Here is a 119,700-nt window from a genome sequence, read left to right on the forward strand (position 1 = left end):
TAATTCCCTCTCCCCTGCCCACTGGCGGAAGGGAGCGGTCGACGGCGCTGGGCGAGTGGGCGCTGGGCACCGGCCCGGGGCCATCCCACACTCCCGGGGCCGTCCCTCAATCCCGGAGCCGTCCCTCAATCCCGGGGCCGTCCCACACTCCCGGAACCATCCCTCACTCCCGAAGCCGTCCCCCACTCCCGAAGCCGTCCCACACTCCCGAAGCAGTCCCACACTCCTTAAGCCGTCCCCCACTCCCGAAGCCGTCCCACACTCCCGGAGCCGTCCCACACTCCCGAAGCAGTCCCACACTCCTTAAGCCGTCCCCCACTCCCGAAGCCGTCCCTCACTCCCGAAGCCGTCCCCCACTCCCGAAGCCGTCCCTCACTCCCGAAGCCATCCCCCACTCCCGAAGCCGTCCCTCACTCCCGAAGCCGTCCCTCACTCCCGGGGCCCGTTCCTGGCCCTGCCGCGCGGAAGGGGCGGGAGCGGCCGGGGAGCGGCGGCGATTGGACGGAGCGGCGGGAGGGGGCGTGGCCACGGCGCGGCCCGCGCGGGCTGTCATGGCGGCGCCCAGCGCGGCGGTGAGTGAGGGGCTCGGCCGGCTCCGCGCCCCCCCGCCGCCGGCGCTGAGGCCGCGCTTCTCCCCTTTCCCCCCGCAGGAGCAGCGCTGGCTGCGGGCGGCTCGGGACTTCGTTCTCCGGGCGCTCCCGGGGCCGGACGGGCAGGAGGAGGCAGCGCTGGAGGCGGTGCTGCGGTGCCTGCGGAGCGCGGGCGGCGGGACGCTGCCGCTCGGCTACAGGTGACAGCGGGGCGGGGGACAGAGGGGTCCGGGGGACAGGCGCGGCCCTCCGGGAGCTCGGCGCGGCTCGTTCCCGCGCGATGCCCGCCCCGGATGCCGGCGGTGGGAGGGATCGTGTCGAGCAGAGGTGACCGCACGCCTCTCTTTGGCCTCGGCGCGCCCGCGGCCGCCTTCACGGTGCGATTAGGCGCCGTATCCGCCTGTCTGCGGTAGGCAGAGCGTGAAACCAAAGCGGGGCGTGTGCCGAGCCGAGCTGCCGCACCGTACAGCCTTTGCACGGCAGCTTCCCGGCTGGATCGTGCCGGTCAGCACCGGAGGATGCCCCTGAGCACGAACTTGTTGGCCAGCTGAGCTCAGCGTTCGAGTGTGCGATCTTAAAAAAGGGGAATCTAGGATAACATGGTCCACGTTTTACTTGATAAAAGGTTTTTGGGTGTGCACCATCATGAAAAACATGCAGCTTGTTGAGAGATACTCATATTGTAAAGTTTGACTTGTCCAGATCTGTTTCTTGCTCCAGCTTGTGGAATACTTAAAATAGCTGGCACAGCCAGTTTTGGGAGAAAAGGTCAACTGGAATTGATTAGAGATTTGTGACCTTTAACTGATAGTTAATAAATGTAGGTGGTTGATCTTTCACACCAACTAAACTTATCTCATTTAAGCCATGTTTTTTCCTGTGTATTTTATGACATTTAAAACACTTCAGTTTATAATCTATAAAGAAGAGTTGAAGGTATTTGGTATTTATCTCCTGTGAGGCCAGTGGCGTTTTTGTGAGCAGTGTGCTGCATCCACAGCTAACCACCAAGCTCTGGAGCACAAGGAGAGAAACTGTTTGCTTCTGTGTGTGATAACCATAAGCCAGTGTTCTGCTGTAATTCTGGTTTCTCCAGCACATTTGACAAAAACATGAGCAGCACTGCACTTTTGAGGATCACAGTAGTATTGTGGTGGTGCTCCATCTCTGAAGATGCAACAGTTTCAGCTAATGGAATTTTCAACTAATCCCCTGTTCATTTTCCTTCAAAATGCACAGCATAAGTACCTGCATAAATTTATGTATTCTGATTAATTTCTCTGTATCTAATTACTATTTATTGCTGATTCAGATCCATCACTCATCTGAACTAGTTTCTTGCTTTGAACTTTTCATCCCTGACTAATCAAGTGAAGCACTTCAAATTCACACCCTTTGAATTTGATTATGTCCCACTACTGAGCAAGTGGATATTGTGAATAGAGTTCCAGTTTCACAATCAAAAAATGTCAGTGAACTCACTGGAAACCAGTACCAAAATCACAAGCTGGAGAACAGTTTCCATTGGCTCTTTCAGTGTTGATATTAGAGTACTTTGCAAACTGAGTTTTTTGTACATCTTGCTATATTCTTGCTTTTTTTCTTTCTTTCTTTTTTCCAGTTTCATCTCCATCTCTGACCTACAGCATCAGCAGCACATACCGTGCTGCAGCCACCTGAGCTGTAGCACTAATGAATTTAAGGAATGGTCTCATCAAGGACAGGGTGCTTTACCCATGCAGAGCACTTTGCCAAGGACTTACCTGATCCTGGTTGGCTATTTAACAGATGGAAGGCAAGAGAACAAAGAAAAGTTGGTAGATGGTTGCCTATACGTGAAGGACAGTACTGGGATAATTCCATGTGAGGTATGTCCTCGGTCTGAGGGGTTCTGTGTTTATTCCAGACACTTCTGGGGCAGTGTCACAGACCATCAAAGGGGCTTCAGGTGTACTGCCAGAGCCTAGTGAAGGAAATAACATATCTCTGTAACAGGCAGGAAGAAGGCAAGCTCACATCCTGGGCAGAGGATAGAACGTGTGAAATGTGCTGTTGCTAGAAGAAGAAATATTAAATGTACTGGCATGGAAAAAAGAGATAGCCAGTACAGGTCTGTTAAATTCACCACAGTACAAGGTGGCCTGGGAGACTTTCCCACTCTTGGCTGAATTCCAGCTAGTGGAGCAGAAAAAACTCTCTGGAGAAGGTTATTAGTTGCTTACTGCATGTTCAGTGATGCATTGATGACATACTTTCAGGAAATAATAGCTTGTATGACAGTTGACCTGAAAGCCTCCTGAAGGAAATTGCAAGTGGAGTCGGATAACAAATAACTCCTAGAGTGGTGATAACAGAGCGCTCAAGTTGTGCTTTCCAAGGAAACAAAGTCTTGGAAAAAGTTGTATTGGTAAGAACTGGTGATTGAAAACACAGCGGCAAAAGAAAGCAGGCAAGAATTTTAGAGAAATAGTCTGAAAATAACTAAGCCTTGCAGCGAATTAATTGTCACCTGTCTGTGAGAATGTGACTATAGCCAGGAAGTGCTAGCTGTAGAGCTCAGCAAGGCTGTTCCAGATTTGCACCTGGAAGGACAGAAGTTCTCTGTGCAAGGTAAAAGAGTGGGCAGAAAACGCTGCTCTCACTTAGTGATGGAGCCCTGCAGTAGGACAAGAGTTTGTGATGCACATGCAGGGGTGTATTGGTAATGTATACTGTAAGTAGCTCTGAGAAAACAAACTGAAACTCATCTCAAGCTTCAATCTTGTTATCTTTTGGTTTAGCTTTTGCACTTCAAACTGGAGTGGCTGGAGTCCCTGTTAGTCTTCCCAAGCTGGTCATATATACCACAGAGAGACCAGAGTGCGGGAGGGTACTTGGAAATCCTTCTGGATCCGGTGCCAGTAAATGGCCCCAAGGAGGTACTTCACAGCATTCCAGTCTCCTCCCCAGTGTCAGCTGAGCCACTGCTTACCTCCAGGTAAACACCTACTGTGGTAAGCTCCATCATAGCAATGTTGCTCTGGCTTGGCAGGTAACATGAAGAGGGCAAATTCTATTTCTGCCACATGTGGAAGCATAGCAGGGAGTGGTGGAAGTAAAAGTTATATAACAAAGCCACTGTTCTTTATTCATCTGTTTTCCAGGAGTTTATTTTATTCTTTAATTTGAAAAAATAAGACAAATTTTAAGTATTTCTGGATGTAATTTCAAATTATAGAAAGACTGTTAGAACAGTGTTGATTCAACTGTATTTGAGGCTAAAATTCACTCTCTTGATTAGCGCAATTTTTTTTTTTAACTTCTAGTGAACCAAAAGTATAATTGAAAGTAATCCTGTATTGTATATGTAATACATCATTGTATTGTATGTTAATATGTGCCACTGGTCAAGTTCTTATCAGATTACTGAGATAAAAGTGCCAGTGAAATGTCAATTGGCAGAAGTAACTTTGTTTTAGTTTACAGTATGTAAAAATGAACCAGAGGAATTGCAAATCTTACTAAATCGATAATTTCAAGTTGTGCAAGTCATGTTTTATATACTCGAGTAGAGAATTCTTGGTGTAATTCAATCGTAATAAAATGGCACTAATCGTGCTGCTTTAGTTTCTTTTTAGTTATCTTTTGTTTTTATTGGCTTTATCTGCTTCTAAGAAAGTAATTTTAAGCTTAATTGTTTGATTTAGCTGAAGGGGCCTTTCTCAACAAGACAACTATTCCCATATTTCATTATAGGTTCTCAGGCTTTTAACATAAAGCTCCTTTGTTATTGACTTTGATACCTGACCAATTTTCCATGTTACAACAAAGATGTTACAATGAGCAGCTGGTACTACTGTGTGTCTGCTACTGGTTGGGGTTTTTTTAAAGTCATGAAGTTATCTAACTGTTTATATGTTTTGGAATCCAGAATGGTTTTATTCAGAGTAAGTGGGATGGTAATATTCAAATCCAGTAAAAGCTGAAATAAAAATTACAAACATAAATTGTTTTGAAATTACTCCATTTTTTTTTTTTTAATCTTTTGAAACTAGATTTGAAACACCAAACAGGATTGATTCAAAAAATATCGTCTCTCTTGCCTCTAATCTGCTTTCAGTTTTGCTGCTCTTTCACTCTGTGTCAAGTTTGTTAGAAAGACTCCACTGTTGCTTTCAGGCCTCTTGTTTATAGGCTTGGAGCTTCTGCAGTATTGTGTTCCATGGACCTACAAATCTGAGTTCTGTTTTCTACAGAAGAATTGCTTGTGACTTTTTTCTTCTCCTTTAGACCAACAATTAGTTTCTTGTTTGTGGTAAGGTTTTTTATAACCTGGCTGTTGTCGTGGAGTGTGAATTTCTTCTGTTCCTTCTGTCTTCCAATACTTAAAATGTCAAAGGGATTTAGTATAGAAGAGTTAAAGTACAGATTTTATAGTCAAGTGTTGTTTTGAAAACCTCTCTGAGAGATTGACCATATAACTTTCTTGGATCTGTTGTTCCCAGAAAATGTATGCTGCATATTTGTTTATTTTGCTTTTGGGATACTTTTGAGCTTTCTTTCATCTCTGATTTCAGTTGCCTCTTCAATTGCCCTCTAGGATTCCATGTAAGAAAAGATCAAAGCTTACTGTAGCAGGGGAATTGACTAGACTTGGGCCTCTCCTTTGTATTCACCACAAGACATTCTTCTTTCTGTTTCTGAAGTGCTTTGCCTCTGCTGTTTGCATCCCTGTGCTGGTGCAAGTAAGTCCTTGGAATTTACTCACAAATTCACTGTCTGGATCTGAGTATGTGATAGCTGATTAATTCTTTGAAGCTCACCATTGATTTCCCAGTTTGATTTATTCTTCCTTTTACTAGTGATATCTTTTTAATTGCATCCAGTGTACAATAGTCTTGGTATGTAAGAAGTCTAGTTGTGTGCCCTGCAGAAACACAGTCCTTCTTCGTGCAGTTGCAGTGTCCCTGAATGTCTGATACAGCCCTTTTGCTAAGAGTGTGAGGCAATGCTCTGGGTGGAAAAGGGTTTTCTGGGTGGGATTATTTGAGTCAAGAAGAAATTTTTTTCACTGGAGTTGATGCTGATGTTGCTTTTGGTTTCTCTGCTCTAGAAACCCAGCCAGATGCTGTGGCATCATGTTGTCCAGCTGGGCCACAGGTACACAATCACAGGCCTGAGTATGTCCAGCCTGAAGAAATCTGGACAAACGATGTTCGTCACCAGTGCTTCTTCCTGCCTTCTGCCCTGCTGTGCAGAGCAGGTGAGGGAGCAGCCACTGAACAGTGCTGGGCAAGGAGAATCCGCTCAGACTTCCTCCTTTGAGACTGCTGAGCAGCTCAGTTGCTCCTTGCAGCTGGAGGCTGAAGAGAGGCCAAGACTAACCAAAGAGTCCAAGATCATCTCCTATGTGGTAAGGATCCATAGGCTTAGCCTTCACCCACTCATGGGGTTTCAGCTCCTGGCCTGCAAGGAGCATTTTTTTCATCATTTTATTTTCTTACTGCTCAGACCTGTGAGTCTCCTATATTTTGAGACTCTCTACAGTTCTCTTAATTTCTGTTTGCTCTCTGTTTAGGGATTTGTCACCAAAATACTCAATGTCCAAGCTGGTCTCTTTTTACTGGATAACCAAGTCTGCTTGTGCCTTGCTTACCAGCCACTGCTGAACTCTGCACGGGGACTCCGGCCGGGAGCCTGTGTGGAGGTAAGCTGAGGTTTGCAAGGTCATGAAGTATTCACTGGAAAGGGCTCAGGCCTTGGGGATGGCTTGTGAGGGTGTGGGTCAACAGAAGGCTAAGGGAAAATGGAAATTACTCAGCAGGTAGCTGGAACAAAACTGGAGATCTTACTGCCTAGACTGGGTCATGAGAGTTGGTGTGATTGTTATCTGATTCCTCCCTAAGCTGTGCTCGGTGCCTCAGGCCTAATTATACACAATCCAGTAGAGTGAGAAAGGATTGAAGGTGAGGTAACTTGGGGAGTGGTGGCAGACTGGCTGTCTCTTCTCTTACACTCTGTGTCTGTGTATCCAAGCTCATCGACGTCCACCTCCTGCAGAAGCCTCTGGTGTCCTTCCCTTTCACTGTGCTCGGTGCCTGCCTGAGCAGCATGGTTGTGCTGAAGAGTTTTTCAAGGCTCAGCACTCCCTACCAGCCAGTGGCCTCTTCCAGAAACCTCTGCTTCCAGCTGCTCTTCCGCTTCAATCTTGGAATGCCGCTGTACCTCTGGCTGGTCAGCCTCCTGGAGACGTTTGAGGAGAGGTGAGGACAAATCTTCTGAAGTCAGGCTTGGCCTAAATGTGCTTTGTAAGTTACCTGGGTGTCTTCCAGACCAAAGGATCACAAAATTACTGTGCTTGGATACTACAGGCAAGAATTGCTTCTATTTTTTTGGCCTAAGCAAGCCATTTATCCACACTTCACATGGTGTCCAGTTGCTTGTTACCTTGCAGCTGCTCATATGAGAAAAGCTGGTGCATTTTTCAAGTGCAGGTGAGGTAAAGATGTTGGAAAGCTGCAGTGCTTCAGAGCATTATACTCACATAATCCTGCCTGGAATGCTTTGTCCTGAAATACAGAAGCACCCTAGGGGTGTCTGCCTGATCAAGTGTGGTTTGCTTGATCAAGGTTTGCAGATCTGTTGTTTGCTTGATCTGTGGTTTGCAGATCAAGGTAGGCACTGAGGCTGAAGCTGGAAACTGGTGCTACAACAAGAACACAACTGATATGAAGGCTCTTGTGTCCTGACAGTGCCAAGAAGCAGCAGCAGCTGCTCAGCATATCACTTTGAGATATTCTGAGTCTTGCCAGGAGTGTGATCATTTGTTTGAGAATCTCTGTCTTGGCAGATTTTCCCACCCATGTTTACCTCTGAGTCTTCCTGATGGCTTCCTGCTCTCCCTGACACTGCACTCTGTTCACAGGACAGCTGTGGGCCAGTCTCTGGGTTTACTTCTGGCTTCTATGAGTGAAAATACTTGTTCTGTTTGTTCTGAAGCAGTTATGGTTGATCACTGTTACTGCTGCCTTGGACTTTAAGTATATACATTTTACTCTGTCAAGCAGCAGTATATAGAATGCTCAGTATTCCTGTGCTTTACTGACTCTGTGGAATTTTGACACACTATCAATAAAACAGCTTCAGTTTTGCCCTGGGAATTATGCTAGCTATAAGTTTCAAGTTTTATTATCTTTTCCACTTTCTTTAAATGTGATTGCTCAATCCTAGTACTGCTTGAAAATTGTTCCAGTGAGTGCTATCTTTTTTCATTTGAGTTCACTTTCTGTCGTATTTTGGCTGGCAGTGTGATCACTTCCAGCCATTCAAAAGCAGTAAGCTAAACTTACGAAATTAATTCTACATGAGGGAAATACTGGAATAACAGTAGTCTGTGGTTGTTTCTGATTTGTGATTTTTTTGCATTCTGTGAAAGAAACCCAAGTGCACCTAACATGAGCAATCGCATCAGGCCAACTCAAAGGCATGGAGATCCATTTGTGTGGCTTAGAGGGAGATTATCTTCATGTCATTTGTTTTTCTGGCCATTTAGGTTTTGAGATTTTTGCCAGTCCATTTCTGTGGATTTTCCTGTTCCTTACCTGCCCGACATAATTTGCATCACCCTTAAATGCTCATTTTTTAATCACTTCATATTTTTTGTGATCTCTTTAGTTCTTGTCCTATACAGCATATTCACTCAAAACAAGCAGAAAGAGCCCCTGACTTAGATGCAAGACTCAGTTAAATGCAAGGACTGCTTGTTCTTTCAATGGTCATAACTTTTTTCCAGGTTTTCTTGTTTCTTTGGGCACTCTCGACTGCTTAGCTCCACACACCAAAACCCTGGAGCTGCTGAAAAGTTCCTTGTCCCCCTTCTGCAAGCTATGGTGCCAGACAAAGAAGAAGCAAGAGATATTTATAATGAAATTCTGTCAAAAACACACCAGTGTCCCCTGCAGAAAGTGAGTAAATGTTCTCGGAGCTGTTTCCTGGCTGTCTGATGGGAAGAAACTCAGCTGATTCATTCTTTCTCTCTTCTGTTCAAAGTGTTTGACTCTGAACCCTCCATGCCAGGCCCCATCTCTGTCTGCAGTTTGCCATGCGGCAGAGCAGAAGAGCTGGGAAGGCTTCAGCCCATCACAATTGCTTTCTCCCTTGGAGGCCCAGCATATGGGCACCCAGGAGCTGAATCGCAGACTGTCCTGGTCCTGTTGCACACTCTCAGCAGAAATTTTCCAGCCCCAGCTGGTAAGTGTCTTGTTCTCTTTCCTGTCTGTGCCTTGAGAGCTCCTGGTTCTCACCATGCCTTCCTGCACCCTGTCCAGTGCATGCCTTCTCTCTCCTGTTAGGGAATGACACTGCTTTTCTCACTGTGGCATGTTGAGAACAGATTGAATTTGAGCTGTTGCTACACGTGCTTTGAATTTATGGCTTTCAAAGATAAGAATTGTTCAATGCTCTTTGCAGCTTCCTTTCTGTTGTAGATACTCCTGGGCGTGCTGAGGGTCTCCTCCAGGAGCAGTTCCCTCCAGCTGCAGGACAAGAGCAGCAAGCTTCCCTGTGTGATCTGCCATAAGGATGGTAGCCCCTTTGCCCAGACTGCTCTCATAGGTATGTCCCACTAAATTGTATTTGAGTGCTGAGCTTTTGCTCTTCTGCCTTCCAAGTCCAAAACAAGGAAGAAGAGACGTTGTGTGGAGGTGCTGAGCTGTTACTGCCTGACCTCGTGACTTTAAAATGAGGATATTGACCTTAGTGGTTTTGTGTTTTCTTTTTATTTAGCTCAGCTCTTTTCCCTGATGTGTTTGCAGGATCACTCTTGCAGGTGGAAAACTACCAGCTTGTAGTGGAGAGATTTCTTAAGACTGATTTTCCCTCCTGGGAACACCTGGAAAATCTGGAGCATGTGAGAAAGAAAAAAACTAGGTGAGTCCCTTTATTCAGTGTGCAGGTAAAATCATCACTTTCTAGTTCCATGAGTATTTTGGGCTATGATAAGCCTTCCTACCCACACAGCATTTCAGTGCCAAAGCAACTGTTCTTTGCTGCTTGCATAAAATGAGCTCTTTCTCAGCAACAAAGCCACCATCTGTCTTTTGTTCAGAGCACATGCAGCCTGGGAGCTGCCCTCCACTTTTTCCCACTGCTCCTGCTGAGTACCTGTGGGGCACTCACCAGATGCGTTTTTCCCAGATAAATGTTTGTTTTGGACAGCCTCACATCAGGAAGAGGGAGTTTCACGGTTACCATTTGTCATTTCAGTGTCTATGTGCAGTTCTACTTTGAGGATGTTCAGATACTCCATGCTGCTGAAGGACGAATCCAGAAAGGCCTTAGGAGTGGAAACAGCTCCTCTTTGAGGAAGAGCAAAGATGGCAGCACAACATCTGAGCTGGAAAACCCAGAGGCAAAAACACTGAAATCAGAGGATCCCAAGGCAGAATCTGGCAGAGATGAGCACTGCCAGGGGGGCCAGAGCAGCAGCAGAACAACGAGCTGTGTGTCTCGCCTGTTCTTGGTTACCCAGAAGGAGAGTCTCATGCCACGCAATTACCAGCTGCCCGCAGAAGAAGCTAAGGAAGCTCAGGACCAGCAGCGCAGCTTCCAAGCCACAGTGCTGTGGCTGGGCAGACCACAGCTCTGGAGCCACCCCAGAGAAGCTGGGAATCTATCAGAGCTGGAGGAGACTGGCTGTGATGGAAAAGAGGGCGTCACGCAGCAAGAGGTGAGGCAGCTTTGGGGTGTGGTTTGGTAAGTCTGGGAGCTGGCTCCTCAGAGAGCCTGTGTGGTAATTTACTATCAGTGGGAAAATTATTTTTGTTTTGGTTACAGCTGGGTGTTCGTGCCAGCAAATTCCTTCTTGCACCCCAAGCAAGTTCCATCTCCTTTCTGTCACCTTGCTGTAAATGCACCTGCCTTCTCTTACTCCTGTGATGTTAACCTTACTTCTCAATCAAGACGTCCTCTGGGTTGCTGGGCTTGCTCTCTTTTTACTGTATTTTTCATTCCATACCAAACAGTTCTCATCACCTTCCCTGTCTCTCTCCCTCATGCTTTCCTCACCAGGCACTCCTGCTCTTTATGGGAAGGTCTCTGCGATGGTTTCCCTTCCTGCACGTGGAGGGACTGTATCGCTTCATCGTGCCCCACTGCTCGGTAAGAGAGAAGTTGTGCTGTTCTCCCTTGGAGACTTTTGCTGAACTGCATGTGGGAGTTGAGGAGTCAGAGGGTGACTAAGCTGTTTTCAAGGTCTGGAATTTCCTTCTGTCTTTCCAAGAAACTGCTTTTGTTCTGTGTTTGATTAAAATTCTCAGAGCTCTGAGTTCAGTGGAATTTTTTTGTTGTTCTGTAAACAGTTGTTCTTTACTTTTCCCCTATATAATCTCCTTCTAATAGTCTTTTATCTCACCTTATCACTCTTATCTCAGGACTTGGAAGTGTTTGACAAGCTCTATTTTCCACCTGTGCCAGCAACATTCCTGAGCAGGCCATCCTGCCCGCTGTGCCTGCGTGTCCAAGACAGCTGGCACTTACAGCATGAGACTTGGATCTCCTGTCTGCCTGAGCACCAGGTATGTGGTGCCTTATTGCACATGGCTTTCACAGGCTACTTGGAGATCTCTCCAGAGCTAGCTAGAAAATTATCACTGCAGAATATCTTGTTGGTGAGACTGTTCTGCTCTAAGTTGCATCAGAGGCTGCTGCTGGGCTTCACGTTTTCCTGTGTCAGAATTCATCTGGAGAGGAAGCATGGGTTGCTCAACCTAGCACTGAGCATGCAGAGCTTGTCTTTTCTGCTCTGGATGGGGATGTCTGTAAACTGCAACCCATCTGAGGCTGTGTCTCCCTCACTTTTAGCTGTCAGTGCTGACAGATGTGGAGCAGAGAACTGCCTCCATTCCAGAAGTGCTTAGCAGCAGGTATGTTGGTCTGCCCCAAATTAAAAGCAACTGTGTCTTAGGGAATGGCTCAATGGTGATTTTTATTGGGAAGTGCTGAATTAAACTGTGATGAAATATCCACCCTAAGAATATGGTTTGGAAAACCTGTGTGCAAGTAGTTCAGACTTCTCCCATTCTGGTTATTGAAGCTAAAGGGATTGTAGGGGAGAAAATTGCAAAATGGTGTCTAGAAAATGGTTCAGCTACTGCTGGTGTGGACTAAGTCCTAAAGGTGTCTCCCAAATTCCTGTCAGAAATGGAAACAAGCACAGCAGGGAAAATCAGACTGAATGTATGTTTGGTTGTTTCTTGGTTTCTTTGGGGTTTTGTTGTTGTTGGTTTTTGTTTGGCTTGTTTTGTTTTGTTTTAGAATTTTTTAGCGTACCTTGCTCAAACAAATACTAAGGTTAGAAGCTTCTCTGTTCAAAGCATGTTTAATCTGGGGTGATATGCATGTACACTGGATTTTTCACCAATGCTTTCTGAAAAACTGTGTTTTATTTGCTTGGCACCTTCCTCTAATTCAGAAAAATAGTTGGGAATTTAGCAGATAGGAAGGCTATAGTGCCTCACCCTTTGTCTGCACAGCTGAGCCTGGAGCAGCAGAGAGCAAGGTAAAGGGGCCTCTTGTCCCTGGGAGGGGAAGGCTGCAGAAAACGGCCCTCAATCCAGTAGCTCAGGTGCTCAAGGGCAGGTTCTCTAGATACTGGGCATAACAAACAGTGCTCTTCTTTGTGGCAACCTTGAAGTCAGGCCTTCTTCCACTCCTTCTCTCTTCAGGCAGGACAAAAATCCTGGTCTGCTCTCAGTTTCACAGGTTCCCTTGTCTCTTTCTGTGGTGAGATCGTGGAGAGGACCTTGTGTGCCTCTCCGAAGAATGAAAAGCCACCTGTGATGAACAGCCTCCCAAAGACGAAAGGTCAGATTGTGGCAGCCTGTTGAGAAGCAACAGATTGCTTCTTGCTTCTTTCTGTTTCAGAGAGCCAATGCACTTGGCTAAGTGTACTGCTGTGTCTGGGAATAGTGGAAGTGTGCCAGGATGTTGCATCCTGTTGCATGTCAAAGGGCTTGGAAACTGCACACTGTGTATGTGGAGATGGGAATGCAGTACCCAGAAAACCTTGGGAGGTGGAACAGTGATAGCCTCATTGTGTTGGGGAGGAAAAACCCCTGTAGCAGGCTCAGCTCAGTGACAGGCCGTGCTGCCTGTGAGAGTGAACTCCTGGTCTATGTTTTCTGTGTCTCCTCAGGGACTCTGCTGTCCACAGATCACAGCGTAAAGCTCAGTGTCTCAGCTGCTTCAGGCTCCCCCGTTTTTGTGGACGTTTACATCACTGCCACCTGCCTGCAGCATCTCCGGGGTTTGCTGCCTGGAGCCAAGATCCACTTCCAGAACTTGGAACGCAAGATCTCAAGGTGCTCCTGTCTTTAGAGCCCAGATCTCTCTTACTGTCCTTGAAACCATCTCTTAATCTGACCTCCCATATGGACTTTCCTCATCCCTTGTCCAAACCCTCATGTCTCCCAATCCCCTACCATAAGTTATTTTCCTACCATGTTACAAATGAAGATCAGCCCAGGCATCCCAAGAAAATTGGAGTGTTTGGTTTCTGTGAGCTCTTTCTGACGTCTGCTCTTTCATATTGCAGATTCCATAATGTTTATTGCACATACATTGCCTCCAGCTGTGTAAGCATTGTATCTCTGCCAGCTTCTCACCTACCTTCTCCTTCTAGGTAAGTCCGGTCTGTTCTCATGTTACAGTGTCCCAAGAAAGGCTTCTCTGTTCCAAGCTTCTCAAATTCCTATTTCTTCTAGTCCTGCAGGAGAAGCCTCATCCCCCTCACTAGTGTTTCTATGCAACTTGAGACCTCAGCAGCAAAACCTGGCCCAGGCCCGGATTTTGTGCCACTTGTCCTGTGTACTGACTGTGTGCCTGCAATGGATTTGCTCACTTTGCAGCTGCATCTTCAGAGAGGTATTCAAGCTTCCACAAATATAATTTGTGGGAGATCTTGCAGATTTTTTTACTCTCACACATCCTTTGCTACCTTCGTGTAGAAGAAATGAGAGTTCCTATCTCAACTGCAAACCCTCTTTCCAGTGTCTGAGAAGGACTTGCATATTAGAAAGGGACCAAAGTGATAACTGATTAGAAGTATGTATCTGATGCCAGGCAGGCTGGCAGCTGGGACTGGGGGTGAAGTGAGGACACTGAAGAGGACAATCGTACTCTGTTAATGCTCTGCTCTTCCCATTTTCACTGCTATTGGGGATCAGCACCTTGCAGCAGGTGATTTTTTCCCCACATAAACTTCCCAGGACACTCATTGGAAATGCAGAGAAATTCTTTACACCTTTGCATACTTAATTAGGAAAAGGTTAAAATAAGCAATGGCCCTTCCCTTTCTCACTTACACCACCCATACACAGCTGTAGCTTTGTTCTTCCTTCAGGGGAGGTGTACCCGACACAATCCTCCATGTCCATCACAGACAGGAGTGAGGCAAGCCAGTGCACGGTAAGTGCTGTAGGGATTGGGTGTGGGAAGAAGTGGGGAGGAGGGAACAAATTACGCCACAAACAGGAGAGGAGAAACCATATCAAGGATGGGATGTGGACAGAACAGTAAATGTGGCGTTACCACATCTTCTCCGATGTGAACAAACTCTCTACTGGGATCTGTTGTCTTGGGTGTGGCCCTTGTGAGGGAGCTGGTGTTGTCTTGCCCTCCTTCTGATCCCAGCCTGCCTGCACTTTGCCCAGGGTGCTGGTGGAGGATGGAACAGGTGAAGCTGTGGTGCTGTGCAGGAATGAACACGTGGCAGCAGTGCTGGGCCTGAGCCTTCTCGAGTGGGAAGCTGTGCAGAACTGTGTGCAGAGCAGGGGCAGTGTGTGCATTCAGCATGGGGAAGCTCCTGGAACAGGGGTGAGTAGGTTATTCCAGCAGCAGTTGCAGCCTGCTGGGCTCAAGTCTTGGCTGGACAGGATTTCCCTTTGCTCTGGGTGTTCCAGAGCCTCCCTCTGAACACTCCCTGGCAACACACTCTTTCCTTCCTCAGTGTTTAGAGGAATCCGAGGATCTTGTTGCTTGTTACCTAAGGAGTCTGTGTAGGAGTCCTCTCATATGTCGCCCTATCCTGTTGGAATTCAGCCTAGACAGGAAGCCCTCCAAGATCCTGCAGCCTGGTAAGCAAATACTGCTGGCTTTCCTAATACTTGGTGTGGGAAGGAAGGGAGGAGGCATCTCACCAGGCTGGGGAAGGAAGCATGCCTTCACTGCCCACAAAGCAAGATCTTGGAAGGATTTTTCTGGAATTTTGATTCCTGTAGTGTAGAACTAAGTTGTGCCTTGGTAGAGCCATGGCTATAAAACTAGAGAAAAAAAATGCTGTGGAAATCGCTAAAACAAGATACATTAATTTCTCTGCTTCACACAGAAACATAAAACTGTTTTTGAGGAAGATTCTCAGTCCTTGTCTGGGACAGGAATCTGATCAGCCATAGTTTTTGTGCAGACCTCTCAAATCACATAGGTTTTGACTTTAGATAGGACAGCATGTAGGGTCAATAGTAGGCCTGGAAATCCTCACCTGGAAATCAACACTGAAGTGTTTTGAGTTCATGAGCACCAAGGTCCAATCTCATGCTGCCACAACTGTGCAGTTGCTGTGTTAAGGGGACATTCTTCATACCAATTCTTAACGCTGTTAGCACATACACCTAGAGCTTGAGTGCAAGTGGTGCAGGGGTTGATTTGCTAAACTCACCAGAGGATGCTCTACAGCAGAGACTGTTTCTGGCTGTCATGTACACTGTCCATAAAGGGAGGTTACTGATACTGATAGAGGATACAAAGCTCAGTGCATCACCTCTGTGAGCACATAGTTCACAGCATTTCACAGTGTAAAATATCTGGTTCCACCAAGTTTGGAGGGATACTGACAAAATGCATTCACCTGCCTGTATCCTGGATTTGTTCGTCATGCTGTCCATTGAGGTTTAGCAGATGCCAAGCAGCTGCTGCAAGATCTTCCCTCCCCCATCAGCTGCTGCAGCTGTGTACTAGAGCAGAGCCAGAGCCCTGTACAGAGTTCTTGCCCATTGTATCCTTCCCCTGCAGCTCCCCCGCAGCTGCGGAATTTTCGCTCTGGTGAAGTGGAGTTCGTGTCCCAAGTGGGGCCTCGTCCCAGCCTGCTGTGCCTGAAGGTGGAGGAAGTGGGACAAGATGCCTTACGCTACCTGGACAGCCAGAGGATGAGCAGGACATCCAGTTCCTGCTGAGTGGGAGCCACTGCTTAATATCTCCCCCAGTGGGAGAGGAATTATGGAAATACCTACTGGGATCAGGAGCTTTTTTCATCTCCTTTCCAGTGGGAGCACGAGCCTGTGAGCACAGGGTGAAGCGTGCAGTCAAGCAGCTACTGGGGCTAGTGGAATTCCTGAATGGTCACTCTGGGCCACTGTCAACCAGTGATACTGGGCTGCATTTTGGAAGAGAGCTGTTCAGTGCTTCCTTACGTGACAGCTCTTGCCTTGGGCCTAGGGCACACAGTGTGTGCATTTTGTGTGGTAGTATCTACTAAATAAAGGCATGAAAATATTACTGTATCTGTTTTAGTATCTCTTTTAGTATTCGGGTTTGCTTGCAATATGGTGACCATGGACAAAACTACCATTCCCACAGAGTATGGTCTTCTTAACCTAATTGAAATTATTAAAATTACACTTTCAAAGCATCTCCTTCAAGAAGATCTTATCTTCAAGAAGAGAAGGAAGGTGAGTAAGCTGCTGTTTGGAGACTAAATCACAGTGTACTAAATGACAGGATTATGTGGGCATTTTATGAACAGCAAGCTGAACATTAGGTGGGGCTGGTAAGAAGAGGCAGGCACTGAGCTGTGATACAGGCAGTGGGTTTGTTGATCATGAGCGAAGTATCTTCCCTCTCAAGGCCTGCAGTCCACTTCTGAGACCAAAGTGTGAGTGGCACAAGACGTGATAGATGCCACCCTTCAGTGAAGTTCTGAGACTCCAGCCTAAAAGGTTGCCAAAATAGCTTAAAACAGAAGTCTGCAAATGTTGCTGTGACAGCCTTATTTTCTGTGGGTGCTTTCTGCAAAACAGATAAGATTTTACTAAAGTTTACTCTCCACCCTCCAGAAAGTTTATTTTGGTTTTTTGTTTTGTTTTGTTTTGTTTTCTATCTCAGCCTGAGGAAAATGTTGACCATAAGTGATAAGACAAAGATCAAATCTGGTTAAAAAGTGGAAGTGAAAGCAGTCCTGTAATATGAATAATACAGTAACAGACAGGAATAGATAGGGAGTGCCAAATAACACATTTAAAAAAGCCAAAAAGGAAAATCTGGCTCTATCTCGGTTTAATAGATTTGATTCTAAATTTGAACCTTCCAGTAGTATCTTACTAGTCTCCTTTTCCTCCTCATACTGTATGTTAGTTTTCTGTCTGGTGTCTACGTATCTGTTCCTCTTTTATTTCACATTACAAATGCAATCATCACTCCTCGTACAGGACTTCAGATGTGGTTTGTCTTTGCTAGGATATCCCAAGCTTGCTGGCAGTTTTCTGACTTACTGCTGTCCTGCCATTCACATCTTTTTCAGAAGGGGGGTTTGATTTTAGCATTCCAAGAAGATGGAGGAGATTAAGTGGCTCTCTTATTCACAGTTTTATTAGTACAGTCAGAGAATCACAAGCCAAGAGAGGGGTGAATCAAATCTGTTTGGTGGGAGTTAAGGTTTGCTTGCTTTTAGTATTCTGAAGGGGCTGTTCTCAGCTGTATTGCAGGAAACCCTTTTCCTGTTTGTGCGTGAACTTCTGCTCATGATCAGAGTTCTGGTCACTGTGTTAGATCAGACAAGGGAACATATCTTGTCCTGCAATCAGAACTCTTCCTTTATACAATTCTCCTTATCATATTCCTTGTTCTCTTTGTGAAGCCAAACAAAATATCCTGTTGTTTGTGTGGGTAAGAAATAGTAACACAAGAATAATCAGCTAATTTCATGCTCGTGTTACTGTGTGCCCTGGAACCAGCAGGAACTCCTGAAGTACTCATGCCTAGAGGGAGGAAAGCCTGAAGTGAGTCCTGCCATCAACATGGCTGTGATACCCATTCTCTGTGGAAACAGAAACATGTTCCTTTTAGCTGATTTTCTTTAGCTCGCCCTTTCACCAGCTCACCTCCAGGTCCTATCACCCAAAGCCAGCAGATACTGAAGGCAGCTGTCCTGTGCTTTGGCTGTGTGCAGCCCTCCTATTCCACAACTCCAGGGGATTGCTCAGGCTAGCAGCTCCCTCTAGCCATGTTCAAGGTGTCTCTAGTAGTTATGGAGACAGCACACTGTACTGTGGAGTAGTGTAAAGTGGGAGCAAGTAAGGCTTGTACTGTAGCAGGTCTTGTGAGCAGGGAGAGAGAGGAAAAAGCCTTGCATCTGTGTGCTGCAGCCCAGGTCCAGAGGGTGCACAGGAGAGAGAACGAGGGGAAAAGTAAAAGCTGACAGTTGACAGTGCAAGAGAAGGATCTCTCTGGTTGCAGAAAGTGATGGGAGAAGCCATCAGGGAGCCTGTGGGAGGGACAAGCCATGTGTCCCACCTAAAGGTGGGGCTGGGGAAAGGATGAGCAGAGGGGAAAGATATTCTCCTATTCTAGCAGGCTTGAGATAGGTCTGCTGCTGCAGCCAAACTCCCTAAGAGGGTCTCTGTATATCGTACATATATGAGTTTCACTTTCCAAGCTTACCTCCAGGTCCAGCGAAGTTTCCAATTGCTTTATAGAGGCTTTATATTGACAGCAGGTACAAGGGAAGCAGAAGCATCCAGTGACAGGCTGGAAAGGAGGATGACGCTGACTCTGCATTCAGGCTCACCAGCTGCAAGTTAGTCACCTTTGTAATGCTGAAATCTGTAGCAGAAGAATAGTGAGAGGCTACCAGAACAGGAACACAGCAGGGAAATAAAATACATGTATTTATTCCTTCCCACTTTTCTGAATATGGATGAAGATAGACCCTGCCTCTTGTACTGAAGACCAATTGCAATGAAGTCCTGGCTGCAGAAGCATTATGGACCTTCTAATGTAGAATAGGAGAAGATATTCAGGACCTTTGGAAAGTTTGATTTTCTTTGAGTAAAAAGGCCTTTTGAATAAAGGGACTGGGCCATTGTCATCAATAATGCTGAAGGGGCCTGTTGGTTTGGTACATAAATGGGATCTAAGCTGAACTGGCTAAAGAAAGTGTCAAAAGATGCGAGCTTTTGTTCGTTGGTTTGGTTTTGGTTAACATTCCAAGCGATACACTCCTTTGAAGTGTGTCCCTCTTTCTGGTCCCCTGGCAGTTCTGTCCCCATGCCAAGGTGATAATCAATACCATGAGAAGCATATGAGATAGCAGGAGCAAACACAGACCCTTTAATTCATCCCAGGGACAGAGAGTAGTGGTTGGATTAGCCATGCTTTCAGTCCCTTCCTTGACTGACACAGCTGCTGCAGGACACCTCTGGTGCACCAGGAACCATGCTGAAACTCTCCTCTCCCCCATGCCTGTGCTCTCTGGGTGGTGTTGAACCCTACCTGTCACTCCAATGTTGACCGCAGCCTTGGCAATGCTGTTTTCAATCATGCAGGTGTAGGTGGCATTAGCAGTGATGTTGTGCAGGAGGGAAACCACCTTCACAGTGATGTTTTCGGGGTTCAGCTCGTAGCTGGTGTTGGCAGTGTGGGGCAGGTGCTCCCCAGTGTCACTGCAGGCTGTCCACCGCACGGCAGGACAAGGGAACCAACGTGGGGCCTCGCACTGCAGCGTGTCCCCGTGGCTGCTGCTCTCCACCTGCACCACGGGGATGCTGAAGGCTTTGGGAGGGAAAACAGGGAGAGTCAAAACAAGGCAAGTGATAGGAACTGAGCATGAAGTACCCAACTGCAGCTACCAGTCCCAGGTGTTTCTGGGCTGCTTGCTGCTTAGCAGCACAGCACTGCCTGTAGCCAAAAACAGGCTCAGACAGAACTCGGTGCAGGTTGGGCCATGGAAGGATGACTACAATGGATCAAAGCAGTCCAGCTTGACAGGATCTGCTATTGTGACATAGCTTCAGAGTCTTTTAGTTATTCTTAATAACGGGGGAAAGATGATTCACCCTCTCCACTCACTGAGAAGGGGGCCTGAACAACATCTACAGCTTCACAGAGTTGCAGAATTGTTAAGGTTGGAAGAGACCTTTAAGATCAAGTCCAGCTGTTAACCCAGCATTAAGTCCGCCACTACACCATAACCATAAATGCACGTATTTTAAATCTCCAGGGATAGTAGGTGACTCCACTGGGCAGCCTGTTCCAGGGCTTGATAACCCTTCCCATGAGCAAATTTTTCTTAATGTTAAATCTAAACTTCCCCTGCTGCAACTTGAGGCCATTTTCTCTCCTGAGCAATCCCCTGCAGACCTGGAATAAGGAGGGCTTACACAGCTAAAGCACAGGACAGCTGCCTTCAGTATTCATCAGCTTTGGCTTTGGGTGGTATGATCTGGAGGTGAACTAGTGAAAGGATGAGCTGAAGAAAATCAGCTAAAAGGAGCATGTCTTCTTTCCACACAGAACAGGTATTACAGCTATGTTGGAAATCAAAACCATTACAACATTTCACATGTTCTTTCTAATGCCTTTTCTGTGTCGATTACTCAAGCAGCACAAAGGCAGGCAGATCCATAAAGTTTCAAGGAGGGATAGGGGACAAACTCCCCATGGAACATTTGCAGCCCTCAGGCTTGAGCCAAAATCCTCTTTCACGTGGAGAGGTCTGAGGGCATTTCCTCACCCAATCTGAGCTGTAGGGCAGCAATTCTGGCCATAGGATGAGAGAGAGGGTGCAAAGACTGCAGACTGGAGGAGACCTTCAGGGGGCTCATTCATCAGTCTCAACATGAGATGGCCACTTGGGAGGTGACATGTTATTACAGCTAGATTCATTTCACTGGAAGAGGTTGAGGACCAGGTGGTTTCCAGATCTCTCCTGGAAGACCAACTCTTGCAAATATGTAATGTTTCAGAGAACTATGGATATCAGAGGTTTGTTACTTTGGTAGTAATTTTAAAAAAACTGAATACTTTAGAAAAACTGAGAAAAATATATTAAATACACTACAGTTTTTACTATGTACCACTTCTGACTGGAGATTCTAGAGAGAGATAGTTACCACGTTATCAAGATTATGACCTTTTCTGGAACAAGGATGTCAAAAGAGGGGGTAAGGCCGTAAATATCCCTGTAAAAGCCAGAAAAATACCCTACTCAGGGATGCAGCACCATCATAAGCAGAGGTAGGTTAAACCAAGACACACTAGCACGTGTTTTGCAGCAGGATAGCCCTCACCTCCTGTCCTGTACCGCAGCACTGCTGCCCCACTCCCTCTGGCTGTGGTGACAGAGCACTGGTAGGTGCCAGCATCGGAGAGCTGCACATCCTTCAGCTCCAGGGAAGCATTCCCACCGATCACCTGGTCCACAAATATGGCCGTGCGGCCCAGAAATGAGGGATCTTGCTCTTGCAGGTGGTCCTTCCCACCCTTAAACTCGTGAACCAGCCCAGCTACTCCCTCCTTGGCCCACTGGATCGTGATGCTGTCCATCCAGATGTCAGGCTCAAAAGTGCAGCCCAGGATGCTGCGCTGGCCAACGTTCCCTGGAGACGACAGCGCCGTCACACCGATGGAGTGCCTTCCTGCAAGGAGAGAGTGAGGAGGCTGGAGAAAGGCCAGGCTGCCCTGTGGCTGTCATGAACCAAGCCTGAGGCTGAACAGGCACTGGCACATGGCAAGGCCACAAGTGGCAGCTACCAGTGCTGCTAGTAGAGGTCACATCCCATGGATTGTATGCTAAGATAAAGCAGAGGAGTTTCTTTAGCAAAAGAGTGCTTCAAAAAGTAGCTCTTCTTACTCATTTGGGAAGAATTCATGTGGTATTTTCTTGCTTACTTACACATGTCAGGGATTTTTCTCTTTACAGTTGCTAGAAAAGGTTGGTTTTTATGTCTTTTCTTAGTCAGGACCTCCCCTTATGCAATATAAATGTGATTGGAAGGCATAATGCTGGCAGAGAGATAGCAGCTCTTTCCCCCTCACTGAAATCCAAATTATTTTTTTTCATTTAAGTAAAGTCAGCTTCTCAAATCCTAAGCTGTGAGCCTAAGAATTCCTAGAGCCAGGTCTTCTTTCTCATGCAGCCCTTCCCTACCACCATCCTCATTCAGCACATTCCAAGGAAGCTGCACTTTGGCCAACACCAAAGCAACACATTTTTGTTGTCTGTGATGCACCTTGGAAAGGTGCCTCATCCTGGCAGATGGTTTCTGATTTCACAAAAAATACCATCCCATCATCTCATCCTATCCGGGAGAAGGAGCAGAGCATGTGCAGGAATTTCTGTGTAGGTTTGGGGCTCCAAGCCGAAGGAAATTTCAGCTGACACACCACTACACCTCCAGCAGCACAGGCTGCACCACACCTACCCAGCCTTTGTTAAAGGGCAGCAGGCGGCACTTCCACACTTGATCACACCTCAACCCGTGCACAGGATGGACACACGGAGGCAGAGGCAGAGCAGAAGTTCATCACCCACCAGTAACTGCAAAAAATCTGAGCAGTCACATACCTGAGACACCAAAGCCAATGATCAGGGCGATCACCACAGCCAGAATGACAATGACTGTAGTCATGCTAGTGGGGAAAAAAGAAAGGACAACATTAGCACAGAGCCACCTCTTTTCACAGCCCATGCCTGTACCACCCACCTGCAGAGCTGTCTGCAGGAAGGAGGTGGAGGCAGGTGAGCCACAAACCCAGAATGAGGCAGATGGGTGAAGCACATGATGACAATAGTGATGAACATTCAGGTGAGCAGCATTTGTCATCAGCAGTGGGGGACCATGTGGCAAGAGACCCAGGCTTTGCCTTTGAGAGCAGGCAGCTGGCCCCAGTGCAAGATGCTTCTCTCCACATTCCCTGAAACATAAGCAAGTCAGTCTCTGCTGGCACTTTTGAGTGACCAGGGAGTGAGCAAAGCCCCTGACCCCAGGAGACACCAGGAACAAGGCAGGGAATGTGCAGGAGGGGTCAGGAAACAGGGCCGTTTTTCTGAGCTGGTTGAATTTGGGATGCTCCATGTGGGGATGAGTAATGGGCTGTTCAATGAGAGGCTGAGGAGAGGACCACTTGCCACATAGGTGGAGCAGCCACGCCAGAGGAGAAGAAAGGCAGCATGTCATGGATCAGCACAGCTCCAGCCTTGCCAGGCACAGCCCAGCTTGGACAGACCCAGAAGCATGGCTGGGTATGGACTCCCACCACAGCCAGTGGAGCTGTCATGTGAGAACAGGCATGTTTTCCTGTGGACTGAGGGGCTGTGGCAGCAAACTCAGGTCCCAACCAGAGCAAAGCCCTGAAGCAGCTCCCCACAAACCCCACAGGTATATTCTGGGGCTCATGCCCAGCAGTCTCAAAGAAGCCCAGAGAGCTGCAGGCTGTGAGAGGTCACAGCTCTTCTGCCTACACAAAATCAGCTGCTCTGCTTCAGCAGCACTTACTGGTTTGCAGCACACTTTGCCCAACACACCGGGCAGCCTCCCACAGGAGAGTCCCTCAGTGTCCCTACAACCATGGACTCCTCCCACCACTGATGTGTGCCTGCATCTGTGACTTGCTCAATTTCCAGAGATGCCACGATCACAGCGCTGATATGGAACTCTAGAGAATCGTGCCATGGGAACAAGCCTCTCCCACAGGGAACAGCAGGGAAGGTGGGCTGAAAGAGGGAACAGAGAAAAAGGGAGATGTTGCAGACTTGTTTGCCCTCCCACTGTCTCCCTTGCATCCTCATCCTTAAAGCCACTGGGAAGTTGTCTGAGGAAGCCTTGTTTGCACATGCTTAGAAGAGATCAGAACTCTGTATTTCACCAAAATACGAGGTACCTCCAGATAACGGTTCACACAAATCCATACACACATTCACATCCATACCAAGCTCTGCCTAGATGCCCTCAGAGCTGGGAGATGTCACATCTGGCTTCTTCCCCACTGCCACCAGCTTTCAGCCGTGGCTGGGATGGACAGCAGTTCTCCACCTAATCCCTCATGGTGGATCACAGCCAACCCTGCTGGCAGAAAGGCCATGGATATCACCCAGCCATGGGCACCAGGCAGCTGGGGACCCAGCCACTGCCTCCCCCAGGAGCCTGTGGGATGGGGACTTTGATGGCTCCTGTGGATCCTGCAGCATGACAGCTTCCAGCAAAACCTTGCCATGTCCCACGGGGCTCAATCCCGAGTCACTCAAGGTCCCAGCTAGGCTCCCTGTGGGACAGCCTGTGCTTTCCTGTTCTGGGGAAGATGCCAAGTATTCATGTATGTTGAATAATATCCATCTCCTTAAGGAGCTCTACCAATTTCCACTCTGGGAGTTGATCCTAGAGTAAGATAGCTGCTATAAACTCAGCCAAGGTTGCCATGACAGGCCTCAGCTCTCATGGGAGCCTGGGAGCACAAAGCAAGCAGCAGCTACACAACAGTTGTGACTCACCTTTATCCCCATATCTCACAATCCTTCTTGCCAAGGACAGGCAGGGAAGAAATTGCTCAGAGCTGAGGGATGCTGCTAGAGGGTTACAGTAAATGCTGGGAGGTATGGCAGGCGGACAAGGAGCCGGGATGACCTCCTGTGCAGTCCCTGAATGCTTCAACTGCCACCACACTTACCTCTGGTCCTTGAACGTACCCTCTGGCCTGAATACCACCTCTGCCCTCAAACTCTTCTGTCCAAAACCATCCTCAGCTTACTCACAGACAAACATACACACCAGCACAAACAGGGCACACCAATGCTTCTGTCCTGTGCTGGTGCCACCTTTCCCCATGGCTGAAAGCATTGCTAGCATTGCATGCAGAGAGCAGCTACCCACCCATGCTCCACAGCACCAGCAGGGCTGATTGAAAAAGCTGCTCATTTGTCACAGGGGGAGCGGCAATTTTGGGTATGCAGATGCTACTGCCTACTTCAACATCCCTTGTGAGGGCGAAGGAGACATTAGTACCTCTGGAGTTTCCTCTGCAGAAACTGCAAGATCCAGGAATCACAAGATCCTTACAAACACTTGCTGTGTGCCCACCATGTGTAACAAGTAGATCTTGAGTGCAGAGTGAATGAGAGGAATCCTAGCCACATACTGGTGGTAGCTGTGTCTTGCAGCAGTCCAGTTCAAGCACTTCAAGCAAAAAGCAATTTTCTGTGCATCAGCAACCCTGGTATGTTTTAATGTTTTAAAAGCATAGAAACAGACTGATGTAGCTGCGGCTGCACCAGTTGGAGCCCTGACACCACTCTTAGTTCCCAGTATCTATTTGGCAGCCTGTGGGATGCTGCTCTGTGCCTCCCTACCCTATTCTCCATTGTCCTGTTCCTCATCAGCCAAACTAGGAATCAAACTAGAACCAAATCTGGCATTAAATTCTGTTGCAGCAGCCCTCTTGTTAGAGGGTAGAAATGAGCCAAGACAGACTTCTTGTTCATCACAGCATGAAAAGGGTCCTGGTTTATTCCTCTTTACAGCTCAGCCATCCTGACTCCAACTATTCACTGACTCTGGCTGCAGCAAGCTCCTGCTGTAGGTTTCCCTGGCAGCTTCTGACTGCTGGTTATTTCCTGCTAAACCATGACTGCATGGATTGGTTTGCAGACTTGGAATACAGGCTTTTACCTGGCTAGATTGTGACTGCAGGTTCCAACAACAGACTCTGACTGCAGACCCAGAATGACCTCACAGCAGGGATTCTCCCCAGGATCCTCCTCCTTCATGATGATTTTCTTCACGAGCTAACTCGCTCCCTTTAATCACACTTATCTTTATTGGACATATCTGTGACTCATCAAGGGCGAGGCTGTATTGGGTAATTAACATAGCTGTTACTTTTCGGGGCGAGGTCATCTGTATTCCCTTCTCCTACAAAATTCATCTATTCATTCCCTGCCTGAATGCTGCTGGCTACAGCCTGGGGATAGGGGAGAGGCTGGCAGCCTGGCTGTGATAGGCAGCAGTCCTAATCCTCCAGATCTCTAGCTCCCCTCAGACTAAGCTTTCCCTCAGGAATGGGCTTAGAGGGACAAAAGAACTGGAAGATTAAGATACTGAAGGTGCTTTGCCTTCCTCCTTATAGCAAAGTAAATTTACTGTGGAAAAGAAATGGCAGTGGTAACCCAAAACAACAGGGTTTCTATTCCAATACGCAGCTGATGATTGCAGAACTCAACTTTTTTCAGCACCTCGGGGGGTTTTGTTGGGGATGTTTTGGTTTTGTTTCCTTGACTGGTTTTGTTTTTTTCCTGAAATCATCAGAAATCTCTCACTGCTTCTCAGAAACTTCCTGGGAAAATCACCCCTTTCTCTGGTCTGTTTCTGCATTTCAGGATTAGCCTGAAGAGCAGATGTCCCTGAATGAAGCCTGCTTCTCCCAGTAACCTGCTGCTGCCTAGCAGGGCAGGCAGAGGCACTGGCAGAGCAGGAGGAAGGCTTTTAGAGCAGCGAGGGATAGATGTGCATTTTTTCACACCCATCAGTTATTTAATTTCCCTGACAAAGGCTGGCTGGGCTACCTCTGGAGAATAACAGAGCAGGTTATTGCATGCATTCCAAACGCATGAGGAATACAGTGCCCAGGGAATACTCTTCACACTCTGACATTGTGTCTACAGGCAACCTCACTTCTGTCAGTGAAAATGTGCAGATAATATTGTTATTTAATTCTTCCTTGATGCTCCATGTTACAAAGCTCATGTGTGAGGTCTTTTCTGTTCACGCACGACCTGTCCTTCTCCCCACTGCTGTTTCACTCTGGTGGGACAGATACAGGTAACAGGTGAAATCTTTTTCACAAAATAAATGCCAGCAGGACTGTCTCACACAGCACTGTCTCCATCCAGCCTGGAAAGTCCACACCTGGGATGGAAAGACATAGCTTGTTGCTGCCTCTATTCAAGCAGTGAGGTTTGGATGAAGAGCTCAGTCCACATTCACTAGAGGATGAAAAATTTGCACTTTTATCCATCTGGTGGGGGTTATTTCCAACTAATCAGGATATAAAGATGCGAGGTAGATATTTTTATAACTTCTTTTTCCAATTTTATTTCACCAGCACTTGGTCAATAGCTCCAAAGGAAACGGGGTAATTGAAATGAGAGGCACAAATCAGTTTAAAAATGTTTTCCCAGCTCTTACTCCTGCAAGGAAACTTCTGGAGGACAGTTTCTTTCTCCCCACAGCAAGCTGATGTGATGGAAACACAAGTAGCTCTCTGAGGACCAGCAGAAGAAGGGTGCCTTCCTCAAGCCATCAAACCCCCAAAATACAACAGCAGGAATACACCCTTCCTCAAGCATTACTACCCCAATCTACCACAGCATTCAACCCTGGGATAGCAAATTCTAGCAAATGCAGAGTTCTAGGACATGTATCTCCATCTCAACTACAGCTGATGACCTGCACATGGGTGTCTGATATATAAATGGCCTTACAAATTGTATAAAACAAGCTGTACTGGTATTTAAGTAGCTTGAGTAAGTGCAGTACAGTTAAGCTGCAAAGAACTGCTGCCTTGAGAGCTCCTGGCAGCAGGGTGATAGAGTCTGAAAAATGCAATTTCCTCCCTCCCCTCTGCCAAGGCAAGTGCAGATAGTACCATACCTCCAGAAAATCACCTGGCCTTGGGATGCCATGGTCACAGTATCTATGGAGACAATGCTGTGTAGATGTAGATGCCTGAAGGTCCCACACTGTTCAGCACAGCCCCTGTCCATTGCATGACATATCCTCTCAAGCTGTCCTGCTTAAATAACTGAATGCAGCTAAGGAGTGGTAAGCCCAAGCACTGAACTCTCAGGAATGAGGAAACACTGAACATCTCAACTCCCCCCAGCCCAGGGCAGTCATAAGCAGGCAGGTCTGGTTAGACACTGGGGCAACGGGAGAGACCTCCTACACGCCCATTTAAGAAACATGTTTTATTTAAGACAAAAAACAGCACAGCTTGTGGTTTGGTAGCCAGCTAATCCCGGGGTTAGAGTGCACAAGTGTCCCAGGAGATCTGCAGCTTACCCATCACTGAGGGGCTGTGTCATAACCAGGACCAGCTCAGGTCTCCCTACAAAAATCTCCAAACACTTTCCTGGCACTGGGCAGAGAGGTCCCACCTGCGAGTCCCGCTCCTGGCCCCATTTGCACTGTGGGTTTCCCCTGCCTCTCTGTGCTGTGCTAAGAGGCTCCTATAAGCTCAGTAACGCTCTCAGAGCCACACAGGTTTGGCAGCAGCCCCTTTTCTGACTGCTGTTTAATCCCACTGAACTCCTTCAGGCCAAACCACCTCTGCCTCCCTAGGCCAGCTCCTGCTGCTCTCAGGTCTGCCAGTGTGGTCCACTTTGGAGTGTGTAAAGGAAAGAAACTGGCACCTGCAAGACCCTGAAGGTCTTCCCCTCTGGGCTTGGCCTCAGACGAGGCTGGAGGCAGGATGAGCAGATCTTGGGCATAACAGGTTGGGAAGGGCAGAGAGGTTGTGAAAGAGTTGCACCACCACGTTCAGTTTCCCGAAAGGGAACCTGCGTATCCTGACATCTGCATCTGGACTGTGTTCCAGGGAGGATGGGAAAAAGGGGATTTTTGTCAGTCTGTAGCTGTCTACAGCAAGTTTGGATGGTTAGTGGGAGTGAACAGCTTTCCCATGCAGAGCTGAGAATGCCCAAAGGAACTGGGAACAGTCCAGCACCTAAAAAAACCAAACTACTTTCTCTGCAATAACCAGAGGTTAAAATCAAGGGCAATCAATACTGGTCAGTGATGATAATCTGGGAAAAAACTCATCATTATTTGTCAGCATTCTGCTGATTATTAAGCCTCTCATAATTTAGCAGTACAGTACAAGAAGCTAAGAATAGCTCTAGGCCACAGTAGCCTGGTGGGAAATGCACATTAAGAAATATCCTTTTGCTCTCGGTGACACTTGGTTAATGGCTGTGGTGACACCTGATTTACAGCTACGTGTGCAGTGGGCAGACAAGGCACCCCACTTCTGCTCCAGTTAACTCCAGGTCAGCCACAGCACACCCAGCACACCCCATTGCACAGTCAACAATCAGGTTACTTCCATGTTAGAAAAACACGTCTGCTTCTCAGGCACAGGCAGCCCCAGTAGGACCAGGGCAATACCACATTCATTTCTAAGCAGCTCATGCTGGAGCCTACTCCTGTCTCTATGCTCATACTGCAAACAAACAAACAACACACAAACCCCAACTAAACACAAAACAAACAAACAAAAAACACCCACAAACAAACCACACCAAACGCCAAGAGGTATTCAGGATACTTCACAAAGAAACCAAGGCTCTGTGACTACCCAATCTGCCCAGTTCTTACCAATCCTGAATTTATTAGCAAATCCAACCAAATGTGACAGCAGGATCTGGTCTCATATGGTCTGTGAGAGCTGGTGAACACCTGGGACACATCAGCTGCCTTCACTGAGGAGAAGGCAACAGCAGGCACAAAGTGCTACCAGCTTTGCTGGGCCCAGAGCTGGTATCCTACAGAAGAGTTCCCCTGCTTATGGGAAGCTCACACCTTATTTCAGTGTCACTGGAATGCTGCAGGAGCTATCAGTGAAGGAGAAGATGAAGTTGTGGCAAGCTGACCAGTAGCCAAGTTTGACAGAGCATTCCACAGAGGTGTAGGCAGCCACCAAGCTGAAAGAGGCAAGTTTTCCTTGGGGTTTGACCCAAAATGAAGGGTATCTTTCCAGTCTTATGATCTCACATCTGTAACAATGATGTCAAGAGGTGCTTGAGAAGCACCACAAATGAGAACACTAGTGATCTGGAAGGAGGAGAACTTGACAATGCCTTACTGGCAGTATCTGTCCTCAGCCTTACCTGCCTGTGAAGGGAAGCTGGAAGCAGCAGCACTCCGAACAAGCCCTCACTTCTCAAAAGAGGGAGGTGCTGAACCACTCTGGGCTGCAAACACACAAAGTTTGTTCTCCACAAACTGCATGTAGATCTGTCCTGACATGGCATTCCCACCAGTGCACCCCTGTGAACCACCTTCTATGGGAAAAAGAAGAAGCCTATCTGAACCAGAATCTGCTCTGCTTCTGAGATCTTCTGGGACAAAACAGACACTTGTGAAACAGACGCACTAGTACAGTCGTATCACCAGTGTGCTTTGCCTCTCAAAGGAGAGATACTTTAGCCTGAGCCTGACTCTGGAAGCATCCTACATGGAGTCATTCAGGCTTCAGGCATCTTCCCAGGTTTTCCACAGTCTCTTGTTCTTCATGGCTTCTCTCCCAGTGACACTACGTTCCCTATTGAGGGAGTAAATCCTCTTCTCTTGACTCCAAAAGCCCCTCCCCATGTTCATTTTTTTCCCAAATTTTGGAGACTGGCAATTTTATCAAGTGATTTTGACCTGGGAAAAAAAAAAAAAAAACAACACACCACCACAGTATCTACCAGTGCAGTTCTGTTAGCACTGCATTAGTGTCTGTCTTGAAAATACCTTTATTATTTCAAGGATCAGCTGGACAGAAATAGCATCATATAGCCCAGCAGACTAACTACAATTCCTAATGCACCCCTTACCCACCTGTTTACCAACAGAGCACTGGAAGCCTATCTTGGGGATAGTTGTTGGGATCCAATGTCAGACTCCAGCAGATCAGAAAGATGTATTCATTTGCAAAGTACTCTGAATTATGAAAGACTGAGGGCAAAGGCTGCTGGCAAATAATGGGATGACACTCCAATCTAGCCCCCTCCCCAAAAAATGACTAAGGACATTTTATGAAGATGGCTCTTCAAGATACCCTCATGTACAACAAACACCAAGCACACAGTGGTAGCTGGCCAGTATTTCCTAATCCCTGGGACCAGCTGGGCCTTCAAGTTAAACAAAAAGAAAAAAATCAATACCAGGGCCTGACTCAAGTTGCCCAAAAACGGCTCTGCCCATGTCAAATGAGAGCTGCAGTTCCCTGAAGGGTTTAAATTTCACTGGTGTAATTCTGACAAACAGATTCTTGGAAAATGTCAGCGACAGGGTGTGTAAGGGATACCTAACACAAAGAGAAAACACATTCCTCTGTCTGAGAGGACTAAGATGTTTTTAGTCAGAACTTATGTGCCTAGAAGGTAGTGCTGTCCTTATGTGTTCCCTCTGCAAGACAGCATGAAGGCTCTGAGAAAAAACAACCCAGCTAGTGCAGTGGGGAGCAAGAATTAGAAAGACAAAAAATTAGACATCACATTCTGCACTGAGCACTGACTCTCTACATAGCAAGGATGAGAATGAGTTACCATTTGTTCCATTAAAGGTTAACTCAAACTAAACTTTCACTTTGGAATTTCAGACTCAGCAGCCTGGAGATTTAAACTGCCTAGCCTTCCCTGATTGTTTGACAGGGAAGCTTTCTGAATGATTAATGGAAAGCTATAACCAGCATTTGCATAAGGATATCTATCTCCTTTGGTGGGAAGAAAATCCAAAACTGGCTCTGTAAGAGAAACAAACTACAAATTAGACTTTTAAGGCTGAGCAGGCACACAGACAGTGCAGGCTTCTACCATTTACAAGCCAGCTGTCATAATGCAGAAAGCAAGACCCAGTCCTTGCTGTTGACATTGGAGCAGCATTCCTCTCCCTGAGTGACCAACAGTGGGACCTTTGTGCCCAGTTCCTCAAGCAGAATTAGGAGCCCCTAGCCACACAAACCTACTGGCAAGCTTACCTTCAGGGCAGTGGTGTTCCCAGCCTCAATGACATAATGTGTTTTGCAAAGGAAGATATGCAGGGTGCCTGCTTCACCCAGGCAAGCAGCTGGCTCCAGCCAGCAGGGTGGCAACTGCCCTTCCAGGGAAGTGCCTCTTCTTCCTCATCACAGATGCCATTTCCCCAGCTATGGGTTGAGAAGTGCCTTGCCAAGGTTGCACAAGACAGATCCAGGGGTTTTGCTGTGTTCCATCTCCTGTGCTTCAGTTCTGGACAGACAATTGCAAACTTGTGTGTGGGACTCCTACTGATGCTCAAACTGCCACTATTACTTCCCTTTGGTGAGCTGGGCACTCCCTTTGCTCCCACATCACCCCCAGCAGCACTGTGTCTCACATCATCTCCACAGAGAACATACAGGCCAGGTGAATGATTCCTCTGATTCCACTCTGATTCCTGTTCCTATCAGTGCCATGAGGTTTTCTGGGCCTTCCTGCAGATATGTTACTGACTTGCCTTGCCTCTTCTTTGCAGGCAGGGTATCATGAGACTACAGTTTACCTGGAAGAAGTGTAGGAGCAGCTCTCAGAAACATGACTGTGCTATGTGCACACATCTAAGGCTGGAATCCAGAGCATGTGCAACAGGGAGGCAAAAACCATATTCAGGTTGTCGAGCCTTTCCAAGGCATGACCACAAACCCTTTGGAATGTACTGCAATGTGCAGCTTTAACTTCATCAAGAAGGACAGCTGAGGCTGTTGACCCTGCAGAATAGGACACATCTTCACCTCCTGTGAGGTAACTGCTCAGACTCAGTTTCACCTTAGAGCATGTCCCCACAGGCTACAAGTCCTCAGAATTGAAGGCTGCAGTACAATTCCCAGAATTTGCTCCTGTTTGAGCACAAAATAACGTTGCATACACATCCCTGGGTGGAACATAAGGCACGTCTTTATTTCCCTCATCCTCCCCACCCCTCAACTCACACCCATCATGCTGTTTGCTGGCAGCAAGGCTATACAGGGATCGATCATACGGATCCTCATGGATCATTTGTGCTCCTGGTGCAGCCAGAAGCAGTGCCCTGGACTCCCAGGAGCTCACCTGGCTGCTCAGAGTGCCACTGTCCTGAGCAAACCCCTCTGTGAGGTGTCACTGGGTGGCCCACACAAACACTCTGAGCTCTCCTTCACTTGTCCACAGCACGACCAGTGGTGGCAGCCAGGGTGACCTTTGTGTCCATGGCCACAGCCTTGGTACCCACCTGCAAGAGAAGAGACACCAGAGACTCAACCCAAAGCAGGCTACAAAATCCCAGTGTGTTATAGGCTTTGGCCCCAGGACTTCTCTAAAATGTACTGATGAGAACATGGCACATTCAAAGCCAAAATTGCCAGGGCTCCATAAAGAAAGAAAAACTCATCTCAATAGCTGGGGAAAGCTGAAGATTTCCATTCCTTTGCCTGTTGAATAAAGCAATACATGGCCTGCCAGAACCACATGCCAGCTGCTTGTGGCTATGGCCAAAGATACAGATGAAGCACAGAAAAAACAAGAGGTCAGCTGTGTCCTAAAAACACACAAAACGTGATGATACATGCAGATGAAGGACAGGGAAGATGGTTGGGATTAAACAAGTAAGGGAGTTGATGAACTCTTGTCCAAACCATAGAGTGAGGCTTCTCCAGAGTTGGTCACAGTGTGACACAGCCCACAAGCTCCCAACACGCCAGCACGGGAACAGGAACACTGAAGGTGCACTGGAGGCTGCTCAGCCTCCCTCAGAGGGCTGAAAGGCTGAGGTACCCTGCCCCACCTCCTGCACAGCTCGCTCAGGTCTCTGTCTGGGATGTGCCTTAAAGACCCTTTGTATGTCTTGCTGCATTTCTCCCTCCTGCAGTCACCCCACCAGAACATGTGTAGGCACAATTTACCACATTCCTGGTGCATGTCCAAGGTGGGAGCTGGGTGAGAGTATCTTGTCACACCTCTATCCACTAGGGAGGAGCTGGTGCAACAAACCCTCCTGATCCCAGCAGTGTAGGGAGAGCTGAGCACCCACCTGGCATGGTCCCACCACAGGCACAGCGAGCGGCCTTCTGGCCCCCGCTGGAGCAGAACGTGCAGCAGTGAAACACCCCCTGGTGCTCACGGAACTTGTGCTTCACCATCACGGTGAAAGGAGAGCCCTGCAGAGGACAAGCAAACAGAGAGCCTGCTGCAGTGCCTGCTGCCAGATGTGTCTGCATTCTCAGACACCATCTGGGTGACCCTGTCAGTCACAGATCACTAAGCCCAGCCTAAAACCGCTATGTGGTAGAAGTAATCCTTAGACAGATTTAAAACAAACACCTAAGAAAAGAAAAGCAGGTAAAGAAGCAGCAATGCAAGAGAAACAAGAAATGCTACCTGCACATGTTGCCCTTTCACATAGATGCAGACAGCATACAAGCCTGGCTCCTCAGGGATGTAGGAAATACAGTAGGTCCCATCACCATTATCACACACTGTTGGCTTGACTGCACTGTGAACAGTAGAGAGAAATCCAAGAGGTCAGTGACTGACAGAAAACTGCTTTAAATGTAAACCACAGTTTGGCCTAGCTTGGCCTAGAGTGGCTTTCACACACCTCTGCTACTGGAAGCTGCAATTACCATACAAAGGAAGTCTCACAAAGCCAGTTGCAGTGCAAGTATTTGTAGCAACCGGCACACCAAAAAGGTAGAAGATGACACACAGCACACTTACAAGTCAGATTATCCCATCAGATAAGAGCCCACAGAAATGGGGTAAATTCACAGCTTCAGTACACAGTTACCTCCAGAAAAACCCATTAAGAAGACAGGATACAATAGACTAGGTTTGAATCACTTTAACCACTGTCCCAGCTGCACTGTCCCCAACTCTTTCCTTCCATGCTGAGGAGTTCTAGGTCCCTGCTGGTAAACTCTCCCTTTTCGTAGTGAAGCTCACTGTGTTTCACAGGGAACCCTGGTGAACAGAGTGCTAGAAAGAAAGCCTCAGCTGGGATTTGTGGATAAATTGCCTGCTCCACAGGAAGATGGAAAGCTTTCCACAGATAATTATCAGGCGGCTCTGCATAGAGGAAGGTGCTCTTGCTAATCCCCACTAATAAGTCTCCTGGGCCCCATGACATGACAGTTTATAATCTGTATTCCCCACCCCCAACATTTCACATCAATACAGCTGCCTACATAATTTCCTGCCATGAACTGTGTAGCGATGCTTCATGCTCTTCTGCAGCTGTTGTGTCTCAAAGCAAAGCCAGCTAGCTTTCAGCAATCCGTGTAGCAACTGCATACAGGCAAGAGCAAGAAACAGAGTTACTGTGGCGACAGCGACCTCTAGGCTACCGACCTAGAAACCCAGAAATCCTTCAGGCATGCACCTTCCTACACCCATAGGTGCAACTCATGGAAGGAAGGCACATTGGAACAATATTCTTGGAGAATGATGCTCTGTTGATAAGCATCTGTGCAGCCAGCACTTCTTCTGTGTGCTTTGTCAACACAGCAAAGGGTTTTAGCATCCTGTCCCTTTTTTCCATCAGATCATCCCATCATGAGTGTTCCTGGAACAAATTAATGATGGCATCCAGTTCCAGCTACCATAAAACAATAGATATTTTTCTTAAAAACTAAACCTCAGTTGGGTCTGCTTTCGTGCATGGCTGCTCTTTCGTGACAAGTGTGGTTCCGGAAACAGTTATAAATTTTTTCTGGTTGGTCATTTTCCTTGTGGAAACACTGAGAAGACCAAGTGCAGCCTTTCCTGGTTTTGCTAGGAAACCTTCAAACATGCTGAAGTACTCAATGCTTGCAACTACAGGAAAAAGGACAAAAGCACAACACAGATCCTTTCTCCAGAACATGAAGAAGGCACGTCCATCAGCTGTCAGAGACTCGTGGGGTTGGTGACCTTTCTGTCTGACTAGTGACTATCATACAGGGGTTGCAATGACTTACTAGGTGTTAAGAAAAGCAGGAGCCCCAGGTGACTGCTGGGAGGAGTGAGAAGGAACAACAGCTCCCTCTGACTAGCAACACGCACAAGGAGCTGAATCCTTTAAGAAGCCCAAATCACTCAAAGACTTAATACAAATCTCAGCAATCACTGTCCAGCCAAACACAAGCCGTAGGAAGCACTGCAGGAAAAAGAGTAGTGCCTTTTCCTCTACAGGTTCTGACCCACATGCTGAAGCACATCCTCCCACCCTCCTGAGCAAGCAGGGAGCCAGGACAGGGGAGGCAGAAAGGCTAAGCCAGTGACCAGGGATTTCCTGGGTGAAATACCCACCAGTCCCTCTTGTCCTTGTGGGTGATGGTGACCCGCACAGCCTCTCCTCCCCGCCCCATGCGCTCCCCTGTAGTGTCCTTGCACAGCAGGGTAAAGCCACTCAGCTGGTTCTGACGGGCACTGTGGAGATCTGGAAAAAAACAAAACAAAACAAAATACCAAACCAGAAACAAACAGAACTACAAAGGGTTCAAGTCAAGCCATGACTCCCACCTCCCACCTATTTTGCAGCCTCACCAGAGCAGAGTCAGGACTTTGCTTCTGGGGTGTACAGCTCCTTTCACTCACCAGGAAAAGTCAACATACGACTGGGTATCAGGAGAGAGCAGAAGCCGTAGGTTCTGAGAGATGTCTGGCAGGTTTAGCCCAGAGATCTGTACAGACCGTGGGAGTCTTTTTGCCTGTCACTCTAAGCTCAGCTGGCACCTTCCCAGAAGGCCCCAAGATGCACCATGCATCAAGGCAGAGGAAGCAGGAACAGCACCCCACTGTGCCCCAGAGAACTCAACATGTACAGTTTGGCAAGGAATGGACAGAACAAGCCCTGAGTCTGTCTCATTTGCCCTGCACAGACCATTACTGACCAGAGCTGGCTGTGCTCTGTGTGACGGTCCGAACATTATCTGTTTGGTAGCCCAGCTCCAAGTCCTTAGTGAGTAAATATCCATAAAACCATCAAGGTATTGCCAGGTATTCCTACAGCAATCTCAGCAGAATCTGTAATGGGAAAAACTTACTCAGCCACAAAGCGTTATCTGCCTGGGCTCATGCTGCAGAACAGCTTGGACCACCAGCTAATCAAGTCCTGCTATTGCAGGTGCCCTTCCCATCCCCTGAGTGAGCCCTCCTTGTGCCTCAGACCCATGCTGGGGCTGGTGATGGTGTGGAGGGCAGTGCCATATGCTCTGCCCATCTGGATGAGAAAAGCTGCCTGGCTCCCTGCCCAGCACAGCTCCCACAGGCAGGCACTGCAATCTCTGCTGGGCCTCTACCTCTGCCCCTGGTCAACACCTGGATAGCAGGGAGCCAACAGTGCCAGAAGCTGCACACATGAGGGTACAGAGAGGTGACTTCAGGGAGCAGTGCACTCCCATTTAGCTGCCGTACAGCACCCCATTACCTTCCCCATGCAGGGTACATCTGGCTGGATCAACCACTTTATTGAGAACGGCCCCAAAAACTTCATAGCCGCAACACTGCCCCGCCCTCTCGTGAGGGGAGAACTGGATCCTGTCATCCACACTGGGCTGGGTGCTGTAAGCCACGCTGTTGAGCTTTGTCAGACGGCTGGACACCACCCCTTTGGTGATGAGGATCTCCATATCTGAGCCGCTCATCAGCAAGTGCTCTGTGAACTCCACGCCCGTCCTCATGTCCAGCAGCAGCTGCTGCAGCTGGGCCTTCTGCAAGTGCAGCAGGTTTTCCTTCTGCACCTTCAAGTCCTCCAGCTGCTTCAGCAGCCGGTCCCGGTGCTCCTCAATGGCTTTCACGTAGCCCCTGGCAAACAGGCAGATCTCTGCCGCCACGGCCTCCGCACGACTGCGGATGGCGCTGCCCATCTCCTCCACCTGGCTCAGCACATCCTCCAGGGTGTCCATGTGCTGCTGGCTGCTCCTCAGCAGCTCCCTCAGGGCGTCCCCGTGCCTGTGGATGACGTTGCCGGCGAAGTCACAGGGGTGCTGACGGTGTCTGCCCAGGAGGCAGTCCCGGCACACGGGCTGGTCACACTGCTCGCAGAACAGCTGGAGCTCCTCTGTGGGATGGGAGGGGCACAGGAGAGGCTTCCCAGCCTGGCTGCAGTCCTTGGTGTTCTCCAGCTCTGTCACAGCATGGGAGGCCGTTTTCTTCTGTCTCCTAGGCAGGAGCAAACACCAATCACTTTATGCATGTTGGATACGAAATAGAAAAACTGAGAGCCTTTGCAAATGCCTATCTGCAACAGACTGCAAGTCATAGTGTGCACTGCTCCCTCCTGTCTCCACTGAAATTCCCTGAAAGGACTTGTGCTCCCCTGAGAACTAGAGCGAGCTGCTCTGTGTGGAGCCCTCCCACCTTAGGGGATGCTCTCAGGCTCCTCGAGCCTCCCTGACTGCATGGTCAGCACTGATTTCAGACACAAGGCAAGTGAGCTCTAATTTCCCTTAGGGGAAAATCTAGTTCAGGCCACTGCCAGAAGACAGTCAAAGAGTAAAACATTTAATATTCCAAAAGCCAAACTTGGCTTCCTTCTGGTTGCCAGGTTAGGTCCTGCTCAGATGAAACCAAGGATGGGACACGAAGAACATGTTACAACCCAGACATCATCATGTCACAGGGCAGTGCTAGAATATTTCCATTCTCTGCTGTTTTGGACACTGCAAGGTAGTTACTGAGAAGGATAACTTACTTGTTATCCCCCTCTCCTTACTTGTCTCCTGCACTAATGACTTGTGGCAGTTGCAATGGGAGCTCCAAGCCATAAGCAAAGAGGAACTCCAGAGACCAAGCTCTGCAGAGTCGCTCTGGTAACACAAAGCAACCTCACCACAGGCTCTTAAGCTCTTCCTTTTGCTTCCCACTAACCTCCCTTGGAATCACCACATTTTTAAAGCCTTCCAATGTTGCATGACTTCAGCCTAAGATCTCTCTCATTTGTTCGAAGGAGCACAACCACGGCACTCAGAACCATAGAAACCTTCCCTATACACCAGGAAATCCTTTCAAAATGGTTCTCCTTAGTGCTTGTTCTGCTCTGACATCAACTAAATCAAGTGATAGTCTGTAGATGACAGTGAGGTGAAAAAATGATAGGAGTAAATACTCAGGGAAATGGGTCACAGAGACAAATTTTCTGCTGCTTTCTGCAGTTATTCCTGGCAGAGCAGCAGGCTGCTATTCAAGATCTCTTATCACTCTTCAGCAGCTCCATGGGGTACAAGGCATTAGCTAATCGGAATGGTATGCTGAAAATTACACCCGGAGTGGAAAGGTAACTAAGAGCCTACACCATTTTCCCCGCAGGCACCGGTATGTGCAGGGGGGCAGGGCAGGGAGGAATATGTCTCAGTTCCTTCTGGGGAAAGAATTTGCTAATCAAGCAGAAAGGAGCAGCAAACATGGAGGGAATAGGGTGAAGTTGCTTAACCCAGGCTGAGCCTTCCCTGGTTTGTGCTGCTGGGTGTTTTTCTGACCCTGCCTGTCACCTCCTTGCTTCAGAAGGCCATTCAGGCTTTCCATCACTTTTCTTCTATACTGCTGCCTGACCTCTGCCTGGTTACAGGTCACTGCACCCCTCTCCTCTTCAACTCCCAACTGCTGCAGTTACTCTTCTTTCTGCAATAATTCTGTAACATGTGGCAGGCAAGCACGTGGGTTGATCATCAGCAGGCAGCAACCACACTAGGCAGGACTTCCACAAATCTCCTTTCACTTTGCCTAAGGGTGCCTTTACACATACACACAGTAAATAGTCCTGGAGGTGGAGAGAGGCAGAGCAGCCACTTCCCCATTTTCCTTTGGGAGACGTGTCTTTTCCAAAACGGGACAGAACAGCATGTGAGGCTCCTGTCCCGCTAGCATCTGCCCATACCCATGCCTGTTGCCCAGTGATACTAAACTGAGATGCAAACCAGCACGTGGACACCACTAGAGGCAAAGGGTGGCTTGATTTTTGAGTTAATGGCCATTAACACGGCTGATGTACCTATTCCCAGGAAGTTCAAGAAGAGTTTGGACAACATTCACAGGCACATTGGGATTCCTGGGGCTGTCTCGGGCCAGGACTCGGACTCCACGATCCTCGTGGGTCCCTTCCAACTCCAGATATTTTAGGATTCTACGCCAGCAGCTCGCTGGTCCCCACCTGAGTACAGAGCATCCTCCAGGCAGGAGCGGTGAGCGGCGGCTAAAAGCCGGGAGACGCTCCGGTTCTCGCTCTGCTCCGGAGCGGGTCCCTGCGCGCCGCCCCAGCCGCCGCGTCCCCCGTCCCCGCCCGGGCCGCCCCTCACCTGTGCGCCCGGCAGCAGAAGCGGCAGAGGCGGAGGCCGCAGGTCAGGCAGCGCCCGGCCGCCGCCCCGTCGGCGCAGAGGTCGCAGGCGGCCGCGGCCCCGGCTCGGCTCCCGGCCAGGCAGTCCGGGGGCAGCTGCCCCACGCCGCCGGCCGGCAGCGACAGCTCGGCGTCGCACACCGGGCACAGGACGGGGCGGGCGGCGCCCGGCGGTCCCTCCGGCGGCCCGAGGCGCCGCAGGCAGGGCTCGCACAGCGAGTGCAGGCAGGGCAGCAGGCGCGGCGAGGCGCAGGGCCGGGCGCACTGCGGGCAGCGCGGGCCCGACATGCCGGCAGCCCCTCGCCGAGGATTCCCGTCGGGAACGCCCCACACACGGCACGGCGTCCTCCCCCGCCCCGGCGCCGCCCTCGCCGTGAGGAGCGCGGGGCCGCGCCGTGAGGGGCGGGGGCTGCTCGGGGACCCCGCGGCCGCCCTGCCCGCCGCTCCTCCTCCGGGGAACGCGGCCGGAGAGGGGTTGGAAGGCGCCTTTGTCCTCGTCCCCCTCAGGGAGGCGCGGGGGGACGGGCCCGCTGCTCCTCTGGCACCTGCGGGGGTGTTTGTCTCCGCCGCTTGTGTGGGAAACGGCCCCTTCCCGCCGCACCGCCGGCAGGTCATGCTTCCACTCCTTCCAGTTCAAAGCCGCCAGGTTTACCGCCTGACTGGCCTCTTTGTCGGTCCGCTGGATGCCTTCGGGCCTTGGCAGGTTTTCCTTCGGATCACTGGAGAGAGAACTCGCCGCATAGCTCAGCAAGAGCGGTGAAACTTTAAGTGGGACGGTGCGAGGCGGCCGGGCTTTCCTGGGACTGCCCGCCGGGAGAGGCTGCTGGCTGTCTTCATTCACTGCTGCTGGCAACCAGGAATACTGCAGAAGGCAGGCTTGGAAAGGCCAGCGTCAGTGAAGCCCTGCATGATGCCCCTTGGACTCTGATGGCATCTACACGGTCACCTTTATCAGTCTGATGTGTAAGCTCTTCAAGACTGAAACCAATTTTCCTTGTTTTGAAAAAGCTCTTTTCTATAAAGTGTCCTCTAGTGTACCACATTCAGCCCTTAATAATGGAACTTTTTACCAGCCTCTCCCATTAGCTTTCCCAGGACATTCAGTATCTTACCTGCCCCATCCTGCTGGCCCTTTTGAATACCAATGTAACGTGAAGAGCATTCGAGACTTCTGGAGTTTCAGTTCCCTAAGTGAAAAATCAACAACCAAGAAGATTTCCAGTCAGGTTTTTGTTTTTAGAACCAGAGTCCATTTACAGAGCAGTAGATAAATACTTAATATCTGCAAATAACATGAGTAAATATTTCCTCTGTAACAGATGTTAATGCCACTCTCATGCCCAATGGCTTAACACAGAAATCATAATCTTCTTCTGATACACTCAGACATTTCTGTGTCTTTTATGCTGTAATACATGATCAAAGTTTTAGATCATGATGAAATGTTTACAGCCTCAAAGCCAATCAAAAGAAGAAAGATGTTCCAACAGCCTTCTCCAAATTACCTATTAGCAAGTGCAGTGGTTGCGGAGGTTAGAGAGGATAAAAGCTGCAGTAATTGTGAGACAAGATGACTGGATAACAATGTTCAGTATTGTCACAAAGAAGGACTGGTTCTTTTAATCATGCTGGATCAAAGAATAGTAAATGGCCCTGTAAACGTGGGTGTGGGAAGAAAACAGAGAAAGAGTCATAATGTCACCTTTGTGCAGAAGAGGTGAACTACTTAGAGAACAGCAGAATCTTCCATCACTGCAGAGATGGTGGAATAAGCCATGACTGGCAGTGGCAGAGGAAATCTGAGGATCCAACCCAGCTGATCTGATCACCTGCCCTGCCACTGATCAGGTTGGAGCACAGATCGCTGCTGAGTAATGTATTTATGAGTTACCAGCACAAATCGGGAGCACTCTCGGGATGACTAGAGGAAGTTGTAGTGAAATGGGCTGGAGAGAATCATCGAGGGAGCCCTGTGAGAATTCGGGAAATAAAGGAAAAGCAGAAATGCAGGAAAAAACAAACAAACACAACAACAACAAACCCCCAACAACAACAACACCCCCAAAACAACCAAAAAACCACAAACAAACCAACCATTAACTCAGTGATCCACAAAATGGGAACTGCATTAGTACAAACTCATTATTCACGTTGGTTACTTTCCCTCTAATATTGTTTTCTTGAGTACTGTCAGTCAGTGGAGGAAGGCCCTGTGCCTCTACATCCTAAATTGTGGACATGTAAACTGGAGCTCTGTGAATATCTTCAGTTAAGCACATTGGTCTGCAAAGCACTGCAAGAAGTGAGAGAGACCCTCTCCTGTCTTGGATTATTCAGCTTGCTAACTGATCCAAATTTATGGGTGAAAAAACAGTGTATTAATTTATATACACTGAAGGGCAATAAAGGAGCATAGTGAACATAGAACATAAATGAAGCAATGAAAATGCCATTAAAATTAAGCCAATGTTTTCCTTTTGCCGCAAGAGTTGATGGATGGCTAATTATTCTCATTTGTTCCAAGATTCACTTGAAATTAAGTCCTCTTTAAACTTGTTTTCCTGCCCCTATTGTTAATGATGTCTATCAGAGCCTCCCAGAGTAGTTGCCCTGGGTGATCTGTTCTTTCCTCACCTTACTTTCACTGCCAGATCCTTCCTCTTTTTTCCTGTTTATCTGCTTCTCATTTCCTATTATTAAGCACTAGATCATTACACTGAGATATGGAAGATTTGTTTCCTTCTCCCTTCCCGTTAAGGACTTCTGACAAATATTTGTGTTGTATCTCCTAATTAGCCTCTTCTGGGGAAAGTTTTATGCTGCTTTCCCGTTTATATTTTTCTGAAGGAGTATTGGTAAAACTTTTTATAGCATGTTCAGAAATAATCTTTAAAGCATAATTTCCTTCCTAGACTCTGTGAGCAGTGTGGGTATAGCCCATTTATTAGATTTTGAACTGGATGCCTCATGCTTTCCTGTCCCTATTTACTCTGATAATTTCAGGGAGTTGTTTCTGGATATCCTGCCATAAGAAACAAACTGAAAAAGTGGTGAAATGGAGGTCAGTAGTGAACAGGACTGCAAAAAAGTCCACAATGACTTGTTGACAGAAACCCAAGAATTTGTCTAAGTGCCAGAGCTTAACTTAATGGCAGCCAGAGGAGTATGGAAAATAAGTTATTTGGGGAATTTACAAACAAAAGACAAGTAGAACATACTATTGACTTCTCTCCTGTTGACCAGTAAGTCCAGTTTTGCTGTGAATTTTTGCTGTCAGCCCTGGGAGCTACTGTGTTTCAGAGACTTCTCTGAACATGGCACAGCTGCCAGGCTTGGTCTGGGAGTACTTGTTTCCACAGTTTCCAACTACCCAGCTGACAGCTCTTCCCCTTTGCATTAACTTCCTTCAGTAAATCCAACAAAGGATTTGCAAACATCTCCCAATTTAGGCAGAATCTCTCCCTCATTCATTTAGTATCATTCAGCTAAAGATGCATTTGAAATTATGAGGCATTTGACTGGTGAGAGGAGCATTTCTGTAAGGCACAGAGGCTGGTGTCAATCCCCAGCCCTCACATTCTGCATCCAGCCTCATGCCCACGGACTTACCACACTCTGAGTAAAGAATTTCTTCCCAACATCTAACCTAAATCTCTCCTTTTTTAGTTTAAAACCGTGGATTTTTTAAAAGGAGGTGCCACTTAAGTTTTACTTGTGCTGGGCCTCAAACACACACAAGTAAATTGCCCCGAGCCCAAGTGTCACATGACAAAACTTCTGCAAGCTGATGGCACATGGGGGAATGTGACAGCTGCAGCAGGACAACACTGATCTCCTGCTTGGGAACACCACTTGGGACAGAGAGAGGACTTCGGTCCTGGGATTTCCCACAGATTTTCTACAAAGCATTCCTAGGGGAACTCTCTTCAGAGAAACGCTTCATCTCCCTTTGCACATATACACTGCCTCTTTTAAATCTGACAATAGCTTTTTCTCTTCAGGCTTGTGTTGAGCTTTGAAGACAAAACAAAACTGGATCTCAAGTTACCTCACTTAACATAAGCCCATGCATCTTCATTTTCATGCTGGACTCCAAAGTACATTTCTGTGAGCTGCTGCTGTCACACATCAAACTTGTGCTCCTGCAGGACTTCAGCCACTGCAGTGTGACCTGGGAGAGGTGATGGAGGAAGGCAGCCAAGCAGCACACAGCCTAAACCTCTGCCACTCCCTGACTAATGGAAGGTGCACAGTCAACACACAGGGGGCTTGGCTTAACCCTGAAATAACAAAGAGGAAGTGGATAAGGCATGGAAATGCAGTAACACATGAAACAGAAAGAAAGCAGCAAAAAAGATGTGGGGATCTCTCTTATCCTCCAGATTTGCAACAGGAAACAGAGAGTTTTAATTGGTCAAGCATTATCCCTTTCCGCTGGCAGCAGCTCTTTGAAGACCAAAGCAGCTGCAGGCAGACCTCCCAGTGACACAGGCTTTGTGCAGACTTGCCCTTGCAGTGGCTTCTAACAGACATTCCTGCTTTCCCCTCCTCCCTCCCTGCAGCTTTCCAGCCACCTGCTGCCACTTTGAGCTTTCTGCTGCTATATATATTCTTTTTAATCTCTCCTGAATCCTGCCTGCTTTTTCTGAAGGGAAGGTGAAAGTGCATTTTTTCCAAGGAGGCTCTTCTAACAAGTAAGTTCTTTGTGATGTCAGGCCATTAATCTTTTTTAGCTTCCTTCCAGCCATATTTGAGAGAAGGAAGTGATCTGAAAGACTCTAAGTTTCTACATGCAAAAGATCATAGAATCATTGAATACTTGGAGTTGGAAGGGACCCACCAGGATCACTGAATTCTTGCACAGGGTAGCCCTAAGAACCAAACCACATATGTGAGAGTATTGTCCAATCACTTCTTGAACTCTGTCAGGCTTGGTGTTGTCCCCACTTAACACTGATGCTGAGAAGACAAATGGAGATGGTTTTTTTTTCTTTCCATTCACTGCTAGGATGATTAGACAGGAGGATATTACAGTAGGGCATTTCACTGAGAGACAGCTAGGAACAAAAACCTGGCCTTGCTGCAGAGCAGCTAGAGCAGGGAATTCACTTAATGACACTTGTGGTCAGTATAGGGCCTGACCAAACATACTTTTATGCATATATGTACACAAAAAGAAATACAAAGTCTATTGCCTGCAGCAGGTGTGCAGGAAGACTAGCTCCCTGCAGGAGCAGATGCCAATCTAATGAGAGTCTGCATTTTGTTTCAGACAGACAGGTAGAGGCCAGCCTGCTTATCAGGCAGCAAAGTTTGAGTTGGTGAGTTGAATTCCAGCAACAGCTGCAGTTTGTTTCTTGGTCTAGAACAGACAAAAAAAACCCAATCGCCCCATAAAACTCCCTGCACTAGCAGTTTCTCAGACACTGCCTTGAGCTTTACTAACCTTCAGCATTCCAGCAAACACAGTTCTGTGACATCCAAGGGGCAGCTCATTTCTAGCCATGGAACACTGCATGACCCCAGCTGAACAGCAGGAAGTCACAGGCTGTGGCAGAGGTGGTGGGAAATTGCAAATTATTTTCATTTTTTAGCTCTCCATCATAAATGTTTTTGGCAAGGTTTACTACAAGATAAGCAACAGATAACAAAGCATTTCCTCACTTTCAAATTTTATAGGTAATCATTACTAGTAAAATAATGACTACTTTAAAAAGTCAAATAAAACCAATCTAAGAATCACTGTCATTAGATTACATAAACACAGCAAACCAGCTTAATACAATTATACGTATCAGTTTTCTGTTCTATCAAAGAGCACATACTTTGGTACATAGCAAATAAAAATTTTGACTGCAACTTCAAATAGTCACTACATATTTACTGTAAAAATATTAAATGAGATTTTTGAAAAACAATCCTCCAGATGCAATCTCTAACATGTTAACTGCACAGAAAACACAACTTTGGGGAGCAACTGTAAACCACAGAAGGAAAAAATTCTTTCTGATGTAGAGCCTTGTCCACCAGAAACAGACTGGCTTCCTAATCTCCAGGTTCCCTTTTAATGCAGGTCCCTTCCCTCATCTCAGTTCTTCCTGAAATTTTATTCCCGTATCCTGTGCAAATCAATGCTCCAGAAAGTTTCACAGGCAAGATCTAAAACCTCGTGCCTTCAGTGTACCTAACAGAGGTATCAAGGTGCTCACTTGCAAAGCTCCAGCAGCCTGAGTTTCCACCTAACGAAGGTGGTTTTTTTGGTGATAAGGTGTAAGGTCACAGCAGTGTGCCCAGCTCAGAAACTCATACCCAGGGCTTCCTAGAGTGTTCTGTAGGGCACAAATACAATAAGCACATGGACCTTTCCATACTAATGGCACTGACATGAATACACTTCAGAGTTAAACTGTACATCTGTAGAGATTGTGATTTATTTGTAGTTAATTAAAAAATAATTAAAAAATACAGGACTTGAGGTCAGCTTCCTTTACATAACGTGCATTGACAATGCAAACCATCCTTCTTCTTTTTGCTTTTCTACCTGTAAAAGAAGAAAGATTGAGATCAATATACAGTAATTTTCCCATAGACTCATCTGTTAGGGCTGTTGTCTGTCATTGGCACCATGCAGGGAGTCACACCACCTATTTCAAGCCACATCTACATTAAAAATTTCAAATTCTGCTCCTAGGGATGTACAGTTTGCTGTCAGGATAGGAAGTCCTGGGCCCTAACTCTGTCCTTTTTATCAGTTCTTAATTAGCTTATTTTGAACACCAGGAAATAGATTATTAGTATGTCCTTACGGTTGCTTTCAAGACTATAAACAGCTCTTACGACTGGTTTATTAGACTGCACCACTGCAGAGTTCCCTGTGAAAGCATCTCACTGCAGGCTATCCATTTCTCGGCACATCAGGAGTCAGAAATCTAGACTGGGGCTTCCTCTTGACATTTGGATTTATTAATCCTTCAGCAACTGACATGCAACAGCAAGTTAAGAGCTTGCTTGCCTCTTGACTGTGACTCTACTGGTACATCATAATCATGGCTTGAGATTCTTTGCAGCCACCAGGGAAAGTCTTCCAAAGGTTTCCAGTTCTAACACACAGAGATGCCACAGGAGAAAAGGGTTGCTTGCTGATAAACAACTCTGTGGCAGAAAATAATGAATGTCACTAGTTCTCAGGTCTCTTGTTACAAGTTGTCTGTAATCCAGCCTGTCACAAATCGATTAATAATAGCCTGGGGATACTTAAAACAGGACAGAGCTCTCCTTCCTTTATCTATCTTATTATTACCTTTTCCCTTTTGTGACATTAAAATTTTCTGGCTGAAGATATTTCAGTCTCACCTTTGGTCTTTGGCTGACAGAAGTTAATTTGGCACTTTCTGATGTGGCACTTAAAGATGAACAAGGTTTGCCGGAGTCTCCTACAGACCTGGGAATATTCAAAATAAGTTTGAAAAAGTGAAAAATGGAAGTGAGTAGTAGAATATTATCTCTGATCCTGTGTTAGGACCTCTCATCAGCAGTCTTCAACAACACATCATCTGTCTTGTGTCAGATTACAGATACTTTAAAAACAAGCAAAGGAAGTAATAAAAAAGCCATTAGACCTTTGTCCCACTTGCAGAGTTTAATATGAGAAAGTAAGGGAAAATCCACAAAGCCAAAAGAACACATGGCAATTTCTCCATTGTGTTCAATTTCTGCTGCATGGGTGCAGTATGTAAATAGTAAAGGGTGAACTTTTACCTTCTTATATTGGTCATACTGGCATGGGGAACACTGTCATCCTTGGAGCTGTCCACAGCCACTGCCACAGGAACAGACACTTCAGCTGTCCTCCTTGCATTTTCTAGGCAATAAATAATTGCTTGATTCTGATGAGAACACAGCAACATTGCACAACATTCATTCTGTCTTACCATTTTTTTCAGAGGCATCACAACCTCTTCCCAATTGCAGATATACAGACCAGAAATCAGGTTAAGCATCAAGCTCACACCCACTTTCTGAAAATAACTGAAAATGAAAGCAGAGACTCAGAGCAACTACAGACAATGCTCAGATATATAAATGGTTCTTCCATAGTTAAATTTTCTGTGGTTTTTGCCAATTCCCCAAGAGACTTAGGGACCTCTGATCTCTCACCTTTGTTCCTTTAAGGTTTTACTTACCATGCTGAATTAACATTAAACAGCCAAACAAGCACTGAAAATGTTATGACCCCACCCATGAGTCACACATAGGCACCTGCATGCAAATACCCACACACTGCTCCCTCCTCCCAAGTCCTTCCCCCTTTATACACCCTCTGTGGTTTCACAAGGGGAAAGGACAGGTGTCCCAGACAGAGCACATTATATGGCCACATGCATTTCTGCTTGTAATGACAATGACTCCATGAAAAGATAAAGCAGCCCTGACCTCCTGCAAAGTAATTTTTTTTATAGTTACATATGGCATCTAATCTGTGAATCTTGAACCAGCGAGTATATTCCCTAAGCTATTCCAATCTTTACATGACTGGAAGCTGCAGTTATTCCTTTTTATTAGCACAGGCAGTAACTGAGCATGACAGTCTGATGGAAAAACTATCCAAAAGACAAAAATGAAAATGTGGCTGAGAATAGGATGACCACTCTGCCATGAGTTTTAGAAGTCTGATGTAAATACTTTATTCTTTTTCACTCAAGATTCTGCACAACAGAGGACTGATTAAAAAATCCAGTGCTGCCCACCAGTGACTATCACAGAATCAATTAAGTTGAAAAAGACATCTGAGATCATGGACTCCAACCTCTGAACATCACTTTGTCAAACAGACCAAGGCATTGTGTGTCACACCCAGTCTTTCCTCAAGCACCTCCAGGGATGGTGACTCCACCACCTCCCTGTACAGTCCATTCCAGTGCTTGACAACCCTTCCCTTTGAAGAAGTTCCTACTAATGTCCAAATGTAGCATCTGTTCTTCAGACAAGAACATAGCAAAGAACAGGTTTAATATGAAGCTCAGTTCTTGCAGCAGACTAATTACTATGAAGAAAACTTTAGCAGAGGTTTAGCTAATACATTTTTTAGCTCTCAGAAGTAAGAAGTGTCTGTACCACAAAGTCATTAACAGCAAGTGTACTGCTAACCACAACCACCGATCCAGTAAGATAAGGACTCTCCAAAGGAGAAAAACACTGTCTTAACTAGTTATTGTTTCTCTTGAAGCTGGGTACTTACCAGTGTAATTCAGGGATGGATTTGGAACAGAAGACAGCATTGGAAGGCCCACGTCAGCAGCAGCTGATTTCTGCTGGTCTATCAACTGCAACAGTTTATCCCGTGCCTCTGTACTCTGGCGGTTCAGCTCTGCTATTCTTTCCTCCAAGCTCTTTGATACCATGACATGACTCTACTTGGATAATGGGATAATTACTTCCAGTGAAACATTTACAATTTTCACCCTCAAGGAGGGCAGACAATATATTTCAAGTACTTCTATGCATTTAGTTTACAAACTGAACGTGAATATAAGTATGTAGCACTTCTGTGAAAAATTTGATTTTGGCCTTTTAACTGCCCTGTATCTAAAGTCTTCAATTGATTAAATATTACAGTGTTCCATATTGGTCTTTCCTCAAGTAGGAAAAATACAACTGTTGTCCATGTAATTTAAGAAAAAAAAATCCCAACCACCCCCCAAAACAAACAAAAAACCCCCCCAACAACAATAACCAAAAAACCACCAAAAAACCCACCCCAAACCAAACCAAACAAAAACACTCAACAATTAACTGCAATTAAGAATATACCTAACCAGAGAGACACATATTCAGGACGGTGTGGGGAAACAAAAGCAGGTTTCTAGCAGAAGTGTTCTGGAACTCATCCTTAAGCCAAGTTTTCATTGCTTTGATCTCTCCCCCTCCCTCGCTAATTGCTACCACAAAAACAACACTTACTAAGAGTTTGCATCACCTTGTACAACCAAATGACTAAATATTAAACAACATAACCCAGTGTGGAAAGTGACAACACTCTCAGCCTACATTTAAATGAAGAAATTAAAAATCTTCAGGATCCTTAATTTAACAGTCAATCAGCCACTGATAGACGAAAAGACAAGAGCAAGGGCAGGGATGTTTTCATGATGTTAACTTCACTCACTGGGATCCCACTGAGTAACTGCTTAGTTGCATGTTAATTTTTTTCCACTTAAGCTGAAAACCTTCAAGGTGTCTCTTTCCCAAAATCTTTGGGATTTTCATAGAAGAGGACTGATAAACACATCCAACAAGCACATACATTATGATCAAACATTTGCAAAAGGTGTACTTGCAGTAACTTGAATCTCATGTGTTTTTGGGTCTGAATAGCAGAAGGGATGTATGGCATGGCTTTAAATATGCATTTTACAAGCTTGGCAAGAAGCTGTGGCCTGGTGCAGTGCTTTCATTGCTAATAGTATCCAACTACAAGAGCCTGGATCACATTGCAATACCACCTCTTTTGTAGCATAACCTTACAAATGTGCTGCACACTCTTCAGAACCCATATACAACACAGGCCCAATATGAGAAATTACTGCTGATCTGCTTATGGAATAAAGAAAATCACAAATTTCCAAGTGAACAAATGGTAGCTGACAACATGAAAGACAAAAAAGCACCAGGAAACTATGGGAAAGCAGATCAGCAGAAAGGAAATCCAGCCCTCCTCTTCTGTTAAATTCTGACCTGTCCTTGTGAAGAGTCTGGACTAGGATGTGCATTTTGTGTCAGGTCTGGCTGATGTAGACAATCACTTTTGTCTCCAGGGACACCTCTGAATTTGCTCAGTTGAGCTTTCATTAGAGCATTCTGCCGTGTGAGCTCAGCTATCTGTCCCAGCAGATCACCACTTCGAAGGAACTCTTCAACTGTGCTGTTTTTTCCAGTGTCACCTGGGCAGGACAGATTGATTTTCTCATGGGAACTCGCCAAGTCTTTGTCTGCAGGAAGAATTAGTTGCCTTCGAGAGATGGGGCAGTTTTCCTCAGTTGTGCCCTGTGTCCTCAGGGAGGAAGGAAAGCTCCTCTCCTTGCATGGCTCTCTTTCAGTAGACTGAGAAATGGCTGCAAACACTACAAACACCAAATAAAGGAACAGTTAAGGACAGTGACACGTGATCCTCACAGAGGAAACTAACAGTGACTTTGTTGCATAGGTTACTGATAATCAAGCAGGAGTTTGAATTGTAACATCTGGCCAGAATGGTGCTATGGTACTGATCGAAACCACTCTATGCAATATCCTGCTGAAAGAACTCATCAGGTGAGTATTTCCTATTGCAAACAGTCTTACATTTAAATTATTTAATTAGAAATTCACAGAGAAGTCACTAAGAAGATAAATTGTTCTAGATTTCTTAGCTAACAGATCAAATACTGTATCTTTGTTAGTCCTACATTTTCCAAAATTCAGATACTTTACCTGATTAACTAAGTTTTTGTTCAGTTCTGATATTTATATTGGGTTATTAACAAAACTTTTAGGATGCTAAAAGAAATACAAGACATTTGGCATGATAATAAACTAACTACTTTGCCCCTAAAGAGGAAGCACTGTGGCCAACAAAAATAGTCAGGTATTTTTTTGTGGTCACCATCAGCAAAGAGATAACACACCACAGACACATGACTACAGTTACAGCACTGTCTGCTGCTATGTGCTACGTCCAACTTGACTTTTGTGACCAAAACCAGATTTTCTATGCTTCATACACCAAATAGCCCATTCCTTCGCAAGCTTCAGTTTTTGCCTCTTGAACAGAGATGAACACTTTAAAATTTATACTCAAGTGTGTTTTATGAATCTTTGAGGATAAAGAAACATTCATTAAGTTTAACATTTGTTGGGCCATTTAGCATCAGTCTTAAGAGAGTAACAATACATTTCAGAGAAATCCTGGAATACAGTTTGGCGTTGTTTCAAATGACAGAAGACATCTGACAGTTCTCCATGGGACTGAAACCAGACACTGCTCTTTGCAGAACAAGACCTTTAGCTCATTTCTTCCAGATTGTTTATGTACCTTCTCACAGCTGCCCACCAAGTGGCTGAACTAGATATAAACTTCCAATTGCTCAGCATACTCCTTAAAAATCAAAAGGACTTTTCTGACTTGGAAAATGCTTGCAAAACAACACAGCGAGAAGGGAAGAAAAATGAGCTAACTCACAATACTACTCCTGTACTCTCCTTGTCAGGATCCATCAATCTGGCCATGTATGTAATTATCTGCCTCTCAAGGGTGTTATCCAGGGCTCTGGCATGTCCAGTGGGATGTATGTGCTTACAGTGACAATTGCAGCCAGAAATAGCACAGTTTTAGAGTCACAGAGTGCTTCCTTCTGCTCACCTCAGTATGAATAAATGAGAAACATCTTCCCTGATCACCTGATGAACTTTCTCCCTTCCATGAACAAGAATTGAGCTACCAACCTAAAAAAATCATAAAGCCTATGGACACTGAGACAAGACTGAGCTATCTGGTTATCTGGAACCACATAATTTCACCTAAATTTCCTCAAGCATTTCCTGTGTATTAAATGAAACCCAATGGGAACCTGGCTCCTCCAGCTTCCAAAAGCCTCTTTGCTGGGAAGTCTGGCTCAAAGCAGGATCACGCAGCCTACAGACATCCTGGTGTGTCTGCAACATGCACTGCAGAAACAGAGGAGTTCCAGGCTTCAGTGGTCCCACTATTAAAGGTGATGGAGGCTGAATCACACCATCAGCAGATGGAAGTCTGAAATGACGTGCTGGAGGTCATCGACAGCTTCAGCAGTCACACAGATACGATAAGCAAAATGAGTACAGGATAAAAATGTCAGTCTGGATTGCCACTGACAGGACTGCTGCCAGGAGATGGAAAACAGGAGGTGTAAATGCTGTCTAGCAACAGGCATAATGACAAAGGAAATGCCTATCTGGATGCAGCAGTAGGATATTCCAGCTGTAGGCCAGTATGTCTAGGCATATAGATAAAAATTTTCCATGGAAAATACATCTTCAGAGATAGTGTGAGATTGAAACAATAACACAAAACACATACTCCTAGATCTACTGCCGTCAGAGAGATCTCACCATTCTGGAGGGAGGACAATTCCTGACTGCTCTTTTGCTGTGGTGGGGACAACAGCACAGCTGGCTGGAAGATGTGAGCTGGAAAGCTTCTACCAGGTCTCATATCACCTGAGGCACCTGGCTGAAATGTGAAAGGAAGTTCTTCCTGTGGGAATTTCAGCCTATTTTCCCTATTGCCTGCATCAGTCCTGGGCTCAGAGTAGGTCAAATCAGGTTTTTCTAAAGAAAGAGACAAAGCCAGGATACAAGTTAAACAAATGAACAAAACAAACAAACAAATAAAGGAACAAAAATTACTTGTAGTGAAATAGCAATGCAGGAAAAAAGATCAATACAACTCTTTATGTTCAAATATCTGAAAAGACAGAGTAGAGTATGTTCCACACACACTCCTACCCTTCTTCTGATGCCCAGGTGCAAAACTCTTTCACTCAAGCAAATTGTAAATCTTTACTGGCCATAAGAGCAAGAAAAACTCTTATACATAGCCTCACAGTTTCAGGACAGTAGTACAAGATCTGTTTGTAGCTCATGCACAAGACTTACAGATATGTGACTCGAACAGGTATTTTAACTGGATTCAGTAACATTCTCTTGAGAAAATCAGACTTATGCACTTGTCCTAGTGCCCCATATTATGAATTTGATGGTAACAAAGGTGTAGAAAACAATTCAAGGTGGTTTTTTTTATGATCTCTGCTGATCTTACTATCATTTAATTCAAATAAGACATTTCTTCAGTAAAAAACCCACAACTTATTCTTCTCTATTTAATTAAGAAAAGAAGATCTGAAAATTCTACTGATGCAGAATTTTTGAATGTGAATATTTGGGTGTTAGGTTGCGGGTTTTTTGAGGGGTGCTTTTCTGACTGTTTGGATTTTATATTTGGGGGGAGGTTAGTTCCTTTTGTTTGCTTTTACAAAGCCTGTGTCAATCACAAAAAAAAAAAAAAAAAAAAAAAAAAAAAAAAAGAAATCTGGTATGTGGCTTCTTCCTAAGAAGAAAATTCTTCCAGGAAGAAATTAGCTACAGAAAGATTTACAAAACCAACATTTAACTATGGAATACAAGTAACTATTCACAAGAAGTTACTGACTTTGAGAGCAAAACCAATGCATTTAAACAACTGAGCAGGAAAGACAGCTGGGAGAAAACTCAGCGGTGAAAGGTGGTTAACAGCCCAAAGTGAATCATGTTTGTTAGTTTGGCCACCAATCTGCTGGCTCAGCTTAGCCTGGCTCCATGTCACGCATCATTCAGCTGGTCACCCCCCTCTCACCCGGAGTCACAGACACAAGTGCAGACCTCTCTGACTGGCTGGTTCCCGGCCTCAGCTGCTCCTGTTTGGGCCAGCAGCGACCTCCAGTGTCTCATGGAAGAGCGGATCTCTGACTGTCAGGCTGCTCAGCAACAGGAAGCTGAGATCCTGATTGTGTTGGGTTTGATTTCCTTTGGTTTCTGGGGAGTTTTTAGGACTCTCAGAATGAAACTGACTTGGGAAGCCATCTTCATGGAGGAAAGCTACTCTCTCCTCCTTTGTGTTTACAGCAGAACCCACAGCGTGTGAATTTACAGGAGTGACATTCATGCTCATGCAAGAGGTACTTGTGCAAGCAGACATCTATTAAATACCAGATTTTCCACTACAGGGATAAACTAACAGCTCCTCTTTCATCCCTCACACATTCATTGTACACACCTTGGCTGTCTTCTGGACCTTTGCTTGCAATTCCAAAATGTTTAGGACTTTGCTCTCTTTCAGGTTCTACCAAAGGGAGGCCTTTAAATGCTTCTGTGAGACACATCAGCTTCTGATCTGTTACTGTCATGTATTGCTGAAGCTTCTTCTAAAGGAGGAAAAAGATCCATACACAGAATTACAGAAGATTGTGTCCTACAAACATAAATTAGAAAATTATATACACACAGTCCTGAAAAAAATTTAGTCTCAATAGTAGTGCGTGATTCTGTAGGATTCCAGTGAGGATTAAATATTATTGTCTCCGTGTTTCTTATTTATAAATAATTTAGTTTGCCTTTTCTTACTCATGACATCACTTCCTCTCTAAAGTTTCTTAATTGGACCGTTCCCAAATGTAGACACTGATCAAATCCACCTCTGCTGAAAAGTAAAAAAAAGAAAATGTAGTATCACATTTACTCCTTGCTCCAGTAATACTAACAGTATAGAAGCGTGAAGGAAGATGTCTAAACTTTTAGATGGAAAAAGTAAAGCCCAGTTTCACAGAACCAGCACATTCTCATGCTTTGAAGTTAAATAAAGATTAACCAATGGCTTTCCAAACATTTCATACTCATATCTGCCACTGTAATTCTCAGGCTCCTCATTCAATTTTATCATTTTCTTTCTGTTTATTGTTAAAATCTCCAGAACACGAGACAATGCATCTCAGCCCATTCTTGGAACAGAACTCAGAATTCTAACACAAAATGTGGGAATACCTAAGTCTGAGAGCAAGACAGACTTAATTAGCATAACTAGTCTGGTGACTAGAATGCCGTGGCAAGGACAAACAGAACTTTGAGCTTATGAGAAGATGGGATTAAAACCTGCTTAAGAGAAAAGATTCAATCAACCCTCCATGATAAAGATATTGTATAATGCATGAGTTGCTTGTATGACCTTCTAACCTAATTATTGTAGTAGAAATTATTAACCTCACTGAAATGGTATATAAGACTTGGAAAACCTCAGTAAAATCAAATTCTGATCATGAATCAGTCTTCCCGTCTCTCCATCAATCACCGATACAAAATCCTGATGGGTAAGACGCAAGGGGGACTCAGTACCTGCATAGTGATGTTTTCTTCCCTTACTTGAAGAACTTCAGCAGTCAGAGCATCAATCAGTTCTCTGTGTTCATTCAACAACTCTTCCTGCTGCTGCCTCTTCATCTCTTTCTCATGCAGCTGCATTTCAGTCTAAAGAGGGAGAAAAAATTGACAGAGACAGGCAGATGTATATCCTTTATGTATATGAGAGGCAAACTATCCATTTTCTGTTTCCCTTCCAGCTAGAAGGAACAGGGTTTTTTGTATTGATCCAAGTGAAGCATGCTGGCTCAAAAAATGGATCTAAAAAACTGTACCTGGTCCTCTCTTGTCAGAAATTAGACAGCACAAAAGAAGCACTTCTGCCTTGGTAGCAGTGATGAAGCTTCTGATGCCTTAGATCATCTGGATGAGCTACTGTATCTACTAATCCTACAGGGCACAAACCTAGTCTTGGATGAAAAAGCTTCCAAGCAGTTCTGTCTTACACTTACGCATAGGGAAAACATCAGGGTTAACATCCATTCCTATGCCCAGGCAGGATTTAGGTCTGAAAGAAGTGTTTTCATCCCAGCCCACTGCCAGGTGTGGCCCTAAACACTTGAGCTTTAACACTGCACCACAACATGCTGCAGATAGGGAGAATCGGGGAATAGGTCCAAACTTTTTATCATGTGGGCCTGGCAAAAAACCAGCTTTCTCACCAGAATGGGGGCGAGGAGGGAATGATTAATTCTAACATTTGGAAGGTGATCTAAAACCTAGTTTAGAAACCAAGTCAGATTTATCCATTTCCCTTTAAGAATTTCATATGGTATTTCAAACATTTCAGAAGTTTCTTTTCCTCCTTTTCTCTAGCCTCTTCTGTTTTCACTACTTCCTTCTTATAGGTGTTGGCTTGTTAATCGCTTAATTAAAAACACTTTCATGGAAGATTCCTGAATTCAAGTTTCCCTTCCTACTTTTTAGATACAATTTTGAGAATAAATAAGGCAACATGCTTTATTGCAATCCTGATTTTCTGCAGCAAAACTGGAAGGAGAGAAAGAGAATCTCTCTAAAAGCTTCAAACCTCATGAAGACTGACTGTCTAACTGACTAAAATTAAAATCAGGGGCTTTCTAAATACCCCCTGCAAAGTAATTCTCTTAAAAAGCACTGCCAGTTATAATTCAGGCATTGGAATTCCGCTAACTGCTGGCTAGGCAAGACAGATGGTGCTTGATTTATGTCTGGCATCACAGGGACCAGGTTTTATGAAACACTCAAGACAAGCTGGGCTTCTTCCCAGCAAATTCTCAAATTCTAATTGTAATTAAATCTCCCTGAAAAGGAGAAAAGTCACTTTAGATTATGAATGCAGTATCTATCTCAAGCAAGCCTGAATACAATTAACCACATTATGCAGCTTGAGTGAGTTCTTCATATCGCTACTTAAGAATTTAGGTAGTAAATTTATGAGTGTGGCAGACAATTCTGCAAGCAGTAATCAACTTCTGAAAGGATGGAATGGTAACACAAGAAAAATTATGGGAGTAGCTTTGGAAGAAATCTGAGGCTCAGGAATAACTCATTTCTGTAGAAAAATTAAAGAAACTCAAACTACAATAAAACACAAATTGGATGCTATTAAATTGATGTATTTCTAATAAACAGAAAAAACATTTCATTCCACTGAAATTCTAAGATCCTTCCTTGTAACTGCAAAAGAACCAAATTTAATTCCCTGCTTTAGTATTAAAATTTTAACAAAGACCGAGCATTATTAACTTGTTTTAAAACATAAGACTTTCTCAGCTGAAGTCCATCTTCTGATGGCAGTTGCTTTTCACTCTTGGATTATTTATTATTTGCTTCCAGGACTTAATCAAAGTAAATTCTTCCTTACAAATTAAATACAGAGTAGTAAAAAGATTAAGTTTTTATACATCTGGTAAGAAAAAACCAGAATTTTAAAATAAGATGGGCTTCCCCATTTCAATTATTATACACTCTGAAAAGGAACCAAAATAAGACAGTTCCATATTCATTAGCGATCTATTACCTTTGCTATGAAATAGAGCATTAGCATTTAGATAATATACTCTGCTGCATCTATTAAGAGCACCAAACTATCACAATCTGGTTTTAATGGTCACGTAGCCCAAATGAATCTGTGAGGCACTGCTGCCTCTTGATAGCTCTGGGATACAGATGAGCTAGAACACACTTTTTTGCCCCCTTTTCTTTTTTAAAAAAGCTTTTATGTGGCACACAGGTGGTCTTTATAGAATTCCATTAATTCCCAGCTGTGCACTGCTACAGTGAATACTTCAGGTCATTCTTGCTTAAGGTAAAGTTTCTGTTATGGAGAGTAAAAGAGGACTAAAGAATTCCTCAAGGAAAATAGGGGATTTGGGTCTACTGCTCTGGTGACAACAGCATCACCTTTGGGAGGCAAAGGAAGAAAATGAATTTGTAAACAATGCTGTAGTTATTACCTTGCTACAACACTCAGTATATGTAAATAACAAATTTAAAGTTATTTCAGTTGGTATTTTCTGCTCTTAGACACAGATTTTCACTGCAGTCAACTGCTCCATTTGCACTAGGGATACCAATTCCTAACAGATCAGTTCCCCACAAACGAGAAGTTTTAACTCCTAACTGCATGCAAACCTAGTAATAATGAGCAATGATAATCAGAGTTCAGTGTCACATGACTAGAATCCAGAAAAGACCAAAGTTCACATCTGTAAAACAGCTTTACACCCTCCTTCATCCACTCTCCAGGAGCAGTTCCAAGCCTCTCACCTCTCTGAGGTAGCGCATCAAACGACAGAGAGCGTTCACCAGTGACAGAGTAAACCCAGACAGACCCTCACTCTTCTCTTTCTTCTGGACCTCACGACCTGTACATCGCTCATATTCCTCCAGTTCATGCTCTACCTCCTGGATCATGTGGTTGAGAACACCTAGGCTGGGTTTGTTGTCCCTCTGAAGGTCAGTCTGGATTAAATTAGCTGGAGAATCATCTCTCTTCTGTCTTGCAGAGTTCTGTGCAGCTTGCTTTCTTTTCACTGAAGGGCAAGGAAAAAAGGGTCACTGGATTTTCAGCTTGTACAGAGATCTCTGCAATACCAATGAAATTGCACTATTTATTGAAGTAAATCAAAGGAAATGCCCTCTCTTGCGATAAGATGAAACAGACCATCAAAGAATGTCCCCCAGTCATTTCAGCTGTTTTCAGATCCTCAAAAAACACATTTTTGCTGCCACAGTAGTACCTCTCAAGCACAACTGTTTGGTGCTTTTATCTTGGATACACCTGCTTGTACTTTTCTCCTTTCCAGTTAAATGCATGGAAATAGTTTGCTAATGAAAAACATCAGCTGCTTTCCCATACTCAGTAAGCAACTCTCCTTTCATGTTACAGCTTGTAACTGATGTCAGTCCCTTCATACAAATGTGTAGAATATGGGGACTGAAATGCATCCTTAATCTGTGCAGCACAGAACACAAAGCTGGATGAGAACTAGAAAAGTCCTACAGAGAAGTCCACAGCCAGCACAGTAATGGGCAGCATCAAAGGGTCATTTTTATGGTTCCCAGATTCCTGTGGACTTGGCTTTGCCAATGAATGTGCAGAACTCCAGGGAAATACACTAGACAAGGAGCTGTGGAACATCCAGCCTTAGATATGCTCAAGACTCAAGGACCCCATCATCAAACTTTGTTATTAGCCCTGCAATGACTTCCAAAGATCCCTTTCAACCCACATTCCCTTACAACATTAATGACCTTGGCAAAAGGGTATTTTATTTTTAAAAGTACTAAACTCTTTGCTGCAATTTGCTTTTGTTTCCTTGAGTTTGGGTTCAGCACTTGTCTCACAGTGTCACTGGAGTCTACAGACTCGTCTTCATCCTCATGCCGAAGTCTTGAATGGGTTCTCTTGATTACACTGGTAGCATTGAGGGCTGATTTAAACACAAAACCAACCAAAAAAAAGCAAATGAGAAATATTTCAGACAGGTTCTTAATAGTAACATGTTCTAGAGTAATTTTATGACAAGAGCTGGCTTTTTAGTCTGGAAATACATCTGAGCCAAATTAGCATACATTTGTCTCTCACCCCCTAAAAGGATCCTATGAACAGCCCAACAACCTTGCTGTGATTTGGCAAATCCCACCTGACTGATCCAATGAAGGAGAAACAGCTGTTGGAGTCCAAGGCACATTTGATTCCTGTGATAAGGGTTTTTTTCTCATATCCTTTTCAACCCACAACTGAGAATTCACCGAGGAATTTTCTTCTCTCAATAACTGAAGCAGCCTACATTCAGAACAAGAATAACAGTGAATTGTAACAGGACAATGGCACAAATTATCTGTCTTGACAGAGATCCTAAAATTATCTGCAATTGCTCAGGTGAGTTCCCATCTCACTTTCATTCCCAGTCTCAATGTTACAGCAAGGCCTTTCCCTGGAATTCTGAGATCATGAAAGGAGGGCAAAGGGAAACAGACGAACTAATTTTACTAAACCAATTCAACACTCTTTTTAATTTCACCTGTTCCCAGTGTGAAGCAGGTGGAAACTTAAATTGATGTATTTGTACTGACCTGTGAGAATTGATGGTAGATTTGAAACCCAAAACATCATGATGTCCATCTTCTGATAATGCTTCCTCCTCTTCCTCATTAAAAGCCTTTTCAGGGGACAACAAAGAAAACAAAACAGAATTTAGAGCACATTAGAGACCAATTTTATGGAATTGTTTCAAGAAAAAAAACTCAAAAGCATTTGTTTTAGTCTTCCCCTTCAAAACTTAAAATACCATGCAGAAAAAACCCCAAACCCACAACCCTTTCCAGGAAGGTCTAGGAGACTTCAGTACCTAAGAAATAATGATACTGACAATTATCTCTGAAAATAACAGAGCAAGTGACTAATAAGCAATCTTTTCTTTGTATGATTTATATTAAATATGAAAACCCATGCAAACTAGAAGACAAAATAAAAGCTGTTAGGGCTGTACAAAAACAGAGATACAGCAGGCAAAATATGGAAAAGCAACCTGAATCTATAGCATTTTTAAAATTTCAGTCATTTGACAGTACAAGCTAAACAACCTCATAATGAGACCAACAAAATTACATTTTTAGTCTGTGTAAAATGCAACCAGAACAAAATACTATATACTACATTGATAGCTAAATGCAACCAAATTTGGAATTAGGGTTCCTCAAACTATCAGGGTTCTGAACTTCTGGGTAGGTTTCACCAGATAGCCTTTGACTGTGATTTCCTAGTTCCTAACAACTCACAGAGGCTTGGCAGACAAGCAGCACATATTTCTTTTAAAAATTTCATCTTATCCTGCAGCATGCATCCAGTGACACAGCTTACAAAGGTGATGCAGTTCACTCCTCATATTAAATAAACTGAAAAACAAACGCCACACCAAAATACCTAACAGAGAAGTAGCACAACTCAAATTACAGATATTTCTGCAAGATAGTAGGAAACGGGAGTAGAGAACCACAGGAATATGACACCATCACTTTTGCTCCCAACAGCCTGTTTGGTCTTCATCAGAGGGAAGTTTTCTGGGAGCATCATATGCTTGTTCTCAAATCCCTGTAAGCATTCCTGGTACAACACGTTATTAAAAGAAAACACAGCACAAAGGCAAACTCAATTAAATTTTAAACAATTTAAAAATTGTTTACAACAAATCTGAATAAATGTAAAATAATGCAAAATATTAGAAGTTAAACTTGTAGGAGCCATCAGGGTTGTGGAGTGAACAGGGATACAAATGGCTGTGTCCCCATATATGCAGACATAATTGGTAAATCAGAGACATATTCTGAAATGTAGCAATTAGTAAAGTGACAGAGAAGTTCTTCTCTTAGACTGTAATCACACTGCACTCTTCCTGAGAATTCCAGAATTTAAAAGGGAGGGTGAGACAACTTCCACAGGACATAATGATGTTTGTTTCTCATATCTGAGGGTTAAATCAAAAAAAATCACAATTCTCAGAGTCTCACAAAAGAAACTCACCTCTGTTTAACCCTGTCTTTTATGAATGTTATCAACAAAGATTTGGAAACTCTTATCTTTGAATGGTCTTATTTTGTGCAAACAAAAAAGCCACAGGACATGCATGCATGGAACTAAATATACATTACCTGGGAATCCATGACAGATTCAGTAAGGATGGAAAGCTGACTGGGAGGATGACTTTTTTTTACAATGGGTCCTTGAGATGATTCTAGGTCACAGTTAGGAGCCATTGTTACATTAGGAAATCCTATAGAAATTAAACAACAGGGGGCTTGGTCTGTTACTTATGTTGCAGCACTTTGTACTGAAAATCAAGCTCCTGCACTTCCCATAAATAGGATCACAGGGATGTCACTTTAAACAACAACCAAAGACCAACCACAGGGTTAATTTAATACACTGGGCCACATACTCAGGTTTTGTCCTTCCCACCTGCACAAATACACTTCTGCAGAAGCAGCCTGCAGGATCAAAGCAGGAACAAAAGAGTGACAGGCTACAGGGAAAACCCCCCAAGTTTAAGATTTCATATATAGACAGCAAATCCTGCCTTCCAGCAGTGCAAGGATCCATAAGCCAAATTAAGAAAAGGAAAAGCCTCATTCAGGAATTGCTGATCAATCTTCAACCATATCCAAGAGCAAAGAGTCAGCCCATGCAGCAATGAGAATCAGAACTATTGTAGCAGCTCAGACTGCTGCTCTGCACAGGCCAGTAGCTTGGCTGTGAAATGATGAGCATCAGGTGTTTCAGAGTAGATGATGTGAAATTCCACAGTGGATCAATACAGGAACACCCAGCCATCAGTGATGGTCCCCTGATATGGGAGGTGATAGCCTCACCTGTGTTTCACCCAACATGAACAGGATCAATCATGCTGTGTTAGACAATGAGATTCAAGCAGTTAAAAAGGATGCTTTGCAAAGCAAGGCTGCTCATGAGAAGCAAGGAGATAATCTTACATGTGCTACCACATACAGATGAGATGTTCTACCTGTTCGAGTGCGAGGAGCATCCCCAAGCAAGTCTTTTGCCACAGCCATAACCTGACCAGATTGCTCCCATACATCTTGCAAATGGTACTGATCAGACAGTATCTGAAATTACAGTGTATAAAGAAACTTTATACTGAGCAGACTGATTCTTTTTTTTTTTTCCTGGTATTGTTCCTGAAAACAGTTACTAAGAGAACAGCCAACAAGAGAACATTTGCAAAGTTAGTATTGTGCAATTAGATCCTAAATAAGATAGATCAGAACACCATACTTCATTCTGAGTAACCAGAATTCATACTGTTTTTCTGAAAAAATCTAACAGATATTACTTCTTAGGCCCCCATCAGCACTGACTTTTTGGAACATATCCTTTCAGTCCCTCTCCTCCTCCCAGCCTGACACAAGAAGCTGACTATTTATGACATGCTCATCAAAACAAAGACATATCTAGCAATTAAAAAAAAAATCCTCAAATCATTTGATCTCAATGTTAAGTCACAGAACACTTACCTACATCTGACACCCAAAACATGTACTATTTGATGAGATTCAAACCAATTCAAGCAGACTTGTTTCACTCAGTCTTTCCTCCTGAAAATCCTACCTAAAACTTAAGCCACATACCACCAAAGTTCCAGCAGAGGTAAACACAACTGTCTACATCTGGCACCAGAAGACATTTTGGGAACCTCCAGAAGATACAGCTTCTGCATTCAAATTCTCTCTCCCAAAGTCTCTCTTTGAAGTCCAACACAAGATGTGCCTCCTAAGCAAGGATATCTTGGAGTGCAAATCAAGAGGCATCCAGCTACCATGAGCCAAATGGAGCTCACTGGGGATGGGGCTTTGTGAGTAGAACACAATTTAAAGCTGCTCTCTGACTCCTGGCTTCCTTCAAAAGCTGTAAATTGAAAACTAGTAAAATTATATCTCACAACCTGAGAGAAGTTCTTAAACTCCTGAGAGGAGATATGTAAGTGACCTCCACTCGATCATGGCTCATCAAATTGATGCAGAGACTGTGACTACTTTAGAACACCTCCCAGAAAAGGCTCATGTATGCCCTCCTACTCAAAATTTGAGAACTGACAATTTTTGCTCCTCCAGGCATAAGGAACTGTTTTGAAATGGTTTTACAGTACTGTATGCTGTTATCTCCACCGAGTTCTTTTCCATGTCATTGGTAAGTTTGCTGGCTTACATTTAATCTCATACAAAAACTTCTAGGCAATGGCATGTCACTTGTTTCTACCCAACCCCCTATTTTATTACATGCTTTGTTATATCACAAATTATCCCTACATATCTGAGTTTGTGTTTTTCTAGTCTTTTGAGCTTGCATTACACTGCAGTAAATTAGACTTCTCATAATTTAGCAAATCAGTGAATATTCATCTTTCAAGCATTTCACAGTTCTCCTTTTCCAGACCACTGTTCAATTTTCATGTCTGATACAAACTAAATCTAGTCTTTCCATTTAGCCACCTAACATCAAAACAACGCAGGTTTTTAGATAGTTATTATACCAGATTGGCAGAAGGAAAAAAAAATGAAAAAAGGAAAAAAGTTTATATGGCTTATTTCCTGAAGGTAATTAAAATTAGAGTGATGTGTATAATCAGACAAAAATTATCCTGATTAGTTTTTATCCTCCTCACTAGATCTTTTTCGGCATCAGCAGGTTCCTAAGCTCTACGCCCCTGCTGAACATGCTATGAACATTTTTATAGCATTGCTCCCAAGGTAGATTAGCTCACATTTGCTTGTGATGAGAAGAAAAAGTGACATCATGTTGTAACCCCTTTAGGCCCATTTACAGGTCCTGGACAAATTCACTGAGCAGTGTGCTTGGTCCCAGGTTAGTATCATCTAAAATTTCATTAAAAATTACCTTCCCTCCTGTTTCAGATTGTTATCAAAGCAAAATAAACTGGACTCATCCTAAAATCTCTCAACTACAATAATCCATTTATCTCTACTCTTTGGTGCAATACACTGTATTATTATTAAGTTATTTTAAAAATAAGTTGTTACAGGACCAATCAGTGTGGTACCCACACATTCACAGTCCTAAGTTTCAGAGTGAACTCATTATCTTTTAGATTTTTAGGTAGACGAATCCCCAAAATATTAAAATTTTGCTTATCCATTTTGTATCTCTTATGTAATGTCTTTCTGCTCAACACACAACTACATGAGAAACAACACTAATAGCAGCACCTTCTTCGCTTTTGTCTCCGAGTCTTTTGCAGTTGAGCAGGATTCAAGAGGCTTAGAAAGTTACTCTCACGGCACTAAAAGAAAAAGATCACCCCGGTAACAGACAAGGAAACAATTCTCAGTGGCTGGGCCCTGCTGGGAGACACAGGGTCTCCACAGTTACTCCGAACAACAGGACCTGGCAATTAACAAGATTTAAGTTAGGGAGGGGTGAAAATGGTAATACTATCTATTTTGTTTTTCTTTACACACAAGAAGACACTAGTGACTGAAACAGCAACAGCCAGATCGGTTTCATCTTGCCTGGAATCATTTCCTTTTGTCTTCCTTTTCACTGATTCAGAAGTAGACACAGAGTAAACTGAATGAAGTAATCTCTTAACTATAAAGGGAAAAACCACTCAGGAGGAATTGAGATTTGTGAGTTTTCATTAGAAACAGCAACAAATACAGAAGACTATTCCCTAAACACAAATCTCACATCTGCAAAAGAAGAATTAAGTTACATAACAGGTACCCCAGTCAAACCTTAGAAAAGATGTTCTAATCTACCTTTTGTGACACATTACTTATTTTGGCATGAAAGTATTATTGAAACTAGGCTGCTCTAGGGAAAGACATGTAGAGGATCACAGTGTTTTTTGAATACTCTGCTGAAATATGCTTGGCAGAAAAGCACCAAAGTAACAAAAGTCCAAGTCTGAGGCTTGATTAGTGAAATACCCACAACACAAAAATTCTACTGTGATTGTAGAGAAACAGGGGTCAAATAGAAAACTAGGTAGTGATCTTCAATTCTAAGTACTTCCATTTGTCTACACTAGAATGTTCTCAGAGAGCAGAAAGAGACTTCTGAAAAATTACAAAAGACAAAACAACAAAGTTTGTGATGGTTAGTCCACTGCATATTTACAGAACTACTAGATCATGTTTATTTTAACTGTTAAGTGAACATTGTTCATCATCATTCTTTACCAGCATGAACAAATCTCAGTCTGCTTGAGTACAGTGGTCTGAAAGCTAATTTTCAGATTAGTTTTCATAACACATGGCAAGGAGTAACCTGTCATGTGAAAAAGGAGATCTACCACCACTTTTTAGTGACAGTTATTCTCTCTGTTAATTAGGCTTAGGTTTACTGCTACAGTTCAATACTCAAAAGCAAATTCAATATGTTTATAGTCAGAGTGCTTTAGAATGCTGAGAGAACAAGCTCTTTTCAATTAGAAGCTTCTCAGCCATAGCCCATCCATCTTTGTTGTGCCAATTTTCCTCCCTTAACAACTTCTTGCCTCACCCTTTCAGCCTCCCTGACACTGCACTTTCTCTGTTTAAATAAGCAGTGTCCCTCCCTGATAGAGAAATGCTCATGTTTGCATCAAGGAAAAATGCTAGACATGAGGAAGAAAAGGCAAGCTGGCAATACACATACTTTTTACAGCAGTTGAACTCTGCAAACAGTTCCTGTTCAGATGAAAAGAGGCATGCAGAATTACAGAGGGCATAGCCAGGCAACCTAGGTCAAATGTGCAATTCCATGTAACAGCTGGTTTGTCAGGCAGACTACTCCAATCACTGCATGCACACAGAGCATATCACATATGAAATCAAGTTATCCAACAAGAGGAGCAATTGTAGCTTCCATGTGCAGGAGCAGTTTTCCAGTAGTGCTGCGGATCACCTGCAGCAGGCTGCAAGTGCAAATTGAGCTCTCACCTCACGCATCAGAGCTAATTTCCTTTTCTCCAAGGAATCTGCACCCAGTTGCTTTTGCTTCTTCCATTTTCTGTTCAGTGCTTTCTCCTGGAGTTCCAGATGTGCCAGTGCTTTGTTTTTTGATTTGTGTATTTCACGGCGACGAAGCTACAGAAACATAAAAGAAATCATTTCAAAGATCAATCTTAAGCAAAATTTGCAGGGCAAAGCTAACAAGCTCTTTTTGATTTTATCATTCAGGCACTGAAAATTATTTATGTTAACTTCACAAAAGTGCCAATACAACGTCCTAAACATACACAAGGGTAAAGTATCATCAGTACCGGCCAAATTTAAAGCAGCTCCAAAGGTGAATGGGGAAAGTCTCAATTTCTGTCTGTCCTACACCACTGACTCAGCAAGAGTTTTCTCAGCTGTGAATGGAGGCAAAACCCAAACACTAGCACCTGTAAGATGCATAAAAGGATAATAAGGCATTTTCCTGATTTAACATTGTCAGTCACCAGACATTGTGTCTCTCTTTTTCTGACAATCAGATAATACATAAAAAATATAGTTTACATATAATTAAAGAAATTAAATGCGTGAGGTGCTTGCTAAAGTCTCTAGAAGCTATCAAGCCAAACACTTGTAGAATCAAGTCTTTATCTGCTACTGTGACTATCTGTCCTGATAAACCTGTCAAAACTTATAATAGCTCGTACTGCCTCTTCCATACTGGTAATAAGTACTATCAAGAAAGTGTAAATACACATTTAAATACATGTAAATACAATGTAATTAAATAAGTGTAAATACACATGATCTGCTTATTGCAAAGAACCCACATACTTTGCAGAGTATGTGAAAAGTATATTGTGCAGTGTACCTGCATAGTACCTGCAACGTATGTGAATTCTTTGCAATAAACAGATCCGTCAGTATAAAGAAATTGTGTTAAAGTGTTTAAATAAAAATTGAGTATTTTCAGAATTAGGGAGGCTCCTCAGATAAAGCACATCTTTCAGCCCTTCCCAGCAGAGACAGGATCTTCAACTAATCCACTGAACTTTCCACTGTATTTACATTTTCATGCTTTATATGATGGCATGCAATGTATTGAAATAAAAACTGCAGCTACTGCTTCCCAGTGGGAACAAGAAACTGAAAACCACCAACAGCCAGATCTGGGGATATATAACAAACAAAAAATAGCATTAAAGAACCAACGTGTTCAGAAGCTTGAAAAAGATTAAACATGGGCAGAAAATATCCCTGTAAGCACGGTGAGCACTTTTTATGTCAAACAACCAGCTAAATGTCCTTGCCACAGACCCAGAGCAGTGACTGCTACTAAACTTACAATATCCTCAGGAGTTGCACGGTGCACTGTCAAATCATGGACGGTACTCTGCGAACAGGAACCAGGGACACAAGTCAAAAGTCGTAACTGAGAGCAAACTTTAAGTTTTATTTAAAAAAAAAACAAACCAAACAACTTTTAAACTGCAGTATAACTGGCCTAACACCGTACTGCTGTGCATTTTTAGGGCGCTGCAGAGCGTCCCACCCTCGGCCAGGCAGCCACCAGAGACGAGACCTGCAGCAAACCTGAGCGCGCTCCTTCTCCGGGAGAGGCGGAGGCCCGAACCCCCCCAGGCCATGGGAACCGCAGGGGCCGTGTCCCCGTCGCACACGGGGTGTCTGCCCGCCCGAACCCACAGGCATCCCGGGGCTTTCCACGGCACAGCCCCTCGGAGGGAGCTGGCTCCCACAGCCGTGCGCACGGAGGCTCCCGGGCCTTTTTCCCAGCGGAGGCCGCCCGGCAGCGGGGGGCACTTACGTCCCAGTCCCGCCTGGCCGCCGTCGCCTTTCTGGGGCCCTTCCTGGCGGCGGTGCGGGGCCACGGCCCGCGGAGCAGCGACATCGCGGCCGCAGGAAGGGGCGGGAGCGGCGCCGGGACCCGGTTTGCTCGGCCCGCCCTGAGGGCAGGGGCGGAGCGCGGCCTCCTCCGCCCGCCTCTTCTTCCTCCTCCTCCTGCTCCTCCTTGTCCTCCTCCAAGCGCCTTTCCCGTACGGAATGGCAAGGCGGCTCCTGCGCCCCTCGGGCTTTCAGTGAGGGACAGCTCCTCCACCGCCTCCTGTAATAGAGCGGTGCCTTGGCCGCTCCGCCCGAGCTGCTCCCGGCCTTGTCACTCGTCTCCCATCTCACCTCGCCTTAATTTTTCTGCTCGTTCGCTGTTATCCCTCCTCGGGATAACTGTCTCCTCGGGAGAGTATCTTGCAAATACCCTCCAAAGGTACCTCTCAGTGTCCCTCTGAGGAAGCCTTGGAAATTTCCCCGTGCGAAAACGTATTTCAGATGCCGTTACAGGTGGTGGTTCAGAGCAGAATGTCACACAAACCGTGAAATTAAGATGATTCGAAATTAAGGGGTGACCCTTGTTTAAATTGAGCAAACAGATCTCGTTAGCTGTGCCACCGAGGAAGGGTGTACCTCTGTAGCCACAAGGAATTTCGTAAAGCAACTGGTGGTTCTGAAGTGAGTCATTTAGCTTACACGTGGATGCAATGTATTCCTTACAGATTCACCCCAGAATATGCCACAGATCCTCCACTTCCCTGCCACGCAGGTGAAGACATGATGTAATTACTCCAAAAGGTTACATTAACATTTTGTTAACATTTTGTTTTACAGTGTGAGCATAATATTTTGTCTGTGGGAGCTGGAAAGTGAAGGCATAAGGTTTATCAGCTTTTCATTCAAAACTTTTTCCATTTCACCAAGATTTCCTGGTGCTTAGGGTACCCGTCAATGTAATTCTGGCTTTACTAGCATCACTGTAAAATGATTCATGCAGATGGTAATGGTTGATGTATTGAGGGAGGGAACTGTTTTGGATGTGATATAAGGAGAAGATGGAAATCATGAGAGGAAAAAAAGCGTTAGAGAAATACTTTCAGCAATTGTCTCTATTGAAGCACTGCAATTGTGGAGGTTGCACCTCGACTTCAATTTCCATCTTGACACTCAACATAGGTACCATATGCAAGTGATCATCAAAGTTCAGCCAGTGGGAAGAGAAACCCATGCAAAGCAATTAATTAGTCTGTGTTGGTCTGAAAATTTGGAAGCCAGAAGTATAAATCAAGGGCACATCTGGACTTCTCTCTTAACATGGCTTTAAATTGTCTTGAAGAACAAGGCCTACTGAAGAAAAAAAGCAATAAAGGCGTAATTGCGTTATTACATCATCTATTTTGAAACCTCTTAAAGCTCTCTGCAATTATTAATTACAATCAAATATAAATGTTAAATGCCTAATACAACCAAATATGACACAAGCTAGAGACAATTCTCATTCAAGCAGTGTATTCTCAAACACTTTGCCCACCTATAAGAAGAATCGGAGCACGTTCTATCAGACATCTTTAGCGCCTGTTTGCATTTCACTTCTTGTTATTCTTCACACTGCATTTTCAGCAGAGTCTGAAAAAGTGGCATTATCTCTGCAGAAGCCAGCTGAGCATCTACAGCATCTATTAACTCGCAGAGGAGCTTACATAAGACAGAGACAACATATGCAAACAGTAATTTTAAATCATCAGGTTTCCAAACAATTTGGTTTGTTATACATTTATACTGTTTCCCTTCCCAAGTTAGTATGATTTAGGGAATTCCTTTGTAATATCCTCTATCCTGAATATTTTTGCAGCCATGGTTACCAGGGAAAATGTAGTTTCTTAACTGGTTTGGGATGGCATTTTGTTATTTTGTTCCCAACAGCAATCAGATTTTCTGCTTTTGTGCTATGGAGAAAAAAAAATGAACAAAAAATCTCAAAACCACAATTTTGTGAGCATCTCATCCAGCACAGTTCCTCTTTCCTTTGAGACACTCACAACCCTGGGCTTCATTTATACTGGAAAAATGGGTCCTTTTACAAAATACGTGCCCTCCACACAGCCAGAGACAAGGGCCCCAAGAGCATCATCCCCTTTTCTGGAGGTTTGGCACCCTGGGCTCATGGGCAGCATGGAAACAGCACAGCTGAGGAATGGCCCTCTTTCCTCCAGTGACTTTGGCATCAGGGCTGTGGGGAGGCTTCAGCGAGGCCTCTTTTCGCCCTCACAAGGCAGCTGCATTGCAGGTGAGGCTCTGGTCCTTGGCCTGCCTGAGCTGCAGCTACAGCTGTGTGGCAACCCTGTCAGTATCCCTTTGGCCTGGACCTGCTGACCAGCTTCCTGCCCAGACCTCAGATCTGCCTCACTGCTGGGAACTTGCCTGCTGCTGATGGGACTGTGTCTGTCCCTGACTGCCATCACCAGGCCTGAGTCACTAACTTATGTTGACCTCAGACCTATCCCATTGTTATTGACTTGTCCACCAATCTGGACTCTGTTGATTCCATATCCAGGAATATTCCATATCCGAGAACCTACTTGTCTTGCTCAGATCCTGTGGCATGAGGCCCTGGCTGGTGAAGTCCCTGCTCTGCCCCTCTTTTCCCTCTCTGTGTTGTGGCACTTGGATCCCTGTCCCTTAGGGAGCATCTGGCCCTTGCTGGCTCCTGATGCCAGAGTACTGTGGCACATACAAGAAAAGATCACTTCCACTGACTCAGACCCATGGTGTATATGGATGAGGATACTGTCTCTTAGAGGGATTGGTTCTTTCTTCCAAAGTACATGCTGCCCTTCAACAACAAGATCCAGGTGAAATGAAAAGGGAAAATGGCCTACTCATCTTTATCAAAGGAGTCTGAGTGAAGTGTTATAAGTAGGCCAACCTCCATTTGTTATCTGGAAAAGTAATGAAACAAGCTGTTCAGCAATCAGCGTGCAAGCAACTAAATAACAGTAAAGTGATGAACAGCAGGCACTCTGCATTTGTCCAGAACAAATAATGTCAAACAAACCTAATTTATTTCTTTACTGAGATAACTGACTTAGTAAGTGCTGAAAGGAATACGTGAAACGTGTTTTGACTCTGTAGGGCTTTTGATGTTGTGTTGAGCACTGCTCTCATAAAGGCAAATTTGTCTCAGATGATATTAACATGAGAGGAGTGTGTGATTTAAAAGCACTTCCCAAACTGATCCAGTGGATATTTTCCTATCAGTAGGAAGGTATATCAAATGAAGAGACCTGATCTGTCTGCTAGAATTGTTTTCTTTCATTAGCAACTTGAATGGTGGAGTTGATCTTTGACTTAAAACTTCTGCAAATAACACCAAGTCAGGCAGCGCCACACCTTGGAGGAAGAGATTTGAACAAAGGTTTATCATTGCTAAATCACAGAAAAAGCCTCAAAATAATGAGATTAAATTAAGATAAGAACAATGTATGACACCGAGAAAACTTGAATTCTTAAATTAAAAATGAGAGAAGATGTGTAGTCTTTGGTAAGATACCATAATGTATATCTAATCAGGGCAAGCACTTTAAGAATAACATAACTCCACATTGGAAAATGTGGACTACATGAAGAGCCACTTTTTTGCCATGAAACCAACACAACTAAAGCGAGACAGTACATTGATGTGCCAATCGGAAATATGCATGACACCAAATGACACAAAAATTATTTGCAGCTGCCTTGGTTTGCAGAACACCATCTTTGTGCCATTGGTCACATTGGTCTGAGGAACCAGGCATGGCCCTTACCTGCTTTACCTCCTCCTGTTGCCTGAAGTCTCATCTCTGGGAGAAGATGGGTCTCCTAGTGTCCTTTCTCCTGCACATGCTCAAGAGGGCTGCTGGCCCTGGCAGAGGGACCCATGCATCTGCAGACAGCAGGGGGTGAGAAGGAGCTGTAGGGTTCAGGAGCCTTGGACTCTACGGCGTAGGGAGGGGAAGCCACAAGTGTCCCAGTGCTGCCACTGTTTGAAGTCCCCCAAGACAGGTCACACCACGTCCTGTTAAGAGGCAAGACAGAGTCAAAGTCTCCTGGTCTTCAGAGCATGATATTCCAGGCTGAAAGGCAAAATCTTAGTGTTGGATTCTCCATATTCCACCAGATTGCAAGTGGTTTATTTTACCCTTAATGGTACCTCTTGGGACTCTGACAAAAGGCAGGGTGATGTGAATCCTGCTTCAAGATGAACAGAACTGACTGACAATTGTTTTTTCTTTTGGCAGAAATCACACAAGGGCCCAGAGATCAAAATGGCAGCACAAGACATGCTGGTTCGTTTTGCTGAGCTTTGCAACTTTTCCTCCAAAGACAACAAGTGATCTCCCAGGAAATCTCTCAGCCTTGAAAACAAAATCCAGAACTTTGGAAAGCTTCTAGGGCCAGAGGCACTGCATTTGGAGACTGCGGACTGACTTTATAAAACTGTGGCACCTAAAAGTTTATCCGCAGCCTGAAAACCCCTTCTGATTGCTTTGTAAGTAAAACTCTATTTCCACTGACTTAAAAGTGCATCCCTACACCATGGGATCTCACACATTTCCTAGGTGTGTTTTCAACATAGGAGGGTTAAACCGTGAGAGAGAGAGAGAGATCCCTTGCCTTTTCACAGCCCAACAGTATGGCTCTCGTCTTGCTAAAAAGGTTAAGAGCATCACAGTATGGTTTGTGGCCAGTTCCATGGATGACACAAAGAGATGCACCAAGCCATTTTCAGATTAATGATATTACATTTGCTGCTGCCTTTCGCACCTTCAGGCTGAACTAAAGGACGAGAGAATTTATCCCAAAGTTATGAGAAGCCAAAAATAAAGGTTAGGGAGCGCCCCATTCAGGACTGCAGGTGCGAGCTGCAGCTCCAGCAAGCCGGCAGATTATGGAGCGAGGACGCCCCTAACGCGGTGGGCAGGGAGTGTTGGAGCCCTGCAGGTGCTGACCCCCACGTGCCTGACAATGCCAGCGTGTCCCTGCGCTCACGGCACGGCTCCCCACGGGGCAAAGCCCCCTGACAATCGCCCGCTGAGCCGGACTGAGAATTTGGGGCCGGTCACAGAGAGGAGACCCTCCTCCCCTGGGCTGGCCAGCCCGCCGGCCGGCCTCCCTTCCCCTCCCCTCCCCGCCCCGCCGGCCGCCGGAGGGTCCTTCCCCGGGGAAAGTTGCTCGGCGTCCTCGGGGCGGCGGGCGGCGGGGTGCGGCGCTGCCCCCGCCGCCTCTCGTCCGTGTCGCCGAGCTGTTGATTGAGATCGCAGAGAGAGCGCCTCGCCGCCCGCCCTGCCGGGGACACACGGTCCGGGCGCCCCGCGGGGTCGGCAGGAAGGAGCCCATGGCCGGGAGGGCAGCGCCGGCCGCCGGGGCTCTGCTCGGCGCCCTGCTCTGGGCGGCAGCGGGGGCCGGCCTCGGGGACAACCCCGCTCCCGGCGCCTTCGGCCACGTCTACCGGGGCGCCGTGAACATCAGCGCCGAGCGGGTCTACGCCTTCGCCTACCGCAGCGAGCCCGGCCAGGTAGGAGCGAACCCCGGAGCGCCAGGTTCCCCGCGGCGGGGCGAGCACCGTGTCCCCCTCAGCCTTCTCGGTCGGGAGCGTGTGCCAGGGAGGTGCCGGCGCCGCTGCGGCTCCGCTGCTGTGCGGGAGCGGGCCGGGCTCTCCGTCTGTCCTGCCCGCATCCTCCCGGCGCCGCGGTGGTCGGGAGCCGCAGTGCACCTGCGGGATCCTTTCCACCTTCCCTGGCGCGGACAGGGCTCTCCGGGGCTGCGGGCCGGGAGGGTGCCGGTGTCCCGGGAGCTGCGGGCCGGGAAGGTGGTTTGGTGGCCCCCACTCTCAGAGGGGATATCCAGGAATTCTAGCAGCAGGATGCGTTTAAAGGCTAGAAGGGAGTTGTGAGGATAATAGTACTACATTAAAAATAATTTTTAGAAAACAACACAAAACCCACAAAAAAAAAAAAAAAAAAAAAAAAGGTGTGTGAGTGTGCACTTAGTAAGCCTTCTTAAATGCCGTTTTCCCCCATTGTGCATTTCCTTAGGATCAGAGTGCTCTTGCCTGGTAGCCTGGGAGGTGAGGCAGGACTGTAAAGGTGAGGCTGTCGAGAGGAAGCTGCAGGGCAGAGTGGCCAGGGCTGTTTGATGGTGGAAGGAAGCCTATAATTTATGTATACCCAGTTATTGAGGATTGCCCCCTCCCCAGTTTTTGTGTCTTATTTATCTCATGTAGCTAAGTGGTACCTTGGAAACTCTGCCCCCGTTGTTTGGATTGGGTGTTAATTGATCTGATGATCTGATGTACCAAGAGATGGTGAACTGGGTAGATGAATCTTCCCTCCTGTCCTCAGTTGCACAGAACAATTGAAAATGGAAACCGTGGCTTTTTCCCAAACTGTGTACTATGTAATAAAATGCACCTGGTATTTATGGGCCAGCAATTGGGTGTCTGGGCTATGATGCAACTGAGCCCAACCTTACTTAACTGTTGGGTGTCACCAATGATCTCAGGAGGCCAAAAGCACACTTTGGGCTTGAGCCTCCTTTTGGAAGCTGGTCGAGGTGTAAGTAGGTTCCTTCAGGTGTTGAAAGTATTGGGTATTATAATGAGGGCCTATTCGCAGATGTTGTCAGTGGCTTATTAGCACAGACAACATGAATACTGACTTCAGTTAAAATTAATCTGGTCCCTTCAATTTAATGTGCTCTTTGAAGCCTTGTGTTTTTTTGCTGGACACCTGAAAAAAAGCTTTCTCTGCTGGAGAGCTACATGTTAAAGCACAGTGGGAGGAGGCAGGGAGGAAGCACATGGCTGCTCAGTGGTGTTTGCAGGTACCTAAATGCAACTTCTAGGCTTCTTCTAGACACTAAGCTGTTCCTGTGGCTGTGAAGTACAGACTGCTCAGTGCAGACTACTACCTTACTTAAGCAGGAGCTTTAATGGACTAATCTCCATGGTCCTGTATGCTGGAACATGAAGTCTCTGCAGAGATAGGGTCAAGAGCGTATCTAAGAAGGGAAATTCAGGTTTGAGATTTAATATTTTTTTCAATGCAGAGCTCACCAAGCACTGCCATGAGTATGCTTAGAGGGCCATGCAACCAGCTTCTGCTAGGAAAAATGTTTGGGAGACAAAAGCTCTTTAAATAAAAGTGGGCTTTCATAGGAAGTTTTCTGATGAGGGATGCCTAGAACAGGTTTTGATGGTAGAAAAGGCTCCAGAGAGACTTTATTATGGCCTTTCAGTATAAATAAGCTTACAAAATTATCAAGAAAGGCTTTCTACAATGTAATGACAGGACACAGGGCAACAGTTTTGAACTGAAAGAGATTTGGGTGGCACATAAGGAAGATTTTTTTTTTTTTTAATGGTGTGGGACTGGAACATGTTGTCCAGAGAAGTTGTGGATATGCATTACTGGGACTGTTCATAGTAGGGTTAGATGGGGCTTTGAGCAACCTTATCTAGTGAAGGTATCTCCTTACCCATGGCAGGATGTTTGGACTAGATGATCTCAGAAGATGATCTTCCAATACTGTGATTCTTCTCTGAGCTCTGCAGGTGCCATTTCTGAGATGAAGCAGTGGACACTGGCAAGAAGGTGGCTGAGCTAGATTGGCTGTGCTGTGTGCAGCCCCTTTCCCAGCTGAGCCCTGCACTCATGAGGGGCAAACATGACTGGATCTCCTCTTGCTGGCAGGGTCAAGGGTTGAGCTGTCTTGGTGTTCCTGTGTCTCCCTGTTGTTGAGAATTGCTCAAGATTTAGAAGCTTGGTAGTGGAAATCTTGACTTTAATCACCAAGTTCTTGTGGGCAGCTTTCTTATGCGAAAGTTGGGAAGATGTTTAGGGACACGCTGTCTACTTGGTGTTGGGGCTTGTGAAAGAATTCAAGTCCTGCAAAAACTCAGTGTATTAATTACTGCTTTTTGCTGCAGTCTTAAGCCTTGAACTCCTAGTGAGGGAATACCAGCCAGTGTTTGCCAGTTGCCTGCCACTTGTCAGCTCTCTGCTCTTCCTGGTCTTTTTGGTCTCTTCCTGTCTCTGTGCTGATGGCAGTTTAGCCAGAAGCCTGTGATAGCTCAAGGCAGATATCACATGGGCGATTAACCTTAGTTACAGAACAGTTAATTCAATAAAAAGAGCATTCCCCATATGGAAGGGCTGCAGTGGATGAGTTTAATTGCTTTCCCCACTGAAACAAAGTCAAGGTCTGGAGTGATCTGGCTCTAAAAACAGGAATTTGTTTTCACTGTGCTGTAAATTCTGCTGTTTTCCCCTCTACTGCTCTTTCTCATGAGGCTGGGCCTACAAAGCAAGGGAAAACTTGGAGACAAGGACAAAATGTGAGGGCTGACTTGTGATCCACAAGCCCTCTGTAAATTTTCTGGTTGCTGATGTGCTATGGCTGCACAGGCACGTCTGAAAATGTAGCTGAATAGAGCAGTGCTTGAATGATGGATGAGAGAAAGGAGGAGGGAACAAGACCTTTTCTCCTGTTTGGTGCTTTAGAGGCTTGCTCTCTGAAAAGTGTTGTGCTTGCCTGATCTCAGAGGTTGTTCTTCATTCACATCATCATTCTTACTCATTGGGGTACAGGAAAGCATGCAAGACAGAAGGGAAAAAGTGACTCCCATGAGAATATTCACAAGCAGATACATACAAGGTGAAGAAACCACAGTTCAGGGCTCTGCAGCAGAGCTGCTTTGAGACATGTGGCTTCCTTTCTGTACAACTTGTGGCTTAAATGAAAATGATGATGCTTCTATGTGACCCAAATCACCTAGCTGAAACTTCTGTGTGTAAATACATTGCCAGGTGTCTTCTCTCTGTCTGTGGCGGGGGAAAAGCCTTCCTATGTGCTGTGCAGAAACACTCATCTTGAGGCAGGAGAGCTGACAGTCTTTTAGGTACTAGGACTTAGGCCTTAATTGCTGAGGTTGAACTGTGAGAGTAAAGATGTGCTGAGGAGAAGCACAGCCACCTCTTCTGCAAAGGTCTTCAAGAGTTGGCCTGTGAGCAAAGGCACATGACAAACTCCTTCCTCATGGTGGAAGCTCTTGATTTGTAGTGGGGTAGTCTTACTGCTTCTTGAATTCCATTTTTCCCTTCTACCTGCTCTTTGACATTTCCCCTCTGTACAGCTGTTTATTTTTAACTCTAAGTGTAAAAAAATATGGTAATAAACCCAACTAGGTCACTTGTTGCTATGCCCTCATGCTCTAACAGCAAAGGCAGATGTGAACTGTTAGAAGTCTGGTGAACAATTAGTTGGGCAAACAGTTGGCCTATTTAATTTTAGGATTATTTACACTGGAGACATCCAGGATGGGGATAAAAAAACCTCATGGTCATTCCACATGTTCAGCATGTCCCTACGTGGGAGGGAGGAAGGCAGGAAGGAGACCTTTGCTGATTTGCTGGAGCTGCATGTGCAGTGCATTCCTGCTCAGAAGAAAAAGTGCTTTAGAATGTTTCTGCTGGATTTACCATGGACTGGAGAAAGGTTTATGTGACAAGTAAGGGAACCTGCTTGGTTCTATGTTTGCAGTAATACCAGGGTTTTCAAAAAGAATAGTGTGTGTGTGAGTACTGATGGAATTCAAAGTGAACAAGACTTTCCACCACTGTAAGATCTGGCAGTTGCTAATAGTTAATTTGCTGAAAGCACTAATTACACTCATATTGTGCAGGTTGGTATGTCCTGTACCAAACTGTAAGTGGTCCAGGAGAATATCATGAGGAAGAAGACAACAGAAGTTCTTTATCCTCACTGCAGCTCAGGTCAGCTGAATGTATGATTTGGAAAATACTTGGACTATATTTAGAAAACCAAGTAACTCTGAAGAGAACAAGTTTCTGACTTTCCATTTGTAGGCAAAGCTGCTGCAATCCAGATACAGTTCCTGGACATTCATGCAGTACATGTTGGTTGTGATGAGTTCCAAAGCTGAGCAGTGGGCTGCACCTATTTTAAGACAAAGAGTGGGTGCTATTTCCCTCCTCCTCCCTTGCCAGGACTAGGAGCTGAGCCCCAGTCTCAGTTCCCATATGGCCCAACTTACCATAAATTGTGATTGACAGTTGATTAAGCTGTGGCTTCTCTGCTGAGCAGTTGTGCAGTGTGAGGATGTGTAGCCCTGGAATGAGTGAGTGTCTTGTCTGTGAAGTCTGTCTGAGGAATGATGGGTAAAAAAATTACCTTCAGTCTATGAGAGGCTGTGTGCCAACCAGGGAGGGTTGCTACCATCATTGCCCTTTGTCTTTTCAGAGTTGCAGATAGGAAAAAATTGACTGTCCTAAAGGAAAAGCGGTATCAACACTAGCAAGAAGATCAGAAGTCTTCCACTTACATGCCTTAAATCTTGTCACCAAGTGCCTTTTCCAGCCAAAGAGCTTGATGCATTCCTCAGTGTTCCTCTGACCGCTAGTGAATGGGTCTCGTTTCCTAGGTGTGGATGGTAGTTGCACTTGCTTTCCTTTAGGCAAACGCCAAAAGGGAATTCATTCACCCATATGTTCCTCTGGAATTGTGTGATGAGTCACTTGCTCAGACCAAAGCCATCTGTCCTAGCTGCAGGGAAACTCCTTGATCTGCTACACAGGACAACCTGGTTTAATAAGTGGCAGTGATCAAATCTGTGTTTGCCGTTCTCTGCTGTTTGATGTGCTGGTGTAGGTCTCACTCCAGCAGCACCCATGTCTATTATAACAATTTTAAGAGCAATTTTTTCACCTCTTGCTTCTGAGCTGGCTGTGGGTTTGACATGTAGGATCCTTCAGGCTGGAACTAAACTATCCTGAAGTATTCCCATGGTGTCCTGCACATGTTCTCCATAATGTTAGTCTTGGCTCCAGCCCAACTTTCAGTCCACAGCTACACCATGCATGCAATAAAGCTTTAGTCTACTATTTGGAGAAGGCTGAGCCTGAGCTGTAGTGAGGTTAAGTTCTGTCTTTTCTTAATGCTGGGTGGAAACTCACCAGTTTAGCCACAAAGATGCAGGTAAAAATCAAAGAAATCGGGAAGTTTACAAATGCTTGCATGAGAAGATCTCTTGATGTTGGTAGAGCTGCTGTTATTGCAGCATCTCCAGGGGCTGAACGCTGTTGCTCTTTGGTTGCTGGCTCTAGTCTGTTCACCACAGGACACTGGAAGAGCCTCAGCACACCATTTCTGGAACCTAATAGTAAATGCCTTATGTGACAGGAATGTAGGCACAATGTCAAATCCAAAAAAAAATCAAAGCAAATTATAGTATATGGTGTCTGAAGCCAAACAGGGTTCAACTCCAGAATCCCTTTGGAGTACTTTGTGTATATAATTTATATTTCTTAAAGAAAACAGCCAGCCCTGGGAGGTGACAGCATAGGCAGTGTAGAGCACACAGCACTTGGAATGTGCTTGCTGCTTCTCAGTGGGTTCTCTCGAACACTCCTTACCCTGCCTAGGGTCACACAAAAAGCTTTTGCTTACAGGGGAAAACAAAAGTAAACTATGAGAGAAATTCAATGGGGATCTGCTAAAAACTCAAACTTGACTGTTGTTTTTTGCATCAGAAAATAGTCTTGAAAATCAGTCTTGAAAACTCTTAACAAAAGAGAGGTATCTTAGGTGAAATGCTGTGGGACATAGCTTTGCTTTGGGCTGGGGATAGAAGCAACTGAGATCCCATCAAACTTAAATTATTCTTTATCTTTCTAGGATTTTGCACTTTGTGGGTTTCCCTACACAGGAAGCAAAGAGAGAATATCTCTTGACAGAGGCTATCAGTTTGCAGCCTTTAGGGAAAAAAACTGAAAGCCGCTCTGGTTTCTTGCAGGGTAGCCCACGGACCTTCAGATGGTGACTGTGGTGCTGGCAAGAATTTTATTTTTATTTCTAATGTGTAAGCTAATGCTGTCAAGCATGATAACTTGTCCTTGAACTAAAGCATCTCTTTTGAATTTGAATGTTGTTCTAAATCGTAGTCATTCTTTTCTTGTTGGGCTATCATGTTTAAAATCAAAGCTGATCAGGTTTTGTTGTTCCCTTCCCAGCCCTAAGATGTTTAAATTAAAAAAGAAAACAAATTCTGAATCAGAGAAACTTCATCAAAATGCCTCTCCTCCTTTTGAACTCTTTCCAAGAGCAGTGCAGCAATTTATTATACATTTGCATTGTAAGTAGAGGCGGAAATGTCCTCACATAACTTGTGCAGAAGTTCTTGGTAGGGAGGTAAGCTTTTTCTGCATGGACCTCATCTGCTGTTTCAGGGGATATTTAAGGAATTGAAGTGCAGACTGTAAAAGGTATATTGCAAGGGCGTGCCATCTGCTCAGTTTGAAAATATAGTTCAGTACATTTGCATAAGCAAACAAAATTTCGTGCAGTGTATACTTGGAGAACCACAGAAGATTTCAGAAACAGCCTTCCTTATTTTTTTACACTGATGTTTTTCTTTAACCATAGAAATAGCTACTTCAGTGGAGTTTAAAATAAATGGAAAATGGTTTAAAAAAAGTATGTCATGCATTACAAGATGCAATTCAATCCACATCTGAAGTGTTACTGAAGTGAAGAACTTGGGAGCCAAGAAAAAACGAGGTATCTATGTTCTGACAGCAATCGCTGGAGTTACTACCAGGAGCTTGGAGTTAGAAGGTTGTAATTTGGAAAGATTGTAAACCTTTTTGTTCAAGGGATGGCCTGGCTCAGAGTTCCAGCTGCTGTGGTTTAGGAAGATGGAATTATTGTAGAGTAGTTTGTTCCTTAACTGACTATTCAAAAATATGGTTTTTTTTATTTTTAACATCTTCCTGAAGTCTGAGGGTGTTCCAAAACAGGTAACTACTTCTTCCAGCGTGGCAATTTCCAGTTTCTCCTTCTGGCTGTCCTAGAGACTCCCTAGTGACATTGGTTAGAGGGCAAAATTTCAAAAATGGAAAAAGATAAATATTAGCATGTTTTATATTTGTCTTATTTCCATTTATGCTTCACGGATACTCTTGCAAACAAGTGAACTCATGGGAAAGCCCATGGCAGACTGGAAGTTCACACAGCACATTTGCAGAGTGAAACATTTAAAATGAAAAATACTAATCCTAGAGCAATTATATTAATGTGTCCAAGGCTGTTCTTGACATCCCAGAGTCTGCCTCTTCGTTTAAGCCTCTTCGGGTGTTTAATACTCCTGGCAGAAATGCTGGAAGAAAACTGTGGGCCAAGGTTATTTGGCAGGTTGCTTTTGGCAATTAAGACTTACTGACATTGGAGCGCAGAGACAGAAAAAGGCTGAAAGGGAATGATCCTCTGAGCTCCACTTGTTTTGTTGTCAGCCAGGAGCCATGCTCACATCTCATGAGATGGCAGAAGAGAGGTTCTCTAAAACCTGTCACTGTCTCAGTTGTTTTCCTTCGGGGTTTCCAGAAGGAGAGATCTCAATAGCTTCCCCTGTTGCCTTGTCAGTGGCAAGAAGAGCAGAGTTCGAGGCTGATGGGGTATTCATTCACTGCCTCGATTGCTCTACTCCACCTGGCTCAATCCTGCTTCACCCAATTTCAGGGTTTATATAAAAGTGAAGCACCGCTTTCTTGTGCAGCGGCAGTTCCGTGTGTTTTGTACTCGTATCCTGCGCCGAGACCTTTCACTGCGAGCAGCAGCAGGCTGTGTGTTTGCTGCCGGATGTGTTCCCTGCCCACGGGCTTGGCCCTGTGCCTTGGCAGGCCCACGACCGCCCGAGCGCTGTCGCAACCTGGCCTGGTAATCCCAGCGGGCTGGCAAGGAGCGGCCGGCGTGTGGGTGCGGCGGGGAGCGCGCTGGAGCCCTGGTGTGACTCAAAGGCTTTGCTTAGCAAGAGCTTTTGGGAAGGGATCCATGGTAAAGCCCTTGAAAACCTTTGCTTACAGCACAAACTGTTGTTGCAACCTCCTGCCTTGCCCTTAAATTCACATCCCCACAGTCTTAAGATGATGTGTAATCTCTGTGGGAAATGCAGGTTTAATAATCAGTCCAAGGATTCTTTCGCGTCAACAAGAGCCTGGTTTATTTTGCTTAATGTTTTCAGCTATGTTGGTTCTGTTCAGCTGTGAGAATTTGGGGTCGGCTCCTTCTGCCTGGTCCCATCTAGAGAATGGAATTCAGTTGTACTTTTTTCCTTTCTTTTCTTCCCTCCCCCTGTCTCCATGGTGGTAGTGGAACTGAAGTACAAATATTTGTCTTTCCTGGTCTAACACGTTTTTATACAGAGCTGAGAGCTCTCTCTTTATTCAGCTGTCTTACTGCTCTGTCCACCTTGAAACACAGGAGAAACTTCAAGGTCAGTCGTCTGAGAAACAAAACTGTCACCAGAGTGGGTGGTGAATAGCCCCTGCACATGGCAGAGCCTTGGCTCTGGGAAGGAATGTGAGCAGCAGAAGTCTCTGAAGGAGTCCTGACCCTGCCTCAGCCCCGCAGCACAAAAGGCAACAGTATGGTTATTGCTGACAAATATTTGTGCAGGGCCTGCCTTGTCAAAGAGAGCATTTGGTACGTAAGTTTGTTTCAGCTTGGAGGGTGCAGATGAAATCCAGCAGTGTATTATAATACCAATATAGCCAGCCTCCTACTCTAAATGTACAAGGAAGGGGAAGGTGAAACTAGTTTTCTGGGGGGCTGGTGATGATCTGGTCCAAAATGAAGTCCCTCAGCAGTGCTGGCAATGCAGGAGTGACAGCAACCTGGTTGACCCTGTTGCTGCCCAGGCAAAACTTCCTTCTCATCTCACCAGTGCTAAGTGAGTGGGGATGGATGCAGAGAAGGCTCATAGTCTTTGTGCTGATTATAATTTTAAATTAAAACACTGTTTTTTCGCTAGAGTTTCTCTTGTGTCTACATAACGTTTTTTATTGGAAGGAAGAGATATGTGTGATGGGAGCAGTGGTTCTGTAGCATGGAAGGGTTCTTGAGTTAGAACTGCTTGTTTTGAAAATGAAATAATCTTTGGAAAGGTGTGGAGGGGGAAGCATGTTTGAAGTAAATAAACCACCTTTTTTTTTTTTTTTTTTTTCTTCACACCCTGCTTTTTTCACTCTTCTAAAAATATTTTGCTGAAGGCAAATGCCAAATTTCAAATTTCAAATGCTGACTTTCAACGGGAAAGATGGGATTACTAGCATTGGCTCAATACTGAATTCATTAAATCTGTAGCATGAAAATGTATATGTTGTCTGTATCAAGGCAAGATAATCTAGAAGCAAAGCATGGATTAAAAGTTTAAGGTAGGTCATATAGAAGAAGGCCTAAAAAAAGCGTAAACATCCATTCATAAGTGTTACATTTTTAATCCCTGTCCCTTGTGATGTTCCTGCTAGACAGTTCATCCTGCTGAGGAAAATGTCTTTTTCCAAGACATTAATTAGGCGCCCTTCTAATCTGTAGCACTTAATTGGAGATTGAGTGACAGCAGACGAAGAGAAGCCCTGATTGCAGTTAAATGGTAATTCTTTCTGCACTTTTCCAAGCTTCCTCATAATTGCACTTACATTTTGCTGGATTTATGCCCAAGCTTATTTCCAAGTCTTCAAACCATTAATTGGGAACTTCTTGTGCAGGTTTGGCCAGCAGGCATATCCCACCTGTTTTATTGCAGTGTTTGGCAGAAATAGCTGTTGTAGAAGAAAGATGCCCACCATCCAAAGCTGTTGGGAGCTGCTTCTGTATCCCTGAGATCCTGTAAGGGGAGGGCAGAGCTGCACCCTGGGATTGGGATCTGGCCCCTCCACTGGAAGTGCAGCATCTGCCCACAAGTGGCCCTGTGTTGCTGTGGTGATGGCAGCAGGATAAATAACTAGATGGACTGGAACCTCAGTTGCCATCTGTCCAGCTTCTTAATCACCTTGTTTGTTTCCTGGGATTTATAATAAAGATGTTGATGGGGTTAGACAGTGTGATGGTCCTGACTGATCTGGGTATGTGTAAATGTAGGCAGAACAGGTATTCATTGTGAGTGAATTGTTGGTATATTGAGGTAAAATTTAAAGTGCACTGGGATCTTCCTAATGAGCTGCTGTAACCATTGCTTCTGACTTTCTGATGTTCCTCTGTATTTGAGGCACCCTGTTTGAATGTGGCCTGGGAAGCAGCTTTGCCTGTGTAGAGTGCAGAGAGAAAGGTGAGAGGGAGGCAAGAAGTGTAGTGGGATCCCACCTGTGGCCATAGGTGGTCCTGTCTTGACACAGCTGGATATTGCCCCAGATGATATCAAACCAAAAAGAGCTCAAGGCACCTGAATATGGGGCAGGGCAAAGGAGCTATAAGTTGTTACAGAGAACAAATACAGAGTGCTGAGCACAATAGGGATGTAGAGAAGTCATTATGGTAGTAATATGGCATATACCAATTTTCATGTGAGTAAGTGCTTAGATTTAGAAGAGTATTGAGTCTGGAGGCTCTTACCTGCCTCTTCTGATATTCCTATTTCCTACACATATTATAAGATAATGGAATCAACAGCAAAGCTGAATAAATGTTGTAGGTGGTGTATAATCAGCTTATTTTTGTGGAGAGAGGGAAACCAAATGAGGGGTTCTGGCTGCTGGATCACAACAGAGGGAAGGGACTTTTTCCTACTTCTCAGACTTTTCTCTATCAGAGCATTAATCACCAATGCTTTTGTTTCCCTTTCTTGTCCTTCTCTAGGATAGATGGGAAACTTTATTTTCTTACTGAGGATGGTCAGTCATCACAACAGGTCTCCCAGAGAGGTTGTGGAGTCTCTATCCATGGTCAGCTGGCTCTAGGTGATCTTGCTTGTGTCCAGTTCTGGTCTCCCCAGTATAAGGAAGGTGTGGACTTACTGGAGTGAGTCCAGTGCAGAGCCACAGAGCCAATGAAGGCACTGAAATCCCTCTCCTGTAAGGAGAGGCTGAGGGCTGGGAATGGATTGTACTCATTAAGTGTACACATACTCATGTGCAATTAAGAAAGCCTGACTATCTGCAATATATGCGTAACTCATGTCTTGGGTTACAGTCTGTATTCATGAAGTCAATGGAGAAGAGAATTTCTTAATCTCTGGCTTGTATTTATGGATAGTTGAGGATGCATAAGCCAGTAGTGCTATTTGCTTTGAGTTTGATGTGAGCTCCCCATTGCATTGAGCTGATGTGCTCTGCCCTGGAGGGTTCACATAGCCGTGTCCAACCTGAGGCAAGTGAAAATCATTTACCCTGTGGAGATGGGCTTGCTTGAGCTGTTTCATGGGCAAAAAGCTGCTGGACAGGTAGCTGAAATGTGTCCTTTCTGCAGTGAGAGTTGTTTTCCCCATGGGTGGAGAATTGTTCCATGTTCTTGCAGGAGACTGGCTTGACCATTGTGTCTTCCTGCTCCTTAGATTTGTTTTCTTGTTCAGTTCCAGTCGCTTCATTCATGTCCTCATTCCTTGTCACAGTAAACACCAACAAACAAACAGGAGCTTGTTCAGCCCAGTCCCTGTGTTTCCAAGTTACACCAATGTATGCTGGCTCAGCTGCCTTGGGGCAGCTACAGGGACTAAGGAAGCCACTGAGTTACCTTCCAGTGCTGCCTGTGGTGACACCCTTCAGGTGTTCCTGGTGTGTTTTGCTTTGTGGTGCTATTTTACTTAACTTTGTTTTAGCACCTTGCGGTGAAATATACTTAGAAACAAAATTGCATGTGTAGTTTTTGCAACTGTAAGGAAAAACTGGAAAGCAGACCAAAAGAGCTTTGCAAAGGTTTAGAAACAATGGGAAAATATTCTAATTTCTGCCTTTCTATTTCAAGGGGGTTTTAATTAAATTATTTGGGTGGGTTTTTTTGCTGAAGACCTAATTTTTTAGGAATTGGTGGCTGTTGCCTCTGTACTATGGTGAAAATGTCATGAAAACTGATAATGATTATGGCTTTCAGGAAGGTATTTTGTTCTACTAGACTCCACTCCCATGTGAGCCTGGAATCACCAAACAAGAATAAGTAAGAAATTTTCTTTGACTTGGAAGTGCAGATGTAAGTAATTTCTCTGAAACCAGTGTTCTCCTTCTACTACCTTGCTAATTCTTCATGTTCTTCTCAGAAGGTGCTACCTCCTTGTACCTTTACTCTTCTTGGAGGGTATAAAGTCAGAATGTCTATGAGAAGTCTTTCACTGATCAAGTGAGAGTCCATTATGATCTTTCAGGATGTGGCAGATTTAAAATATGTATATATTATCTATTTAATATGCTTTCATTATTTCAAGGCCTCTAATTGAGATGGACTGTTTTATCATAAGGGGATTATTCCCTCTTATATTTTGTATTCTTGATCGCTGTCTACAGTTCTGGAGAGGGAGCTGAAGGGATTGCTGTTTTCAAATGGAAATGGTGACATTTCCGTGTGGTGCAGACAAACTTCTTGCTTCTCAAACAGTGAACTGAGGGTATTTTACACCAAGCTGTCCTTCCTCTGCAACCATTTGGTGGCCAATGATAATTTAAGGAGAAATTTCAGTTGCTGCTGCGGTGGGCTGCATCTTTCTCACAAGCAGCCTTTCTTGTCCACTTGAGGGCAGTCAGCAGTGTATTTCTGTTCTGTTAGGTGGGATTATGGTTATATTGGAATTGTTTACATGAGAGCCAGCTGCTAATATGCTTTTTCATCCTTGGCTATTGATATAATCTTTGTGACTTTCCCAGTAGTGTTGACTCAGTTGTGTACGTAAAGAGTCCCAGCAAGAAAATTCTTAGTTGTAGCTTTGGGTCTTTGTCTTGTGCATCTATCTGTTTGCTCAATTTTTGTAGGTTAAGTTATGTAGGTTGCTCCCAATAGAAGCTGCTGAACTCTCTTACATATTCTGCATTTGTCCACTGTATCATGTCTGACAGTCACCTCTGACCTGGGCACAAGACTGTGATTCTGGACTGCAGCATCAACAGAGCAGTAAATGACTTCTGGATCTGAATAATTAGTCTAGTGATAAACAATGTGAATCTCCCTGTGCATATTGTCAGCACCTAGGTCAGACTGAGGACGGGGGAAAGGCTTCTCCCACCTAGACTTGGAGCTGCCTTGTTCTTTTACCTTCAGCTTATCCTCTGTTTTCCCACAGGTGGATGCAGTGCGGGTGTACGTGAACAGCAGCTCCGAGAACCTCCAGTACCCCGTGCTGTTTGTAGTTCGGCAGCAGAAGGGAGTGCTGTCATGGCAGGTCCCACTGATTTTTCGAGGCCTGTAAGTACTGGAGTCTCTTCTTTGTGGCACACTCCTCTACCAGCTGTATTCATCAGCAGCCTCCCTCACAATGCTACATCTTGTGACCTGTGTAGACTGCAGGGCTTGGTTGCAGAGTTTTCTTGCTCACTGCCAGCTGGGTGTAGGAAGACCAGGATTTGATAGGGTAACCTCTTACTTGGCAGCCTGCTCTTGGCCCTTAGCTTCTCATATTCTTAGAAATGTGTACAGAGTACCAGGAGGCTTGTCTGTGGGAGAACTGTCTGTGGCACCAGTCACTGAATCTACCATATCACTGCTGTGGTTCCACAGTTGCCTACCATGTGTGCAGGCAGTTCCTGGGCTCTGGTTTGGGGCAGAGTTTGAACAGGCTCTTGAAATAGCACTGTAACTTCTGTGTAACAGTGCATTGGGGGAAAAAGAGCTTCTGTTTCTCACCTCAGGAACATCTATCTTAAGTTTATTCTAGGGGGTGGTTGTTTTGGGGCTGTTTCTTTATGAAAGCAATGCTGCTTTGTATTTTCATTAACCCCAGAGCTCGTTGGGCTGCAAACAGAGAATTTTCAGGCACCTTAGACTATTTAGGATGTGAAGCTTCATCCTGTGACTGAATCCTGGTGCCAGCAGCAGATACCCTGCAGTGTTTTGCCTGATGCAGGCGATGGGTACAGCGGTGGCTGTCAGTGCTCTCTTTGCCTGCACTAAGTGGCAGATGTTAGAGATCACAGCTGTTGTGGGCATCCCCCAGGGAAGTGGAATGTTGAGGGCGATCAGTCCCTTGTGCAGATTGCAGAGGCAACAGAGGTGGGGCTTGAATGCTGACTAAAAGAGTGAATGCTCCTGGCCTTTCAGATGAGAGTTTCAGTTATGCAAGCAGGGGAAAAATGATGCCATTCTTAGTAGTGCTGAAAAACTTTTAAACTGCTCTCTTCCTTTCTCTCTCTCTTTTTTTTCCCATCCAACTTTCTCTTCCCTCCTTCCCCTGGCTATTGTAGCTATCAGAGGACCTACAATTACCAAGAAGTGAGTCGGACCCTCTGTCCCACTGAGCCAACCCCTGAAACAAGACCCTCCAACCAGATTATATTTGTGGACGTCGCTTCCATGGCACCATTCAATATTGCATATGAGCTGCTTGTCACCAGGCTGGAGAACTTCCAACTTGAGTAAGCTGGGATGTGAGAATACAAATGTACAAAATTCTTCATGTATCGCATGAACATCACTTAAGGGATTTGGTCCATCTGCCTACTCTTCACTTATTTTTCCTTTCCTAGGAAAAAAAACCCTATTTTTCTTTTGTTTAATCTAAGGGTACTTTATCTGTATTCCAGCTTGGAAAATTTTAGACTTCAACATTCTGGCATTTGTTTTCTAGGACCAACAAAGCCTTTAATTTCACTGCCAGCCCTTCCCAGCCCCAGGTAAGGAGGAATCTTGTGTAGATTGCATGTATGTTTTACCACATGCAAGTGATTGATGTGATCTTTTGTTAAAGATAGCAAGTCTTCTATGACTAGGTAGTTTCCTCTTAGGAAGCAGGGAAACATCCTTACTGTTGAATTTTCTGTGGGTACAGTGAAGCGGTAACAGTGCTTCAGTCACTCTAGGGACACATTTGGGTCCTCCCAAAACCCTTGAGCAGAGGAAATGGATGGTACTGGCACTTCAGGAAATTCAGAAGTCCAGAGGCCGTTGGATTGCTGCACTTCTGTGAGGTGATGCACATCAGTGCTGTATTCCTGCCAGTTCTGGCTGACTTGTCTGAGCATAACTTGTCAAGAGGCAGTCTTTACTGGAGAAAAATAAACACAGAAATAAAGAAGCTGTAGAGGTGGAGCAGAACTCAGACTGCTATTCCTTGTTTGGGGCAGCAGGTCACACTGAAAGGTGATAAATTAAATGCCTGATACTGATGCCTTGAGAGGCTACCTAGAACAGAGGCTGGACAGTGTAAAAGGAATAAAGTAGGTATTTATTAAAAGGCCTTTACAGGACACACCTTGGGCAGTACAAGAGCCCAGGCTCCACTCAAGATGGATGATAGATCACGAGTTCTCACACTTCTGTAAGTTTTGGTCCATTTACATATTGGGGTTGAATGTCCAGTTACAGCTTCAGGTTATGAAGTCCCATCCTCCCAGTTTGGCTTCCTCAATTCACTGTTGTTTGTACTTCTTGGGCCTGAAGCTGCAACAGTGTCCTTGGTTCTCGGGCTGGAAAAGGATTGTTTTGTCTAAACTGTGAGAAGAACTTGCTAACACTTTATAGGAAGTTCAGAGTTATATACTAGTGCAGAATCTGGAAAATATGAAAGCTAAAACTTAAGGCATCAATATGTCTGTTTGTTCAGAAGGAAGCACATATGAGCAGCACCTCCAACTGAACAGCTTTCCTTAGAGCCCTGCAGATACAAATCCTCTCTTGCATGAAAATGCTGTTGGCAGCAACTGTAGAGATACAGGGACTTGTAGAGCTAGGAAGGTGTGGGATTTACCCAGGCTGTCTGGGAACTCTGTTTTCGTTGTTGCCTTTACTGTTAATAACACCATTTAATTTTAGGTTTTGTATTACCAGGCACCCTAGCTAATCCTTTTTGCTGTCAAATTTCTTAATCTGGTTTGCAGATTCATGCAGTATTTTATACTATAGAAGCATAGGGAATGATGGTGACTCTTAATAAGCACTCATTACTTAGGATTTTGTAATTTGAATATAGAGTGTTTAGGATATGAAATTAACTTCGTGGCTGTGGTCTGATTTTTTTGTCACAATGAATATTATGAATCTTACAACTTTTAATTAATAACCAGGTGTATGGAATTGAAGACTGCTTCCTAACTGGTATAATGCTGAGGTTTTTGTAAATCAAAGTAGTAAGCAGTCTACAGGGGGAAGAAAGAAAAGATGATTTAAAATCTTGATGGGTGTTATAAAAAGACATAACTGAAGGAGATGTTGTCTGGAACCCAGCTTGTGCCTGAGGGCACAAGCAGAAATTGGATATGCTTATGTAGGTGAGAAGTGTTGGTTGTATGTGTTTATAAAACTTGCAGTGTGTGCAGCAGAGAACTGCTGGACTCAATGGCCTTGTGTTAATTCTGTACCCTGATGCAAGTGAGGCTTTGAGGAAATTATAGAAGAGTCCTCATGCTCCTGAAACTTTCCAAGGGGAAAAAGTGCCCCTGGGAAACCAAGGAGCTCAGTCTGCCCGTGTCCTTGCTTGCTGCAGACAAAACTGGCTTGGTGAGTTTGCATTTTGTAGGGATTTCTGGTTGGAGCCAGCACTCCTTCAGCAGGGAAAGGACCCTGCTCAGAGAGGGGTGATGGGAGTAAATGCTTTAGTAGAAACGGGCAACTTGGAAAAAGTTTGGGTGATTTCCTGCTTATCCCTGCCCTCCCACTTGGGGGCCATAATTCCTGGGAATGGCATGGGTAGAAGAGAAATAGGAAACAGCTGGCCCTTGCTCAGCACTAAAGTTTATGTGCCAGAAAGGGAGCTCTGCAGTTAGAAAAGTCTCAGGTGATGATTTTGGAGCAGGGGTGCTGGTAGCTTCCAGCATGGCAGCAGTGGCTGCCTGGTGACCGTATGGAAGGGAGGAAGGTGGCTGGTGGCACTCCTCAGCCTTGTGTCCTTCTGAGGGGGTGTGAGGTGCCCATCAGCCCCTCGTGGTAGCTGTGGCTTGGAGCCTGAGCTCTCTGGCCTCCAGGTGTGTTGATGGAAGCCCTTGCAACAAGCCTGCCTGCTAGGGCAGGCACAGGAGCCATACTTCTCTAGCAGCTGGCTGGGGCAGTGCTTCAAACTTTTTACTGGACAAATATACAAATAATGGTATTGCCTGGGACATCTTTTGCACAGACGTGAAAAAAAGCAGCTTTTTCTAACCCCACAAACTGTCCCGTGGGCCTGCTCAAGGAAGGTGATGCCTTTCCTTCCCCCATAGGAAAAGCAGGAATATTGCTAGATATTAGTGTCTCACAATTTTTTAGAGTTACAGCTGACTTATTTTCAAAGCTGAAGTGCCAAGAGAAACCCCCATTATGTTTTGCCATCAAAGCAAACAAACAACCCTGCATCCTACAACTAATATTAACCGTTTATTTATGAAACTCTTGACAGAGTTTCAACCATTTGACCTAATACTGTTCATGGTCTGTTTGTGAGGCAACCCATTTGAGAAAAAGCTCTGTGACATTTTTCATATATAAAAGTACAGCCAGCTGTATGGAAACATCTGGAAAATGCTCATATCAACATAAGATGGAGTGGGATGTAAAATGAAGTCACTTCAGCTTCATCGGGTGGAAAAAAGCTCAAGGGAGCAGAAGCTATGCTGTATTTTGCATGTTGAAGATGTCTGTGTCTAATAGCATACTGTGCAAGGGGGACAGTTGCCTGTATATGTTTAATCTGCTCTTCTGTAACGTAAGGTCTTAATATTTGAAATTTGATTTTTTATGAAAGCCATCCACATCCAACCCCAGAGCCCTTCTAGGGCTGTTCAGATAGCTTAGGAAGGTGTTGAAGATACTGCCAAGGGTGATTTCTGGATCATGACTCTTGAACTTTGCTTTCTCTGCAGTACTTTCTGTACAAATTTCCTCAGGATGTCGATTCAGTCATTATTAATGTGGTGTCTGATGCAGCCTACCCGTGCTCAGTTGTCTCTGTCCAAGATATTGTGGTAAGTGAGCAGAGGAGGGTGAGGAGCTGCCTGCTGGAGCTATGTCTAGCTGTGAGGGGTCTGTGCCCTGCAGAGGGAGTAGCTCTAGGCAAGGCTTTGCCCTGGTGGTGGTGGTAAAGGGAGCCCCTGAAAGGAACTAAAATTCTGTGGGAAGGAGGCCAAGACAGAGATGCTGATTTCAAGCAGCTCATACAGAGACTTTTGTTGTAGATAGGTAAACAATCTGCTCCTTTCTAGCCTATCCATAGGGAACACATTCCACGTAGGGGATTTATGCCTCCCTTCTGAGGTTCCCTGCTGCCCCATGATATGGGTCTGTCTCTCCATGTGTTGGGTGGAATGTTGGTGGCTCAGGGAGGGAACAGTGCTGTTCACTTGACTCTCCCCTGGCTCAGGGTAGTTTGGGGAACTTCTGATTTTCAGACATGATGTCTTTCTTCCTTTCCAGTTCGATTTCCTTTCTATATATTTCATCCCCTTTCCTGGGGTGTTCCCTGTCATGGAGGTTGGCTGTTGCTTGCAGGTGGGAAATAGCCACATACTTACTCCCTTTTCCCAGATCCCTGAATGATGCAGGGTCCTGCAGTGTAGGAGCAGACAGAGATGCAAGATGTTCTGTTCCCTTGGATACCCCAACTGGGGCCTTTTTTTGCTGTTCTGTGCTGTGTTTTCCAGCTGGCTTCTTTTGAAAATAATTTGGATGTTGTCCCTGGTTTAACCCTTAGTTGTCTGTTTTAGTGCCCAGTGTATGACCTGGACCATAACGTGGAGTTCAATGGAGTTTACCAGTCTATGACAAAGCAGGCAGCCATAACAGTGCAGGTGAGATGCTGATTTGTGTCCCAGTGTTTTCTGGTGTCTGTGTAGCAATTCAAACCTGATCTCTGGCCTATTAGAGGGGAGAGGCTTTGTGTCTCATGGATTTTCTGTCTTCTTCCATCCTTCTGTGCAGAGAAAAGATTTCCCAGGTGAGCAGTTCTTCGTTGTGTTCGTCATTAAGCCAGAGGATTATGCCTGCGGGGGTTCTGTGCCTTCTTCAATTCATGGTAAGTTGTTCTGGGAGGTGGATTTGATTGCTGCATCTGAATGATGGAGCAGTGGGTGTCTTCTGAGACCTTCCTGTGGGATGCCACCCTGTGATTATGTAGCTTTGTCTTATCCAGGTAGTTGTGAGGAAGAATGTAGTCTCAGTTTGATATTGTTGGGCAGGTTAAAAGTCTTGATAAATGCAGGAGGTGGCTGGCTAGTACAGTGGCTGGCATGCCTGGGATTATGTGCTTTTCAGCAGCACCACTGGTGCTTTGGGAGACACTGGAGACACCCAGGCAATGCTGCCTACAGTTTTTTGTTTGGTTCTCACCTCTGCTCCCTGCTGCTGTATTATCCTCTTGGCTCCATGAAGTCTCAGTTCCTGCAGAGAGCATCTCCTACTGCTATCTTGGGATCTGTGACAGCTCTGAACGTGAGGGAACAGGAAGAATTGATAATTGGGAGAATAATTTTACAAAAGGCTTGTTCTAGTGTCTTTTCCAACCACAAGACCCTGTGTCCACTTGCTGGGCAGTGGTCAAAGCAAAGTCTCCACCAGTCATGTGGTGGCTGTAACTGGAGTGGGAACATTCCTGTTCTCAAAGCCTCAAGGTTTCCTCCCAGTAGAAGAAGCAAGATCACAACCAACAGATATATTTGGCTCCCTCAACAGCTTTTTACTACTCCCCTGCCACCTTTCTGCCCCAGTTTTCCCACAGAAAAAACCCAAACTGTGCCCTTTGGGGTGTCATTCTCTTATCCTAATGCTGTCAGCAGAGCTGTACTGGCCAGGTGTGCTAAGCACTGCAGAAACAGAGTTTCTAGAGTGGCATCCTGCACAGAAGTGTTTTACTCACAGAGATTTGGCCAAAAGCAGAAGTGGACTCTCACTACCTGTAATGAGAGAATGTCTCTTTTGGGGATTAAATGAATAGGAGATGAGATGCCTTTGGGATTCAGACATCCAGACTTAAGCAATATCCAAAAGGCTGAAGCAGGGATTTTTAGTCTGAAAAACAGGTTGTGAACAGGGAGGAAGGGGGCAGCATTTGGGAGAGCTGTATATTGACAGATCAGAGAACAGTTCAAAGTAAATCCACCCACACTTATTAGTGAAAAGCCAGACCCTGTTGTTTTTGCAAGTTCAGGGAACCAAGATCAGTTCCAGAAATCAGTAATGTTGATTGTTTTTCTATCTGCTGTACACTGTGCATCTCACAGGGAATGTCAACCGTACCTGGAACCTGCAACGGACAAAGAACCTTCAAGTGACGATTGTGCCCTCCATTAAAAGTCAGTGTCTTTGGGCAGAGCAATGCAACTTTACACTTCTGAATAGAGGGGTATGACTGGGCCAGCAGCCTCTGAAGGAATGGTGCAGAAAGCACCAGCACAAGAGACAAAACCACTTGGAGCCTGCTCCCTTCCAGGAATGGCTGTCTGGCACACCAGCTAGCACTGGGGGTGAAGAAATGCGGGGAAATGGTGCTGAACAGGTTATGTCAATTCCTTTTGAAGAAAGCAAATGGTTTGGAAGGGCTTTTTGGGTCTGAGTGTTTTTACAAGGTGGTATTGGGAAGAGTGCTGACTTTTAGAAGTGCTGTTTCTGCTCTGTGAGCTGACTGATCCCTTCTCTTTCCTCAGAGTCTGTTTATGTCCAGGCCATGTTCTTCAGCTTCCTGGGTTTCCTCTCCTTTTACCTGGGCTCAGTGATTGTTGCTTTCGTGCACTACATTAGGTGAGTCTAGGACTTATAAAAGAACAGCCTATCTGTTTCCTATCATCAGGGACACAACACCTTGCAAAAAATTTGGGATGAGGGGTGTGCCAAGCATCTAAGCAGAGCAGCTGAAGAAGTCCCTGACAACTCAGTGGGCTCCTACTGACCATCAGCCAGAAAATACTTCTTCCTCTGCTGTGGGGACCATGGGAAGGGTGAAAATCTAAGGGTCTACCCACTAGATCTTGTAGTGCCCCAACCCTGTGTTTTCTTGTGTAAGGACACTGGGCAGGAAGTGGGAATTGTGAAGGGACCAGTCTGGGGTATGGAGTGAGAGAGCATGCTGGACTGAGTACTGCAGTAAGTGGCAGTGACACAAATAGAGCCTTGGAGTCCCAAGAATTCTGGTTTCCTTCCTTTCCTGCCTCCCCTATCCCAAACATTGTGTGGCCAGTGTTGGGGCTTGTGTTGAAGAAGAATGTTGAAGAATGTCTGCATGGGCATGGCTTAACTTCAGGACACATCAATGAAAATACATTTCATTGAAACAATTCTATGATGAAATCACTTAAGTGTGCTTTTATTTGCTGGTATTTTTCTGTGTTGTGGGGATATGTTGGTGGGGTTTTTGTAGTTGTTTTTTTTTTTCTTTTTTACCATCTTCTGCTTGACATCTGCATTGACAGAGGTGATATGGGCTTCTTAAGCATCGTGCTAATGAGTGCCTTGAGATCCTGCTGCCCCTTCAGTAGATTCATGCATGCTTGGACACCTGAACAAAAAAGATGGGTTTGGAAAGGTGGTGTGAGGGTCTCTCCCTACATACTGAGCAGTGAAGGATGGGATAAATCATGGAAATGGTTGTCCTGCCTCTGGTGGATAGCTGAGGGGGTAAAAAACCCCTCTGTTGCTTTGGAAGTTAGAGAGGTGGACGGCAAACAGTCACGACTGAGTTGTCTAGTTCAAACAGTATTCTTCTATTTTGTCTTTGTGTATGTGTGTTTCTTTTGTGCTTATTTTTGTTTGTTTTACTTGGTTTTTTAGAGCTTGCACCATATTTACCTGTTGGTATCCTAAATAATCCTGCCATGGCTGGCAGGTGATGAGATTTGTTGGCTGTCTCCTGAATGCTGTCTGTTGCTTTACAGGGTTCGGAGGAAGGCTTCAGCTGGGAGATTGAGTCCTGAGCATGGTAAGGTCTCTTCTCTGTTGTGTGACAGCTTTGAGTGAACAGCACAGGCCCCAGGCCAGGCAAAGGACAGGCTGTCAGTCAAGTACTTTCTGTCTTGGAGCTATCTTCCCTGGTAGCTCACATAGTCCCTGGTGCTGAGGAAAGATGTTAGAGCTTCCTCTCCGCCCTCACAAACGAGGGCCTTAGAAGCCAGGTGCCCTGCACCTCATCTTGACTCCTACCCCTTGGAGCTGCTTTTAAAGGGGTGGAGGAAGGCTGAGCCTTGCCTAGACCTGGCTACAGTCTAATGTTCCTTTAAACAAGGCACTTTTGAGTATGTCAGCTCTTACACTTAAAGATATTCCTCTGCCTGGTTTAAGCATGGGGTCTTTTAGTGTCTTAATTGAATTTAAATGTTAAATTGTTTTTCACTGGAAGCCAGGTGAATGAATGACTAACAGAGTTAGGTAGTGGTGTTTATGATATTTGTGTTGGCATTGGATTAAGTTTACTTTGTGCTGCACCCACATTTCCACAAGCTGCAGCCTTCTGCCTTATAAAAACAGAGCTGCATCTAAGCAGCAGTGAAAGATGGAAGTTTTTGTCATGTGGATGGGGGGCACTGGGAGTTCCTGCTTTCTGGTCAAGTGTGGGAGCCTTTTCATTTTGATTAAATATTTAGTGCCTGCAAAGTAGTTCAAAGTGGCGGTGCTGAGGTCATTTGTACCTCTCTCCTGGAGGAAGGGAGGACATTGCTTTGGCAGCATTGAAAGGTTCTTGATGTTATTCCTTTTTTGATGCTGAGTGTTTTCAGTCTCTCCGGTCTGCTACATACCATCAGATAAGCATGGTGGTATAGCTGAGCTGTGTTTTAAAGGATCAGCAGTGGAACTTCTCTCTCACTGGCATTAATTGGCTAAATATTTCTGCTGAGGACCTGGGGGCATTTGAATTCTTAGACTTGCTTTGTCAGCCACTAAGATTTCCATGTATCCCTGTTTGGAATATGTGTGAAAGGGTTTTTCTTGAACAGGGGAACTGTAAAAATGTCGATAAATATGTTCTAATTTTATATCATTTGGGATGGATCCTGGTATAAAACAAGGGCAGGTCTTAAGGACTGGAGAAATGGGAAAGGCCTGTGTGTTGAGGAGTTTGGGTATGCTGAAGGGACCTGTCCAAGGGTGTGGAAGAGCTCCAGAGTGCTAACAAGGAATCATTGTCACAAAGAGGCACAGTCTCAGCCAGGTGAGACCAGAAGTCCCAGGGAGTGCTGCTGATGCTGCAGCTGAGGTTTAAAGTGCTGAAGACAGCTCAGAAGCTGCCTTCTGAGCTGCCCTGCTGAGAGGTGGAAGTTAAATTCTGGTGTTTGGAAACTTTCCAAAGAAACTGCAAGGCATAGATGCTGGACTTGGTATGGACCTGGAGAGCAGAGAACTGGGTTGCTGAGCAGGGAGGACTGCTGAACAGTATTCCTGTGAAGGGAGAGAGGAGCACTGTTCCTTCACAGCTTTCCTCCCAGAGGCACCTACTGCTTTGGTGACTTGTCCTCTCCCTTGCAATCCATTGCCACTTTCACATACCTGGCACTGCATGTTGCAGCCACATCCTTTCCTCTGGGGAGGAATCATGTCCCTACACATGAGCTGTTTCTTCATCTATTGTCTCTTCAGGGTGTGTCTGACTGATGCTTATAAAACGGTAATTAGCATCTTCCCTGTCTTCCAGATCAGTGAATATGCTGGCTTTCTCTGTTTTGTTTTGTTTTTCCTCTGCTTCCCACCCTTTGTTATTTCTTTCCCTCGCAAGTACCCCTGGATCTTGCCTTCTTCATTACTCCTCCTTCCTTTCCCCTACCAAGGAACTGGATGGAAGTGCTCAGCAATGTATCTCTGCCATTGGTCTTGGAATGTCCTGCCACTGCACATGCTTCTGCTCTTGTTATCCATCTTATTCCATCTTATTTCTGGCTTCTGTGGTTCACTTTTTTTTTTTTTTTTTTTTTTTTTTTAAGCTCATGGAACACCTTCCCTTCCACATCCTCACTATCTGGTGGAAGCAATAGCTGGAGGAGCCACGCCTGGTGTGGTACATTTGCTTTGCTGACTCACTCTCACAGTGGGAAGTGGGATAGAAATTAGTGGGTGAGCTGGGTCCAAAGTGGCTGTTAGCCATAGAGCAGAGTGCCTTTTCTCCTTGGCTTGGCTGCTTTGTCCGGATTTAAATCTTTGGTAACTTGGGAGAGACGGTTGACAGGTCACTTGAGAGAATAAAGCCTGGTCTAAAATTAGGAGGGAGTATCCTTGTGGAACAGGACTGGCAGGCCTAAGAATTGTGCTTGTGCCTTGCTGCTGTGAACATAGCGAAGTGCTTTTGCCCTCTTCACAGTGATCTGGATTTCCAAACAACTTTTAAAGCAACAGGAAAAGCTTCCAGGAGAGAGGGAGATTGGATTGGAGGTGATGAGTACAAGCTGCATCTTTCTCCTGTGGCAACCTCCTGCAGCAACATCCTGCCAGTCTCAGCTCGGGCCTCAAGGGTTGTCACCTGAGGGCTGCAGTGTTCCAGAGCCCTCCTCTGGTGCTCAGTCCCTGCCACGTTCTGGTGCTCCTCTGAGCTGTTTGTTTTCTCTATTAGAGGGATGGGTCAGAATGTGGTAGATGATTTCAACAAACACTCAAACCACTACAAGCATAAAGGAGACGAAATTTGAGACCAAGTCTTAGCCCCTAGCCCAAAAAGCACAGCAGACATACCAAAGAAAAGCAGCAATTGGGACTTGAAATATCAAGTATCATTTCTGTATGAGTGCTTCTGTGACTTGGGGTCAGTCAGGGACAAGTCTTAGATCTCTCTACATTTGTGGCTAGTGAAAATGGTATAAAAACCTATGCAAGGTGTTAGGGAATAGCCCAGGATTTCCACTTGGAAAGAGCACTCTGCCTGTGCCTGTCAGTTTAAAACCAGTTATGTACTGGGAAGCCAGAGATGCAGCTTGGGAGGCCACTGCTAGGCTGCAGTAAGGCTTTAAATACTATGCCACGTTTTGCACAGCTTTGCTGCTGACTGACCACATGATACTGTTGCAGGGGTGAAGCTTTAAAGCAACTTAACCTGTCCCACTGTTTGTGACTACTGGAAAACATGGTCCTGCTCCTGCTGCCCTTCTTTCGCTCTGTTTTATGACTGACCTCTCAATGAAGGGATTCAGCTGCCTTTGTTTCCTGCCATGCAGGTCAGCTGCTGAGCTCCACCACTGGAAGCAAAAAGAGGGAATGTGGAAGGAGGAGAGCACTCCTCCTTGCCTCATATATGTGGGCAGGAGGCAGGATGTTCCTTGTCCTCAAAGGCTTGCCCTTCTTGTCATCAGCATGAGATCATTTTGTTGCATAAAGCTTTTTTTGTTGTTGTTTCTCCTTGATTGGATAAAATTATGTAGCAGCTGTCCTGCCAAAGTCTGTGACTCTTCCAGGGATAGCTGAAGGTAGCAGTATTTGAAGAGATTTGAAGAGCTGCATGAGATGGGGAAAGAGAGAAGAATTAGAAGTTCAGAAGAACATCATGAGACTTGCTCTAAAATTTACCAAATCCTGCAGCCCTACGGTGTGATCTGTGCAGGATGCTGGAGGGGGGCTCATGCTGCCAGTCTCACTGGCACCCTGTGTGGGAAGGCTGAAGGGAATGAGTTTCCTTCGCACTGCAAAACAAGGGTTTCCCTATTGCACAGTATGCTCTAGAGGGAGACTGCCATCTGTTTGGAGAAATGCTCTTTTTCCCAAGCCCCTCCAGCTCTTCACGCTGTTTGGATTCACCTCAGAGATGTTTTTAAGCACTGACATGAAACTAAGTGTCCCTCCTGGGTCTGTTCCCATTGCAGGAGCTGGGATGATGACTTCTTCACACCCCATCTCAGCCAGCACTCCTGAGGGAAGCAGCTACGGTGCTATTGGTACAGTATATTCCAGAACTGGGGCACAGGGAAGCTCCTCCCTGGGGTGGAGGAAGGCACTTTTAGGGTAGTTTAACACCAGAGGAGAATAAAGCTGCAAGCTACTTTAAGAGCATCTTGCTGCTATTAAAAACAAACAAACAAACAAAAAACCCAACAAAAAACCACAAAAAAACAAAAACAAAACCAAAACAACCAAACAAAAAAACCCCAAACTTAAACAACCAAATTGCAGTTTGTGAGGTTCAGGTTGCACTTTCGGGAAAAGCATCTATGTAATAAAAGTATCAAATCAGAAAGAGCTGCCTAAAGAGACCGTCATTGGAAGTGTGTCTTAGACAAAGCTACAGTCATCTGAGAGCTGTGGGTGACAGTGCTTCTTCAGACAGGATATTTACTAGTGACTGACAAAGTTCCCTTGCAAGAATCCTTCTTGAACTCTGTTATTAGCTCACAGCCTGCCTTTAAACCAAAGCGTGCCTATCCCTGGGAGGCTGAAGGGTTGTGTGCCATAAAGCAAGACACAATCGGGGTTTCTTGCCTCCAGGGGCTTCACTAGGGAAGAAATAATGTCGTACTGCCAGCAGGCGAATCATGCCCTGGCGGCAGAGGAGAAAAAAACTTTCTGAGGGCTTAATGACCACTTTACCCCTCCTTCCCCTTTTTCCAAAGAAGTCTTTTAAAAGCATTTGGGAAATGAGGAGGAAGCCTGTGTTCTGTCCATGTCGATGAGGGCAATGAGCTGGGAGTTGCCCAGCCTGTGGTATGTGACCAGTACTGGGGATGCAAAGGGAACAAAGCTGGTACTCTGCCTACTTTGGAAAATCGAGTTTCTTCTTTGTTTTTTTTATTCTACAGTATTTTTAGAAAAGCTTAGATCTATAAAAAGCTTACATAAAACCTGAAGGTTAACTAGATGAGTGTATTTTTGACCGCTAGCAGTCTTCTTCTTTCTCTAGAGGTATTCGTCTTGTCTCAGAATTCCAGATTTTAGAGCCTGGGCTAGTAGAGTCGAAAATGTTAAGCAATGAAAAGTAATAGAACAAAAGCAGAGTGAAAACTAAGATACTTCAGAGAGGGGAACATATAATGGTCCTTCAGACTCCTCTTAGCTGATCACCTAAAACTTTTAGGAAGGCTTGGGATCATGGAGATTTTTTTTCCCTGAACCAGCCATATCAACTTGTCAAAGTATCAGAGCACCCGGGACAGCTTTACAGTTGCAGTGCACAGAGAGTTTTAGCCTTTACCCTGCCTGTCTCCTTCTCCCTGCTCTGGCCCAGACGAGTTCAGCTCCAGTGGTGGACACCAGCTGTCATCCCCGGAGCGCAGGCCCCCGGCCGGCTCGGACACGGACAGCTCCGTGGAGGAGGAGAGTGATTTTGACACCATGCCAGAGATCGAGAGTGATAAGAACATCATCCGCACCAAGGTATGGCCGCTCCTGCAGCTGTGGCCCTCGTGCTGGGCCGTGACCACAACTGGGCACTTCAGTGAAATCTCAAAAATCCTGTTCCCTCTCAGGGTGGATTTCACCGAATACAGCCAAGTGTGCTTCTTAGTCCTTTCCTTCAGTCACTGAAAGTTTTCCCACTGTGATAAGTGTGCTGCTGAAGTGAGTGCTTTAATATGGAAAAATCAGAATGTATTGGGGATTATTGAGAAAGGAGGCAAATACCCAGGGAGTGTCCCAGAAAGTTCAAGGAGGTGTGAAGGTAGGGAGAAAATAATCTGCAACAGGAGGTGGCTGTTGACCCATGTGTATGTACAGAGGGCCTTTACATACAGAGGAGCTCTCAAACGGCCTCCTTTTGTCATCCTGCACTGCTCCTGTGTGGTTGGAGCCATTCGTGGAGGTCAGAGGATTTGGCAGAACTCGCTCCCACAGAATTAAGGGACACAGTGAGTTCACTGTGTAAAACCAGTCCAAATACCACCAAGCTGCAAATGTGTCAAGATAGTCTACTGGCATCTGTAATCTACACTGATTATTCTGTGTTTTCTTCTCTCTTTCCCCACCCACTAATGTTTTAGGTGTTCCTCTTTCTATCAGACTTGTCCAGGAAAGACCGAAGGATTGTCAGCAAAAAATACAAAATCTATTTCTGGTAAGGAGAAGGCAAACTGGTAAGGCCCAAACTCTGGACCCAGAGTATCTGGTTGTGGAGTCTGTCCATACGTCCTTCTTCTGAACCCCTCCTGAACTATCCTGTTACCCATTCTGATCCTATTCCAATCAGTACCTGCAGATCCCACATACCTCAAGTAAGAATATTTGTATATCAGTGCGTATGTGATCCTGGCAATGGATTCTGTTTTGCATCATTGGTTTTAATTGTGGTAACAACAACCAGTGCACTAGAGCATGATGGGAAGGGGGACAAACTGGCACTCAAACACGAGCTTGTGGCTAACATCCTGGCTTTTCCTTTGCCCTTAGCATTTGCCTCTTGTTTGCCTCCTGTGTGCATGAGCGCATGGGCTCCTCTGCTTCAGGGGTCACAATGAGGTCATAACCCCAGAGCAGTGAGGTGTGCACATTCCTCCACGAGCACTGCGGGGCTTTCTTCTGGGTGTGCAGCCCTGGTTTTGGTGTGTGTGTAACAGCTGCTGCTGTCTCTCCTCTGCAGGAACATCATCACCATTGCAGTGTTCTATGCCCTGCCGGTCATCCAGCTCGTCATCACTTACCAGACGGTGCGTTTGGCTCCCTGGCTGTCCCCTCTTGCTTTACACTTGCCCCGTGGTTGTGATGTGCAGGGATGACAGTCACAGTGAAACTGGGATCACCTAGGAGTTCAGCTTTGTGTGAGGAGCAGTTTAGCTTAGCTGCTCTCGCTGTGTTGCGCTGTGTTGATGTGACAGTGAGCTTGGCTCATTGGGCTTTCACTTCTGCTTTTTCTGCTTGGGAAGTGAGAGTGCTGCTGTTTTCCTACTCAACCGATGTCTCATTTGGGTCCTGTTTCATTTTAGAGGCAGGAGGAATTAGATGTTATCTCTGAGAGCAAATAGTGTTTGCTGTGATTTCTCCTCCCTTCTCCCAACCTTTGCTATCCTGCTGTTATGCAGATATCTGCAAGCAGGTCTATGGTGGGGGGCAGGGCATTGAGAGCACATAATGTTTCCTCGGAGGACTGTTATAAAGTTTGTGGCCTGTGACAACACCGTGTCCCACCCTAAAAGCTTTGCTTGCAGATGTCAGTACTGCCCTGTGCCAGTGCTAGAGCTAGGGTTGTCCTGGTACACCTTGTGTTTGTGTGGTGTTTGCATGGGGCAAAGCCCCCAGAGCAGGGAGGATTTGCTGATGCCAGGCCTCCCAACTGCTCTCTCTCCAGGTAGTGAATGTGACGGGCAATCAGGACATCTGCTACTACAACTTCCTGTGTGCTCATCCCCTTGGGGTGCTGAGGTGAGTGAGCCCTTTTGTCACTACGTTTGTCTCGTGCCTCCTGAGTGCTTGTGCTGTCCCCAGGTCAGGATTTTATGCTTGCCAGGCTCACAGTAGCAATGTTGATAAGACCACTGGGAGTTTAGGACTCTGTTCTTTGTGTTTTGCTCAGCAGTGGTGCTCTGTTGCAGTGAGACATCTGCACTCTGGAACTTGTGGCACTTGGGTGCCCCTTGCAAATCACTGGCACAGCAGTGAGGTGCTCCCATGCTCTATTGGACGCTTGTATCCAACAAAGAAATTCAGATCAGTCCTTCCAGTGTAGCATTTATCTAAATTAATGTGTGATTGCAGAGAAAGCCCAGGGTTGGGAATCTTGCAGAAGAAGTGTTAAACTAACTGGGACAGGTGAACTATTCAAACTGAAATTGTCTCTAGAGAGTAAAATTGCAGTTCTGCAGCTGCTGAGGTGGAAGGGGGAGCAAAATGGATTCAGCTTCTCACAATGCAGGGTTCAGCTTCCTGCTACTGTGCTGCCTTTATGTTAGACCTTCTTCTTTCCTGCAGTGCCTTCAACAACATCCTCAGCAACGTGGGCCACATGATGCTGGGCTTTCTTTTCCTCCTCATTGTGTTGCGCAGGGACATCCTCCACCGTCGGGCCATGGAGATGAAAGATATCTACACCCTGGTAGGAAGCATGATTGCCTGGGGCTGAGTGGAGGCAGGGAAGATGGAGTGAACTCAAAAAACAGAGTGATTCATAATGGGTTTCCACTTGTCTTTCTCGCTGGAGGGTTGAATCCTCTTCTTTTTTTCCTCCTGTGCAAAAGGGTCTAGGTGGGATGCTTGTGTTCCTGCACACCCCAGAGCTTTACTGCTTACAGTGTGTCCATAATTCACTGACCCAGCCTGGGCCTGTGAAGACAAGGAGATTAATAGAGGAAGGACTCCCATGGCTCTGGCTTTTCCTGCAGCACTTGCTGTGGAGGAACTGGGATAGCAGGAGTGTCCCAAAATGCTTTTCTTCGTAGTGAAGTTTGATTTGTCTTACACAGGAGCTGCTTATGGTAACTCAGAGGAATTTGGCTGCCTCAGTCTCTGAGGCAGAGCTTCTTGTAGCCAGAGCTTCTGTAGTCTCTCATGGGAGATGGTGGAGAAATCTGCAGCCCTGTGGGCAGAGGTGCTGATGGTTTCTGGAGACAAACAGCTCTGTTCTCATGAGCATTTGCCATGCTAATTCCTCAGGTAAAGGCATTAGCAGTAGTAAGGGTGTGCTGCTTGTGGTTTTCAGGCGAAATCTTGGCCAAATTGTGATGGAAATGGCTTCTCACATTGGCTGATGGGCTCTGCTCAGGTGCTTCTAAGACCCTACTGACCACAAGAGCAATTCTGGTCAGTCCTCTCTCAGTTTTGGGCAGGCAGGATGTAGCCTGGCAGGAGGTACAGGACAGAGATTTGCAGTCTCTTGATGTCAGTACCAAGACACTGAGGTCTTAAGATCAGAACTTCCAGCGTGATTAGCTTAGGTTTGCTGCCTGCGGATTCACCTGGCTATGCCATGTGGTTGCACACAAGACACTGTGCGGTACTGGTGACTGAAGGACTTGTCTAGGAGTTAGGAGGGATGAAGTGATGGAGAATGGGAGTGTGCCTGTGATCAGGACACTTGGGGGCACTCACTATACAGCTCTGCTCTCTTCTAGGACTATGGGATCCCAAAGCATTTTGGTCTTTTTTATGCTATGGGCATTGCTCTGATGATGGAAGGGGTGCTCAGTGCCTGTTACCACGTCTGCCCTAATTACTCCAATTTCCAGTTTGGTAAGCTGAGTTTCCTTTCTCCTTTTGAGCTGAAGTTAGGATTTGCCATTTTCTGTCTCTTGCTGAGTTGCTGATGTTTCCCACCTCTCTACCCTTGCAAGTCTCCCTAGAGCTTGCCTGCTTTAAAGCTCAATCAGGAGGTTGTGATGCCCCGTAGGCACTTATTTTCTGATCCCCTTTAGTTTTTGTTGCCTCAGAGCACAGAATATGTGCTGCTGCAAGGTGGCAAAGCACACAGTGCTGTCCAGGGTAATGCAGCAGCAGGGCCAAACCCAAGGCTAGCAGGCACAGATCCCTGATGCTTTCTGTGCCCTTGGAGCAGCTTTCTGGGACCACTGGCAGTAGTTTGCACTGTTGCTGTTGTGTCCCTCCACAGACACCTCCTTCATGTACATGATTGCTGGACTGTGCATGCTCAAGCTCTACCAGACCCGGCACCCTGACATCAATGCCAGCGCCTACTCCGCCTATGCCTCGTTTGCTGTGGTCATCTCCCTGGCTGTCCTTGGAGTGGTATGGCTCCCTCTTGTTCTGCTGCTTCTATGGGAAGGAGGTGGCATGGCTGGGAACGTGGTTTAGGTGTGAAAATGACTGGGAAAAGCAGCAGTAGGATAACAGTGTGTTAAGCAGCTGTTAGCATTTGAATTCTCAGTTTCGCTGGGCTTTCCTCCTTCCTTCCCCTGAGCATTCAGGTAGGAGGAGAGCAGAACAGTTGCCTCTAGGTGGGTTCTTTTTATGAGCTTTGCCCACCACATGCCAGCCTTCTCAAGAGGAGGAAATCATCATCCAGATATACATGTCCAAGCACACAGATGGTCTTCCTGTGGTGTGATTCACACTGGAAGAAAGAGGGGTGAGGCTGGCTGGGCTTCCAAGACAGGTATCTTATACCTGGTTCCTTGTGCCTATTTCTCCCCTTTGGAATACACCATGTTGTTTGTCACAGCTCTTGCAGTTGATTTCCTGTCTCTGGAGAGGACCAGGGCTAATGTCTTGGGGACTCTCAGGAAAATTCTTGGTGTACCTGCCTATGGAAAGGCACTGGAGCAGAAGCTACAAGCAACCTTGGAGGTGTCTGCTTCACTTCTTTTGAAGGACTCATTTTCATTCATCAGTAACCAGGCAAAATCCATGGAGTTCTTGCTCTGAACTAGCAGTTAGATCCCAGTGGGCTGTTAGCTTCTCACTATGACATAATGCAGAGGTCTCTGTTTACAAGACTGTCTGTGGGATAAGGCATGCAGGAGGAGCTGGTGACCTTGAGGCTTCCCAAGAATCTCTTGATAGGTGTGGTAGATCTCCACAAGGTTCAAAACACTGAGACTTCATTATGGGTTGCTCTGTCTTCTTTTGTGGGATGCTTTGAAGCTGTTCAGCATAGCTTGAAAGCAGCATGTCTCCCTTGTTCCATTCATGGAGAGGTGGCTTTTCTGCCTGCTTTTTGGTGTGTGGGTTTTTTTTCTCTGTCCACTCAAAGTGAAAATTTCAGGCGAGTGCTTTGCCCCAGGGTAGGGAAGTGGTCACAGCCTGATGGCAGATCAGAGTTTCTGGACTCCTTAGTGTATGAATGAAACATTAGGATTTTAATGTAGCATTAACCTCTTCTTGCAGGTTACTTCCAGTCCTTAAATAAAATGAAAATGCACCATAGGAGGAATTGCCTGCAGAGCAGTTCTGTCCTTTTTGGTCTACTTCAGTGCAGCTGTTAAAGTAATTGTTGGTTCCCTGACTGCCTTTGTAAAAATCCACCTCCTGGCCAGAGAGCTGCTGCCCAGCTCAGCAGAGAGCTTGCCTGGCCTTGGAGTCCCTGCATTTCTGCTCCCTGGGCCAGCTGCTGTCCATCCAGTCTTGTCTAAAGGGGGCATTCAGAAAGAATGGTCTCCTCTTGTCTTGGTTTGGTAACCCCCAACACCTCTCCAGGATGCTGAGCTCATCTTTTTTTTCTGGAATTTGTTTTGAATTTGTAGATATGTTTTCTGGTTGGAAGATTTAGGGGTTTTTTCCTGTGTTTAGTGAGGTTGTTTAATGTCCCATGGTGATTCAGGACAGGAAAGGATTGACCTGCTGAAAGAGGGTTCAGTTTACTTTAAAAATGTCGTTGCTTTCAGGTGTTTGGGAAAAATGACGTGTGGTTCTGGGTTATTTTCTCAATGATCCACGTTTTGGCCTCACTGGCTCTCAGCACCCAGATCTACTACATGGGGCGCTTCAAGATCGGTGAGTGCTGTGACCAAACCATCTCCTCCTGGGTGTATCTTGTCCTCACCTGCCTGTGCAGCACAGTCCTGTGGCCCCTCTTTTGGGCTGCCCTGTCCTCTCATCCTTCTGATGCTTTCCTGGCCTCTGAAGTCCTTGTGCTGCTTCCAGGAGCAGTGGGAATCAGCAGGAGCTGTGTAGCTCTGTGGTGGCAGCACTGCTGGGCTCTGGGGGAGCCGCCCTTCAGCTGCAGTTCTCCCTTGTGCTGTGCTCAGAGGGGTCACCTACACCCTGTCACAGGGTGAGGGGGACAGGGTCTGCTGGGGATCCTGGCTCTTGTGCTCTGCTTATAAACCTATTTCTTCTTCCTCTTCTGCCCCTGTCTGCCTCAGACGGCCCTGACTCAGGTAACTGTCCACAGCTTTCCTTTTTCCCTATTGAACTGATTGTGCTGAGGTGTAGCAGCCAGGGATTTCATGGATGTGTGTGGGGAGGCAGGATCGTGTGCCACCTGGGGTCAGCTCTAGGGAAGTGAAACCGGTTTGTCAGCAGCACTGGCAGTCCTGTTCCTTGGAAGGAAGGGACTGATCCAGCACAGGAGAGCTCAGATCTTGGTGCAGGAGCCTTTTCAAGCTCTCTGTTGTGGCTAAAGGGGAACGTGTGTATTCATGCATGTTTGTCCATCCCCACTGCCACTGATGGCTCTGCAGTGAAGCTTCTGCAGTGATTTTGAGAGCAGGAGTGTCTTGAATGTGCTTTGCCCTTCTAGGACCCTCTAAAGCCTGTGGGATCTGTTTCTGCTGTTTTCCCTGCTCTGGCAGCTTGTTCCATGGAAGGTGCTTTTCTCCACTCCTGCATACACACACCTCTCTTCCAGAGATGGGGTTGCAAAGCCAGGCTCTTTACACATACAGGCAGGGCCTGTGTGAATTCTGGGCAGTGCTGGTGTAGAGAAGATTTTTAAATTTATCTTCGTCCTAACCTGTTGTTCTGGCCAGTTGCCATCTATGTCCTGTCGTGGATGCCTTTCCACAGCACAGACTGTTTCCAGAGGGCAAAACATGAATCCATGACCCTTTGGGTTCTCTGTTGTCAGCTGGTGGGTGTCAGCTTCTTCCTCAGAGGCATTTTAGAGTTCGCTGTGCTGGCTGTTCTGGCTCTTTATCCTCTCCTTTGACAGACGTGGGCATATTTCGGCGAGCAGTGATGGTGCTGTACACGGACTGTATCCAGCAGTGCAGCCGACCAATGTACATGGTAGGTGACTTCTCACCCCAGCACCTCTCAACAACTCCTCACTTCTTTAGGCAATGTGCAGAGGAAAGAGGTGGGGCTGTTTGAAAAAGTGATGGTCCTGGCTTGCCTTGTTCTCCTTTCCCCCAAAGTGGCTGGGTAAGTGTAGGTCTGTGCTGGAGTGGTTTACCCCCAGCCTCCAGGCCTCCACTGATCTCAGCCTCGGTGAATAAAACATCAGGGCAAAGGTGATACAAGCGTGACAGGATTTTGCCTTTGCACTTGCTCTCTGGGAGCACCCATTCAGAGGGGCAGGTACGAGGCTCTGCACAGCGCAGCCTCTCTGGGGAAGGTTGCAGCTATTTTGGGTCTGTGGCTTAAGCAAAAGCTATTGCTATTTCTGCAGCACCTCAGGGCAGTTAGCAAAAAAGTTAAGAAAAGGTGGCTATTACTTTGTGTCCCACTGATTGCTTTCTCCTTAGCAAAGAGTGCTAATTAGGGCTTGAAGCCACATGGAGTTTTTATCCATGAGCATCCTTTTTCTTAACTTTTTATTTATTCTCCCATCTCTGAGTAAGCAAACTTGGTCCACTCAGGCATGAAGTAAGCCTAGCCAGCCTGAAACAGCTACATCATGAAAGCAGCTGTAAGCATAAATGCACATGCCTCACAAATATAATCCTTCTGCCTGCTGTTCTTTCAGTGCTTCCCCAGCTAATGGTGAGGTGGCAAAAAAAAAAAAAAATGGCTCCCTGAATATATTCAGGATGCTGTCCAAAGCTTCCCCTGCTATCTCTTTCAAGCACATCCTTACTCTCTGCAGTAATTCTTTTGTAAAACAGTGGGAGGGAAGGAATCTAACTAGGGAAACAGTAGAAGCAGTCAGAGCATTCGGAGAACCTCTTGAGGTTAATCCCTTAAGTGCTGAGCTTGTCCTTTTTTTAGATGTTTTGTCTCCTTGAAACATTTTTTTAAAATTGAGGGTCAGAGCAGTTTCCATCTGATAAAAGCTCCCACAGAGCCAGGTGTTTGGACTTGAAATCCTCACATAATGCTCTCCTGAATTTCTGAGGCAAAGGCCTTTTTGTATGCTCTTTTCATTTCATATGATCATCAGTGTCTTTTCTCCAGGATAGGATGGTGCTGCTCATTGTTGGGAACCTGGTCAACTGGTCGTTGTAAGTACTGGCATGTTGGTGCTGTTTGTGTTTGTGCATGGGCAGCAGGATTTGGTACTGGGACAGGGTGGCCTGGAGTGATGGGGAGATACAGCAGTCTGTGCAGTAATCCTGGGCTGGGGCCCTTTGACATGTTTTGGCAGGCAGGCTGATCTGAGGGTGGTAGGCAGATCCATGGGATGCAGAATGCAGCATTTCAGCTGGAGGTGTCTCATGTTTGAGGGAGCTTGTGCAGGGCTGCCCTGGTACTCTGCTGCTGTGTAGTGCTTCCCTGGGAGAAGGAGCTAGGATGTCTCTGGCACAGACAAGGTGCAGGAGACCTGGCAGACACTCAGTCACAAAGCATGGCTGAGCAGTAACTGCATGGGAGGGATCAGCTCATGGATGAGACCTAAAATCATTGCCCCAGGCTCTTTTCACTAAATTTGCTTCTCAGGGACATGCCTTCTACCAAGTGTACAGGTCTAGGGCCAGCTCCTACCAAGTGACATGTGTTTGGCCACAGGGTGTAAGGAATCCAGGGGCCTTGCCTGTCCACTGGGTCTCCAGTTGCTTCAGCAGCTGACCATGGCTAAATTTCCTTGGCAAACAGTGCATTTCCTCCAGGGAATTGGGAAGCCGTGGCACTGGTGCTGTGTCTTGCAGTCCTGGCAGGGAATAGAACAGTGTGTGGCTATCAGTTTTGAGGATGTACCTGTCCCCAGTGAAAGAAGCTGCCTGATGTCCCTTCTATCCTCTCTCTCAGTGCTATCTTTGGGCTGGTGTATCGGCCCAGAGACTTTGCCTCCTACATACTGGGAATCTTCATCTGTAACCTGCTGCTGTATCTGGCCTTCTACATCATCATGAAGGTAACAAGAGGCAGCTGTAGCTGTCTTTGAGGCCACTGTCTCCAAAGGGAAAAGGAATGGGCCGTGTTTTCTAGCTGCAGTTTGGGTTCTTGTTGTGCTGCAGAGGGACCTTTGTGGGCCTCTGGGTGGGACAGGGTGTTGTGGATGGATGGTGTGTAGCCATTTCAGGGTTGGCTGGGCTGTGTCTTTGGGGGGTGGGGAGCCCCTCTCAGATGCAGATGGTACAGGTTGGTTTGTGAGCCCTGTGCATGGCTCTGTCCCCTGAGAAGAAATCAGGCTGTGTCCCTGTCTGCAGCTCCGCAGCTCTGAAAAGCTCCTGCCCATCCCCATGTTCTGCATTGTGGCCACAGCAGTGGTGTGGGCAGCTGCCCTCTACTTCTTCTTCCAGACCCTCAGCAGCTGGGAGGTAAATTTCCCTTTTACTGTTCTTCTGTCCATTTCTTTCTTGTCATCTTTCCTTTCTGATGTTTGTTTTGCACAAAAAAAGGCTCTGGAGAAGAGTCTTGGGCTGCTCATGGGGAGGGAGCTGAAACTCATTTAGCAGACTTGTGAAGGGGGCATGGGAAGCTGTGCTGAGCCAAAAATGACTGTAGCTGTGTAGAGGGTATTTATAACCAGGTGATCTGGAGGTGACTGGTCTTTCCTAGAGGACAAAGGAGGAGCTGGGGATCTGGAAGGACAACTGGTAAAATCCTGACCAGTGCTGGTGGAAGACATCCAGATAGCCACCTGGGGTCAGCATGCCTGGGCTTGTTAGGGCTCTTGGTGACCTGGGAGGCCATTAAATCGTGACTGAGTGCCTTCTAACAGGATATCACATCCATCTCCATGGAAATGAGGGTCTTCGTGCCACATGGTCTGCAAGGCTGTGCAACTTGCACTGTGCAGGACCTCAGATGTGGAGACCAGAGGGTTCCTCTTGCATGTGGGTTGTGGTCGCAGATCCATTTTGAGGTCCAACTATAATGTGTTGTTTCTGGCCTGCCCTTGCCACAGTTCTGGCCTGGATCCTGCTTGGAGGGTTAAGACAGGGTGATCCCTATAGGGTGTAGCAAGGGCCCAGCAGGGGTGGATCTCATTTCCTGACCCTCTGCCTGCCTTCCTAGGAGACTCCAGCAGAGTCCCGGGAAAAGAACCGGCCGTGCATCCTGCTGGGATTCTTTGATGACCACGATGTCTGGCACTTCCTCTCAGCAGCTGCCTTGTTCTTCTCCTTCCTGGTGAGTCCTGCTGAGCCTCTCACTCTGCTGGATGGCCTTACCCTCTCCTTTCCTCTTGCTCCCCTCCCACACGGACCTCTGACTGCTCCAGAATTCCAGAGAAGTGCCCCAAGTCCTCTGCTTGGCTCTACCTCCAGCCATTCTTCACAGTGGGATGCTCCTTGTCAGTGGGATCAGAGATCAGGCTTTCTCCTTTACCATATTTCTCTCCCAGTGCCTCTTGGCCTCAAATTCCCTCTGGGGCTGTGGGTCACACAGCTGTTGTGGGGAAGCTGAGGAGCTGCTGCTGTGACCAAGGACTCGTGGATTTGTGAATACCTCCCATAAAGGCAAAGCCTGAAGGTCTGAAAGGAAGCCCCCTCCTCCCTGGCCAGCAAGATCTGAATGTGGCTTGCACTTTCCTCCTCAGGTCCTGCTGACCCTGGACGATGACCTGGATACGGTGCGCAGGGACAAGATCCCAGTGTTCTGAGTCCCCGGGGACAGGGGCGCAGAGGTGTCCCAAACCGCTCAGCCAAAGGCACTGGGCCACCGGTGTCTGTGGAGAATGAGCCTGCTTCCATGGCCAACAGCCCAGCGGGAGCAGGGGAACTGGATCCCGTGTGAAGGGGTGCTGTGGCAGCTGAGGTGGGACCAGGGGGAAGACGATGTTACTCCTTTCCTGCCGCATCTTCTGAGGCAGGCTTGATCCAGAGGCCCAGGCCAGTGCACAGCCCTCTGGCTTGTGGGTGCAGTGGGTGCTGGAGCCAGTTAGGGAGGAGGAAACAGGAGGGAAGCATGTTAGAGACCTTTGCTTCCCTTCCTTCCTGCTGATGTGCTCCACTACCTCTTTGGTGACCAGGCTTGAGAAGTGCCATGCAAATCTTCCTGCACAGGGAGCTGATGCCCGCTCCCTGCAGTCTGCTGCCCTCGTAGAGTCCCTTCAGCAGCACAGGGAGAGCATTTGGTTCCTGTACTGCAACAGCCGAGGGAGCAAAGGACTCCAAATGGAGGTGGTAGTGAGGAGGACTGTGGTTTTTTTTTTCCTCTTTGTGTTGGAGATTCCTTCGGTAGCTGGTGGGGAGCCACGGTAACAGGGCTGCAGCGTTGGTGGGAGGTGGTGAACCAGAGCTGTCTGTGAGGGCTCTGCCAGACTCAGAGCCTCCTACCTTACTCTCTTGCAGCCTCTCTGTCGCTGCTGTTGAACAGCCACACTCCCCTGGCAGCTCCAGTGCTGGCACTTGGCAGAGCGCTGCTCTCTGTCACGGCACCACAAGTGCTCTCCTCAAGCGACCCTGAGAGAGACCACACAGCAAAGCCACAGGCTCGTGTGTCAGCCCTTGGCTCCTGCTGTGTGCCTTGCCAAAGGGGCAGGGTGGAACAGGGAAGTTCTCCAGCAGCCTCAGACTTTCTCCTCTCATGAGCTTGCCTTGGATAACCTTGGCAAAGCAGGTTTCCTTATGGGCTGGGAGGGGGTGACGGAGATTTTGGGGCAGTTGGTGTTGAGCTCTTTAGCTGAAGATGTGGACCAAATTTACTTTTCCAACTTGTCTGAATCTGAAATGAGGTTTTTAATGCTTCTGCACTCTTTACAGTTTCTTAGTTATTTAAAAAAACAAGAATAAGGTGTGAATTATTTCAGGCCTTGCATCTAAAGTGGGACCTGTTTTGCTAATTTGCAATTAAAAAGTGTTTTTTGAGGCCAGCTGTCCTTTTCTTGCCTGCCTGAGCATTTTTACTTTGGTGTATGTGAATGTAGCCATGATGCAAAGGTTTCATTCCACTTCTGGTTACTAAAGCAGGTGACTGTGGTGATGTTTTACTCCAGGAGTCTGTATCTCCTTGAAGGGTTTTGCAGCAGATGGTTTTTACTTTTTTCTAAGTTGGAGTTTGTCAAGATGGTCAATAAAATGGATGTTCCTGGTTCCCTGCTGCAGGTTGATATGAATTCTTCTTGCTCCTGCTCACAGCAGCAGAGACAGCAGTCAGAGCAGAGGGGTGCCCAGTGGTGTCACACAGCTGCTGCCATCCTTGGGACTGTCACAGGCGTTTTTGGAACATAGGTGTGGATAACCTGCTTGTTCTCTTCACCAAATTGCCTTTGGAGGCTACACAGAGTAAAGAACAGATGCTCGTATTTGCCACGGTAGTCCCTTAGGCAGGGTGAGGAGAGGGCTGGAGGAGGAAGGACACAAGAGGCTGCCAGTCTTTATCTTCCCAAGTTCTGCTCTGCTGCTCAGGATAGCTATGCCAGACTGAAGAAGGACCTCTGTGCCCCCACATTTGTTCAGTTCTGGGGATGCATTCTTATATAATATACTTTCTCCCTGTGTTTTCATAATCTGTAGTCTCAGACCTCGTTCCAAGCTTGTATTTGTTTCTAGATGGGAGGCTGGTTATCTTCTCTAAATTGAAAAGTGAGGAAAAAATAATGTTGAACAGCAGTTGGAAGGCTCGACGTGGGAGGTAGAACAGCATATGGGCTTGCTGGGCTGAGCAGAGATGAGCACAGCAAGGAATGGTAAGGTGGTAGCAGGGAGAGGGAGGCTGGAGAACAGCACAGAACAAACAGAAACCCATGTCAGAATTCAATTAAATACAAGGAAAGGCACCTCAAGCCTGAGGGATGGGAGGAAGGGTTGGAATTGTCTCCCTGCTGCTTCTGCGCTTCCAGCTTGCTCCATCAATTTTTAAAATTTCCTATTAGCCTTGCCCTGCCTGCTGGGCTCTGTTTGTGCTTCAGCTCTCCCACCTCGTGGCTGCCTGCCCCCTCCATGGCTGTGGCTGCTGGGGGTCAGGCTGGGCACCTGGGCACTCTGTGCTCCCACCCAGCTGTCCCAGGCACACTTGGCTCTGCAGCCCTTGCCCCAGAAATGCAGCTTGAGTGCTGCTGTCCTTCTCCAGCCCCCTGCCCTGGGGCAGGAAGAGCAGCTTGCTGGGTATGTGGGGGACCCTCATGCCCTGATTTGCAGGGGTCATGCTATTGTTTTCTCTCCTTTCTCTGCTCATGGAGGGAGAGGGATTTATAGGGGTAAAAGCAGAGCAGCACCGTGGAATTGTGTTGGGAGGTGAGGGAGTCCTTCTGCTGCCCATGGACTGGTAGTGGAGTCGCTGCTTCCCCTGGCTGTATCCATGCTTGGGATGAGCTGCTGTCACAACTCCTGAAAGGGAAACAGTGCCACAGGCAGGGACACCTCCTACCAGAACAAGTTACTCAAACCTTCATCCAACCAGGCCTTTCTGAAGATGGTGCATCCACCACCTCTCTGGACAATCTGTTCAAGCGTTTTACCAGTCTCATTGTAAAAAAAATTCTTCCTTATATTCCATATCTTCCCTGTTTTCTTAGGAAATGTAGGTAAACTGTTCTGCCCAGTACAACTGAAAGGAGAAGGAAACAGCTTCTGTACAGCAGTAATATCCCCTCAGAGGTTAGGAAAACTACCAGAGTCATGTGAGCTGTTACAGCTCCCCCTCAAGCCTCTGGACTGGCAGAAGGGCAGCCAAGGCAGGGGGAATGCACTGCAGTGTGAAAGAGGAAGGCAGCTCCCTCATGTCCTGTTTCCCCTCCCCTGTGCTGTGACTGAACTGTACACTGGCCGTCACTGAAGGAACAAAAGGCCCTCTGTCTTTAATATTAAACTTCAGCCTTTGTTTTTAAAATTAAGACCTTCCCTAAAGGCAGTTTCCACGCCTGCAAGAATTTTGAGGTTTACACCTGAAAGGAACTGTTTCCTAGTAATTCTGTCAACTTCAGTATTGTGCAATCTCCCAAAAAAAGCCTTTACTTACCTTGCAGGGTCTCTATACTGCTCTCATCCAAACCACATCCTTTAGCTTCAAACTGTGACAAAGGAACTCTTAGACCACTTCCAAACCAATCCAAGGGGACTCTGATGAGAAGCATTTTAGAAAATGAAGTTGTATCTCAACAGTGATCGCTGTCACTGGGGCAGGGACAGCACCTGCCATGATTTTTTTAGATACTACACAATCAGTATTTATTTCTTCTGAATGATAGAATTTATATCTCCAACTAATATGGTGCATTACTCTGGTATATGCAGATAATGTACGTCAGTGGAAAACTGACTGCAAAGCTTTTATTTTTACCTCTACCTAAGAGTGAGTGGCATAGCTTTCTGTGGGAAAAGAAGCTGTACCAACAAGAACACAATATTCAATGAGTGTTTTTCTCTTTTTTTTAATAAAATACTATCATGTTCATATCTATACAAATAATTATTACAACTATTAAACAAAGTATTACATTTAACAATAGAAATCTCAGAGCTCTGAACAAGATCATGGTTTGGGATATTTACACCTGAATGCAACACATTTGTAAAAAGATGTCAAAATAAACAGAGCCAGATCTTATTTACAACTGGAAGATGATGTTCCTGTTCATTCATTATAGATTTCTACTGCAGAGTTCCTATTTTCCATTACAAAATAGTAAGGACTTTCCACTGGGACTGTATCCAAGTCATTTACAGCTGCATAAAACAGAAGCACAGCAGAATATTCTGGACTGAATATAAATAATTTACATTGTGGAGGGCAACAGCATCTTTGATTAATCTCCTGTGGCAAAATCCATACTTGCTTCCCTTCTCACAGTGAGCAGGCAGGAACAGGGTGCAACCCCCCACGAGCTCTGTTGTTTCACACTTGTGATTGCCAGAACAGCAGCACATATTGCAAACTTGGAAACCTTCTCATAAAGATACTTCTGGTGAGGCAGAAAAAAAGCCTTAAAAAAAAAAACTCTCAGAAAAACTGGTATCAGCAAATAATAAATGGTGTCTGTGTAACTGAGCAGGGCTTGCTCGCAGAGAGTATCAATTTGTATTGTCAGGACCAAAACCCTCAGCTAAATCTCACCAGTTCACAGAGTAACCATCTCACAGTGGGAATAAATAAAGCCTTGGTGCTCGGAGGTTTCCAATTTATGGATTACAGAGGCAGTAGGAAAGTGAAAACACCCTCACACAAACCTGTGTCTGCTACCCAAGCTGGATCATGGCAGTGGGAGAAGGGAAGAGCAGTAAGTGGTAACAGGTCAGGTGATGGCAAAGAATGAATCTCCTTAGAGCACTGTATCAGAAAACAAAACAAGTATGACTGATCTGGTATAAGCAGATTGAATGCTACTCTGTTTTGACAGAGGAAGTGGGATCATTATTAAAGTGATGTTTCCCTTCCTAGGGAAACAGCAAAAGATGACAGCTCTTAGCACACTCAGTCATCCAGAAACAGCGGGAGTTTGACTGAGTCCTTGAGCCAGGACTGCACAAGTACCTCAGAAAAGGTGAAAAGACAACAGGAGACCAGAAGTCATTAAATGGCCCCTCTTCTCCAGCCATGCCCTCTGCAAGTTGCCCTGCCACATCACTTGTTTCCTGCAACAGCACTACAGACACCAACCACAGCTGCACAGCAGCAGCAGCAGAGCTTTAAAGTGCAGTAGGAAATCTGTGCAAAGTTCCAGAGGCTTGGGACTAGCACCACGCTTTTTTTTTTTTTTTTTTCCTGAGAGATGCTCTCCCAGCTGGGCAGCAGCACAGAGACAAGCTGGAAGTATGAGCTGGAAAACCCATTCCAGTAAGGCTCAGCCCCCAGCTCAAATCACTTCAGTTCTCATTTTCTTTAACTGTTCCTAAATGAGGTCCTTTCTCTCAGGAAAAAGTTATATTAACACATTCCTATTTTATTGCCTGCTTTCAATTAGTCTATCTCTGCTCCTGCTCTCCTAGGCTGTTTAAGGGATTAATTTGGACTACACTGACATATATGCAATCCAGCCCAATATTATTTACTAATGTTTGTTGAAATCATTTAGGCCAAGCTGAAACACAGCCACACAATGCCTCTCAGCTGTGGCAGTCCCACCTCAGTTAGTGCCCAACTTTTCCTTTCCACCGCTGATTTTTCTAAATTAAGCAGTACTGGGGTTTTTTTTTCCTTCATTCAAAGCAAATAAAAACCCCATGTAAGTAACCATCAAAAAAAAGTATTATGGAAGAGAAAATGCCATTCTCAGGCTAAAAAAACCACAGCTAAACCCACAAAATCTTTTCCAAGTGTATCTTGAAAAACAAAGAAACTGTTAATTGCTGGGTAGTCCTCAGGAGAAAAAGAAAATTGATGTCATCGATGCTTGCTGAAAAAATGTATTTGCCTGTCAAGTGGTTTTCATAACAAACCAGAATCATTCCATCTGCAGAAGCTCCTTTTTCAAATGGCCCTCTCCAAGCACAGATCCAGGTACAGTGAGCCTTATCAACCTGACAGCTAAGTACAACAGGTTCAGCAGGAGGGGAAAGGAAAACTGAAGAAAAGAAGGACTCCTAAGATGTAGCATTTGCTCCTCTTCCTGAGAGCAGAGCCTGAGGCCCTGGGGAAGGACTGAGACACCGACATGGCAGTGCCACAAACTGACCTACAAAACTAAGTGCAAGAAGCCTGGTGGATGTGGAACGGCAGGCGGGATTAGTTTACATGACAAGGAAAACACCAAACAATAATTAAAAACTAACAGAAATTTAACACCTAATCTCCTCTCTTCTGATGTGAAATACCCAGTCCCTCACTGTTCCTCCTGAAGGCAAAAGAGCATGAACATGAGAGAAGCTGAAACCCAAAAGCTGCTCTCAGACCACAGGACCAGGCCAGGTTCAACATTCAAAGCCCATATTGGGCAGTCGATTACACCAAAAGGCTACACAACAGACCCAGGTTTTCTTTAATTAAAGTTACCAGTTATTTCTTTAATTAAAGTTACCAGTAATTAAAGTTAGTGGCCAGTCAGCAGTATAACTATCAGAATTTGGATGAATGTGTTGATATGAGGCCCTCAGAGAGGTCTGCCTACCTTTCTTGTCACAGCAGTCTCCTGATCCCACACTGACACCACAGGACCGTTTAGTGTCACTTACAGCATGTAAAGAGACTCACACAGAACTTCAACAGAAATTGCCACATTCAGGGAGGGGAAAGAAATTATATTTCTCCATCCTAGTCTCATCAGGTTTCAGAAAGAGGCCTGAGAAAGATGACAAAAATGCCCTGTCACAAGAGAATACAATCCTCCAGAGAAGACCAAGGGTCACACAGTAAGTGCTTCTCAGCCACACACTGAAAAATCATGCAGGTCCTCCAAAATTGTGCATTTCCTGCAAAATCCCAACAGTCTCTGTATGGCTGAAATGCCTGTGCTGTGATTCTCTGCACTGCAGGCATCCTGTGAGCAAGGAGGAGCTGGTTTTGGTTGTCTTTGTAAACAGAAAGGGAGGATAAGAAAGTTACTGACAGTTACTGCCTCTTCAGAAAATGATGTGCAGTATGGGAAAAAAATAAAATCAGCTGACATATTCTATTGTGAATACTCAGAACTGCATTTAACCTTGAAACAACAGCAGTAAATATGGAGGAATAAGAAAATAGAACAGGCATTTCAGTTGAAAGGGACCTATAGTGATCATCCACTCCAGCTGCCTGGAGTGCCTCCATCCACTTCGGGACTGAGCATGTTGTCCAAATGCCTCTTAAACATGCACCTTTCTAGCAAGCCTGTTCCAGTGTCTGACCACCCTCCTGGTAAAGAAATATTTCGCATGTTCAGTCTGAACCTC

General features: G+C 45.7%; 5 protein-coding genes across 8 annotated transcripts; 2 read left to right on the forward strand and 3 right to left on the reverse strand.

Annotated features, from left to right (window-relative positions):
* Positions 1 to 551: 551 nt before the first annotated feature.
* Positions 552 to 16,118, forward strand: CTC1 (CST telomere replication complex component 1). Its single transcript, XM_066338420.1, has 23 exons — positions 552 to 790; positions 2,212 to 2,458; positions 3,371 to 3,567; positions 5,170 to 5,314; positions 5,683 to 5,982; positions 6,148 to 6,276; positions 6,606 to 6,832; positions 8,362 to 8,533; positions 8,619 to 8,819; positions 9,056 to 9,182; positions 9,383 to 9,497; positions 9,834 to 10,296; positions 10,638 to 10,727; positions 11,000 to 11,143; positions 11,430 to 11,491; positions 12,322 to 12,431; positions 12,763 to 12,928; positions 13,162 to 13,248; positions 13,331 to 13,490; positions 13,969 to 14,033; positions 14,279 to 14,441; positions 14,575 to 14,701; positions 15,887 to 16,118. Exons 1-23 carry the CDS (start codon positions 552 to 554, stop codon positions 16,096 to 16,098), a joined length of 3,948 nt encoding a protein of 1,315 aa, XP_066194517.1. The 3' UTR covers positions 16,099 to 16,118.
* Positions 16,119 to 18,287: 2,169 nt separating this feature from the next.
* LOC136375489 (V-set domain-containing T-cell activation inhibitor 1-like) lies at positions 18,288 to 27,291 on the reverse strand. Its single transcript, XM_066341024.1, has 5 exons — positions 27,260 to 27,291; positions 22,183 to 22,247; positions 20,906 to 21,253; positions 19,110 to 19,388; positions 18,288 to 18,464 (listed from the first exon to the last, which is right to left on the reverse strand). The coding sequence occupies exons 1-5, from the start codon at positions 27,289 to 27,291 to the stop codon at positions 18,319 to 18,321; spliced, it is 870 nt and encodes a 289-aa protein (XP_066197121.1). The 3' UTR covers positions 18,288 to 18,318.
* Positions 27,292 to 32,309: 5,018 nt separating this feature from the next.
* TRIM45 (tripartite motif containing 45) lies at positions 32,310 to 39,964 on the reverse strand. The gene is made up of 6 exons (XM_066338430.1): positions 39,639 to 39,964; positions 36,773 to 37,506; positions 35,653 to 35,782; positions 33,745 to 33,859; positions 33,398 to 33,524; positions 32,310 to 32,599 (listed from the first exon to the last, which is right to left on the reverse strand). The coding sequence occupies exons 1-6, from the start codon at positions 39,962 to 39,964 to the stop codon at positions 32,448 to 32,450; spliced, it is 1,584 nt and encodes a 527-aa protein (XP_066194527.1). The 3' UTR covers positions 32,310 to 32,447.
* A 6,125-nt stretch (positions 39,965 to 46,089) lies between these two features.
* Positions 46,090 to 68,553, reverse strand: SPICE1 (spindle and centriole associated protein 1). Of its 4 annotated transcripts, XM_066341028.1 has the most exons (17): positions 68,406 to 68,553; positions 67,926 to 67,973; positions 66,584 to 66,730; positions 62,647 to 62,749; positions 61,778 to 61,899; positions 60,203 to 60,288; positions 59,770 to 59,912; positions 59,416 to 59,556; positions 58,391 to 58,656; positions 55,616 to 55,747; positions 54,504 to 54,651; positions 52,802 to 53,020; positions 50,411 to 50,796; positions 48,915 to 49,086; positions 47,435 to 47,537; positions 47,030 to 47,117; positions 46,090 to 46,217 (listed from the first exon to the last, which is right to left on the reverse strand). In XM_066341028.1, the coding sequence occupies exons 1-17, from the start codon at positions 68,487 to 68,489 to the stop codon at positions 46,164 to 46,166; spliced, it is 2,442 nt and encodes an 813-aa protein (XP_066197125.1). In that variant the 5' UTR covers positions 68,490 to 68,553; the 3' UTR covers positions 46,090 to 46,163. The 4 variants fall into 4 exon arrangements, with proteins under 4 accessions (XP_066197125.1, XP_066197122.1, XP_066197123.1 ...); XM_066341025.1 differs by lacking the exon at positions 59,416 to 59,556 and having other exon boundaries at positions 68,406 to 68,539; XM_066341026.1 differs by lacking the exons at positions 61,778 to 61,899; positions 62,647 to 62,749 and having other exon boundaries at positions 68,406 to 68,538.
* Positions 68,554 to 73,715: 5,162 nt separating this feature from the next.
* SIDT1 (SID1 transmembrane family member 1) lies at positions 73,716 to 113,084 on the forward strand. The gene is made up of 25 exons (XM_066341029.1): positions 73,716 to 73,979; positions 87,519 to 87,640; positions 88,636 to 88,806; positions 89,019 to 89,064; positions 92,224 to 92,325; positions 93,064 to 93,147; positions 93,278 to 93,371; positions 94,576 to 94,647; positions 94,999 to 95,092; positions 96,223 to 96,266; positions 100,123 to 100,194; positions 101,478 to 101,626; positions 102,229 to 102,302; positions 102,825 to 102,891; positions 103,530 to 103,603; positions 104,150 to 104,273; positions 105,289 to 105,406; positions 105,783 to 105,919; positions 107,515 to 107,623; positions 108,783 to 108,859; positions 109,967 to 110,013; positions 110,759 to 110,864; positions 111,160 to 111,270; positions 111,971 to 112,084; positions 112,494 to 113,084. The coding sequence occupies exons 1-25, from the start codon at positions 73,800 to 73,802 to the stop codon at positions 112,554 to 112,556; spliced, it is 2,451 nt and encodes an 816-aa protein (XP_066197126.1). The 5' UTR covers positions 73,716 to 73,799; the 3' UTR covers positions 112,557 to 113,084.
* The last annotated feature ends 6,616 nt before the right edge of the window (positions 113,085 to 119,700 follow it).

The sequence above is a fragment of the Sylvia atricapilla genome, chromosome 2, assembly GCF_009819655.1.
Source record: "Sylvia atricapilla isolate bSylAtr1 chromosome 2, bSylAtr1.pri, whole genome shotgun sequence".
Classification (NCBI taxonomy): Eukaryota; Metazoa; Chordata; class Aves; order Passeriformes; family Sylviidae; genus Sylvia; species Sylvia atricapilla.

Excerpts from the sequence above, each read along its gene's own strand:
- SPICE1 (XM_066341028.1), bottom strand. The coding sequence starts at position 68,489 with ATGTCGCTGCTCCGCGGGCCGTGGCCCCGCACCGCCGCCAGGAAGGGC. Across the intron at positions 54,652-55,615 it reads AAGAAAACATCACTATGCAG|AAGAAGCTTCAGCAATACAT; the intron begins GTACTGAGTCCC and ends TTCCTCCTTTAG. Across the intron at positions 46,218-47,029 it reads CTGTCAGCCAAAGACCAAAG|GTAGAAAAGCAAAAAGAAGA; the intron begins GTGAGACTGAAA and ends CTTCTTTTACAG.
- SIDT1 (XM_066341029.1), top strand. The coding sequence starts at position 73,800 with ATGGCCGGGAGGGCAGCGCCGGCCGCCGGGGCTCTGCTCGGCGCCCTG. Across the intron at positions 87,641-88,635 it reads CCACTGATTTTTCGAGGCCT|CTATCAGAGGACCTACAATT; the intron begins GTAAGTACTGGA and ends TGGCTATTGTAG. Across the intron at positions 110,014-110,758 it reads AACCTGGTCAACTGGTCGTT|TGCTATCTTTGGGCTGGTGT; the intron begins GTAAGTACTGGC and ends CCTCTCTCTCAG.
- CTC1 (XM_066338420.1), top strand. The coding sequence starts at position 552 with ATGGCGGCGCCCAGCGCGGCGGTGAGTGAGGGGCTCGGCCGGCTCCGC. Across the intron at positions 791-2,211 it reads ACGCTGCCGCTCGGCTACAG|TTTCATCTCCATCTCTGACC; the intron begins GTGACAGCGGGG and ends TCTTTTTTCCAG. Across the intron at positions 14,442-14,574 it reads GGGAAGCTCCTGGAACAGGG|TGTTTAGAGGAATCCGAGGA; the intron begins GTGAGTAGGTTA and ends TTCCTTCCTCAG.
- TRIM45 (XM_066338430.1), bottom strand. The coding sequence starts at position 39,964 with ATGTCGGGCCCGCGCTGCCCGCAGTGCGCCCGGCCCTGCGCCTCGCCG. Across the intron at positions 37,507-39,638 it reads TTCTGCTGCCGGGCGCACAG|GAGACAGAAGAAAACGGCCT; the intron begins GTGAGGGGCGGC and ends GCTCCTGCCTAG. Across the intron at positions 33,860-35,652 it reads CACAAGGACAAGAGGGACTG|TGCAGTCAAGCCAACAGTGT; the intron begins GTGGGTATTTCA and ends TACTGTTCACAG.
- LOC136375489 (XM_066341024.1), bottom strand. The coding sequence starts at position 27,291 with ATGGCATCCCAAGGCCAGGTGATTTTCTGGAG. Across the intron at positions 22,248-27,259 it reads GGCCAGGTGATTTTCTGGAG|CATGACTACAGTCATTGTCA; the intron begins GTATGGTACTAT and ends TTTCCCCACTAG. Across the intron at positions 21,254-22,182 it reads CATTGGCTTTGGTGTCTCAG|GAAGGCACTCCATCGGTGTG; the intron begins GTATGTGACTGC and ends CTCTCCTTGCAG.